Genomic DNA, 102,611 nt, shown 5'->3' with positions numbered 1-102,611 from the left:
AAGGGTAATAATCATCTACTTACTTGTCCATCCTCCACCTTATGACTTAGTTTTTGGTAAAGGTTAAAATCAGTGGACACACTCTTTGGTTTTCATGCTTGTTTTTTTATCTTCATGTAGATATTCCTTAACTTATAGCCTAATCTATAAATTATTGTGCATATTATATTAGCATTGTATACCAATTATTGACGATTATATTAACTCTCTTTGTGATCCTTATTATAAAGTGTTACCAAATAGATTTTGTCCACAACCTTTTCCTATCACATGCTGAAACATATTCCCGCCGGCTCAATGGGGATCTTGTCATATCTTGCCGTTCTATGACATATATTTGGTCGTTTTACTGTGAAGGCACAGTCATCTGTGTCTGTAACTGTTGGTGCTCAGTGCTCTGGAAAAACTATGAGGCAAGGTCACAGCTGACTGGTGCAAAATTATGATACAGAAAAATCACTTTTCTTTGAAGTCACACTAACCTTTTCTCCAAAGTTACAATGTACTGTGACATCACAGATTAATGTTTAACCCGTTGAGTGGTAGGTATTGTTGTTAATGTGGTGAAACCCGGCCTGATACATCTCCGCTGCATTAACTAATCATTTTGCTGACAAAGCTCAACAGTTTCAGTATTTTAGAGTAATATTGATTGAAGACATGAAAACTATCATTCCAGAAAAAGAATCAACTGTTTGGAGAAACGAAAGGTAACATAAAATTAAACATGGCGCTTATAAATGACAGTATGATGCTTTAAGTCACATTCATTCATTCATTCAACAAATTATTGCTTTTTATTACTTTATAAATTATTGCTTCATATTACTGGAAGCATATAAGCACTCTTCTGAGAAATAGTATACTCAGGTTCAGCCATGTTTCTAGACAGAGCAGCAAGTGTTTTACTGCAGCAGCCCTGAAGGTGTAGTGTCTTCAGATATTCCTGGAAAAAGCCCAGTGCCCTGCCTTAAAAACTCCTTGGATATTTGATGACCTGAATCAAGTGTAAGGTACTGACAGGAATCATAAATGCTTACACTACATAGTGAATTTGTAAAGTCTGACATTTATTGTGCAACCAAAAAGATTGAAATGATATGTTGTAGTATGTGCAGCACAGCAGCATATTGCTGCCACAACACTTGCTTTTATAAAACAGATAAACTTGCACCATTTATTAGTTAACAGTAATAAGTATAATAATTGCAATAGTATCAAAAGATTATGATTTATTTTGTTTCTTCTGCCAATACAGATAGTTTTGCAGAATGTATTTAGCTCGCACTTTTCAACAGACTGAATATTGATGTTTATATTTTTGAGACGTGGACCAAACACACAGACTGAGACTGCTTTTGAAGGCTGGACTTGATCTGCTTCCAAGCGGACTCTGACGCATTTTGTTTGTGGTCTGAAAGCAAATGTACCAACCAAAGTATTTTATAATAGCAGATATGTGACTATACCATGATTTTAAAAGCTGAACTACTAATAAATCCATCCACTGACTGTGAAATCTGTTCGGGAAGCCATGTGTATATTCCTGCAAATCATTTTGTAACAATGGTAACATGTATGCACATGGGTGTGTATAATTTCCCTGATTAAAGATCAAAAGCTGTTTAATTTGCTGTGGGTTTTTTTGTCAGACAAAATAGTGTGTGACAACAATTCCAAGGTAAGAAGCCCTGAGTCATTACTGTATTAGACGCCTCCTGTCTCCTCCTGTCTCTCTGGTCTCCATTAATCACTTTAACGTCAGTGTACGCTAATGGTTACTAGATGACTGAAGTGGAGTGATACATGTAGTGAAAAGTCCCAGAGCTGTTTTACTCCACATCAACACTCTTGAAATGTCTCTCTTCTAATAAAATTACTTGGTTTGAACTAACTGTTGCATGAAACAATATCAGTTATCACATTTTGACATGAAACATTTCACATTATAACAAGATGAATATCATATTATGATAAGAAAAGTTTCATATTGTAACATGATGATAAGTTTGTATGTCTTACTACAACAAAAATGGAATGTTCTAACATGAAAAACTTAACAACAAACTTTTGACATTATAACGTTACTCTGATCTTTATTTTTTATTTTTCTGGCATGGCAGCATATGCTACCATAGTATAGACTTTTTTCATAATGTAATTACATCAATTTGTTTACTTGCTCTCAACAGTGTAAGGGTTGATGTGGAGCCAATTAACAACTTTTAGGATTAGGATTTTAATCTGTGCTTTGTTATTGTTCCCATGAGTCACTTGCTTAACTTGTAAATATTTAATTCTTAGTATTTATAGTGTTTTAAACTATTGTTGTTGTTTATTGTTGTTTGTTTTTGATGAGGTTTCATTATATGTTGTATTTCAGCTACAGTGTTGTTTCTATGTGGGCTATGCTTTTTCAATCCCCTGTTCTTTTTAAACAATATAAATACCTTTTATTTAATAGAAAGATATTGTTTTTATATACTCAAATTAACAGTATGGTTTGTGAACTCTCAACATCTTCAGTTTCCTCTGTGTAAGAGCACAAGACGAGCATTTTGACAGTGAAAGGTGTTTGGAGTCGTGTTCACCACCAGATGGTGACACAGACGGTTAAAACCACTAAACAAAACACAGTTTTTTTACTCTTCATACTTTGCTTCAGTGAAACATTGTGAGCTATCAAATAACTAATGTTTTGAATGTTGCTGTTCAAATTAAAAGTAGGTTAGGGCTGTTATAGTGTGAAGATGTCTCAGTATGTAGAATTATAGTGTGTGATGAGGCAATGCATTGTCACAGCACAGTATGAAGTCAGGGGGACTAGTTCACACAAGTCCGGCCCTGGCTTCGTACTCAGTCATGTATGACAGACTGAGACATATCACACGTATCATATTTCATTGTTTTTTCTGTTCCTTGATGTTTTTTTTTTTTTCTTTTTCTAATATGCAGTTTTCCTCAGCCCCCTGTCTTCTCATGGACGTGTAAATTGAAATTACAGGCAAATTTGCATCCATGTTCACACGCTCATCAGGAATCCTATCAGCATAAAGGGCGGAGCATGGGGAGGTGTGTGTGAGCGAAGCTTTAGAAAGTGACAGAACAGGGGAGATGAGTGTCTGTGACAGGAACACAAAGAGGAAGACAGAACAAGAATTTTGATTGAAGATTGTGACTTTCTTTCTCTGCCAACAGTACCTTAACGTCTAGGTGAGTGTTACAAATATTTTTAAATGAGTTCACAGATCACAGAACTATGATGATAAAATGTAGCTGCTGTCACGTTGGCAGAAAGTCCACAGCATCTGAAGAATCATGGCTATAGGCTATAATCATCAGTGCTTGTTATGATGACTTTTATGTTTTTGATATACTTCTTAACTTTTTAAAGCAGTTATTAATATTTATTCTGTACATTTTATTACACTATACATTATACCATTGTTCTTTAGAATTATTTTACAATTCCATTTGTTGTTAATAGGTTTTGTTGTTGTAGATCTACTTTTTCCATACTGGCCTAATACACCCCCAGTAGATATGTTTTTTTTTATTATTATTATATTTAATTCAAAGCTCAGTGTCATTATCATCCATGGCAGGGTTATTGATTTATTTATCATGCAGCTCTACAGATAAACAGCTCTCTGATTTTCTTTTAATGTAGGATGATATTGATCATGGAAGATACGGTTTCTTATCACCACATGTCACACTCCTGGTAGTGTGGCAGCAGTGATAAGTATACCTGATATTTAATCTGCAGGAATTCACAATACAAGCTGTGAAATTTACAGACCGGTGCAAGATAACACATTTTTGGGGCATGTATTAGAGGCGCACAGAGACGGCATTCTTTGTATCTGTTTCTAAACAACCAACAAAATTACCTGTTTCAGCATGTTTATTCAGCTGGAGCACCAGAAGCGAGCGTGGTTAAACCAGAAATCATGTTAAATCAAACACATTTTATTGTCTAACCTAATATTCACAATGCAATTATTGTGCCTTCAAAGTATTAAACTGATTAAATATAGACATATAGTTAATTGTGAAATATATTTCCACATCATAATACTGTACTTTTCATCTCTCTCTCTCTTTAACTAAAATAAGTTTCATGAACTGTCTGAAGCCCACCATCACCTCCACTTTAACTGGGGGATACTGAAAATCAGAAACTGGAAAAAAAAAAAAAAAAAGTTTTGTAAATCAAAAGATTCTGTTTTGCTTTGAAAATAGAAAAAAGATATGGATATGCAAGTAAGGAATAATCTCGGTGCATTAAATTAGTGACTGATCAAGGTAGATGTGACAGTTTTTTTTAACAGTCACATTTACCTGGATCTGACTTTTTCTGAATAATAATGAGCAACTTAGGATAGAAGAAGTATTTGCTTACATTACATTAACTTGCTTGGATTCATTTACCAGTTTATTATCAGGCACACCTGCCCGAAAGAGCATGCAGTCTAATAAATGAGTGCTGTAATAAATCCTACCTTCATGAAGGTTATATTGTTTTCTGTTGAAACTTTTTTAAAGAGGTGTTGATTCAGCATTATGGTCACAGTGGTGCTGCCGAGTTGTATTGCTTGACACCATGCCAACTCTTAAATTAAAGTGCCCTTCTACAAATGTTTACATTTAAGTCTGCACACTGAGCCATAATACGCAACTGATGTGTTCAAGGATATTTAATTATGAAAATCAAGTATTAATAAGAACCTTGCAGGTTCAACAGTTTGGTTTTAAGTGGCTCACTTTGACCATCATTCATCTGTTCTGTGTGTTCAGCATTTCCAAGAATCTGTTAATCATATTGTGATTATTCAAGTTCTCAGTTTTACAGTTTTAAAAGCAGCTGTCACACCAAGACATTCACAGCTAAAAACTATTCACACAAAAACACCCTCTGATTTTAGACCATATATGCCATTTACACTTGAGGGGGAAAGGAGTGACGTTGGTGTTGTGTTATGTCACGGATACATTTGCTCATATGTCTGTGTTCATGTGCAGACATGGTGCTGGATTCACCTCATCTAGGCAGTCAGGATGTGGTCATGTGACTCAGCGTGTTACGGCTGTATTAGATTACTGTGGTACCACTTCATTTGAATAGCCAAATTTCTGTTCTATATTCCGTGTCTGCCAATTCTTTATCACCATATCTTATATAACTAAACTTAACTGAACCAGTGAACTATACTGTTTTAACACTATTGTGTTGCCTAAAATATGACCTGTATTTGGAGAAAAAACAGAATTTGCAATTGAGGAGAGCACTGGGAGAGAGCAGTGGCAATCTAAATCGCTGAAGTTAATAAAATAGGATATAACAATGGGATGTCACAGTGAGGCTTAATTCAATTTCTTCACAGTATGTCTAATTCTTAGGCCTCCATCACACAAAGCTCATCTGGGAGGTTATAAAAAGTGGGGTACTCTGTGCGACCTTTTTCTTGAAGCTGTTTTTTTTTTTTTTTTTAAAGAGTATTATGGTTAGCTAGAAGTAGTTCACTTCCTAGTTAGTAGATAGATAGCTACATGAACATCTGCAGAAAGAGTAGATAGGAAGAGGGTTTTAGCTCTGATTGAGGGTGAGAGGCTGTTTTCAAATACTACACTGGACACGGGAAAGTTTATGTCAAACCCTCAAGAAGAGGAGAATTCACAGACCTGCTTGGCCAGAGAGATGCTGAAAACGAGCTAACGTTAGCTTAACACAAACTGTGAACTGTATGCTACACTTTAAATGAATGAAAACAACTTATCCCAAATCTCAAGTCCTGCCCTCATTTGCTTCAAGGCTGCCGTTTTCTCTTCAAATCCTGGTAACTATGGTTGGTAAAATCACATGGTCCCACGTATCCAACAACAGCCACCACAAGTTTGTCCTCCATAATTGTTATTTCCAAGTATCTGTCAACTTTGTCCACACAGAAGGCTAGTCTCTGAATTGATAATCTGATTAGACAGTTGGAGAAAAATATGGATGACATAAGGCACACAAATTGCTTGGGGCACATGAGCAACGCACAAAACTCATTCTGCCCATCGGAAGCAACTGGAAAAAGACTGCAAAAACAGTGCTCTGTATGACTGGGATCTTATGGGTCATCTTGATTTAGTTGTAGAGTTTGTTTTGTTTATATAACAGAGTATCTACCTGCACCCAGGTGAAAATAGTCACACTCCAGCTAGTGGGCTATTTTCACTTGATCCCCTAGTTTACTTATAAAGTGTAACAAAGTCAACATAGGGAACATTTTTCAGTTTTCAGTCACAGGGTCGGTTCAGGTAACAAAACTACTTTGTTAAGTTTAGGGAAAAGATCATGTTTGTGCCATGTGGGTGAAAATAGCCACATTGGTTCATCCTGGGTGCAAATAGCATTTTAGTAACTGATATCTGGGTGCTAATAGCATCTGCCTTAATATATTTTTTAAACATCTGATAATTAAACGATCGATCTAAATTTCCATATCAGTTCAGATAATGTTAGCTCATGTTAGTGCTGTTAAGAAGCTACTGTAGCTCTCTTACTCTTAGTCCTTCTCTGCCATATGTTACACTTCCTAACACTGTTATCAGAGTCCATCAAAAAGTAACTGTTTTTCTGCTTCCTCTCAGTGGGTAAGCTGAGATGAGCAAAGTATTTTTATTACATTAGCTGAACACTGAATATGTTTTGCTCTTTAAAGCTGTGCCTCTCGGTGTTAGAGCTCCAAACTTTTTCCTCACTTAACAGGTCTTGCAGCAAAATTGTGTCACATACAGCCACTGCCAACCATGCAGCCAAGCAAGTCATTCTTCTCATTGTTCTGGTGACTTACCAGCTAGCCAGTGCAGCCGTTTCCATGACTCAAGGTTACAGGGTCTAGCCCAGGGGCTACCAACCATCTGCTCCCCTCTTTTGCCTCTCCAATGGGTCCCTGTGGCTTTGATGAAGAATTATATTGAAAATAATAAGAGTTATTTTCAAAATAGGTGCAAAACAAAACAATTTTTTAAAACGTTTTGTCAACTGAAATGTGTATGATAGCCTACGTCTGCAACTGCCATACCTGGTGAAATGTTTCAGAGAAAATAGAGAATATAATAGAGACTGTTTTGACTATTTGTGGCTCTTTTGATGGCACAGGACACTGACCTTTGGTTTAGCTCCTAGTGGCACATGAGAAAGCGACTGCAGTTACATGACTACATCGTCACCTCATGCCAGAATGTTTCCATGGAAGAGTGTTGTATGAGACTGCCATTCTTTAAAAGGTGTGGAAAGTCAGCCTCTTAAAATGAGGTTTGAGTACCTTCATTACTTTCATTTTCTGTTAAACTGGTATTTTCACCCAAGAGAAATAATGTGAAGTGGTTATCTTGATGAGAAAGACATTGATAAACACAGAGATAAACACTCATCCTGACAATGGCATGCTGGTATCTCCTTCTCAAGCATTCCACGCCTGGATTGCTTAACTAAGCACGCGTTGCTGCTGGTATGTGGTTAGACCACAGGAACAGGCTTTGACATGTCGTTTGTATCAAAGGGATACTGTCGATTTTTTTTCTCATTTGATTTTGTAGAGAATGATGAAAATAGGAAAAACTGTATACCCATATATAGTAGTGTTTTTAGTGTCAATGTTTAATTATGCATCTTGAAAGGCTTTAGGAAGGACATGAATATGTGATGCAGGAAATGTCCTATCACTGTCTTTGTTGCTCTTGTAATTGTTGTTGTTGTTACTGTATAGTTGAATATCCCCAGAAGAGCGCACCTCGTGAGGTTTTCTTTACAGTTTCCTCTGCAGCAAAGTAGATTTGCAATTGAGCAATAGAGATTTAACAGCTGTCTACAGGCAAGAGCAAGTCTACTGGACACATCATCATCATCTCTGACATCAGCACTAGGGAGTAACATCTTTTCCCACAAATGAGACTTTTTCTATCCCATGGGAAAAAACAAACAAAGCCAGTTTTCCCAGGAATCCCAGGCAATAAACTTTTGTGTGTGTGTGTGTGTGTGTGTGTGTGTGTGTGTGTGTGTGTGTATGTGTGTGTGTGTGTGTGCGTGCATGTGCGTGTGTATTATTTTGATCATTATGAATGAATTTAATCATTACTAATTTGATCATTAAGTAAAAGAACATTAATATTAGAATTAATATAACTTTCACATCCAGCTTGAACTTCATTGTATCTGCTGCTCGACTATGACTGCCAGAATTATGAAATGCCAAGTTTATCGTCTGTGATTTGTTTTCTGAGAATAACAACCTCATGAAAGTGATATTTTACAAATCTTCATTATTTAAATTTAAATAATGTAAATTTCTTATATAAATGAAATTCATTAAAGCAAGCATTTGGTCTTTTCTAAGTAATTCTATTAAAGTATTAAACAAAGTATTCTATGGCTGCTCCGCTGGTGCAAGCCAAGGCTGCAAGTGCACGCTACCTACACCAGATTAATTCAGTGAGCCAACCGTATTAACTACAGTACTGGTGCAATAACAAGAGGTCAGCCTGCAACAGAATTAATTTGATGGGCAAAAAGGTGTTACCACACTACTGACAATAAAGGCGCAATTCCATAAGGTGCTGCATGTTTTATGACAATCAACTGTTGGCCTACATTTTTTCTGAATATATTTTAATATGTTCTGTGTTAAAAACGTTTCCCGTCATTGTATTTCCTGGGAAACAGCAAATGGTCTTGATTAGATTTCCCAGGATTAAACCCTAATCAGCACCATCACGCTAACAAATCATTGCCCAAAATCTTTCCTACTGTAGACAAGAAATGTCTACAGTTACTCCAGAAGGTGCTTTCAAACTAGAACAAGCATGTGTGCCCCCCCCCAACCCTAACCCCATCTCTTTTCTTTCAGAGCACCGATGTCAAATCTAACCTCAGATGAACAGCTCTGTCCCGTGCTAAAGCGCATGAGGAATGACAGCTTCAACAGCAACACACAGGTCAATATGGCGGTAGTTTGCTTCCACGGTCTGGTCTCCTGCCTGGGGATTTTGGAGAACGCCCTGATCCTCTGGGTGGTGGGCTTCCGCCTGCGTCGCCGAACTGTGGCCTCTGTCTGGGTGCTCAACCTGGCCATGTCCGACTTCCTGACAACTCTGACATTGCCCCTCTTCACCTTCTACCTTGGCTCCTTACATAGCTGGGAGCTCGGCAACCCGCTTTGCAAAATACAGGCTTCCATCTTCTTCTTGAACATGTTTGTATCCGCCTTCCTGTTGGCAGCCATTTCACTGGATCGCTGCCTTATGGCAGCCAAGCCAGTGTGGAGCCAGAATCATCGGACAGTGGCTGGAGCATGGAAGGTGTGTGCACTGGGTTGGCTGTGGGCAGCAGTTAATACATTACCTTACTTCCTTTTCCGCACAGTGACTGAAAAAGTGGATAAGAAGAAATTGTGCTATCATAATTTTGCCATGTATTCGTCTAATGCCACTCTACTGACAGACTGCGAAGTGAGGCAGGCAGGAACAGCTATCTCCAAGTTGCTGCTGGCATTCCTGATCCCCCTTTTGGTGATTGCAGGAAGCTATATCCAAATTGGTGTCAGCCTGAGGAAGAGGAGCAGGAGGAGAGCGCAGAGTTCCAACAGGCTCAATGATGCACTTATTGTGGCAAACAAAAATGAGGCATCAGGAACTACAAATACCCATACAACCACAAAAACAAACAATATATTCCTCAAGCCTCTGGCCTCCGGTCCATCTATATCCCATACACCAACTACCTTGTCCCCTGCTACTTCTAATCAGGCCAGTCTGCTGTCCCAGAGCTTCACCAAGATGGTGACATTTGTGATCGCAGCATTCGCACTGTGCTGGGCTCCCTATCACATCTTCTGCATAATTGAAGTGACAGCCCATTACTGGCCCGATAATCTCAAACTGGTGGAGGTGGGGCTGCCCCTGGCCTCCAGCGTTGCATTCTTGAATCCAGTGTTGAACCCCATTCTGTATGCCTTCAGCTGCCCAAACTTCTGTCAGAGAATACGTCAGAGTGTAGGAGCAGTGTTTGTCGGCCTGGTAGAGGAACGAGGTGGGTTACTGATGGTGCCGGGAAGAAGTCTAAAAGCACATATGAGGCGGAAGAGCAGTCACGATATAAGCCTTGGAATGCCAGGGTCACCAAAGAATTCATGTCCAGCCCCCTTCCCAAGAAAAGAATCAAAAACTGAGACAGAACATGGCTGCTAGATGTCCTTGGATTTTTTGTTTGATTTAGTGGTAATTGTGAAAGTGATTTATCTTTGATCCTATCAGCTATGTCTTAATGTAAGTGTAGGCCTTATTCAGTAGACGCATTGTGACCTATTACATAAAAACTGTAGCTACCAGAAATAGCATGTGGACCAGGAATTAGTAGTACAGTTTGATAGAGCTGTTCATCCACGCTAGTGGCATGGATTTAACACTTTTCAACAATTTTTGACTGGATTGCCATGACATTTGTGAAAACCAGAAGATGCATCATACTGACTTCAGTGATGCCCAGTGATGACTTACTGACATTTTCATTGAAATACCATGAAAACCGATGGATGGAAATCCGTAGAGGCATTTATGTTCCTGAGGAGAGGATGAATTGTAGTAACACTGATGTTCCCCGAGGATGAGGTTCTGATGTCAGCTTCAGACAGGACAGTTACACAAATACACTCTAAGGAATGCTGCATTGCGTTGCCAGCTTCTCTCATTGACTCAGATTCAAACACCTGCAAACTCTGGTTGATGTCACTGTCTCTGGCCTGCTGATAGATGTCACATATCTGCTGCCTAACATAAAAAGTGACCAGTAATGCAATGTAGCAAGAAAAATGATGATTATAAATGATGAGCAACTATAGCACTAAGTATTAGAAGTAAAGAAATGTCTGACATAGGCCAATCATTTGTTTGAACTACTTGCTGAGGCAAAGGGCAAAAGGGTTTTGCAATCTTTTGAAACTGCTAAACATGCTATTAAGTGTCTATGACCAGCAATGTTTTCAATGTATAGTTTAAGTATATTATATATTATTATTATTATTTTTATATTATTAAAACTGCTAGTTGTATTTACAGTGATATATTGGCTGGGGTCAAATCATAATTTTTCCAAGACCCAATGTCTTGGAATGTCCCACTAGGGATTTCCTATACGTGTTCCCCTTACTCTTTATCTTGTAATATCATCAAGTCAAGATTCCATTTTGCCCCATGTTTGCAAAGGTCATGACATTGTTATCAGCCTCAGTTACATGTTGTGCTTAGTGCTAGCAAATGTTAGCATGCTAACAGACTATACTATGCTAAACACTATACACTATACACAGTAAGCATTATACCTGCTAAACATGAGCATGTTAGTATGTTGACATTGTCATTTAGCTTAACTCACTGCTGTTCATGGTTCTCGGAGAGTGAACCTTACTGACCTTGGTGGATGCCTTGACTTCTCCTTCTCCTCTCCCAGTCATGAGGTTGATATTAATGGTTTTAAGTGAGATGTCTCAACAGTTATTCAGTTGGAGGGTTAAGGATTATCCATTAAATTTGGTACAGACAAAGGATGATTTATACTGAATTGATAGCTTTTCCTTCAACTTTCCATTGTGCACGATTTCTATTTTATTTTATTTTATGGACAAAATAGCAACAAAACCAATGCTAACATGTAAACGCAGATGGTGAACATGGAAAACAAAATGCACCTGCCTACCTGCTAAACATCATCATGTTAGCATTGTCATTATTGTTGTATTACATCTAGGAACCTAGCCCAATATTTGTCTTTTGTCCACATTTGATTTTTTAAAGAAATATTTTATATTTTTCACAGCATTGAATGGATTCTCTCACTGCTATAAATTACATTTCTTTTTGTTTGTCTTTGGTATTAAATTTTGTAATACATTTTTTACAGAGAGAAATTATTGGCCTGGTTTGTTTGTTTTAATCAGTTCAGTAATAAAAGAGTGTACTGTAAATATAAATAGGAGAAGAAGTGATAAAAATGTACTCTTACCGGAGCTCCTTTTAAGGCCCTTTTCAGACCTGGTATAAACAAGGATCCTGGGCTCTGATCACAAGCAGACAGCTGAGTACAGGTGTGAACACATCAAGGACACGTTTTAGATCTAATCGCTCAGACCACATTCGGAAGTGGTCTGGGCTGGATGAGACCACATTCTTCTTCTAGCAGTGTGTACGCAATTTGTCCTGGGCCACACTGATGGACGTCCTGTACGTTATTTGGTTGATTGTAATGCAAATCACACATGGGCGCTCTCACCAGCAGTGGATGTTTGTGAACACAGTAGAAACAAATACTCAACATGAAGTTCCTTCTTTCTTTCCATAAAAAACATTATACCTGTTTGTCTCAGCATATTGGCTATTGTTTCGCCACCAGTTCAAACACAATTGCATTTTATATGCACACAGAGCGGGGAACTGAAACATACACAGCAAATTCTTAATCTTTCATGCCTTCTTGTAAATTTGGCATTGAATGTAACACATTAAGTTGATGCTTTATGAAAAATATTGTGTTGCTGTGCAGAGCAGGTAGGCGAGACGCTCTGCGGTGAACTAAGATGTATACTTTCTTTGACTCTGTTATTAATGCCTCTCTCCTTCATCTGTGATGTGAAATCCTCAGATATCCACACGGTCAGAGAAAGCGCAGGGCTGCACAAAAAGTCATATTGTGATGTTTTGACTGAAATTGTGATTGCAATATGCGATACAATTAGAAGGAGTGATCATTTTTGCCTTACGTGACATTTGCTGCCATCTGTACCAAAAACATTTCCTTTAATCTGAAAAACAAGGTTTCTAAGACCAGAGCATCTAAGCAGCACTTCAGGTCTTCATTATAATTCTGTTTGCTCGAATATTTTTCCTTTTTCGAAAAACTACAACTTGGTTTTCATTTTGTGATTTGGATATTGCACTAGACCATATTGTGATTTTGATAATATTGCAATTAATTATACTCCACCACAGAGGTGTGAACTGAGTTATCCACTTATGATCTGATCACCCAGAACACATTAATACCAGGTTTGAGCCTTCTCTATGTGGCAACATCCCAAAGGGTCACAAGATGTAAATGTGAGTGGTGAATAAATGGATAGGAAAGAAAGCAAACACATTTCTGCTGTGCCAAATTAAGTATTATTTCAAGCACGAGTAAAAAGAATTGTAAGGACTCACAAACCTAAAACGTGGGTTGCTCTTGATTGTGGATTGATGCTATGCATATTTTGTCCACCAGAGAGCAGTATCACACTGATTACATAAACAGACGTGAAATGATAAAGTAGGATTATGCTTTTCAGGTCCTGTAATCCAAGAGCACTTTAAACCTCAACTGCTGAACGTCTGACCACCTTTCTGAGTGATTGGATTTCATCATATCTGATAACCGTTTTGATTGACTGTCTCACCTCAGCCGTCACAATTGTCTGGTTCCACCGCACTCGATTTGACAGACGTACACACACACACACAGGCTGAGGTGTAATGTAGGCCACAGCAGCGTGGGTGGGATTACTGTGGAGGTAGTTGTAATTTGGAGAGAATATCAGAGAGTGAAGATTCAGTATACAAAGACAGAGCAGGATTAAACCTAACGGGCCAGACTGACATACAAAGCTCCACTTTCCTCTCAGCCATTCACTTCCAGCAGATTATCTCGCTCCCTCTCTCCCTCGCTTTGGGACTGTCTCTCATTTCTCTCTCTCTGTATTCATCTATTTTTCTCTTTATGTCTTTTTGACTGTGCAGCAATGCCGTTTCTCCTTTAAGTGATGGTGCAAACTAAAAGACACATTCAGTTAACTCAAAGTGATAAAGAAACAGGTCTGAAAAAAGAGACAGAAGGGAAGAATTAAAGAAAGAAATGCGAAATTGCTTTACAATCAAAATAAAACATACACAAAACATACACACACAAAAGGTTTATTTATCTCAGATTTTGTTCATAAATTTGCTCAGATCTGTGTTAGTGATAGAGCCTGACCAATATATTGTCCAAACAATATTATCAGCCCAATATTGACCCAGTTTATGTATCTGGTCTGTATCTGTATTCACAAAATATGTAGAATATATTTTTTTTACAGAACACAATGCAGATTGTTTGTATTTATTTTTGTTATATGGACAGCAGTTTACACATATTTGATTTTTTTTCTTAAATCAAGTTGTTTTATTTGTGTTTTTTTATATTTAGTTTTTTTTTTTATTATTATTGTTATTATTAAAAGTACCAGTGAATGTTTACTGTTTCAGTGCCGTAATGTCATTTTTGGTGTCATACCTTTTTTTTTTTTTTTTAACTCATAACATCAGTATCGGACCCAAAATTCCAGTATCAGTCGGGTCCTAGTTATAATCATCATCCACCTATAGTTATCAATTTGACGCAGACAGGCGTGATCACTATAAGAAGTTTCCACTGTACTAATGATCATCATGAGCAACTTTTAGTAGTTTATACTGCCAATATGTCAGTTCTGAGAAACACAGAATACATTGTATCGTGTTTGATATAAGTGATTGCACATTACCTCTAAAAACAGTAATCCAAACCTTTACAATAAAGGACAAAAAGTTAAATGTGTCCTATAAAGTTAGCTCGTATACAGTGTAACTAAAGTTAGGCATGACACACTTGTTTTTGTTTTTGTTTTGTTTGTTTGATTGTTTGGTTTTTACCATTTTTTTTAGAATTTTGTTATATCTGCTATTTATTTCACAATTGAAAATTCCATGTCTGATGCATGGTTTGGTGGCAAAATAAAAATGACTGTTCCATTAAGAAAAGTCAAACCTAAGCTTCACCTTCATTTCCACTTCAGTAATTTTTTGATAGTCCCTAAATGATGGAGTAATGCGTGGATGGCGAAGGTTTGAAAAATCCAGGCAGCAAGGATAAAGCCAACAAAAAATATATAAATCAGCTGAATAGTTCTAATATTTCTTGATGTAATTCATAAAATCCCTTTAAAGAGATATGAATGGAAAAGATTAGAGGTTTACTGGCGCTCAGCTACAGAAAAGATGGAAACACACATAATGATAAAGATAATGAAACAGCAGGAGAACGGTGAGAACACTGAGAATGTAAGACGTTGAAAACGATAGTGCCAGAGAGATTATATAATGTGCTGTGAAAAACAGTTGGTACGGATGAGAGATAAGGAAAGAGCGAAAGAGAGAGAGCATGTGGAGTGACGGCTGGTGAGCATTGCTTTAAAAGGGTTTAATGCACTGCTGAAGTACTTATAGGTGACAGATGCTGACTAGAAAATTAGAGCACATTGCATGTCAGCGATTTTCTTTCAAACATCATAGACTGAAGTGTACAGTCACGCACACACACACACACACACACAAGATAAGAAGATGAATTGGCACTTGGCAAAAGTCGTGTGCACAAAAAAAATGTATGTATACCATAATGCAAGTTCAATTGAAGAGACTATATATATTATAATATTATATTATTATAATTTATATTTTTAATTATCTATATTTTTAGCTATGTTTCTCTGTTATGACTGCAATATTTACCTGGTTTATATATCTTACCTATAGTTTAATAGATCTCAGAAAACAGCTTCATAGGTTCAAAGTTATCTGGAATGTGGTTTTATGAATGATGAGTTTCATGTATAATTTATGACCCTGTTAAATCCAGCTGAACACATGTTGGTAGAAAATAACCCTCTATTATATACAGACTGATACGTGATCACTTAAATCTTGAGAAAGTCATAAATCAACTCTGTGTTGTAAATGGTTGTAATGGTTTTGGTTTGGCCTCAAGTTTGTGAGAAATTCTGATACAAAAATTGTCCCTTGCCATGAGTTTACAAAGGTGAGCGAGGACAGTTCCAGGTGCCAAGTGACACTCCCTCTTCTGTTTTGTTTTTTCCTGTTTATATGATATACCTGAGGGCAAGATTCTCCTTGTGAGCAGCTGCATGTTTGTCTATCGTGGCAAGAATATCATAGCCTACTGCTTTCTTACACCACATGCAGCAGCATGTGTATTTATTTGCTGCTATGACTTGTAAACATCACTCTAAATTAACTGGTTATGTTATTAGTACATTTCCTATTTCTTACACTGAACGCTGGGTCAAAGTTCTAACAGTACTTCACGATTTCAGAAACTAGTACTTCCCTTGTGGTTTGGCATAGCCTAACTGGTTTACTGTAACTTTTCACTCCGACTTCATCACTACCCACAGGTTAAGTTACATAGAGATATAAGGGAAGTGATGAGCAACTTGTTGAACCCCCCCCCCCATCAGACCCTGCACATGGATGCTGGGGTGGTGGCAGAGTTAAAAGAGCAGGCAGCGGCACTAGTGCAACAATGCATTGGCAGGCAGAGGGAGTACGGTGGCCAACAAGGGCAAACGTGCTGCATATACAAGAACAAGTTACATATACAGAAACGAGCTGCAAATACAGAAAAGCGCTGCAAATAAGAAAACAAATGCAAAAAGAAAACACTGCAAATCCAGTCATACAACAGACGTGCTCCAGGCCTCTAGGGGCAGTGCTGAGCTTCCACCCGACAGACAGACAACGGACGTGTCAACGTATAGTATGGAGCAGATGAGGGAGTGAGCGAGAAGAAGAAAGTTATTGATAAATTACCTGTTTTATTATCAGAATTTCATAAACAAATATTGTTATACTGGAAAATGTTATATGTACACAACTTTTCACCCCATAATATTACACTGTGGAATAGCAGATATATTTTGTACAGGAAAAAAAAATCCCTATTTTATACAAGAGAAATACATGGTTTATAACTGACTTAAAGGACACTGATGGTAAGCTTCTGTATTATGAACAATTCTGCACTAAGCATTAAATTATCTAACTTTTGTGTATCTTCTATTTTTACAGCCTTGTTTAAAACTGAATCTATTTCTTGTATTGGATTTATATACGCTGTTCCCTCTGGCAATCTCCTTATATTGTGTGACATATGTAAAGAATAACTGTTGCCATGTTTGTTTTGTATATTTGTAATTAAGAAAAAAGAAGAAGAAGAAGGAGAAGAGAGTTGTGGCTGGAGGGAAGTTGGAGTCAGGAGAGGCCATACACTCTGCTCCATATTGTACGTTGGTACATCCGCTGTCTGTCTGTCGGGTGGAAGCTCAGCACTGCCCCTAGAGGACTGGAGCACGTCTGTTGTATGACTGGATTTGTAGCATTTTCCTTTGGCATTTGTTTTCTTATTTGTGGCGCGTTTCTGTATATGCAACTCGTTTCTGTATATGTAACTTGTTTTTGTATATGCAGTACATTTGCCCTTGTCGGCCACCATAAGAGAGAAATGGGAGGTTTAACGGTTTAATTAGACCACCAGATTCGAAGGGTGAATTTGGTATGTACTATGAAGAGGCCTGAGGCATGTCACATGTGATTGGCGGTGCAGCCCGAGTTGACTGCCTGAACTAACTGTCAGGTGTCACCACATTAATTTAGCAGGCAGGCATGTTGAAGAATGAGGTTATAATGGACATCAAATGGAGTCTGGACACTCAACTTTTAGTTTCATGTGACCACCATTGAAATGCCCAGACATGCTTGACGCGTAGTCAAAACAACACCCTCGTTTGAGACGTTAAGTTTAAACATGATGAGTCATACGCATTGTAAAATCCAAGAAACATGTTCTGTGCTGTCAAATTTGAATCCACAAGCTGGAAACAGCGTGAGAGATGTTCATATGCACTAAAATCTGTCATTCCATCTGCTGTGTGTCCAAAGAAAAAACAGTGTTGAGTTTCAGGGGGGATTTCTCACTGTATGGCATCAGCCAGCATTTCAAGTACTTGTTCTGGATTGTATCCGACATCCAATTGTCACTGTGACAGCCGTTCTCTAGCTTTTGGTAGTGAGTGTGCTCTCCAAAATGAGCTGTTAATGCGTGTTTGAGTAGCATCTCTTTTGTGCCCAGAAATTTAATAAATAAAAGTCAACACTGTCCTGTCAGAACAGAAATTTTCAAAACACCCATATTTGAACAAAATTATCAGTGCTGAACTGCCACTGACCCTGTTATAGTCCCGATACATGCAGAGTCAGTGACTATTTGATTCCCATAGCTGGAGTTCCTGGCCCAGCCTAATGGCATGTTCATACTGGCAAAATCATCAGATTACAAGTCATTTTCAATGGAAGCCAGAGACATGAAGCTAGTTGGGCGTGAGGCTCCACAAATCAAAGTTGAGCTGGCCTCAACTTTTTTCAGCACTCCAATTACATGGTGACACATCAACTAATCATATCAGGTTTTTTGCCACTTCTGCCTCCCATCCCACCACGGTTCCTGTGGCATGTAGACAATGGACATGCTGTTAGACAGTTTCCAGTTTTATTTAACCCTACTCTTTTTTCTTGCCATATCAACAAAAAATGCAGCTCAATGATCCATGTTCACTGATTTTACATACAAGTCCTCAATGACAACAAGAGTTTAAGCGAACACTCCACAGGTGACTCACTGCCAGTGTAGCTGGCCACATTTCACGCTCTATTAAAAATTACTCAGTAAACTAAGTGATAAGCTCTGAATTGTTACCCACCCAAAACGCTCTCAGTCTTTTCTTTTTCCCAGGGTCCAGCTCACCTTATGTAACTAATACGCAGTACTGTGATTAAAATAAATCTAGATTATACATTGATTATGTAAATAACACAGTTTCCTTCAAGAGTGTTTATTTGCCCATAACAATTTCTGATAATTTGTGTCTAATATACAGTATGCAGTGCTGTCTATTCCTGCTGTGGCAATCAACACACGTTACACAGTCTGTTCTTGCTCTGTTCAGCCACTCCCTCCTCTTTTGTCTTCTCTTTTCTTTTTCCCAGGATCCTCTGAATGGATTTTTGTTCTGTCTTTAACACCATAGTACAGCTCCTCTACAGGACATCCTTTCCCAGCTGAGTGTGCCTGACTCCGCCTGCAGGTTGATCACTTGCCATCTGACAAGAGAGCACTGTTTCCCCTCAAAGCTACATCCTTTCGTCTTTATACTGCTTTTTAACTGGTAGAGATGCAAATGAGCAAACATCAGATTGTTTTACATTTTTTCTAATGAAGATGTCCTAAACTGCACCGTGCATAAGCGAACAGGATAACCAACAATTGAAAATAGTTCTGGTTCTGTTTTCAAAGTTTCACACACTTATTTAACATCCATTGGTCAAAGTTGACGCTGCTGCTTGACATTTCTGTTTTTCCCCCATTCAGTGGTCAACATGGACAACGAGGCACTAATTAACAAGATTGAGAAGCAGCAGGTTTTGTGATCCGCAGCATCCTTTTTATGACAATACCATCAAGAAGAGATCAGGAAGCTGTTGAGAGTAACAAATAACAAGACAAACGACCGCCAATAAAATGACCTTAGTTATGAAGGAGGGAGAAAAGACAAGAGGTGCTCCTGTGTCATTGCTCGTGGTATACCTGGACAATTTTGTCATGTTCCATTCATCAGTGTTTGCTCGCTCACTGTATGTTAGAAAGAGGTGTTACTCTTCTCCCTGTACATCAACAGTATCTCCTCCAGTCATCAGTCCGTCAAGCTCATGAAGTTTGTAGATGACACTGCCCTCATCTCTGCTAGATATGGACACCTGGTGTGGACAGAACAACTTAAAGATCCACTATCATTGAGTCCATCCCCACCGTCTGGTACGCTGCCCTGTGCTAGACAGATTATGGCTGACCCCTCTCACCCTGGACACAAACTCTTTGAAACCTTCCCTGGTAGAATGACTCCTGTCTCATCCCGGTCTTGTCAATGCAGCATTCACACACTTCATGAATAAAAAAGACAACAGAACACCAAGATTATGTTCAAAATAAAGTGCATATTTATATACTTTATATAAAAACTGAACTATTGTTGTTATAAATTACAGTCCCATTGACCTTCTTTCCTGTCCCATCCCAGTCCCGTGAAGACAGCTGAAACTGACCCCAATCCAGTGGGAATCCCCACAGGAATTCCTGTGAAAAATGTCAGCCTGTAATACCAAGGTAAATTCCTGGTATCATTAAAACTTACTCAACAAATTATAAACCTGATTCTGATTTATGGGTCCTCGGTCATTTGCCAGACATTTCCAAAAATCTACATAGTCCTATTTAAATGAACTTTCCTTCATCTACATGTGTGGTCCTCCTGAAACACTGTAACTGTTTCTGCCCCACCTATTTTGTAAAGAGTACTACAAATCAGACTGAGTGAAAATGATGTCCTTGGTATGAAAACATGCTGGCCATCATACTGTACATGTAGGAAGTGTGGTGTGTCTGTGTGCTTGTACGTGCACTGCACAGGCCCATATGGCAAATGTAATAAACAATGAGAAGCACTATAAAGTGCAGAGGATTGAGGACAGGCCTACATCAGCATCGGAACAGACGAGATCAGAGAGACATAGAGAGGAAATAAATAAGGGATTATTGGAGATACATGGACAGAAAATAGTGTTGAGCTCAAAAAAGACAAGATGTGTGTGCAGCTGTCATAATTCTGCAAAATGTCAGAATTTTATACATTAATGTTTATTTTCAATCTGTAAAAGAGCTGTTTTTTTATGAGACAGGCCAGTCCAAGAGTGTTAGAAAATACACATTCGTCATTGATTTAGCATCTGTGTATGTGAGGGCAATATTTACAAGAAGAGGAACCAAGAGAGAAGCTGGCAGATGAAAAAGTGAGTGATGAATGTAGATACAGGCAGATGGATGAATGAAAGTAGGAGAGAGAGGGATGGGAAAAGGAGGAGCAACAACAGTAGGAGATGTGCCTCAGATTATCAACCAGTGTCAGATGCTCTAGCGACAGATAAAGAGGAGGAGTGGACAAGAGCGTGACAGGAGGAGAGACAGAGAGAAAGAGGACGTCTCTGTGCATGCGAGCCGGGCCGCAAAGATGACCGACACGAAAAGCGTATCGTCCATGGAAGTGCCAGAGGGGAAGTTAATGAAGAAGGTCAGTGGATGTACATGCCAAATAAGAGTTTGCGTTGTCCTAAATCCTGCAAGTGGTGCTCTCGCAAGCCAAACATGATCTACTGTAACTGCCGTGACCCAGAGGCCCGGCTGGCATGGACCTTATTTACTGTATTTGTTTACAACTTTCAAACTGAATAATTGTTTAAAATTTTATCAGTATGTTAAAAGGATAGTTTGGGTTTTTTTTCAAAGTGGGGTTATGTGAGGTATTTGTCCATAATCAGTGTATCACCTGCACTGGATGTCGGTTGTCACTCCACCAGTTTGGAGAAGCAAAAAGGAGTACCAGCAAGAAAACTACAAGCAATGAACTACTGGGGATGGGGTGAGCAATAAAACAAATATTAGCCACTTAAAAACAGTCCTAAAAGATCAATATCAGTTTATGTGTACGCAATATTTAGAAGAGTTTTGCCACTTTGCTGTCAGACAACCTTTTCTGACAGAAAACCACTGTAATACAGTATATTGTGTTCTGTGAGATAAAAGTAGTGATTTAATTTATGGAGTTTGGTTGGTTTGGAGAGACACAGATTTGACTGTCCGACAGCAAAGTGAAGTGGTTAAAATATTCGGAATATAGTAAATATAGCGTACACTTACACTGATATTGTTTTTGTTTGTTTGTTGTTTGTTTGTTTTTTTAGGTGGGCATTTTTTGAGTGGCTAAAATCTGTTTTGTTGGTGACTCTGTCCACAGCAGTTCATTGTTTAGCTTCCATGCTGTTACTCCTCTCTGCTTCTCCTAACTGTGGTGTGTCTACTGGGATCTAATGTGTGTTTGTGTATCATCCTTTCCCTGATTCTTTTCTTTCTAGGAATTTGTGTCCATTTAATCTTGGAGTGTGCAATAAGTTAAATGATGTTCATTCATTTATTCATCCATTCATGGTCTCTGTAGTGTGAATAATCATCTCTCTTTCAGTGCTCTTTCTCTTGTTATTCATTAAATTTTTCGTCCAACAACTTTCCCATTTCAACCTCATTGTTCACGCTTCAGGGTTCCATCAAGAAGAAGATTGAGTCATTCCGGCGATGGAGTTCAGCAAGTATGAAGAGGCCGCCAAAGCCTAAGGCCAAGACCTTGAGTCTGTCTTCCCCTGTGGGAGACCCCGATGACCTCTGGCTGCAAGAGGGAGACAGGAGAAAGCTGCGACCCATCGTCGACTCAGTCTTCGGACAGGTAGGGTACCAAACTGGGCTTTATATTACCTCACATATCTTTGTGTGAGTGCTCTTGTCTGTCAAAATGGCATGTCTGTGTGGCAAAAAATGATACCATCCTTTTGGATGCTTTCCGACAAACATATTTCTGACAAACTTGCCAAGACTAACTGCTTGTCAGCTGATGAATGAATGAGTGAAACAATGAATAAGCGTCTTGATTCTCCGAAGAGAAGCGAGTGCAGCTCACTGCCACTGTGAGTTTAAATAGTAATGAGTACAGAGAGAGTGAGAGCCATTGTTTGGCCTGTGCGTGAAACTTGCAAGCTATCAATCTATTAATTGATTTAAAAGTTCTTTGAGGAGTTGTTGGCCACTAGTAGTGATGTGAAGTAATGTTTTGGTAAGTTTTATTTGTATCTTGGGGGCACATGTGCAGATATGCAAGAATGTATGTGACATGATTAGGGCTGGGCACCATTCACATTTGAATGGGCTACCAGTACCTGGGATTTGGTATCGGTACTTTAATCGCTCTGTAATAAAACATAAGGTAACTTCTTGTAAAAATTGAGTCCAGTCTTGTGAATTTATGCCTGCAGATTGTCAGTCTGTTTGGCTGCCAGTTTGACTGTCAAACTGACTATCAAACATGGTACACTCTTCAGCTTTAAGATAAATTTGTGTTTGGCCAGGTGTTTCCTCAAGTTAGACGTGTTGCCTTGGCGTGTTTTTGCAAACACACACGAGATGTCACCACATTCTCTGTCACTTGAGCAAGTTGCAGGGATAGTATAACATCATTATTATCCATCTTGCTCATACGTCTGCGAGTATTTTTTTTGAGAAGTTGGAAGTTATTTTTTCCCCTGTTTTGTATAATGAGATTATAGTGGGTTGAAATTAATGAACAAAATTTTCAGTTTGACCTAAGTATTACTGGTTGACTATATAGGAAGTTTCTAAGTCATGGCAGCCCTGATAGGTACTCAGTAGTACCTACATAAGAACCACAGCGCAGTATCAGTGAGGAGTGCATTGAACAAAATATATCCTGACAAATATTCATGTAACCCTGGTGTGATCACATAGAAGGAAAAAAAACTGATCGTGGGATGGATTATTTTTTTTCATTTCAAGTCAAGATCATGACCAGATCGAGGAAATGTTATTAGATTTCCTCGTAGAGTCACTGCGCCCTGCTCTTCTCACATATAATCACTTGATGGAGACAGACGACAGACTAGAGGAACGAATGTAAGAAGACATGAAAGACAGTTTTTCAGATCAGAAAAGAGGGTTTTTAAAGTTTAGATGCAAAGTCAATAATTATCATTGGAAGATCACTAGATTGGGCACTGATGACTTATGTGCATCTTATGTGATTCTGTTGACCACCTGGTTCTTGTGTGTACAGGTGCACAAGCATGCAGGTGTGTAAAATGTCTGAATTTGTGTATTCAAATGAACTCTATCAAACCTGGATCTGTACGCTACTTAGTTTGCACCTTTGCTTGCACAGCAGCTTGAGGGGAACTGCTGTTTGAATCTTTTTAATCGTGGTTCATTTTAAATTTCTGTGTGCTCAAACTACACTTTCTGTTGTCTCTGGATTGGTCTGGATGTTACCATGACAGCAACAGTTTGCGTCCACATCGCCACCTGTGGCTATGCAGTTACCAAACCAGTTTGTGTTTTCAATGGAGCAAAGACAAAAGACTTTCTTTGTTTTGTCTTATTTTGTTTGGCACATGGTGCCTTTTTTGCAGCTCTTCTAAAACTTAAAAATCACAAGAGCAAAAATGGAAGAAATGAATTTAATAGTGTGGTTCTAATGAAAGCTGCAATCACTGGCATTTTCAGCTAACTTGCTCACAGTAATTAGTGTTACTTAGGACGACAAGCAGCATATGATTAGGCCGTGGTATTATGTAGAGTTACATGTACATAAAAAAAAAAAATCCTGCTCATTACTTGCCCATTGACTGTGTAGTATTTCCCCACTCTGTGGTAAAAGGTCCCGGATGCTAAAATCCTATTCTCTAGGTTAATCTTCATTTTTGAAAATGCAAATAAAGTTTAGCAGCAAAAATGCAGTAGCATTCTGACCTTACTCTTTTCTTACCATTTGCCTGGTAGGATGCTTTAATTTCAGTCTTCAATCATGATATTATGTGTGCTGCTGTTAAGTGTATTACTAAGAACCCTTTAGAAAAGTCTAATTTTAAAACAAGTCAGCTGAAAGCATAAAAAAGTCAGCCTGATGTTAGTTTCATTAGCTATCAAGTTACAGCTAGTAAATATCACTTGGCAGTTGTCATTTCCGCCAGCGAAATCATCAATTGTCAGCTTGAAGCCTGCTCAAGAATCCACTGAAATATTTAACTGGACATTGTTATGTGCTGTGTAACAACAGTTCGAGTCACATGGCTTTCAAAATGTCACTTTTGGTCATTTGTTTACAGTCACAAGATGTTCATGAAGTCTCCACTGAAGAGAAAAGGAGGTCCTGCTGTTTTTTTCCTCTGTTCTTCTTCTTCTTTTTTTTTTTTACTCTCTGGTTCCCATTGTCCAGATGAGTAGTCCTTACACTCAGTAACAGATGGAGTGAATGATGAGAAAAGTGCTGGGCTGAAGGCTGGGGAGTGATGGATGTCAAAGAAAGAGAGAAGAGATTGATTGCAACGTAAAGGCAGATTAGAGCTTAAAACAAGCGAGAGGACAAGACGGTCAGTTAGACGCATTAACTATATGGCATCACTCAAACTCAGTGCACTCGAGGCACAGAGTGCATTTATCAACTCCCTACTCTGATGATTTTTTTTTTTTTTTGACAGATGCAGCACATCAGCTTGTAAATTAATGGTTTGGTCAGAATCAGGGAGAGATTTAATGAGTTTTAAAGTTAGGACTCACAGTGACCTGCATGCTAATCCATGTTTTACACAAGTTTAATTACTCTACTAACAAATGCGAAATATGGTGTATAAATCTGCTTATACACAAAAACAAGTTATTTACCACTGAGTGGGCAAATTCAACATAAATTTGTACTGATAGTATAACATGGAGAGATTATAGGAGAAATCTGTAATTTATTCGCTGTAATAAATCATAAAATGACCATGATATGTCAAGAGAGATGACATAGGATACATGCTAAATTAAAATACTGTCTTTATTGACAACATTGCAACAGCTGCAGAGTCCTCCTGAAATTTGTATTCAAGTCCATAACTCACCTTATTTAAAGCTCAAATTAATGCCATGTGTTCGCCGAATGAGTGAGGGTCAGTATATGAGTTGACTGAAATCATTAATAATCTTTTAGGAGTAGATGTTTATAACAGTTAAATTGAGCAATATGTTAATAAAGTCTCGTAGGCAATCAGACATGTTGATTGCGTTGATTGATCGTTGGTTGTATTTTCACAGCAGTGGGTTTTTGTTTCAGGATAACAAACTTAACAGCTGATCAACTGACTCATCATCAACTTGTTGTTGTCAAATGTTGTGCTTGTCTTGTGCTCCTGCAGCCCACCTGAGCTTCCTTGAGTCTGGGGAAGAGGGGGTTGGGGGGAAACAACTCACTTCAACCGTAGATTGTATATTAAATAGGATTCCAATCTATTCAACATAGTTGGAGTTTGGATTGCAGTTCTCTTTTTTGGATGTACAGTTGCTGCATAAGTCTCCTTAAAGTTACTGCAGTCAGTCACTTTAGATTGTACAGGATTAGTGTGGCTGTTGAATGAATGTTGATATATGTATGCAATTAACATACTGTTACTGTGAACTTAGTATCTTAACATATGGTACGCATACTCACCAACCCTGAGTTTTTTTTAAACCTAAGTGGTCTGAGGAATCTCCCCCCGACAAATTTGATTTTCATAGAATTTATTTCCTGCATTTTGGTGACTTTGAAAGAACTGAGATGAATGAAAACAAAATAATATACAAAATACAATTTCTTGCAAACAGATGCCTGCAGATGCTAACAACAATAATACAATACAATAATAGCTGACAATTATTTTTGTTTTGTTTTTGTCTGTTAGTGTGCTGTGCTCTAATCCTGTGTTCTGACATGTGTTCTAATTGATTGATGTTTTTTTATACTCTTTATTTTTCTCTGTTTTCTGTGTGAAGCACATTGTAACAGTGTGTTTTAAAATCTGATATATAAACACAGCTTTACTTATTTACTCATATACTTACTAGCTAGAAAACACAGGACCACAGCATTTAGCCTTATCTAGTTATCTAATTTCAAATTTGATTACAATAACACAGAAAATTAACATATTACAAACTGCTCTCTAAGGGTATATTTTAGGCTGCTCTGTGAAAAATTGTGTATCTTTCCTTTAAAACTCCATATAAAAAGAAAAATGTATGAAAATTTGTCACAAACTGGGAGAAATATGGGAGAACAGGACAACATGTTAGCACATTTTCTTATCAGACTTGTTGGCAGGACGATATCATTAGTTTTCTGATGGTATAGAGACAATAAAGTACAATCCAAGACGCTGAATTTGAGTGACAAACCTTTGAGTTTGCAGCTTATCTGTGCCAAAACTGCACATCAGTACTATGAAACTCTGGAAAGATATCACTGTGGCAATTTTCTTACATCATTCTTACATTCTTACATCATTTCTAAGATAAATAGCAATGCAGCGTCTTCCCAAAAGTGTTTCAGGACATTAAAATCCAAAAACTCCATCTGTGGTGTTTTTTTTTTTCTGTGGCTTTTTAGTTGATTCATTTTGCATTTGTTCTCCAGTTCATTTTTCAGACTCTAATGCTTTTGCCAATCAGTATTTGTCAATTTGCCAGTCACACACAGGGATGTGGTAGGATTTTTTTTTTTACATTTTCAAAACCACAGAATTGATATTGTGGCCCAAATTGCATTTGTCCACTGCAACTGAAACGGATTTTGTTTTGTCATCAACAAAATTTAAAATTAAGATACTATATACATCAAATTGAATTTTATTTATGTATTTTATTTTTTAATGCATATTAGTACATGAAAATAGATTTTATTATTGTTTGTGATGTAAAATCTGAGCATATTATGCTCTGAAACTAACTAAAAAAAGAATAATAATCCTCATTTTTAAAAAATCTTTTAAAAAAGAGATTTATTTCAGTTTTCGGCTTTATCACAAACTTTTAATCAAGTTACACACTGTTTACTTTTAAATGTCTGTATTTATCAACAAAATAATGAGAACAAAAAACAGGAGCAGCTTTAGTCGACAGATTTAAAAGCGGGTTAGTTGATGGACCATTACCACTAGCAGCAACAGTTGTGTCCTACACTTGTGGATGGAGGAAAAGAACACAGTTCCAACCTTCCCGTGCCTTCATCCTGCTTTTCGCAAAGAAATATTTAATCCACAGGACCTCCAAGACCTCAGTGAAAACTCCGACCTAACTTTCAGGTCACATGAAAATGCACAAACAAAATCTGGACAGGTGCAAAAGGCATTATCCTCCTTTTGGAAATGGGTAAGTGGGCGAGAATGAGAGCAGGGAATGTGGGACAATCCAGACAGCCATATGTGTTCGCAGTCTGTACAGTGATGTCAGGTTAAATTTAAATCCTCCACTGACTGTACCAGAACTTTTTCCTAATATGAACCCAGCACAGTCCAGAGTTCAGGTCTGATAAAGGTTTCATGAGGAAACTCTTAATATAAGGTATATATATATATAATATATGGTTTAATATTTTTTATGGCTTCCATCTTTTCTCTGTTGACGCTGATCTCACTGTCAGAATGTTTCTGGGTCTTAAACACACAAACACAGAAAGACTATCTGCTGAAATAACTACAGAGGAAACCTCTTAATGATCGCAACGCTCAGGGTCAAACTGATCACTAAAGGCAGATCATTACAACAGTATCTTTCTCTCTCTCTCTCTCTCTTTATTCCTCATGCAGATTACCATACAAATGACACTGACATATTTATTACATGACTATGAAGTAAGGAAACAGACACTGTTGTTTTATTGTTTGTTTGTTTGTTTACAGCACAGCAGTTTCAAATGGTATGTCAGCCTCACCAGCTTCCCCACACAGTTTCTTAAACACAATTGTTCTCTCACTTTTTAAATTGTTCAAACCAGCCGACACTTTCAAAAAAAGAAGTTGAAAAAACTCTTAATTTCAAGGCAACTGCTTTCACTACATTTTTGAATTTTGACTCAAACTCAAAGTTTTGAGATAAACTAAAAAATGTTTTTTGAAATAATTAAATTTTCTTCTTAAACTTAAAAAACTTAAAGCTATAGTTCACCCAAAAATGAAATTTCACTCAATATCTACTCACCCCTGTGCTGATGTGAGGGTGGGTGAAGATCTCCAGTTCACAAAACACTTCCAGAGCTTCAGTGGAAAACAGCGTTGCAGCCAAATCCAATACAATTGAAGTGAATGGTGACCAGTTTCAAAATGTGAAAAAAGAATACAAAAAAACCCACAAAATGTCTCCATACTGCTCGTGCCCTCATCCACGGCACGACACAAGATATACAAATTTAATAACATATAAATTTGAGTTTAACGCCCCCCCATAAAATTGTATTTCAAAAATCATTCACAGCTTTGAACCTGATTTTCATTATTCATTCTTTAAGTGTTTTTTAAGTGTGTTTTAAGTGTTTAAATATTAAATAATTAAATTAATTATTCACTTTCATATCAATTAATTTACTCACCAATTTTGGAATTACAACTTTCCAGAACTGCAAAAGGTTTCTCAAACTCAAAGATTCAAGTTTATCCAAACTGCTGAGCCTGGTTTCACTGCCGGCTCGCCTGACTCCGTTTCTGTTTGTCCATTGCAGCGCTGTTCCCTGCCACCATTTGAATGAGGCGCCATTCTATATATTACACATCAATCACTCAAGATGACTTTGAAACTGTTATTTTGGGTAAAAATGTAAAAATGCATAATTTTGCTTTAAGAAAGGGTTTTGCATACAGAACTAAGACCTGGATTCATCAATTATGTTTTGAAATTTGGTATTTTAATTAGATTCAGTACTGATAGATGTTTGAATGGAGAATGGAATGGAAGATGTATTTTTCTTTTTCAGTCTTTATGTGAACTATCGACAGCGCTGTCATGTTGTTTCTCAGAAATTTGTAGATCTGGCAGGTGATTTCTAGTCTTGGTCTGTGTGCGGTGGTCTTCATAAATGAACAGTTAAACCCCTATATAAAAAAACAAAACATTTTTCTTCTGAATTCCACTGCTATTTATTTATGTTGATTGTTTTGGTGTGAGTTGATGCTTTTTGGCGATATTGGCTGTAGAGATGTCTGCCTTCTCTTGAATATAATGGAACTAGATTGCAGAGCGTCATCTAGTTCCACTGTACTGGAGAGAAGACAGACATCTCAGCAACCAATATCTCCAAAACTCAGTAATTCACAACAAAACTAGCTAGACAGGTAAATAGCACTACAGGCCAGAGTAAAAATGCATATTATTTATTTGGGGCTGAAGTGTTCCATTAACTCAGCTGCATTTAGCTCCATTCACCTCCACTTTATCCTCCACTACAGATGTCTTAGCAGATATATTCATTTGCCAGAGAAACCAGCAGACGTTAGAGGTCAGAAGGGGTTCTTCGATGTGTATGGATGGTACAGCCTATACGGACTAAGACTGAATGAAGGGATGAGCACTTTATATTTCTGTTAAAGCTCTGACGTCAAACAGCTTAGTATAGTACTGACAAGAGTGTCATTACCCGTCTTTAATGCACAGGGATTATGATTCCAACCTTGTGTCTGATGCAAGATGTAATAGTTAGATGACACTGATACCATTATGCAGGCTGTAAGTGGTGTATCGTCCTAATGATGACGGCTGCAAAACTGTCCTCATTCTTTTGACAGGTTGCAGTGAGTATCTGCACAGTTTAATTTGTAGGTCACCCTGTTTGCCTCATATCAACCGATTTGCCACATTTGTATGTCAACGTGCAAGCATGTGTAAGCATGCACATGGACACACCCGATGTCAGCCAAAATGTTTGACCTGATCTATGCCAAAGCTGTTGGCATAGCATGGCATGCAAAATCCTGACTTCTGGAACACGTCCATCATGTTGTTTACTGCCCCGGCACTGGATTTTCCGTTGGCCTATCTTCTATCCTTGTCTTTCAGGCATCTGGTGCGCTTGCTGTTGTCGAGGGATAGAGCATGAATTCTCACCCAACTGCTCTGTTTTGGGTTTTAGGACTGTAGAGCTTTGTGTTCACACCAGGCTGTTGATTCAGGCTGGGTGTCACTGCTTTTTTTTTTTCCAAATGAGCAAGACGAAAACTATGCAGCCTTTTCTTTCTGCTTCTCTGCATGTACACACTGTAAAAACAACAACAACAACAAAATGTCGATTTCAAATCCAACTTACTCCAACAGATTTTTGCAGTTTGAGCCCAAAGCTTTACCAACTATTAATAATTTCTTTAAATAGTTTACTTTTCCTCTTAAAGAACTTTTTGGGAATGTTTCTAAAACACAAACATTTGAGTTTTACTAAAGAAGAAAAGTAAATTATCTAAAAAAAAAAATACAGATTGACAAAACTTTCGGCCTCATGCAAGAAACCATTTACAAACATTTTTTTCCCCTAATATTTGTATCCACAATTTATTTTGTAGGTATCCATTGATTTCTGGGATTCACCATTGTTTCCTTCTGTTTATTTTTTATTGGTAAGAGAAATTTTTACAAGTGCTCAAAAGCACCAAGATAAGAAAGAAACATCACACAGTCTACTGTCCACATTCAAATGCAAGGAAACTCAAGTGTTAACAGTTAAAGCCATCATATTTGACAAATTTGCCCACATCTATTTCCTGCTTCACAAATTTATCCATTTTATATCATCTTATGTTCAATAGTTTAGGGGATGAGGATAAAACAACCCATAAACTGATCTAATGTAATAGTAAGTTATCAGAAAGTCAAAAATGTAACTAAATTTCTAATTTAATAAACAGTACTGTAATATTTTTAAATAAAAGTTTAGAAAGAAATGTAACATTTTTCTTTTAAGCTGTGATCAGTTGCTTAAAACAACCAACCATGTGATAAAAAGAGAACTAAAAAACTAAATTTGTTAAACTAAATCTTATTTTTTATTCCGTCATTCTCTTCTCACTTCACTTACTCTGCTGACATAGAATCAGCATCAGCAAGTTTTCACGACTCCTTTACTTTTTCCTCTGAATACCTTTTATTATGGTGTCCGTCCAATTCTTGGTTATGTGTCAGAGTGTTGTACCGTGTACAAATAGTACATGGTACAACACATGTCGTTGTATAGGGGCCTATCTTACACCCGGCACAAAGCTGTCATGCTGGTGGCACAGGAGGCTTTGCTATCTTACACCAATGCAGTTGCCATTTTTGCCATGTCTGCACTTGTGCCTGGTCTGTGCAACCATGAGGGGAGGTTAAAAATTCAAGGCAAAACAAAGGTGTGGCTGGGTGCATTTACTATCTTGTGCTCGGCACATTGGAGTAAAAACTACTTGACTACTTGACCGGTGCTTCTGGCACACCTGTCTCTTGCAGGTGATGAGAGCCAACTTTCTTTTATTGCATGTTCAGCCTGAACTTTGGCTCAGCTGATAGATGTATTCCACTGTTTCCTGCTGGCACAAAGAGCGGAACAGAGCAGGATACCCCTGCACTTCTGGCGCAAGACAGCAAAGGTGGATTTAGACACCCCCTGAACAAATTAAATCCACTGCACCTTGCACTTTCCACTTGCACTTTGGATCAATGTAAGATAGGGCCCATCAGGGGGAGTTATCGATGTAACAAGCAACTTCTCTCACCCTCCAGTTTTTGACCAAGTGGAATTCATCATTAGTGAATGAGAACAAATTTAGGATGTACAAGAACATTTGGTGCATCTGGAGTTGACTTCTCTTATTTTTTCCTCTCAACTAAGAGAATATATGAGATACAATTTAGGAGAGTGCTGCTGCATGAAGCCCATTGTTTGGTTTATTGAAGGCAGTTTCCTTGACGTTATGAATTTTCTCACTTTTTTTTTTTACAGTGCATGTCTTCACTATTTTCATGTGTAACCTTTTGCATTTGTGCAAGACATCTCCACTTAATAGCACCCAAGCCATTGTTGCAGTTAAATGAGACATGATGAAATGCAGCTGAAGCTGATCTGTGCATGTTTGTGAATATATGATGAGGAACAATGCAGGAAAAAGCCCATTACAGGACTAAGGCTTCCATTTGCTAATCTGGTCGGTGTCCAGCTGGATCAGTGGGCTAAGGCACATACTATTATATAACCGAGACACTGTGGATTCAAATCCTTCGTCAGAAGTCATCTCATCACTCTCTGTCCTCTCTACTTAATAGACTTGCCATGGTTTTTTTTTTTTTTTTCAATTCCCCCAAGTCCATAGAAAGGTCAGACTGCAGGGTCAGGCGGAAGATCTTGCCTGTGGAGCTGGTAGAGATTCAGTGATCGTATCATCAGTGCTTGAAATCTGGTTCTCCTCAGTCACTACCATCTCTCTCCTCTCGCTTTATGCCAAGTGTGCTGTCCATAAACACACAGATGTTTCTTAAACTAAAATGATGGACCCTTCAACAGCAAGGCATGAGGCTGGCATCTGGTGGTGGTGGATAAGTATTACACCTGAGAGCGAGTTAAGCTTTTCATTAGCAACAAGCTGAGCTTTGCTGCACTCTTCTGGTGGAACACTGACAGTGTAAAGTATCATAAAGAGCAGCAATGTGGAGAGATCTGCACTGAAAAAGAGGCTGCACTGTTTAAAGGGACAGTTCACCCCAAATTAAAAAAAAAAAAAAAAAAAGGATTGTAACCAGCCTTTTCGATAATAAGTATAGCTTTTTTTTTTTTTTAGTGCATCCTATACCTCCAAAACTCAGCATCTCACATCAAAACAGTTTACTTGGATAAATAACAATAAAGGCCAGAAAACAAGCTGGAAAATCCATATTTTTGATTTGGGGTGAACTATCCCTTTCAAAAGATGGACAAATAATATTAAGCAGAGAAAAAAAATTAGCAAAACCTAAATTAACACTGTCAACTTAAAATTTAATATAAAGGATTTCACTCTATCCAGAGTAATTAATGCTACATTTGCTCAAATTTCACTTACACCAAAAATTTAACTCTTCTTAATTTGCTATGAGGGAAAAGAGGTCTCAGATAGATATGAGGAAATGTAGAGAGATGCCAAAAATGTATTAGCTCTCCTACATTGAAAAAAAAAGCAGAGAATTAGGGCTGCAGGCACTCAGCATTGGCCTTTCACACACTGCACTAGTCTACAGTATGTATGTCATGTGTTTAGGTTGGCATAGCCAAAATAAACTCAACAACAGACCTTACATACATATTAATATTAACATCCACACTTGCTGAACTAAATTTAGCATCAGGATGTGTATGAGAGAAAAGTATGATGGTCCCATCTGCAATATTAATGTATTTGAAAATGCATACATGATCATATAATCCTTTCTCATAACAGTAATTGCAGTGCTGCTGAACAATAATAAACAGAAACAAAACTGCATTACAGGAAGAAATCACCCAAATATCAGCAAAACAACACTCAGCTGTCAGAAAGTATAATGACTGTGAGTTTTGCAATGCCATGCTTTCACAACAATTTGGGGATGTAAAGAGAAAACTTGAAAAAGAATGACATAGAAAGGAGAAAGAAAAGCAGGTATGAAATTTCAGAGGTCTTGAACAGAAAAAATGTCCTGAAATGTTTTTAGGAGTTCCTGAAAAGTCTATTTTTTTTAACCAAAGAAACACATTTATTTCATGTTCAAACCACTCTGATTTTAAATTTGATTTGTGGTGCCATCTGGTGGTTTTATTAATAACAACACTGTGGTGGGCAGTAATCCACACCTCTGCCCTCCCACTGCCCTACCCTCCTCATGAATGCACTGAAAGCAAGACTGCACCAGTTTTCACCAGAATTATCTAACTCTCCAACGAACAAAATCTTATTCCATTTTTGAAATTTAATTTCATAAATCTACATAACTTTAAATGTTAAGTAACAAGTAACTACATCTGTCTAAATGTGTGTATGTGAAGTAAAAAGTAATTAATAGTAAATATCTCCCTCAGAACTGTTGAGCAGGAGGTCACCCCTCATTGGTAGAGCATGCCAATGAGGCATGCAAACTGTCGAGGAGGAAAAGTCAAAAAATTATTTCTACTTATTTCCAAAAGTTAAAGGAATTTATTACCCAGAAAATGTTACAGAGTTTGGTTGGAATCTAATTTAAAAAAAAAAAAAAGTAAAGTAAAGTAAAATAAAGTAAAATGAATGAATCAAATGCAAAGTATACGGTCTCTGCTGTGTGCTGTATAAAAGGAGGAATATATAAGTCAGTAACATTCAAATGAATGCTGCAGTACAAACAGAGAATTGGAGGAAGCACGATCTATTGTTGAAATGACTTCTGTTTGCAGATTTCCTTCCTCACTCTCTGATGGACACCCTGTTATACCTGGAAGTTATAGCAGCTGAGGGGTTAAAGGGGAGTTGACACTATTGACAAGCAACCAATTGAAACATACAACTATCTGGAATTAAGTTACACATTTGAGAAAAAACATTTGTTTTTAGATATTTTAATGTGGACTGTTTAATGTGGCTATTATACCATTACGTAAATTGAAAAGAATTTAACATTTTCCACCAGAGCTTCAAACCGGGTACCAGACCATACACTGTACAAAACAAACAAACACACAAACAAACAAACAAACAAACAAACAAACAAAAGTTGGGAAAATTCATTATTTTATGGCAAATGCCTTCAATGTATTTTTGAGTTCTGAATCAAACTTTAACTCTTAATTTGAAATAAACTAAACAAAGTTTTGCTGACCTACAATATTTTGTTGAGTTAATTTACTTTTCTTCTTTAGATGAACTTCAATCATTGAGTTTTAGAAAACAACAAAACTTTGCATTTCAAAAAATTGCTGACAAGAATCTGTGAACCTGATTCATCATTATTTAGGTGCGTGAAAATAAATGCTTGCAACTGAAAATATTTAAAAAATATAAAATAAAATATATACTTATTAAAACATTATTCACTTTCACTTTAATGAATTCAGCAATTTTTTTTTAAATTGGGGTTTCTAAAACTCAGTGATTCAAGTTTATCTAAAGGAGAAAAGTTATCTCAACAAAACATTATTATCGATGAAACTCTTTAAAAACCTGAGACTTTGAGTCGGGCTCAAAACTCAGTTGAAGTAAGTTGCCTGTAAAGTTTGAGTTTTCTCAACATGTTTGTTTTTTGAGTGTAATATAAACATGTAATATAATGAAACAGATTAACATTTAATATTCACAGAAATTATAACTGTTGAATGTTTAAATGAAATGTGACTTTTTCTTTTTTTGAATACTAAATACTGAAATACTCACAATTCGCAATTTGGAAAGCCCCTGTGGACAACAGCAATAGTGTTAAGCCTGTAATAACCACACAGTATAACTAAAGAAAAATCTCTAAATTGAAATAACCCATGGATGGTCTCATTTGCTTATGTATGTCAGACATCATTGTTACATTGAGACATTTCATGACCAGTTATAAACTCTGTGTAGTAGCTTTTAAATGGGGTTTTGAACTTCTGACCTCAGTATTATTTAAAATCCTGTCTGCTGGTCACTGGTATCCAACTGTGTAATTTCTTGAGGTTATATATCCATATCTTTCCTCTCCTATCTTTTTCTCCCTTTGTATAAAAGAGGCTGGGTAATATAAATACTCTTCTTCTATATCTCCCACTTCAAGCCTGTACACCCATGGCTTGTCAACATAACTCTTTCCCTCTAATCTGAAATGCCAGGGATTAAACAGGCAGCCAATTCTCCATCCATAATTCTACCATCCCCTCCCCCTTCTCTCTCTCTCTCTCTGTCTGTCTGAGTCTCTCTCTGTCTCTCTCTCTCTCACACACACACAAATGCGCACACACACACACACACACACACACACACACAGAGAAATAAAACACACAGAGTTCTGCCAGACTAGTCATTTTGAGACCATAAGCATGATGTTTGAGAGGCGGAGAGAGAGGAAGGTGGGTGGGATGGATTAGATTAAGTTGGTCCAAATTCAAGGGATCACTCGTGGCGAGAGGGGGTGACAGATAAATAGGGGGAAAAAAAGAGTGTGTTTGTGCGAGAGAGAGGCTGAGAGAGGGATAGAAAGGGCGGGAGAAAATGGTCGAGTCGTGCAATCAGAGCCAGAGTCTGGCAGCAGCAGGTTGTTTCAGCCCCAGATATGACCCAACTCTCCCACCCTACCCCGTCAATCTCCAGCACCCTGCTGCTATTCCATAATATCACACTACATGTCTCAAAGCTCATCATGACAAGCCTCCAGCAACCTATAGGAGTGTAGGATTTAAGGCGACATCATATGCCTACCTTGCCTCTCACTGGACCAGTAGGATCTTGGATTGTAGCACGTGTACTAAGAGGAGTCCTCATCCGCTTTCAGTAGTAGAGGTGCAAGTGGGAACATTTGCCTTCACCCTCGCCGGGTGTTGAGAGGTGTTGCCCCCCGTGGACTGCACTGGATTTAGTATGGACTTTGGACTTTTATGTGACTATTGAGCAGAGAGGGAGAAAAAGAGGAAAAAAGAGGAACAGGGGAGAAGTGTGGGGACAAACAAGGAGGACAGGGAGGGGGGAAGACAGGAAGAAGAGGGCAGGGTGATGGGAAACATCAACAAAGCTTCTAAAAAGAACAGTAAAAGGAAGAAGGTAAGAACTTATTTCAGCTTAGATAATGTATCAGAGTGAGTTTGCACTAATTAAGAAATGAAAGATAATGATTTGTGAATATCTAAGTCTGATCATTTGTGAAAGTTCAACATACTTCTGACAATTTTCATGCTACATGAGAGCTGTAAATAGCTTCCTATCAGACGCAGCCATCATTCAAATGGATTTTGTTTCCAATAAATAATATAAATACATCGGTCCGACTTAATTTTACAGTACGCTAATAAGACATAACAAGACACATTTTGTAGTAAATTAGACAAAAACTAGAAGTAATGTCTTCTTTATTGGGCAGTCTTTGACCCTTTATTGTACTTTATCAGAGGATAGGAGGGGACATATTATAACAGACCTGTACTGTAAACTAAAGTGAAATCACATATCTGCTACTCCCCTTTTTTAAAATGATCAGATCTACTAAGTAAATGCCAAAAGAGGAATATTTTATCTATGGGTAAAGGCACAGATATATTGTAAGATGAAAGGCAGATAACATGATTCAATCAAGGAAGTATTGGACTTTGCTGCTGAAAATTGTACGGGACCAGCCAAAGAAGATGTGTCTCAGGTAGCGGGTATGTGATTTCACTTTAGTTTACAGTACAGTTCTTCTATAATGTGTCCCAAATTGTCTTCTAATAAAGCATAATCAGGATATAACAGTGGGAAATAATACACTTTAGTTTACAGTACAGTTCTGTTTCAATGTGTCCCTAATAATCCTCTAAGAAAGCCTGATAAGGGTCTAACTATAGATAATAATATACTTTAGTTTACAGTGCAGCTGTCATGTGCCCCAAATTTATCATCTAATAAAGTAATAGTCTAGTTTTCATCTAATTTGATACAAACTAAGGCTTGTTATGTTTTATTAGTGTACTGTCAAATAAAGTGTGACTAATATATCTATATTTTAAAATATGACTTATTGCTGCCATAACACAATGAAAATGTACTTGTGAGTTAGCCTGTTTATTTGCAGTCAGTGGAACTTAAGTCATAACTTTATCCTAATTTGGTTGGTTCCCCTCCTCTAAGGGGGAGTCACCTGTAGAACGAAGCGGTGCCCCATTATCTGCCGCCATGCTGGGCGGCCTGGGCGGTGCAGGTGAGGTGGACACGGAGGACGAGGAGGAAGGAGGGAGCGAGCGGGACTTCGACGAGCCCCTGTGCGCTCTGGTTAAGAACTGCAACATGCTGCACAACATAGTGGGGCCTGCTTGTATCTTCCTCAGACAGGGCTTCGCACAGAGCCAGCTTGTATGTATGACATACACACACACACACACACACACACACACACACACACACACACACACAGCTACACAGTACAGAATCATAGCCAAAATCACCCATAAATCTCTTCATTAATCCATTTCCATAGTGGCCTCACTGTCCAAAAGAGGGTGAAGCAAAGGCCATCCATCATCTCAGCCTTCCCATCCCATCTTCCACTAATGAGAACTTCATCCTGTGAGTGTCAACCCCACCATCAATCCTATAGACCATCACACGTCATAAGAAAATATGTGATTGTACCAGAACACCTTTGCTACAGAATATTATTTGGTGGGGAAAAAAAAAACATGAAAAATCTGATTTCAGTGAAGAAAGAAAGAAAGAAAGAAAGAAAGAAAGAAAGAAAGAAAGAAAGAAAGAAAGAAAGAAAGAAGTTGCGAGCTGTAAAAGGAGACTAATTAGTAATATAACAGACAGTAACTGGCCTGCGAATTTGTAGAGATTATTATTTAGATCATAAATTCACTGTCTAACAGCACAGGTGATATAACCATATTTCAGATTAATGTCTGGACGGGGGGATCAATAACAGAGTAATTTCCTGACTGTGCAACTAGCAGCGCTAATTGAGAAGGGCCATTAGGACAGTAGTGTCCTCATTGATCACAGATGTTTTATTGAGCTATAGGCTCCTGAGGTACTGGACGACCTTGGCTTGAGTTTAGAGGAGAAATATAATGAAGTCTTTTCCATAGACTCTGTATTCTTTTACTGTATTTTGTAGCTGGCCTTGGTGTTTTTTAGTACATGAATAAGTGTAATTCCAGTGGAGAATGTTAAAGGCAGACTTATGAACTAGTTTACAGCTGAGCAGATTTAATTTGTCACTGACTCACTGTCTGGCACACACTGTTAAAATGCATGTATGATAGTTTCACACTTGGAACAGTGTTACCAACCTTATATCAAACTTAAATCTTAAAGTTGCTATGATTATTGTCATATTGTATTAACAACAGAACAACAGTATGGGTACTGTAACTTTTAGAAGTGTTACATTACAAGATTACTACCATTGAAAAGTAACTTGTTAGAGTGCTTTTACCTTACCAAAAATGAAAACCCTCTGGAAATTTCTTGCACATGTTGGTTAGATTAACTAGCAGGGGACTGGGCAGAGGCAAAGACAGCTGAAAACGTTTCATAATGCAACTACTGAATCAATTAGCTTTTCAAAACATAAGCCAACACAAACTGTAAAAGTGCAGTGGCATTTCTAATCGCATACAAAGACAAGATTTTTATTGTTAACGTTCTTGTGTTTTGTAAATATAGATTCATTCTGAATTTGATGCAAGGTTGGGACGGGGATGGTTACCACTGTGATATATCACCTTTTCTTTTAACAGTTAGTGTTTTAGAAATGAGGACACTAATTGTTGAAGTTTTGAAAATGAAATTCTTTCTTGTTCTTGCTTGATATATGACTTAAGGTGCTCAACAGTTCGGGGTCTCTGTTGTTGTATTTTTTACATAATGAGCTACACATTTTCAATGGGAGACAAGTCTGGACTATAGGCAGGACAGACCTGAACCTGAACCCTCTCCTACAAAGTCACACTGTTGTAACAATTGTAGAATGTGTCTTGGTGTTGTCTTGCTGAAATAAGCAGACACATTTCTGAAAAAGACGTCATCTGGATGGCAACATATGCTGCTTCAAAACCTGTTTGTACCTATCAGTATTAATGGGGCCTTCACAGATGTGGCAGTTACCATCACCACAATGTTAGCACTGGTAGCAATCTGGATAGCCCTTCTGCTCTTTAGTCCAGAGGTCTAAACAGCCATGATTTCTGAAAACAATCTGGAATGTTGACTTGTCAGACCACAGGCCTTTTTTCCACTCTGTTTCAGTCCCTCTCAGATCAGCTCAGGTCTTAGAAATGTGTGCAGTGTTTCGGGATATTGTTGATATATGGCTTTTGCTTCGCACGGATAGAGTCTCAACATGCATTTGTAGATACAGCGACAAACTGTTTTTTTCATTTTTCCAAAGTGTTCTTGTCCCTGTACAGTAATATCCTTCACATGGTCATGTTGGTCACCTGAGGGGTCAAAGGTCACAGGAATTCAATGTTGGTTTTAAGCCTTTCCCCCAAGGTGCAGAGATTTCTCTGGATTCTCTGAATCTTTTAATACTATTATGTATTGTAGATTTTGGTTTACTCACACTGCACTGATCAACCTAGTTTTCACTGTTTTCAACAAAGAAGTTTTAAAATCCCACCATACCTCTACACCCATACACCTTGCGTTAAGTGCTAAGTAGTAAATATTAGCATGCTAAAGTAAGATGATGACCATGGTAAACATTCAGGATATGGTACCTGCTAACTAGCAGTTAGAGTGTAGCATCCTAATCAAATCAGCATGATTACATTGCCATTGGAGCAATATTAACATGCTGATATTAGCATTTGTCACAGTATATTACAGCTATGCATACTGTATAATACAGCCTCATAAAGCTGTTATATGTATAGGTTCATAAAAAATAATCCCTGTCAATCATCACTTATGACCCACTAGAAATGTGTGGCATGTCTGTATCTGTATGTCTGTGACTCTGCCCTCTGCCTGTGTTTTGTGTTCAGGATGATGTTTGTGGGAGTTAACCTTTGGATATTGGTGTGCAGCCCCCAGCCAATAACAGGGCACAGGGTGTGAGGTGCAGAACTCTATAAAGTTTAAGCATGTACCCATAATGCCAGCATGCTGACCCTTATTTCAGTTATTGTTGATATTGCTGTTATTATTAATGACTGATAATAATTATGGACTGGGGGTGTGAACCTTTTTCAGCTTGTGAGGGGTGCCATGCCAGGAAAAGATTGGGAACCACTGGATTAGTCTATGAGCTGGATAGAGTGAGACTGATAGCTTTTACTGGTTATTAATCCCCCATAATCCCTTTTGTTCTCGAAAATGGCTAACTAAGGATGAGCCATAAATTGAGTGCTCCTTAATGAGTTTAGTATTTGTGAGTTCTAGTTTGCATTTACACACTTCTCCCCTTTTGCCACATTATAGAACTACTGGAACCATCATCCCTGAAGCAAATTGTCACACAAACATATTTTACTTTCAAAAACTTTTGATGATGCTTTTGTTTTAGAAGTTTTATAAAGCAATTGCTGGAAGTCTAATAGTAGTTCAGTCAGAAAACTGAAATGTTTAGTATAGCAGCAGAACATTAGGTCCAATCCCAATGTCCACCCTCACACACTCACAGAGGGTGTACAGAAGTGCATTGCTGGTAAAGTCCACAACCTTTTGAGCCATTAATGCACATTTTTCATAAGTCTGCATTTATGCAGACTTTGCCTGAGGGAATTACCCACAGTTCATAGCAGGGACATGTGAAAAAAATGGCACATAAATGATGACGATCTTGAATATCTGATTAATTTCTTATTTTATATGCAAAGTTTTTTATTCACAAACCTTTATTTTCTTAATCTCCACCTAAGATCTCACCATTTCTCCTTGAACTGAATTCTTTTCATCAATATAACTTTATTAAAAGTAAAGAAAGCTTTTGAAACCTTACGAGGCATTTTGTTTTTTATTTTGCCTGATAATACTTTCACATTATGTTCCTCATAATGAATTTGTGTCACTTTGTTATGTCACAAAGTGCTGTCTCATTCCTCTTTATACTATTTCAGGCTCTTGCAGCCTCGCACACTGAGGCACTACCAGGTGACGTAAGCAAAGTCCATAATGGTTCAGGGCTTAAGGTTTTAGGGGGACATTGGGATTGGGCCCTAGAGTCTGGCGTGGAGGCTCCGACCTCATCACTCCCTGGAGATGGAAACTTTTTCAGCTTAAACTTACTGCCAAATTGAGAGGGTGTGTTTGGTAGATGATTGTAAAGAATGAGGCGTGTCACGTGTGTAGCAGTACAGCTGGAGTTGACTGCATGAAGCGTTACCCCATTCGTGGCACTAGTAATTTAAGAATGAGAGCAGAAAACCAACAAAATGGGAACAAACACCTGCTTCCTCACCTCTGTGTCTAAATTTGGCTCAACCAGTCATTCACAAATTCTTCCAAACTGACAGCCAGGAGAAATGGTGTGTGTGTTTTTGCTGCATGCTCAGCCTGTGCAGGTGTGTTAATGTTTGTTAATCAAGTGCTGGCTGAACCTGAGTCCAGATGCAGATGCAGATGAAAAAAAATCAGCAGCAGATAGGGAAATGAAAAACCGATAAGCCTTCGTGATTTGTAATACAATTTACAGCTGTAATCTCCCTGCCACTGTTCTCTCTCCTGCATCCTCTAATCCAGGCTTGTATTATTCCTGCTGCTGATGTCAGAGCCTCACAGAACACGTCGAGAACAAACTTATCCTGGCTTCACCTTTTGTCCAGGCCATGTGCTGGAGTCAATTCAGCACAAAGTGTAACTGTGAATTTGAGTGTATGCTTGCAGCCAAAATCATTTAAACTAATTTCTGAGACATTTAAGTCTCTAAATCCATTTTGTTGTAATAATAATAAGAATCTGTCAAAGTGCCATTTAATTGTATTTCTCATGAATTTCAGTACATGTTAGGCTCAGGTGGTTTTCTCTGGGTTTCTCAGAATTTTATCAACATACAAACCATTTTAGCAGCTTTTTGCATGGTGTGTATACAGATGTGTGTTTGGAAAAGGAAAGAGACATCAAAGGGAGTGTGCTTGATTTGTCACTCTGCAAGGTTTTTTTAAAAAAAAACACACATTTTAAAGGGACGCTTAACCCCAACATCATTTTTCCTCTTCCCTGTTGTGCTATTTATCCATCTCAGTTATTTAAGTGTGAGTTGCCAAGGTTTGCAGATATCAGTCATAAAAATGTCTCTCCAATGTAATGAGACTAAAAGGTACTTGGTTTGTGGTGCTCAAAATGCCAAAAAATACGCAACAGTAATGTCTCTTTCTAGAACACATGACCTGGTTTGTCAATATAAGCTACAGACCTTGAGCAGTTTGGAGCAAATTATGGAAATTAAGTCATTAGTTACAGTTACCACTTCTTACAAAAAAACTTACTTCACCAATCATGGCATATAAAAGTAATAAGTTACTTGTGAAAGTAACTTTTGCATTACTTTTAAATGTTGACTTTAATTCTTTTGTCAGAGGTAAAGCCAGTGGGATTTGTCCAAGCTGTTCATGAAAGCATCAGGAAGGTAAATACCAACATTTTGGGTTGGTGAAATGTCCCGCACACAGCCAGACAATGAGGAAAAGATAGGACAAAACAGGCAGAAGGCAGGATCTCTGCAGATACAAACACCACCACACACTTCTAGTTGGTCATAACTGATGCTTGAAAGGGATTATGTCATGTGAGTCTATACATTGTTTTTTAGGAAAATGTTGCAGATTATACCTTTAATGTACACTTTATTATTTAGTGCAGCTATATTATCATTTTAGTGTAGTTATATCCTTTCAGAGTAGCTTTATTATTTTGGTGACAACTGTCAAGATTTTTATCTTTCATTGTACTCATTATCACCAATAGATGTTATTGATACTCCCAACCACCAGAGGGCAAAAATGAGTCCTGTTACTGCCAGGGGTTAGGACAGCAGGATTTAGTAGAAGACACACAAGACGCTGGATATGTTAACCACGTGTTGCTGCAGTAGTTATAAATAATTATTATGAACTGTTTATGTTATGCTGTTATAAAAAGTAAGCTCACATTGCCTGAACTGACTTGCACCCCCGTAAGGTCAGATGATGTTAGATCATAGATCAGGGATCAGGGATTGGTGATCGCTGTCCTCTGCAGTTCCAGGTAAGACAAAAGTAAAGAGTAACAAGCCCATTTAAATTTTAGTACTTTCAACTGTAACTGCGTTATTGATTTGACAAAAGTAATTAGTTATATGTCTAGTTACTGCCAAAAGTAATAAAATTACTAATTAATTGCCAAAAGTAATAGAATTACAGTAATGCAGTTTCTAAGGACACAGGTTGTGAGCAGTTTCATTAAGAAAATAAGAGGAAAAACATAGTTCCTACACAAACCTGTTCACAACAAGTTGTGTGGATTGTTTTTAGTAACCAGGTCATGAGCTCTGGAAAGACAAATTGCTGTTGAGTTTTTTTCAGAGCTTTGAGCACCATCAGCCATGTTCCATTTAATTCTATTATATTCAAGAGAAGGAAGACATCTCTACAGCTGATATCTCCAAAACTCTGCAACACACACCAAAATAATCTAGAAGGATAAATAGCACTAAAGGCCAGAGGAAAAATATGAATTTTTGTTATTGGGGTGAACTGTCCCTTTAAATGCTTGTTTGGGAGCATATGCCCAGCAGACTTCTAAAGCTTCTCCACCAGCGGGAGCAGAATGAGATTGGACACGAAATTGTGTAGCAGATCAACTAAAAAGGTTATTAAGGTCAGTCGGATCAAAACCCAAATAATCCTGTAACAGAATCTCTACTGGGGCAGCTGAACATGAACGAAACTGCTGAGGCAGTCAAATGTTTCCTGCATGCTTTGCCATTGTGAGGATGTGTGTGTGAAAGAAAACAAGATACATAGAATGATATTGTTAGTGTGTGTGTGTGTGTGTGTGTGTGTGTATATGGGTCGGTGGGTGTGTGTGTAATCTGACCGGCTGTCCATCTCTCTGTCATGTCTTCTATCTGCACCACCGCAGGACAGAGATCTCCGACCAGAGGAAATGGAAGGTACAGAGATATCAAAAGCTTAATCCAAATCCTCCCTGCACATCTCTCTCCCTCTGTCTTCTTCCTGACCTGCCTTCCGTTCAAACCCCAAACCTTCTGTTTGGCTGTGAAAAATCGTGCTTCACTGTATAGAGCCGAATTTCAAAAGGCTTCCCCAACTTTGCCTTCTCATTGAGTGTCAGCTATGTGAACCAGCAGGGATTTTTATTTTTCTCACTTGAACTGTGGAAGATCAAAGTGAAGGATTATTATTCAAAGGAGGAGATTATTCCTCACAATTTAAGCACAGTTCATCTATATTCCTCAGGTCTGGCTCACACTTTCACACTCTATGGAGTAAACAGTCCCTGAAATGTGTGACTTTTATTATGTAGATACCAAATATATTTAGAAAAGTAAAGAAATATAGACTTGGATATTTCATGTAATAAAAAAGAACTGAAATAAAGACAAAAATAAATCAAGGTTTCACTTTCAAATAAGGCACAAGGTATAAAGGGCTTATGATTTATAATGTCTGTATAAAATTATTAATGGTAACCATTCATAAGAACAAATTTGTGAAAAAATCCTTTTGGCATGCATTTAACCATTTTTTTTAATGCTGCGTGTAATGTGATTAATAGAATATGCCACCAATTTAGATTTCTTTTTAAATTGCTACAGTAGAACTGGACATATCATCTGCTTTTATTATTCTTTGTTGTCAAAGTCTGACAGATTACTGATAATCTCATTGCTTTCTAACTCTGGACAGACATTTTCAAACCCAGCCAATACTGACTCAAAATATCCCACTTGAGGCAATTTATATAACTGTAACCTTTTTCACATATGCAGTAGTACTCTCCAAGATGTGTAAACAGACTTTGATATCTAAAATTGTTGGTGTTCTACTTGCAAGTCATTTATGAACCAAGTCTGATTTAATTGAAAGTCCGTAATTGCAAATGCTGTTAGTAAATTTTTTTGGTGCTTCGTCAGCTTGTCCTTGAAATCATATTAAACGTGCCTGTGTTTACATTCTCCCAGCCAAACTATGAAAACCATGCAGTAGCTTTATAAAAAAGACATTATGGCAGACCCACACCTCTACACACACCTACATCCACTCTTTTCGTCATGCATCTTGTCTGCAGAGCTGCGTGAGGCCTTCAAGGAGTTTGACAAAGACAAGGACGGTTTCATCAGCTGTAAGGACCTTGGGGAGTGCATGAGGACAATGGGATACATGCCAACAGAGATGGAACTCATAGAACTCAGCCAGCAGATCTGTGAGTCCTACATGCACACGTCAGTACACATACACAGAGAAAGAAACACACAAAACACACATTTATGATTTTATAACGTCTTTAGTTTCTAGTTTCTAGTTGCAAGAACCTCCACTGAATAAAACTTTAACATTACATCAACCATGAACATGATTTCTGCCTGAATTATGTCAGATAGTTTTTCATAAGCGATGGTGGTTGTTTAAAATAAGATAGCAGCTCTTTTGATCCCACGCCAATTCACAACGTCATCAAACTTCATCATTTCTTATAATATAAGAGAGACCCCCCCAGCAGCAGAATTTATATATTGTGCGTTTCAAGATACAAAATAGATTAGTTAACAATGTTGTCTATTTTATTCCCCTCTAGGTGGCGGCAGAGTGGACTTTGAGGACTTTGTGGAACTGATGGGTCCCAAGATGCTCGCTGAGACTGCAGACATGATTGGTGTCAAGGAGCTGAGGGACGCCTTCAAAGAGGTCTGCAATAGAGTTTATTAACTTTCAGCCCCGCAGTTTGTCTCAGGGGTCCCCTGAGTAGATTTTCTCTCTCCCCAACATTCATCTCTAATATTCCTTTTTATATGCTTTTTAATTGTTTTGTTTTGCAGTTTGACTCTGATGGCGATGGTCAGATCAGCCTTGGGGAGCTGAGGGAAGCCATGAAAAAGTTAATGGGGGAGGCACTCAACCACCGTGAGATCGATGAGATCCTGCGAGACGTAGACCTCAACGGGGATGGACAGGTGGATTTTGAAGGTGAGTGGTGACTGTAATACCAAAGATAAATAATCTCTGGGAAAAAAAAGATAAGAAATACGAGAATGTGTCTGCAGTGATTAGCACCAGAATGATTGTCTTTGAAAAACAATGAAAACCAGTATAATGATTTCTGCCATCAAGGTATCCAGGGCATTTAATATCATTACAACACAGGGCTGCACAAGGAAAATACAGTTGTATTTCCTTCACACAACGCACATATAGAACATATATAAAGCAAATTATTTACATTCAAAATAGACTATGATAAAAATATTAAACAAAATAAAGTAAAACAATATATACAGCTGTAGATGGGCACCTGGCCAATGGAGTGACAATGGACTAATATTTTCTCCTGGGAGCCCAAGTTAAGACCTTAACTCAAACTGGTGATATGTATATATTGATCTAGTAGGTGGATGTTCAGGCTAAGAAAAAAAAGAAAAAAGACATTGTGGAAAGGTGATACTACCCATTTTCTTAACCAACAATGACAACACATCTTCTCTTTCCACAGAGTTTGTGCGAATGATGTCTCGCTGACTCCAAACCTCACTCCACTGCACTAAACAGAACATGGACCAGACTGCACACTGTTAATCTCCGTGTAATTCTACTTCTTGTACAAAGATTTCTTGTTGTTTCAGTTACTTCCATCATCTCTCAAATGTAAGAGAATCCCTTCAATGTGTTACTGTGGTATGAATGTAATATTTATTTAACATGTAATGAGAGATAAGAGGGGGTCAGTAGAGATGGTTTAACCAAAGCTGTGGTGTCCTTTGAAGTCAGTTTAAATTTGAATATATGTGAACTGAGAATCAAATACCAGCAGTATGTACATATGTATACGTACACACACACACACACACACACACACACACACACACACACACAACATTAACACAATTTAGCTTAATCCATTGCGCCCGTGTATATTAGTAACTTAATGGGTCAGTTCACACAAATTAGAGAAGAAAACAAACACTTTCTCACAAACCTCAAATAGTATGTAGACTCCTAGGAGGACTTAGAGTATACACTCAGTTAAGTGTTCAGTTGCCCTGTCTCTGAGATTTTTATTTCTTTTTCATAATTTGGGTGAACTGACCCCTTAAATATGCAGTTTACTACATTACCTGAACCTGATCTGATGTTAGGTGTCTGAATACGAACATGAGGATTTAATGTCATAATTTCAATAATGCCACGTTTAAAATCTTCAAAACAAACTGTTACGACTGTGACTGTGTGGTATTACTGTAGAGTAGATAGCACAAGTGAGTGCTTTGTTAATGATAGAGCAAGTAAATGAGATTATGTACACATAATTTTTGTACAAGCTATCACATAAATTCATATACATATCAGTTACTTTTGGCAGTATCAATATGTCAAATATCTTTTTAATAAAGATTTGATAACACTAACAGAATGATTTTGGTGTCTGCTAAACATCTCTACACACTGAGTTTGTATCCATACCTCTGTTTCCCCATTCAGATGGAAATAAACCGACAGGTTGTCTGAAAATACATGTTTATTTTATGCATTTATTATAGTTGCAATCAACTATATATGTTTAATGTTTTATTTGTACAGTGTTTAACAGGTCAGATCTTTACAAAAAATGCATTGTAAATATAAAACAGAGTGACAATAAACAATAAACATGTTTTTACTGACCAGATACCTTTTCTTTTTTTCACAAGTTCAAATGGATTTCATTTTGTTTATGAAATTGAAATATGCTACAAAATTATTCAAAAATAATTATTTCCTGCATTTTGCTCAGATGAAGCTTCATTTCTCATGGAGTTCCTGTTCCCAAACCGGGCTACATGTACTCCCACAGGTACGTAAAGTGATGTAGGGACGGGCTGTGTGTGGATAATGATGTATGACTCAGACTCTCTCATTTACGTGCGTCCTCTCAAGCACATCCTTCTCATGGCATGTGTTGAGTATTTCACAGTTTCAAGTGGATTTCATAGGTTGTTTATGTACATGGATAAAAAAGAATGAGTGAGTGAGTTGGGGCGTACGCAGCTGGATGTTCAACATCGGACGGGATATGGGACTGAAAAAAGTTGGGGAAGGACTGTCATAGAGCCTCCCAGAAGTTTTTTACCCACCCGATAAAATTTGTCAGATCACCCCTGTCCCGGCACTTTTTGAGGTCCCCTATTAGTCTCTTTTTCAAAGCATGCGCAGTCTCACTGTAGTCAACGCTGATAGGAGCCATCGGCGGAGTCCCGTGCCAAATGGAAGGAATGTGCCAGCTGCAAGTGTCTGGATCAAACTCCATCACGTCTGAGATCTTAGTGATCTTGGCCTTCTTCATCCCACTGTCCTTTCGGATAATATCATTGAGCATTACCACCCACTCTTTACCATTCTTCCTCTTTACAGCAGGCACATCAGACTTGTTACTATGCACAAAATGGCACAGTGGCTTTGTTCCCACATCCTTTAACCGTGTGAAGGCATGAAGCACCATCTCTAAAACGTCTTTCTCGCTGGAGATGTCGCTGGAAATGCTGACAACTGTGACATCACTCAGTGCTACAGCGAGGCTTGCTACTTCCTTATCACGTTCATGGCTATGATCATCTTGAACCATCTGATACGGTTTCAGTCCCTCAGTGTCGATAATCATGATGCAGTCGCACCCCAGTTCCTCTCTAACGTCTTTGTTGACATTGATCAGCTGGATGAACGCCCCTCTGGTGCATGTTCCTTTGCCGATGGTAAATCTGGACCCAAACATGGTGTTGAGCAGAGACGATTTTCCAGAGTTTTCAGCTCCAATGATGGTGATGACCTTGAGCTTGCTGTTGGACTGCATAATGTCGTGAAGCTCAGTAAGCACCTTTGTGATCCATTTCACTGGGATGTTTGCTGCATCTCCATCAACAAGCTCGAGAGGGAAACCGTCCAGCAGCATCTGAGCACACAGTGCAGGGAGTTGTTCCACGGTTTGTCTCTGACGGCTGTAATCTGGCAGGGAACTTGCACATTCATACAGCTGCCCACACTCTCGAAAAAAATGTTCCAGGCGTAAAGAACAAGCAGATATTTGCTTGTCAATCTCTGCAATTTTCTCAGTGTCTTGGGGAAATTTCTGGCTTTGCTCTCTGTATTGATCCTGCAGAGCTGACAGCTTGTTCCGGGACAGATTGTCCAGATCTGTTTCCAGCCATTTGAGGAAATAGTTGCGTTGCACTTCTGAGGTGACCAACCCATGAAGGAAATTTGACATTGCAGCTGTCTTCTCAAATCTTAGCTGTTTCCTTTTCAGCTCCTTTTCTTTTGTTTTCAAAGACTTGCGGTAATCTTCAGTGTTCCGGTTGGCAGCTTTTCTCAGTCTCCAGTACTCAGTTTCCAGCCATGAAATCGCTTTCCAGATGTTCCCCTGGGAAGTCAGTTGTTTTTCCTTGAATTCGGAAATGTTAGTGACTTGTGCAGTGATTTTACCTGCATTCTTCCACGCACTCTGGCATTCATCACTATCTTCATCTACTAGGATCTCACAGCAGCGAGCTCTGCCAGCCAGATCTTCCACAGACACTTTGTTTGTGCAGTTTTCTAGCATTTTAGAGATTGATTCTTGGAGGGCTTTTATCAGCTCTGTATCAGACTTTTTTGTCTTGCTTGCATTAGTTATCTTCAAACTTGGTTTTAGCGTCATCGTTTTGAGTGTGAAGGTTTTCCCTTGTACACTGCTGATCAAAATGATATTTGCTTTCACATTTTTTCGTTCCAGATTCATGAAGTAATCAACTTCTGATTCATCACAGAAGATGTAAACGACTGCAGACGTCTGGCAGAGGAATAAGAATTGCTTGTCAAAGGCCCTGATGTCTCCTCTGAGGTTGGCAACAGCCAGTGGCTCTGTGAATTTGTCTATACCCTTGTTCCCACATGGGAGATACCAGCTGATTTCGACTAGCCCATCTGATATCCTCCTGGGGACATCACCACTCACCATGTCACGGTGGCAAAATGTGTCATGGCAGGGCTGAGTGTTGCTGAGCAGTTTGTTCAGAATCTGAGACTTGGAGATTGTCTTCCTCAGTCTGACAAATGACACCAGAGGGATATCAGAGAGGACAAGTCTTTCTTCACAGCTTAACTTACTGAATGCCTGGTTGGAGGGTTTGAAGGTCCTGACAATTTCGCGCATGGACCACAACATCAACGTGATTTCTCTTGTTTCATGGTCGGGCAGCAACAGCGGGATAGCAAACTGGCAGAGTGCCATTTTCAGAACTATGTTCTGCTGAAGAAAGCTGTCTGAACAGAAAAACAACACAATTATCAGATCCAGGGGATTGATGGCATATCTGTTGTCTGTGTCCTCATCGCTGGACAAACATGGGACACATCTAGCATTTGCATTCAGCAGCATGAGTTTCTTCAAAAAGGCCTCAGGAAGTGACTTTGCAGTTTCAAGTTCGTTGTCTGATGTGTCCTTTTGATTAATTTCCAGGACAGTGCTCAGTGTTAGCTCGTTGTCAAACTGGTCTTCAAGTCCAATCTTTGACAACACCTCCCTCAGACATGGACCTGTGAATCAATACAAAGAGACCAATGAATGTACAGGATGTTACATTTGATCTTTACCTATTACCCAAAATTCCCATGAGGATCAGTTTGCTCATCACTGGTGTGACTACACAGCCTGTTAAAACTTGTACATAATATAGAGTGTTCTGTGACTCTGAGAAGCTTTGTCAAACCTGAGAGAAGCGAAAACTGGGGGCATGGAGTTTGAAAGACATGGACAATTGCCAATTTACCAGGAACAGAGGAGCTAACAAAGAGAGGATTACTGAATGGGCCTACGGGGTAAAGTCCCAAACGACCAAGGGTTCAGGGGAGCCTATACCAGTGACAGTGACCACTAACATTTCTTGTTGGAAAACCACAGGATAAAAGCAAAGTGAGGATGTGCAAATAAAGCTTTTTATCCTGATCCTTAAATACTGAGGATCTGCTGATCTGATATTTCCTTTTTTATTGTGGTTTTGTTCATTTTTTTTGCATGGTTCTGATGGCAGTGACATCCTGTTGGTTGATCTGATTGATGTTGTTACAGCAGCCATGTTTCCACTGCAAAAAACTTTCCTCAGGGACTAGGTACCTTTGGAGGAACTCATTTCATTTCCAAAGTGAGAATCAGAGTCTAAATTAAGTTTTGGGGATCTTAATTTACCCCCTGAAAGTCCCTGGCTGGGGGGCAGTGCTTTCCAAAAGTACAGGAAGGTTTGGGGCAGCACTGGACACTTCTGATTGTTTAAGTACTCACTGCATTTTATTTCTCTACTTATCACACACTTTTAAAATAATATGATAGTTAGTAATAATATTGTAGTAATGTAATAACATTAACTTCTCACCTGTATGTACACTTATAGAGACCTCCTCACTGCACCGATTGTTGAACACTGTTGAGACAGAGACAGTGTACTTTGTGTCTGGCTCTAAATCAGTGAATATCTTGTAGCAGTCTTCCATGATCACTGCTAGCGGCTCTTTCCCCAGACTTGTGACCTTTACGAGGAACTGATGTGGGATTTCCTCCATGTTGTCTCCTTTGGTCCACCTCACAGAAAGAGCCCTGGCCTCTGAATGGCCTTGGGTTAAGTCTCGAGGGGCTGGCACCGCTGCAAGAGAGCAGTTATTTGACATTAAAATGTTTTTATTTAATAATGAACATACTGCAGTGAAATTAATATGAAATGTCTTGGCAGTTCTAATACTACCTGTGAAAACAGATCCGTGGATCCATTCACTTAAATTTCCCTCCTTGTCTTCAGTGGCCACACTGAAAATGTATTTTTGCCCAAGTTTAAGTTTGGTTATTTCAATTTTAGTCAAATCTTTGATGACTGAGCAGTCTTCCACTTTTGCTGTGGGGGAGCTCCATTTAACTCTGAAGGTGTTAGGCCCCTCCAGTCCCTCTGGACAGCCCCAGCGTAGGACCACAGAGTTTGGCTTCACTGACAGGAACTCGATCTCACCAGGAGGGGGCACCACTGTCAAACATAAGACAGCACAAGAAATTATATGTGCCACTTATACAGTCATTTCAGACCTGATATTAAAACATGATCATGTTGTCACTTCTGAAAAAGAAATCAGTTCAATTACAGTATGACATTTATGTGTCAGATTTTAACTGTCAATGAATCATCACTATAAATAGGTTTGACAGTTATTTTAGTCAGCAGCTGTAGAAATATTTTGTCAATACAGTTTTTATCATTCACTTTTGCTCAATTCTTGAATAAAAATTACTTTTTCCAAACAATAAGCTGAAATCTCTGATTAATTGGTAAGTCAACACATCTGAATTCCTCATTCACTTGAGCAAATCACAACTTTTGGCACATGTGTGCTAAAGAGTAAGTACAATTGTCCACAGTTTGCATGGTAAACACTTGCACATGGCTCGCTGATCATAATGACAAGTTGATTCTCAGTGTCATACTTGTCACAGTTTCTAAAGTCTTTTACTGTGGGAGCCATCACATTCAAAATGATCCATTCAGTTATCAAAATCTGTCAGACATGTATAGTCCATGAATATATGTTATATCTACATGATTGTTTCACATGTCTCGCAAATGGGCAGATGAGCTGTCAGGTGACAGTAATGAACTGGGATTCCCATTAGTGTCATTCAAATTTTCTGCTCACTGCATCTGACTTTATATGAAAGATCAAGGGTGACTTTTCTGTTGACAGAAACATATTGTTGCACAAATAAATTTACTGTATATAAATATCCTTTACATTATTGTACAGTACTTACATTTCCAAGAAAACTTTTTTGAAAAAAAAAGAAAAAGGTCAGAAACAAGGTAGAAAGGTAGGGAGGTAGATAGGTAGGTAGAGGTGTACCACTTAACATATTTTATGGTTTTTACCTTTGCCCCGGCACGTCAAATAAAATGCTATCAAACTTTAGAACAGTTTTTCTACACCCTGCCATTAATCCTTTGGAGACAGATTTTATTGTGTCTATACTTGTCTCCCTCCTTCTGGCACATTTCAAAGATCACTTGGTAATGTCTCTTGCAATTCATTGGTTCCAACAGTGGACTAACTTAACAATTTAGCACTCTTCTCATTTTTGAGTTGATTTGATTTACTTTAATTAAGTGACAAGAAACTCTCCACAACCCTCTACACAAAAACTCGACAGTTTTTTGCAGATGCAGTGCATGCATTGTCTTTTTTTGTAATCGTTTTTATGACATTTTATTAGATAGGTCACAGGAAAGGGGGTGAGAGATGGACTGTATAGGCTTCAGTCAGGTCCCATCCCTTTTCACTCTGTGCTGCAATGACAGCTGAGCAAGTTGGACAGCTTTCTCTTTTCCTGTTTCCCGTGTTTAGATGCTATGTGCTAGGCTCGTCTATGTTGAAAGACAAACCAAATTTTGAACGTGGTTAAAATACATTGATGGGGCACCTGTAAAAGCAATAAATATTCACATCTTAAGTTAGGTAATATTAGCAAATACTGGCTAAGTAGCAACATACTCTACATAAATCATTAGCTAGCCAGTTAGCCAGTATTTTGCTAACATTTGCTAGCTAGTTGGCTAGCTTATGGAGTTCTTATTTCTACATCTAGATATGCCCAGTCATTGAAGTTTTATAAAAACAAAAAAATTATGTATCAGAGTGCCTGTTATACTTATTAAGTATTTACCAACCTGTCTCAAGTAGTCCAGGCTTCTGGTATTCATCACCATCAGACATCTGTAATAGAATAATATTCAATAGCAAAATGCAGCATGTCACTAATACAAGATATTTCCCCATTATTTATACATTTTCAGATTTTTACCGGACTCTTGGCACCAGGCCTCTGTGAGACGATGTCATGACCTCTGTGATTTCTCTGTGCACAAATGCTGCAGATCTGCATCCGATCTGTTCTGCAGAAGAAATCTAGAGCCTTTTTGTAGTGCAGACAGCGTTTCTCCTCAACTTCGTAACACACATCTATGAGTTTGTGTCTCTCCAGAGATTTCACTACGTAGTGCTGCCGGACATCATAGTCGCAGAGGGAGACGTTACAGGTCAGACAGGTCTTCACAGCTGTAGCCTCATTGCAAATTTCACACAGCACCTCCTTTGCTCTGTATTCAAATACAGAAATAAAGTAAAGTAGTGACATTTATGCTACATGAGCTAGGTGTCAGCCTGACCCTAAACATTAAAGCATGAAAGAACAGCCAAGAGTTTCTCCTAGCTAAAGAAGGCCTACTGAAACATTTTTATTGAGACTTCTTGATGTAAATAAGGTTTGCCATCACAAAATGAAGCAAAGTTGTACTTTGGAAGTGTGGTATCCAGTGTTTTTTTAAACTTGACCCACAACATCTCTACACATGCTGCAGATTCTATGCTATGTTTTTCAGTCATCCATCTCACACCAGTTTAACAGATTTTTATCCTTTTTACGACCGTGAACTGAACTACAGTAACTGTGTATTGGGCTCAAATTCCTGCCAAAATTCGGGTGACCGACACTCGATACTGTGCATGAATGCAACTGATGAGCTGCAGGTTTTGCTACCCAGTCATGTCTAGTTGGTAACCCTAGATTTGCAAAACTCTAACACATGCAAACTTGATTCAGCGTAGGCTTTAGGAACTCACCTGTTGCATTATTAAGAGCCACAAAGTCTGTGTAGGAAGGAGTTTGTGGTGGTTGAGTAGATCAAATACAGGATTTTTACCCAGTGGACTGGGGTTTGTCCTGTTTGAAAACCAAAAGTAATTGATGATACAGTTTGAGTAGGTTTAGGCACCCAAACTACTTGGATAAGTCTTAAAAAAGATCATTGTCGATACTGACCAGATTGACCCTTTAATAACCTCAATCCAGTCCTTTGGTTTTTTATAAATATGGAAAAACTATGTCATTATGATTTTATTCAAGGAGCTTGTAAAGCAACAATAAATGTGTGCTCTGAGTTTACCATGCCACAGAAACATATGCTATTAACCATCTAGCCAAATTTCAATTACTTAAAAAATCATATAGTATATAAAATTAGATTCAAGATCTAATTTTATATACTATATGATTTTTTAATTCTTTTTTTTTTCATTCTTTTAAAAAAAGAGCCATTTCTGTTGCTCTGAAACACTGTAAGTGTACCTGCTTCACTGTCTCAGTGTCAAACACTGCAACCTAAAAATTACTGTACGGCATATTTCTTCTCCAATTGTGAAAACTAATAAAGTGGACCAAAAACCTTTCAAAAAATCCAAACTTCACAGGTCAGACATTGTGAATGTAAGGGTGCGGTGGCCCATCTGTGCTGTTCTTTTTTCTAATCTGGCTCTTCTGAAAAGTAATTAGGAAAGGGTTTCACATGAATCACTTACAGTGGCTTTCTTGCAGAAAGCACCAAAGGCAAACGTCTCTCATAGCCTCTTCAAAATATGAAGAATCAATGTGTACAACTCTCACAAGACTTTTGCAGATCTAAGGTTACCATCTAGACAGGACCTTGCTACACCAGCTGTGTGACAACATGCTAACACAAGTCATGTTTGCACACATACAGCGCTAGTGAATTGTGAGACATCACACGGCCTGTGCACAGTTGTATCTGTTCTGTTCTGTTCAATGTGAGACAGACAACTGAAAAATGCAGCTGTGTAAATGTACTGTGAATCAGGATATCTTCTCTATCTCGTGTACCCTTTCAGATATTAGTGCGGTGAATTTAAAGTGTCTCACATTTCATCAGAGAAAAGTGTCCTTCCATCATAGTGGAAATCCCTCGATCCAGAAGCTGATGAACAATCAAATGTGTCAGACGAGAATCTGGAGTCCGCTCTCTCTCGATAGTGGTGACTGAGACCAAAAGGCAAAATTAGAAAAAAGACATCACAAGAAGCTACAAGAAAAAAAACCTGTAATGTCACCTTAAAGGTCCAGTGTATAAGATTTTCAGGGGTCTGTTGGCAGAATATTGCAGAAGTGGATTGTAATATGGGGGGGCTCACTATTTGATAAGCAACAGGTCACCGATGCCATTTTTATCTAATGTGTCGTAACAGCTTACTGATGATTTATTAAGTATTTCTAACCCAATTACAAATGACTTATACATCATTAAGGGTAGTGTTATTGTAAAGTGGTACCAGAAAGGGTTAACCTAAAGTTCAACATGTTTTGTCTCACTTAGGATATGAAGGAAAGTCCATCTCCTGTGACTCAGAACTGTGCACCATTTTTACCCTGAAGGTCATGACAACATGTTTTTATGTTATTCATATTCAGAATGTAGCAGTAAAAAAACATACAAGGCAGAGATTATAATGGTTGTTGCATCATCTTGGTGGAAAACAATAAGTTCAGGATAAATATTCCTTTGGATCTCTACAGAGACAATATCTAAGTAATGAATCATTTCTGATACATTCATCCAATATTGTTGCAGAACAATGAATCAGCCTCCTATAACAGTATTACATATAATCTTGCTCTATACTGTTTGTCTCTTTTGAAATTGCGTGACGTATCAGTTGAACTGTCAGGCACATCTGTTGCGTGTCAGAGGATGTAGTTTGAGTGTCAAATGTATTTTATTGTACAAATATTTTGCTAAACCAATAATCTTTGTGTTTGATTAGGTAATTCTTCTCATAGCTGCATAATGTGCATAAAAAAGAATTATTAAGAAAACTATATTACTGAATACTTTTCTAACAAAAAATATGTTGATAGAGTTCGTCTCTATATATTTTCTGTCAACTCGCAGCTGTTACCAGCACACCAGACAGTGTGTGACAGAGTTTGTCAAAGTGTGAGAACAAATTGTTTATATGAAAGCACCACTGATAATGACTGCCATCTGATCGTCTGTCAGCACTTTAAAATGTCACCAAAGTTTCTTAAATGTATCAAAGAAAACGTGTTGAATATTCATCATATTAACTGCTTTTTCAATAACAGCACATCATGAGGTAGACAATAATGGGATCAGTGATTTTTACCTGGTGTGGACAAAGTCATGAGGGGCTGTGTGAGCAGTTAACTCTGGGTACACAGCAGAAGGAGGGCAGTGTACCTTAAAACTGGAAAACATACATACACACATAACACAGTATATATGTATCTGGGTTTTGAGATGGTCTCTATCAGATTGTTAATTAGACAGATGTAGGGCAACACATTAAGATGCAGGAAACTTACGTTTGTGGGCCCATGCCAATCACAGGTCTACTCCAATATTTGGGCATGCCTACTTTTCTGAAATGAAGTGACAAGAAAAAATAATCACCAAAATGTAATATGTTAAAGATAAAGATGTTGGAATTATAAAAGACTATTCCATCAGTTCACAATTTCTGAGTTATCCTATAGTCTGGTGAGTTGACAAGTGTACAGAACAGAGCCTGACCAACACTGTATTTGGGGTCTGTAATGATACCAAAGTGAAGAAATTCCAATAACGAGAAACACAATGAACAATGATTTTTTGCAATGCTCCCTCAGAAGTGGTGTCACAGAGATATGTAATGGAGACAGGATATTTTAGTTTAAGAAAAAACTCTCAGGGCGTTGAAACAGTAAACTTTCACTCATATTTTTAATAATAATAATAATTATATATATATATATATATATATATATTAAATCTAAATTCAGAAAAACAATCAAATATATGTAAAGTGCAGCCTGTATAGCTATAGCAAAGTAAAGCAAAGGCCACATATTGGGCAACATTCTGTATATGCTGATCAATATATTTGTGATAGGCCAATATCGGTATCAGTTGACCAATATACAGGTCAGACTTTAGTACAGAATATAATGGATGATGTATTCCTGTATCTCCTAACCACACACTGTCACTGATGTTCTCTCCTAGTTTACTTTTTATTTTCAATTCTTGGAAGCAAAAGCACAGTAAATTTTCCATGTAGTTACTTTCCAACATGTCAGTGGTAAACACTGTACAACTGAGAATAGTGTCAGTGGAGTAAAATTAAAACTGCTTACATAAAAACAATGGGTAAGTAACAAGTCTGTCTTACATGTCAGAATGAGGAGTAATGTCCTTTGAAGACAAGTCGTCAATGTCTGTCCTACAGGTAGAGTAGTTATCGAGTCCATCCATTCTGGAAAAATAACAACATTAATTAATTATTCACTATGGGCCTGTCAAGCTTTAGATTAGACACCTTGAAGACAAGAGCATTTAACCATTTGCTTGTGTGCTCTAACATAAGTTGCTTTTACACTTTTTGTGTTTTTTAATGTGGAACGCTTAACTGGACCACCAAAGCAGAAGTGAAAAAGAAAAACAGTGAGAATCAGTCTTACCGTTCTCCCTTAAAATAGGGTGGTATATTTTTGGTGGAATTCTCTGATGCACATAAAGACTCTGGTTTCTCTCCACTGGAAAAACAAAATAAAATATTTCATTTTACAGACAGAAAAGCATTATTTATTTATTTATTACTGTTGGTGTCATATAATGTGTGTTGATGGCTGAACTGAACCACCAAAGCATGAGAATAAGAGAAACAAAAAAAAAAATCAGTCTTACTGTTTTCCACTAAAATAGGGTGGTATATTTTTGGTGGAATTCTCTGATGCACATATAGACTCTGGTTTCTTTCCACTGGAAAAACAAAATAAAATATTGAATTTAACAGACTTAACTTTCTGAAGACCCCAGAGCGTTATTTTTGCAACATGAAGATTGCCAACACTTTCACTTTATTGTCCCTAAGGGAATATTCATGTCCACAGCCCTGTATACATCAGTCAACAAGCACTGACCCCGATGTCTCGCCAACAATATTTAAATGTTCAATTGTTTTGGGTTTTTTTAACTGTTTGTGTCTCATAATATATGTTGATGGCCGAACTGAGCCACCAAAGCACAAGAATGAGAAAAAAAAAAGTCTTACTGTTTTCCACTAAAATAGGGTGGTATATTTTTGGTGGAATTCTCTGATGCACATATAGACTCTGGTTTCTTTCCACTGGAAAAAACAAAAGAAAAGATTTCATTTACCAGACAGAAAATCATTTTTTACATGGAGAAGTCACCAAACACAGAGAATATATATATATATATATATATATATATATATATATATATATATATATATATATATATATATATATATATATATATATATATATATGATTTTGAGTGCTGAACACTGCCAGTAGAGAAGCACAGTGCTAACACACACACACACACTGCAATTAAATGTAGATATGCTGCTATAGGTGTATATTTTGTGATAACAAAATCTACATCTGTATAAATATTAATATAACAAATATAGACCTTTTGTTTGTATGAGAACAAAATCATTCACCCATTTAGCTTTATCATTTATCTCGGTCTGTCTTATATGTCACGATTCATACTCCGTTTTATATTCTGTAGGCTGTGGGCTACATATTTATATGAAGTATCACAAGGTCTTGTCTGAAATCTTTAATAGATTAGCTGATGATCTTTAGTAGGCATTTTCTTTGTTGTCATATTAGATTAAGGTAAAATGATTATGGCAACACTTATTATGTCAAAACATCATTTATAAGACGTTATAAAGACAGCTTACAGCCTACAGTGTACTTGAACTGCTCTTCCTTAAGGGCACTCATTAAGGGATAGTCTGGGAAACATTAGTAGGAAAGAAGTTCCTTTGCTAAGGTATACTGTAGAAATTTTTGTAGAACACTAAGATACATCAAAACTGGGAAATGTGGTCCAGAATCTATAAATTAATGAGTCATACATCTCACTTTTTTTTTCTAAAATGCGGTTTGTAAACTGATCTATATAACAAGAAGAAAGTAAAAGTGTAGCTTATTAAACTTTATCTGCCACAGAAAGGAAGACTTTAGATTCTGTGAAATATGATAATCCACTTTCTCTGAGGGGTAGGTGTTATTCTTTTTCCCCTATGTCTGTTCCATCTCCTCCCAGCCTCCTGAGTGACTGCAGTACTTCTCTGTACTGCCAAAAGAGACGTGTCCAGTCCCTATCATAGAAGCCCATGGGACCATAGTGACATGACACGAGACATAAGAATGGACCCTTACCCTTCTCATCAAACTCTCAGCAAAAAAGCAAACAACCATATATTCCAGAATGTAAAACTATTTCTTTAAACCAATGGCAAGTAAAAATCATCCCTTTATGAGTGCGTAAGTGAGGCTGTGAATACGCTATCTTACTGTTTTCCTTTGAAAAGTAAAGGGGGTTCCATGGAGTTTTCAGACTTCACGCTCAAACATTCGCTGGACCTTGATGTCTCCAATCTGAAAATAATTTTGCAGTTTTAGAGAGTTACTTAAAAGTACCACCTTCTATTTGAGATGTATGTTCAGTCACACAATTTTTGAACCCTCCTTAAATTTTGATCCTTATCCACAAGCAGATTACTGCTGCTGATATCAATCAGTCTTGTGTCCATGCAAATAAAAAAAATACTGCTGAAACAATAGTGACAATGTCAGAGGAGAATATTGTGTTGGCAGCTTAAGTCTTACGACCTTTTATAACAGCAACAATGTCAATGAAGACAAAAAGACACTGTCACCTGCCTGTCTATCAGCAGGATTACAGAAGATTAACTGGCCCAATTTTCATGAAACGTAGTGGAAGGCTGTAGCATGGACCAAGGAAGAACCCATTAAATTTTGTAGCAGATCCAAATCTTGGGATGGGCACACAAAATATTTTTCACTTTCATTCACATTGTGAATAAATACCATGCATCTTAAAATCTAGTAGATGGTACCAATGTCCAGTAGTGACATAAACATAAACAGTTGTAAAAATATGATGACCTCATATCACAATCCACATTTACAAAAGAAACAAGTGAACCACAAAAGAAAGAGAGTGAAAGTGAGGCTGTGGATTTGTAATCTTACTGTTTTCCTTTGAAAAGTAAAGGTGATTCAATGGAGTGATCGGATTTCACACTCAAACAGTCAGTGGACCTTGATGTCTTCGATCTGAAATTCATTTTGCAATTTCAGAGACTTAATTAATAGTACATATGACATCCATATTTAGTCAAACAATTTTAACTTTTAAACCATTCTTTTGGTACCTAAAGGTATAATCTGCAACATTTCAACCTCAATGTATAGATGATACTATTATAGCATATAGTATAGTATATTATATATTTTTTTCTCATTGGCTTGCTGTGCTTAGGATGAAAGTAATCAGCTTTCTCATTTTGGTTAACAATGGGGCGCAGCAAAAAAATCTTTTAGTTAAAACTTTTTTTAATTTTAATTTTATTTCAAAAGAAAAAAAATGACTCGCCACAACTTATGTCTTTCCACTTTTTTCCATTCATTATCAACTTTCATATTCCTTAACAATTAGTTAATAGTAAGTGAAATAACTTTAGACATCATTTGAAATATACTTGAAGGTCTTCTTACCTTTGTCCCCTGTCCTTTGAGCCAGCAGACGTTCCTGACGATTCTATGTCAATGAATTTAGAAATGAGAACCTTCACATTCCCCCTGAAAAGAATTAAAGTAGTGAACTTATTCTGCTGATTGGACAATGCACTTATACTGTGTGTGATGCCTTATTTTCTGTCTTACTGTATAGTGACAGTAAGAGTACAGAGTGTAAATGTGAAGTGCACTCTGCTGATCAAGATTTAGTGCAGCTGACTTCAGGATGATGAAAGTAAGGTCTATACAACCTGTTGAAAAGAGGAATGAAAGTATATATGTTATGACTATTAAAGGAGGTTATGGACTCTTACTTTGTATCGTCTTCCTTCGATGGATCCATCCCTTTTTTTGACTGAGGAGTCAGTTAAAGCTTACACACCCTTCTTCACCTTTGGACCATCAGAGATAAGTACAAACCTGTAGATGTTCACAAACCAGTTATCAGGTGCCAAAACCTAAAATAAGTTTCAGCACCTATCAACATTTAACACTGAACATTTATGACCAGACATCCACCCAATTCAATAATTCAGTATTGTGTAGTGTTCATCATGACTGAATCATGACTTTGCTCAGAAAATGTTCCGCTTCCTCAAGATTTATAACACCAAACACGTGTTAAACATGTGATTAGATGGTGCCTAGTTGAACATACGCGTTCAAAAGTCTTCTGTGTGGTGCTTTGCTGAGATAAACACACACTAAAACACAAGCGCAGCTCAGAAAAAAACTGTCCTGTAAGGGCATTTTCACACCAGGTATGATTGATTCATACTGTGCCAGAGTGACTGCCAAAGTGCCCTTATGCAGCCCATCATGCAAGACACCCCTGTCCGAGCTCTCAGGGTGTTGGCAGATCAACTGGCGGATAACTTCACAGACATTTTCAAACTTTGGACCACCTACGCTGTTTATCAACTGCATAAATAAATTTAACTGATATTTTTTTATAGCCGTCACTGCTATCAGTCAGTTAGTGAGAGGTACTTCCTTGTTGTTCAAGGTAGAGCAAATTTCAACTCATCCTTGGGGACCGATGCATCCGTCAAAGTACGTCCTCTACAAGTTCTGCTACTGACAGGCTGTTTTAACATGTTGGATCAGAATGAATGTGTTAAAACACAAAAGTCACACAATGCCACAAAGCAACTAATCAGCTAAGGCAGTGATGGAAAAGCAGCCGTCTTTTGAGAGGTAAAATGACTGTTTTTGCTAAAGCACTTAAATCTCTTTAAGTTTCAAACTTTCAAAGTTTGTCCTTTAAGCATGATATTTCAAGATGCCAACGGCTTCACTTAGGAGCGCTGCATAAAGCCTCTTAGCATGATTTCTTGTCCTAGGGTTTAGACTGAAGCATTCAAGGCAGTTTCAGTCATAATACAGCACATATCCAATGCAGTTACCATGGTTACGCTTCACTCACATCATTCTTTGATGTCACCAGACAACATTATTGTCAGCATTATCTAACTTAGTTAACAGACAGTAAGCCAGTGTTAGCTAGCTTCTCCAAAATGGACAACAAAAAGAAATCCAAAACAAAAACAAACTCAATAGAAGATGATACTTTTGTTCTCCTCAAAGAATACGGAAAACACAAGCACATATTCAACGTAAATTTAACTGCAGTCATGACAAATACATACAGAAGCTGCAGCAAGAAGTAACTGACAAACTCAATGAGAGAAATCTGCTGTGAAACAAACTGTAGATGGAGTCATATGGAAATGTGAAAATATTACTCTGACAGCAAGAAAAAAGACAGGACAGGAGTCAACAAAGTGTTTAAATAAAACAATATAACAAACATCAATATATGAGACAGAGTAACACATTTTTACACTGTCATGGATCCCTTAAAATTTTAAAATTGCCTAAGGAAAATGGTCACGTAGGACCTTCACTTAGGGAACAGTCAAGTAGCTATGGGCAAACACTTAGAGATGAAAGGATTTTAAATGAAAATTTTAGGGAAACCTTAGCCTAAGTTCCCTGATACAGAGGGCTGTCTGAAAAGTCTGTCAGTGGCAAAAACAAGCACCTTTAGCGGACATATATACTTTGATGAGAACATTTGACCCCAAGGATTATGTTGTAGCTATCGCAGGCCATTTCAACTGAGTTAATCTACTGGACCAATTTCAAAACTATTTAGATCTATTCATCTCGACCCCAAACCACTGAACAAAAAAAAAACATGGTTAAAAATGTGGGAATTACCCTTTGGGATAATGCTACTTAGTTACGCAAGACTCATATCAGCAGCCTTGCATTACAGCAACTATGTTTAGAGCTGCAATTACAAAACAATTATAGCTAATCGACCATAATCTATGACCCCCACATAAATCAATTCTTCAGTCAGTGCCACTTATGAAGGTGCTGGCTTAGAACTGGAGTTGGTCCACAGGCGCTGCACAGTCTGACATAATGAAATTATCTCTGCCACTGAGATTTTGTTTTCAGTGCCATTTATCTTTCTGTTTGCCTGTTTTGTCACCAGGATTACAGAAAAAAACAGAAAAATTAAGGGAAAATGTTAGAACTAAGAATAAGCGATAATATTTGACATGAAATTGAAACATGACATTTGCACTTGCAGATTTGCATATTGTAGAAGAGTGAACTATTGGCTTTAGCAAAGTTCATCGCATTCTGACTGCACTTCTACTTCAAAGTGTGCCTCGGAGCGAAACAGATCAAATGTACATATACTGTATGTGGAATGATAAAATACACAAACATCCTACCTGAATCTCCAGGTGAATCAGTGATCTTGCAAACAACTCAAATAGAGCTGAACATTTTGGAGGGCAGAGAGTTGTCATTGTCTAACCTCTCCCTCATTTGTATAATGAGTAACCAGGTCAGATGCCAGCAGATGGCTGTATACGTCAAACAAGGTGACTCTCTTTTTCAAATATCTGTTTCAGTGATATGTTTTACAAAATGTATTAATGTGATTTTTTTTCATAATTATTCATTTACACATTCACACATAACATTCTGATCATTGTCAGTGTTGTGTTTGAAATTCAATGTGTGTGTGTATGTGTGTGTGTGTGTGTGTGTGTGTGTGTGAGAGAGAGAGAGAGAGAGAGAGAGAGAGGGAGGGAGGGAGTTCAAGTTCCACAGATGATATAATGACATACAGTGTGGGAACTGTGAAGAGTGATTTATGATCATCAGGAACTTGTCTTGTTGCATAACTTACAGTAACGTATCATGTGGCACCGTGTGGGGGACCTGGAGGGTGGGAGTGGGAATTCAAGTTCAGCACCAGGACTTTGTTATATAATGTGGACTGGTAGCTGGAGACGTTTAAGTTCACCCCATGGCCACTGCCAAAGTGCCCTTCAGCAAGCCATAAAACCCCTAACTGCTTGGAGCTCAGAGGTAACCCAGTCATGCTAACATCTCTTCACTTCGAGCCTGTGCATGTGTATAATGTGCGTGTAATAAAAAATACTAACAACAGAGCATACAAATTTAATTTTCCCAAGCGGGATTAATTAGGTGGTAAATGACAACCTGCTGCAGAAATATTGGACTGTTATTCTTAAATAATAACATTTTATTCCACTGAAAAATAACTGGTTGTGTCTAGAAGAGAACACTAGTTTTCCAAAACTCTCGTGCATTTACGCTTGATTCAGTAAAGCTGCGTTTGACTCAGCAATTGTGGATATACCAGGAGACAGTCCCAGAGCTGCTTCTATGTATTCTTGTCTTGCTGGGTTTGAACCATATCTGCAGCCGTAACAGCGAAATTAATTCAATCAGGAGAGATTTAGCTCTGAGAGTACAAAATATATTTAATTGACATGTACACAATGAGAAATGTGAAAGTCTTTGACGGTTAGACTCCATCATGACATCATCGTGTATGAAGAGGGTAGTGAAGCTGAGATTAGTAAAGGTAACCCGCGATGGTGTCTAGACAGTGGTGGTGGGATGGCTGAAGATCTGGATGTGATGAGGACTGGACTCCTGATGAGCTCGACCTGGGCTCTGGATATGAAGACCTGGAGGAGAATGGGGTTTTGAAATGACAACCTGATTGGCTGATGGCTGATGGCTAAATCTGGTTGATTGACTTGAATGAGACATAAAGATAGTCTTCCTGATTGAACTTAAGCTGAGCTTCATTTTTATTATCTCTGTCTGCATTACCTCAAAGTGCTTTATGTATTCTAAACACTTAGGTAACAAGGTAAGGTAACATTTATAGTAATAGATGTATTGCACCACATTATTGTAGACATTTGTACGTAAGTCTAAAAGTGACGAATCATGCCATCTTAGTCTGCTTGGCTATTTTATAAGGTGGCTACAGGGTTCATTTCTTTATCATTTATCAGCACAGGGTTGTATCATGAAATGCTAGCCATGGTCCCTCAAAGCTACTTAAAAAAACAAAACTTATATCATAAATCAATTAATAAATAAGTCATAGAAACAAACTTTTTTGTTATGGTGGAGTTTTATAAGAGATGTTGGATTCACCTACAGCCTGAGGAAAGGCACGTACAAATCTCACAAGAATTTCACAAATCTAAGGTTCCCTTCTAGTCACAAGCAAAATTACTCAACAGTTTTACATTTTTAAACAACCTGAAGGATAAACCTATAAACCAGATCAAGCTGATTAAATTGTAAATGCTGTGTTCAATTAATAAATACATACATAACACATACAATAGATTAGTATTAATACTTTTGTGCATATTTTTATGATTTCTTTTTAAATTTTATTGTAAGTGTTCTATTTGTGCTTCTTGACTTCCAGTGCTTACTTTTTAACCTTCTATTTTCTAAAACTTACCAGCCATTTGTGATCATAAGTATTACCTGAAATGGAAATATCTTTTCTATTAAACCCCTCCATTGCACACCTTGACAACAGCCTCACTGACAGTGGTGGACAGTAACGAAGTACATTCACTCTAGTACTGTCCCGAAGTATATTTTTTGAGTATCTGTACTTTACTTGACTATTTGTTTTTTTAGAAACATGACTTTCACTCCACCACATTTCTACGAAGGCTGTCATTACTTGTTACTTTTAGGCTAAGCATAGCTTTGAAAATGCAGTTGGCTACACGCTGTGTTTCTCACGGGAGGAAACCAATCACAGTACCCACTTTCAACTGGGACTGATGTAAAAGCAGACATACGTCATCCAGGGGTGCTCTGTAACAAGCACAAGCTTTTCCCTCTTTCATTCAAACAAAACTCGGTAATGGTGAAAGACAAAGTTAAATCTGTAGATGTTATTATGATGTGAAAAAGAGAAATAATTCCAGGTAGGCTTTTAATGTTGGATTGTTTTTATTGGGATGAAAAATATCACATATATATACTTCCCTGAAGCCAGAAGGAAATCTCAGTTATTTAAGAGACTTGGAAAACTCCTTACAGTCAGCTTCAATCTAATTTTATGCAGTGACTGTAATACAGTTACGTCGGAAAATGACAATAGCTGTCCCTTTTATTTTTGATTGCATTTCTATGCTGAAGTTTTTATAGGTGCTTCTACAGGCTTTGTGTAGCAGAGTGGATCTACAAGCAGATCAGTGCATCATTAGATGGTTTCAGAGTTACAAGCTTCTGTAAATGTATCGTGAAAACAATACAGAATGTATTGATATCAGAAAATGTACTTTGGAGTTTGCACTTTTGAATACTTAAGTATTTTTAAAAGCAAGTATTCTAGTAGTTTAACTTGAGTACAATTTTGACTGAACAACTTCTACTTGTAGCTGAGTAATATTTGACTAGGAGTATCTGTACTTTGACTCAAGTAATGGGGTTGAGTACTTTGTCCACCACTGCTCACTGGTGTCTTCTCTTCTCGCTCAGTGATACCCTAAAAATGCACAGAGGCATGCAAATATAGTTAGATTAACGCATTATTGTTATTATAGATACAGAATAAATGGGATCATATGGGATCTCAATTATCCAAACAATATTTTGTTTCTGATTCTCGACTACACACATACATATGTTTAATTGGGAAAACATCAGCTGACCAATCAAAGGTTGTGTTTTGAAGTATATTAGGAGTGTGTGAGGCAGAGACTTTTTGATTTGACCTCTCTGAGGAGAGGAGTCAGTGTACATGGAACTGCTCCCACACAGCAGTACGGCCAAACTGAGAACTCACCACCACCTACCTGTTTGAGTGGGTGGGGTAGGACAAATACAGATAGACAGACACACAGACAGATGAATATACGCATAGATATAAGTGGGGGTGTGTGTGCATGTGGGCTGAAGATTACATCTTCCACACCCACCTGTGGTTGACATCAGTGTCTGTTTCTGTCCAAATATCCATACGTCCAACTTTTTGAGAAAAAAAAAAGAAGTTTTTGTTTAGTTATGTACATAAACTGAAACAAGCGGCCAACTCTTTGGGTTGGGGTTTACTATACAAGACACTCAGACCTGTAGTCTGATGCCTGTGATTAATGAAGACCTGAGGTCACTTGTTTCACTGAAAGTTGATGACCAACCTTAACAGACTGCAGGACCCCCTTGTAGCAATTGTAACCAAGTTCTGTAATTTTGGTCATAATATGTGTCTGCTGTTGGGTCATAAAGACAGGACACATGGATATAGAAACAAAACAAAAACAATGTAAAAGATATAGTAAGATAAAAAAAAATGTAACAAGACAAAAACAGCATAAAAGATGTTGTGAAAACAATGTAAAAGACTGAACAAAATGAAAACAAAGTAAAGCCATAGCAATATGCAACAAGACAAAAATGATTTCAAAAGATGAAAATAACATATGTAACAAGACGAAAACAATGTAAAATACTAAACAAAATGAAAAAGTCAAAGACAGAACAAGACGATGTAATAAGACAAAAATTAAGTAATAAGATGAAAACAATGTTAAAAAGAACAAAATGAAAACAAAGTAAAAGACATAACAAGATGCAACAAGACAAAAATTATGTAAATAATGTAAAAAGACGAAAATGAGACAAAACAAGATGAAAGCAACCCAAAAGATTTAACAAGACACAAACACATAACAAGACAAAACAGACGGAGAAGGAGACTCAAGCGTGGAGAAACGGTGAGCTTTGCACAGAAACAGCTGGTGGAAACACCCTTTAGAGAGCAATTTTTTACTATATACTTTTAGTATATTTCAGAGTCTGAAATGTTTCTCTCTTAGTCTAGTAAACAAGTTTAATCAGTACCTCTACTTTTATCAGTCTTTTGTTGCACATATAAAACTACGCATTAGCATTTAGTATTTAGCATTAGTAGCACATGTAAGGAGTAGACCAGTTCTTAAGTAAGTTGGTTCATTTCATTTACTCGTCACAAGTGAACTGACTCATGAGTGACAGTTATAAATATACATACAGCAACACTTTCAGTCCAGATCAGTCCAGCAGTTACTGCTCACTTGAGTTCAAACAACCGAACACAGAAGGAAGAAATTACCATCCTGTTGCAGAAAAAGAGGAACGAACTGATTCTTGGGTATATCACCGTTCTCTGGCTCTTATGACTCAAATATGTCTGCACAAGTCCAGTAAAGCTGCTAGATGGAGCGTCATCTTCCAGGTTGTAGTGGTGTTTAACACTTGAGATACCAGATACCGTTTCAGAGAAGAGATGATGGTTCATTATTTGACGATTTTGAAGCCTAATTTTATATTCATAGCATTTTTTTATCATTCAGATTTGGCTGGGTGGTTACTGACACATGTTTCTGTGGTGTGACAAATTCAGAACTCATATTTAATTTGGCCCTACATGTTTTTTAAGTGTATGTGTGCACATATGTTTAAAATGTGACTATATAATTTTAAGCCTGTTAATGCCTGTTTAAGTTACTCAGATACTCAGAACAAGTCAAGTCTATTTCCATTTCCAATAACAAATCTACACTGTAAAAATTGTAACTGACAAATCGTGCAATGGATTGTAAAATATGTAAGAAGCATCAGGTTCGCCTGCCTCTTTATAAAGAGCAATATTTCTCTGAACCCATGATTAGCCATAGTTATGCTTTTTTGAAGGCTTTTTTTTTTGGAGGCTATTTCTAGATTTTCCCTTGTTGAGCTGTACCTTCTGGTTTGTGTCATTAAATTGACATGCAGGTTAAAAAAAAGAATAATTCGCTGTCTAACAGTAGTACCTGCGGTTTGCCCCCGAGCCCCAGAATAATTGGCAGAAAAAGAATCATGAGCAGACAAGGATCAGCAGACAGTGAGCCAAAGACACATGTAGGATGTAAGAAAGAGGGAAGGAATTATAGCTAACAAGGAATTTGACTGACAAATACATTCATTTCAGATTATAAGATAAAATCATTCATTTTAAGTGACTATAAAATTTAATTGACCTGAGGTAACAAAATAATTTGCATAAAGGTTGTTATTATTGCTACTGCGCTGTTCAATGCATCTGAGTATAATTATATCTCAATAAATTTATAAGATGTAGAAAGAATGCATCTATGGACACAAACCAATGAATTAAACAGTGTTTTCAGAGAAACATTGCTCAAGGAGGGTGACATATCCTGACTGTTAGTCTCTAATATTGGTCAAGGTAAAAAAAAAAAAAATTGGACCCTACATTTCCCATAACTTCCCATAATTAGCCCTTCTCTTCCTCCAAAACACATTGGATCTCTCTTGAAAATGTTTTGTCCCAAGCCAATGCCAAAATAAAACTGAACTGTGTGTAAACTCACTGTGGCTCATTTGTTCCTCAAACAGTCCTGTTTTTTTGGTTAACAATTAACAGCAGGTGGTGCCCTTCACAACAATCTGCAGGCATTCTACTCAGTTTGGTAAACTGTGGTTGACTGTATCAGAAGTAAATATGTGTGTTCTGTCAAATACTGAAATATGTTATTGTATAAAGTTTCTTTGTTGTGCATATAATTTTGAAAAGGGCTGCATCAGTTGAATGTCTTGATAATCTCATTTATTATATTGCAGCTCATAGATAATGATTTTTTTTTTTTTTTAAGAAAAACATTTGGTTTGTGTGGGCGAATGTTGATTTTAAATTAAGTCGGGGTTTTCTACTGTGCACATTTGATTAAGTCTTTCTAAAATGAGTTGGGGAGGAAGATAATGGAAGGAACACCTACAGTACTGCAAGAAAAATGAGAACGCACTCTTGTGCAAATGCAAAGGCGTCGAGGAGAGGAATGAGTAGGATTTCTGGCTATGTGACTGCCAGGCCGAATGGTGGAGGAGATTCAGACAACATTATACATACTGTTTTATTGTGTAAGGTTGGAGTTGTTAAGTTGAGTGACTGCACTGTCAAGCTGCATCGTTGGTGCAATATGCATCATTGTCATGGATAGTGATGTGGAAGTAGACAGGAAGGCACTGATGCCAACGCCATGCCGATCGTGTTGAGAGTAACAGTTAGGAGAATAAGGGCTGTAATGCAGTGGAAATGTTAAGTTAACAAAAGTGTAATTGATTGAGGTCAGTCAAACTGCACACGCATGGGTCAAGTGCAGGTTAACCTGTAACCATCTTTGCTACTCTGCACCCAATGGGGAAAATTGTGAGTCATCACAAAGTCACAAGCTATGCAAATTTAGGCAGAATAAACTGTTACTGAACCAACCAGAGCTGAGGGGCAGAGTAGAAATGTTTATTTTCTAATATTAGATTTTTAAAAAAGATATAAAATTTGAATATACTCTTTGACTTTGTTGGAAATTGGTCAACCTAGAATGAATTCTTGTGAAAAGGCGTATTACCATAAACCCGCTACACTGCATGAACTAAAGGATAGACATACATACAAATTAATTATAATTAATAATTAATAATTAATTATCCAGCAGTTTACAATAACAGATTGGCCTCACATTGGAACCAGATAAAAAATGATTAGATATCATCATGTAAATGCAGCCACCAGGTTTATTGCCAAAAATAGATGGTATTAAGTTGCTTCTTTAGATATTAGAAGTAAAGTATATCCACTTCTGAACAGAATTATGAAGACAAGAATCATTAGGTATTTTGTCAAATTACCAGAGTAAAGGCAGACTGAGGTCTGTGTGAAGAAGGGGTAAACAAAGTTAACGTAAGCTATTAGGCATCTAATAGAAAAGAACTTCAGCTGAAGTACTGTGAGGCACATCCCAGTCATACAAGGTCAGGTGCATCAGTCAAAAACAACAGAACAAGCACAACACATGTACCAAACAAAAGCAAACTGCACACTCTCTAAGTCCTTTTATTAGTTTAGTGTTAACATGATACTGAGTCTTTTCGTGGGACAAATTGGTTAAAGCTTGCATATCTAAAATATTCTTGTCTGTGTATATCTATTCTATTAGTCATTACTGATGAATGTAGTGAAATGTTCCTACAATATCGTACACGAACAGTGTTTGGCAGATGATGTTAACATGGAACCAAAACAGGGCACTACTGACAGAAAAAGGGCAACAACCATCCTAGTATCTACATCAGAGGTTTTCAAAGTGGGAGGCAGGTCTTCCCAGAGGGACTCCGAACTGTTTCAGGGGTGGCTCAGTGAATGGAAGCGAAAAAATATTCAGTTATAACATTAGCAATCAAAAGGAGATCACATAGAATTAACAATGTGTGTGATTTAAAATTGGCCAGTACAGTCATTCAGAGGAATTTTACTGTTTCTCCCATTTTCCCGAAGACAGAAATGAATAATTTCTTCTCAACAGACCCTTTTTATTTATTTGCTGTAGTTTGAAATTATGTGAAACAACAATGTTAGGCTAGACTCTAAATTATTGAGTGTATATGGACCATAGGCTGACTGCTGAAGACGATCACAACTTTGAAGATAGTCAGTGCAGGAGCATTGACCTCTCATGTGATATTCCTTTGACACAACAGATCTAAAAGAGCAATTTATCAGTCAGCAGTAATAACTGACAACTGATTATGATTTATTTGGCTCCGCCAGCACATATAGTTCTGCCACTCGACTGGACTGTTGCCAAGCAACACAAACATTTTCCTGCACACTAACATTAGATTGCTAGCTACTTTGTGTAATTAGGTCAGCATGTTACCACAGTAGATCTCTCCAGCTTAGTTGTCCCAATGGATCACTGATACTGCCTCAAGGCTGTATTCAGCTCGGACCTCTTCAGAAACGTAGTGCCCTATCTTACACCCAGCGTAAACCCATTGTGCTTGTAGCGGAGGTGGATTTGCTATCTTACACTGGTGCAGTTGCCATTTTTGGCGTGTCTGCAAAATAGCAAATGAGCTTGCACCTGGTCTGTGCGGCCATGGGCAGGAGGTCTAAAACTGAACTAAAATGAAGCCATGGCCAGGTGTGTTTGCTATTTTGTGCTCATTTGTGTGCATTGGAGTAAAAACCACTTGCACCTTAGACCGGCTAAAACCTGGTCGAAGCACAAAGTCTGTGGTGTAATTGGTCTGTCTGCACGCAGCACGTTTGGCCGAGGCACAGACACACATCTCCACATATCAGAAGTCTGATCGTCTTTAACAGATCAGTCACATGACATCTGGAGGAGCTGTAGTGTTTCTGCCTGTGTGTTTATTGGAATCCAGAAAAACAGTTCATGGTCATGATCTTAGAGTTTATATATTTATATGTTTACAGCCCCGATCATGTATAAGATGCCTCATGTCTTTATGGTCTCCATCTGTTCGTCATAGTAACATAAATGTAGCCCAACAGTCATTAGAACACTGTGAAGCAGAGTGATGCATGTAGTGAATGTATGTATGTATGTATGTAGGTGTGAGTGTGATTCATTCCACAAGAAGCACAAGGTGAATTCTTTTATTAAAAATCACTTATTTTATGTGTTGACATTAATTGGTACAGAAATTGTGAGAAGAAGAATATAAAAAAAATCAAAAATGTTATTAGAGTAAGAAGCTTTTTTTCCTCCTTTATTATTATTATTATTATTATTATTATTATTATTATTATTATTATTATTTAAATTGTAGAAGCACATAATGAATGGTTGTTCATACAAATTGAACAGATATTTTTCAAGGCAGCCATATTAATATAAAATGGTAGGGTAAACACAAGTGTTACTAATGATACGAAGTAACTATGCTTGCTTTTCTTTTAGCTGTTGGTAGCCGTTGGTTTTCAAAGCAATTGTGAGCAGGCAGACGAGGGACAAGGACACATTTTAGTTCAACAGGAACTGATTGTGATTGAAGTACATCTCATGGGAAAGGATCAGTTCATTAATCACAGAAGCAAATTAGTTTGACATGGTCTGGAAGTGTTTTTAACGGGTAAACTGAAAATCAGTAATCACTCTTTATAAATGAGTCATAACACTGAAATAATTGCTTTTTTCAATATGTACAGACATCTATGGAAAGCTCAGCGCCCTTTGAACCAAACTGGTTCCTTATTACTAAAACACTGGCCATAGAGGCTAGCCGAAGCTCCTTGTCTCTCTGTACAGCAACTACATCTCACAGATCCAGTATTGTTCTACATTACAGTTCTCATCATTCCAGTCACCAGACCCTGTAGCATGGTGCCAGAACTCCACACAGTCCTGGTTCCTCCCCTCAAAGCTGTTGGGCTGGTCTTTACCCCAGAACCTGCAGGACAAGGAGAGACGTCCATAATTATAATTAACAAAGCTCTATCCTTGGGTGAACATGTCTCTGGATGAACAACAAGTCAAAATATGAGTATAGTTTAGTTTTCTTACGCTGTGGTCATTGGTGTCCCATCTACCCACATCCATTCCCCTTCCGCTCTGTCATCAGACAGACCGATCCAGACTTCTTTGTCAGCTCCATACAAACTGTTGACAAAGGTCTATGAGACACAAGACATACAAAAAGTTATTGCAGAGGTTTTTAACACATAAACTTACATTAAGTTGTGTTTTATGTTATGAGTATGTAGTGCATTCAGTTATTGTTGGAGAACAGTGGATCAAAAAGCTACACAAGAATGCCAACAGTAGCCCCGCCCCCACCCATTTTTGATTTGTGATTGATTTTTAAACCCAAAAATGGAATTTTGAGTTTGAATTCTGACCATTTGAGTTTGCTGTTGCTCTTCAGCGTGGAGTGTTAAAACCAGAGTAGCAGATTGTGTTAGAGAGATTAGCAATGTAAAGTCATTATTGTGTTTCTACACAGGACAAATATGCCTGGCAGTATGAGCATGCTTGTATAATTTTATGTTAAGAATGTGAAATACAGGGAATCCTTTTATTTATATAGTAGGGGACTACAACTTGGATTTTTTTGTGCAACCCTGTCTTGTAATGAGAAATAAATGAACCTTGAAAACAATCAAGGTTCCAAAGTTATATTTTGGTTAGCTGTATGAGACACCCAGGGCTGTCAACGTTCTAACAAACATAGGACCAGAGTTTACATCCCATGTGAGAACCAAAACATTATTAAAAGTTTGTAACGTGCAGAGTGTTACTTGTGTCACCTGACTTGTGTTGGTGTGTTGGTGGTGTCACATGACATATACTACTCAAGCAGTTATTGTGCCTAAACCTATTGAAGCTGCGAGTATTTTACAACATTAACCATGTGTTAAAAAACGGCTTTGTGGCCACATCAGATACAGAAGTTTAAGAGTGCCTTGTGCTTCATTCGGAATGAGACTGGGTTAAATTTTCCTATACTTTGTTAACCACATCTTCAATGTAGCTTCAGAAACAGTGTCCTACCAAAACGTACTTTTGGTTAAGGAAAATTGAATCAAAACAGTAAAGATAGCTGTTTTAAAACAAAAACAATCAGCAGAATGATGCTAAAAGGCTTTGTGAACTAAGGGTAACTGCAGAGTTGGGTGATAATTGTATGAAAATATTGATTAGTGTAGCATTAACAAACTAGAATGGTGATTCGTTGCACTTTTATGAAAATGAATAGGGTGACACCTGCACGTACAGCCATGAAGATATAGACAACACATAAACAAACCATTTCCTCTTGGGTTTTTATGACTGCCAAGTCTGCCCTCTTGCTTTGACAGTATTCTCTGCTCTGCCTCCAGGTTTTCTTGCCAGAGGAGGTGTAATAGCAGCTGTTCTGAAATTTCCTCCAGCCAGTGGGGCATTTCTTATCTGAAAATCCAATATATTTATTGATCAGTAACCGAAGATCCAGACAAAAATGTTAACAAGGATTTGGTTGGAAAACATTTTAAAGGGACATTTGGTGATCTTCTGCAGAAAAAAAAATCATCAGAGGGCAACACTTTCAGCTTTTTCCAGCATAATTTTGACAACAAGGCCACATGCCATTTGTCATTTTTTGACACAAAACATGTTTCATGTGTGCGTTTTGTCGGTCTCATAATGCTTACCGTTAATCGTTGCATTCAGCCTCTCTACTTCCTGCTGCAGCTGGTCCCTCTCAGCAGTCAGATTGACATTTTCCAGCTTCAACAGGTCTCTCTCCATGGTTACATTTTTGAATCTGGTTTCAAGGTCATTTTTTTCCTGTGTCAAGGATGCACAAGACGTCCGCAACTCATCTGTTGCTTTTGCAAGTATGTTATAATTCTCCTGCAGAACATCTTTTGCTATCGTCAGGTTTTGGTGACTGCTTGCTAGCTTGTCTTTCTCACTGGTGGAGAAGTTGTATCTGTCCTGCAGATGCTCTACTTGCTTAATCAGGTTGTTGTATTTCGTCTGCATCTGCTCTTTTGTTCTGGTTACATTATTGTATTTGTTCTGTAAGTTGTCCCTGTCTTTGGTCACTGAGTCATAACTGCCCTGTAACTCATTTTTGCGTTTGAGCACTGAATCATATTGTTTTTGTAAAAGGTCTTTGGCCGTTGACAAGGCATAGATATTAGTCTGCATTTGGGCTTGACTGGCTCTCAGCTGTTCTGTTGTTTTGGTTAAAGCAACGTTATTGGCCTGTAACTCATCTTGGCTAACTTTAAGTTTGTTTCTTTCCTCAGCCAGTGCTTTGTTATTGGTCTGTATCTGATCCCTCCTCTTAGATAACGAGTCATAATCTCTCTGTAAGCGACTACGTGTCAACTCAAGATCCCTCTTGTCTTTCTGCACTGTCTTCAGGTCGTCCTGTAGATTTTCTTTCTCTTTACGCATGGCCTTTAGGCTGTTCTGATGGTCTTGCTCTACATTTTGGTCTGCCAGAGATGAGACATAACAGCAAATTAGTGATTTTTACCAAGATGACTTTCTCAAACGTGCATATTTTACAAAGAAAACAAACAGGTGGACTCACAGTGGACACTCTGACCTATGACCCCAGCCAAGAGGAGAACACACAGCAGGCCGAGGCAAACTGTAGCAACCCGGAAAGGGCTGTTTCTCAATGCAAAAACTGAATGACAACAAGAAACAGAAACTTAAAATTGTTGAAGTGTTTTAAGGAACTTGTGGTTATGTGCTTCATCTGCGTTATAATATTTCAAGCAAAAGTGCTGACTAATTAACGGTTATTTGAGAAATACACATGATTCATTTTTTGAAGGTCTTTAACCAACAACACAAACATAAATCACATATATGTATAATTTCTTGAATTTATAACAAACCAAGTCCTGCTCAGTGATTTGCTACATTGCCCATTAATACAGTACAACCAAAAACATATATTGGCATATTAGGATATAAACCTCAATATAAACAATATGGCAAAATCATAGACATTTGATTTCTTTTGTCTCAGGGCATTTTGTGATATACAAGTGGCTTAGCTTCTTTTGTCTGAATGATTTTCCACTGGTTTTATTACTTCCTGCCAACATTTTTTTTTACAAAGACAAAATAGAACAAACTACGGGCGGAAACACAACATCATCATGTTCACATCATAAAGTTGCTTTAGCAAACACATTATTAAAGAGTTGCCTGTCTATGCATCAAACAGACACAAAGGAACTTAAAGGAATGGTTCACCCAAAAATTTAAATTCAATCATTATCTACTCATCCTCATGCCAATTGAAGGCCAGGTTTTGTTTTTTAGTCCACAAAACACTGCTGGAGATTCTCAGTAAAATGGCACTGTAGAGCCTCCCAAACAATGGAAGTGTATGGTGACCAGTTTTCAAACGTAAAAACTACAGAATAAAAACATAAAATGCCTGCATACAGCTCATCTGGCATAATTTTACTTAATAGTTTTAGCCTAAATCTTCACTGTAGATCCTTAGCATGGAACCACATTAATGTGCACATGCACACAGTCTGTTCTGTGTGTGTGGTGTGATGGTGTGCAAACAAGCAGTCTGGAGGCATTTTATGTTTTTATGTTGTTTTTCCAGTTGTTTTTTACATTTGAAAACTGGTCACCATTCATGTCTGTTGTTTGGATGATTCTGCAGCGCTATTTTCCTGTGAAACTCCAGCAGTGTTTTGCGGACTAATAAAAACTTAAATTTAAATTTAGGCATTAGGTGAGCAGAGCAGACAGGTCAGAGGCAGAGTCATGTTTTTGCTGTGCTGGGAAAAAATATTGCATACAGTTGGTTTGTCAGAGCTGTTTTGCTTTAAGCTACCTGCCTGCTGCTGATTGTTGCCAGAAACATGACTCAAAATGGATGCAACAGTTTACCATGTAAAATTTAGTTCACTGTTAAATGTTTAAATGTGTGTACACAGCTTGTTCTGCTGCCCCCAGGCGGGCAAAAAATAAAGAAAATGTTGCAGTCTTAATGACAACAAATTCACCTTTTAGGTAATTAAGTGATTTTTCTACCGGTGACAGTGAACTGCAACAGTACAGCTGTGGGCTGTGAAACCTAATCAGTGAAAAAAAATCTCTGTGGAGTTAAGGGGAACTGGCAGTAGACAAAACTTTACTGTCTCATGATATAAGAATTATATTGTCACATACTGGAAAGAAGGTCTTATTTCATTACCTGAATACTGGATCGTGCTGCCATCCGAGAAAAATTGCTTATAGCCAATTTTACTGTTGTCCGTGTCCATGTTTGTCACTGTAGAGGCACTGTACTTGACAGACATCTTTGCATTGGCTTCATGAGCTGTAGCTTTACCAGAAAAAAAAAAAAAGCAAAAATACAGCATTACAAAAATGTACTATTACAAAAAAAATACGTCCCTTTTTAATTGTTTCCCTTTCGTTTTGGCATCCTCCATTAAATTCCTATCTTGACACAAAGAATAATAGTGTTGTGTTTGCTGAAACATCTGTGAAGGTGCTGGAACTTCTACTTGTGTATTGCCGAAAAAAGTCGGCTTTCTAGGTTTGTGTTTTCATTGTGTAACACTGGATAATGATGACAAACTGTGACCTGAAACACCAAGAATATAGGAGGTTAAAAAAAAAGTAAATCTTACCTCTGCTTGTGGAGATGATAACACAGTCCAAGATTTGGAATAATGAAGGAGTTTTGTTTTGAGCTGTCTCAGAGAGAAAAACCTAGGCCATTGAACTCCTGGAACTTAACCCTGCAAAAGCAGTGCACTTATGCTTCAATTCATGTCCCACCCACTTTAAATCCTTGCATGGTGTTGTGGCCAGTTCAGCAGAAATTGAGGGTTGGTCAGCAGGCAGAGCAAGAGCCTCCCTTTTTCCTATCTGCTTGTGAGTTAGTCAGAGAAATCAGAGTTAGGAGAGTTAGGTTGAAATTAAACTCAGGATGCTTTTCCCCATTTAAGGCTCAATCTTAACACTGGTGGCATTGTTTTTTTTTGTTATGAACAGACAAAATGAGCTCATTAGTGAAACCAGTTTGTGTTTCTGGTTGGAATAAACCTGCCCCCTCCAAGGTCGTGAGGGCATGAAGATCACAGCTTGAGATCATGAGAAATAATGACATTTGACCCGTTGTAATCAGAGCTGTATAGCAGGAGAGGATGGTTCATGAGGAGGTTGCTCCTCCTCTATATTTGAGAAAAATTAGATCAAATTATTAAAAAAAAAAAAAAAACACTTCTTGGTTGAAATACACAATTAACAAATCCCTGTGTCATTCAGTGTCATTATTTTATTTTAAAAAATCCATGATTAAAATTCTAATTTAAATTCTTCAACAGCGACACCTGGAGGGCAGGCAGGGGGGAAAGGACAGTTGGTGTGAAGCGGTAGCGGAGGAAGATGAGTTCCTGCTGTCCTCCTCTCTTGTAACACTTTATTTGAAGGGGTGTGCATAAGACTGTCACAACCATGTCATGACACCTGTCATTAACATGGAGTCTTTACTGCTGTAGTCATTAAGTGCCATTCAGACAGTTATGTCACTTTAATGCAAAACTGACATTGTCTGAGATGTCTTTGTTATAACAACTTGATATTAATCAAGCCAATAATGTCTTTGTAATGATAACTTCACATGATCAAATTTAACGCTTTATGTTTTAATATTACATTATGAACTGAATGAACTGGAGTACAGGAGTGTCATCACTGACTTTGTCAAATGGTGTGGGGTCAACCACCTCCACATCAACACCAGCAAGACAAAGGAGTTAGTGGTGGATTTTCGCAGGAACGCGCCCCAGACTACCTCAGTGAACATGCAGGGTTTGGACATTGAGGTTGTGGGAGAGTACAAATACCTGGGTGTTCACCTCAACAATAAACTGGACTGGTCCACTAATACCAAGGCCCTGTACAAGAAAGGCCAAAGTCGTCTTCACCTGCTGAGGAGACTGAGGTCCGTTGGAGTGTGCAGGACACTGCTGAGAACTTTCTATGACACTGTGGTAGCATCTGCCATCCTGTATGCAGTGGTCTGCTGGGACTGTGGAAGTACAGAGAGGTCCTGGACTGTCCCCTGGAGACCATCGAAGAGGTGGGTGAAAGGAGGATGTTAACAAAACTGACATCTATCATGGGCAACACCTCTCACCCCCTGCATGAGACTGTAAGAGCTCTGAGCAGCTCGTTCAGCAGCAGACTGCTGCACCCACAGTGCAAGAGGGAGCGCTGCCGCAGGTCCTTCATCCCATCAGCTGTCAGACTTTTCAACACTAACACCAACGTGACTTAATGTAGCACTGTTAGGTCTGCTGCATATTCCTTGTGCAATATTGTATGTTCACTTTGTTAAATCTCACTTTGTTAAATCTCTTGCTGCTAACATTAATATTTAGTGCAATCTATCATTCCTTTTGTGCAATCTGCCTCTTCAAGGCAACAAAGTTTACAGTGGAAGGTGTATATATTGTAAATAGTCTTGTGTGTACAGCCCTGTACTTAATACTTTACATTTTATATTTCTTAGAATTTCTATTTTTAAACTGATATGTACATACATATCTTCTTCTTTTTATCTTAATATTTATAAGTACTTACTATTACTTTCTATCTGTACTGCTGAGCTGCTGTGACAAGTGAATTTCCCTGGTGTGGGATCAATAAAGTTCATCTTATCTTATCTTATTTTATCTTATCTTATCTTATCTTATCTTATCTTATCTTATCTTATCTTATCTTATCCTATGATAAGTGTTTGGTTGTGACAATGGTCATCATAATACTTTTATAAGTGTGTCATGAATATTTTTCTCGTTTTAAGTAAAATGGTACAGTTTGAACTTGTCATAGAAATGACCTTAAATTTTATTACACTGTCAAACCCTATGTACAGTGAGAAGGAAGCAAAACCATTCAATCCTTAGTTCCTGCCATCATCAGCTCCATAAAAACTGTGTTTATTTCAGAATGATATGGGGTGCAAGGGCTCTTTCATTGCCACTTGCAGCTTTAATTTCTATTTTGACTACATTATGTTAGTTGTGATGGGTTGCATTAGACTGTATTAGCTTATAAACTGGCAACTAAATGTGTGATTGCTGTAATTTGTCTTGTAGTTTATTGTAATCGACATAATAGGCCTGTATATCCACACCCCTGATAAATCCTCTGCATTGTTCCTGTATGATTAATCTGGAAACAACAGGGTCGAATAAAATGATGCTGTTTTTAAGAGATCTTGAAAGCCATTGTTTTAATCCATAATTTTTCATCGAAATTAGAGATAAGTATCCAACTAGTCTAAAATAACATGTCAGCTTGGGTTTGTTTTTCTCCCCATTTTTTGAGCCACCAGCTGCCACTAAATAGAGCAGAGGCAACCTTTTTGCCAATTTCACAACAGGAACCACATGTTCCTATGGACGGATATGAGGAAGATTTCACAAAACACCAAAATGCTGAACAGTGAGTTTTCATATGAACATGTGGACAAAACCTCTGAGTCTGTTTGATTACTCAAGTTTTTATTCCAACATATTGTCTGAGTGAGCGAAATATTGTGCACATTGTAGCTAGCATCCATTTTATGTAGACTCTGTTTAATCTTATTGTGGTCATAAGGAAAACATCATGTGCACTTGAGGGGCAAGAAATTTGTTTTATTTTTTCATATTCATCTGAACTTGATGATAATTTTCATATAATTGAATAATGCAGTAAATCCACTCAGAAAATGTGTTACACTACCACATCAGTCTTATTCTTACACACTGCATATATCCACAGTCACTCAGGTCACTATGTATATTTACTGTAATGTAATTACTGTACTAAATCATAAAATGACCACGATATATCATCAGAGATTAAGGAAACATGCTAAGTGCAAATACCAACTTCTCTAACAACAACCCTACAGCCAGCATTTTCTCCTCTTAACATCCCTTAAGCTCACTTTTCTGAGTCACAAAGACAATAAGAGGCCCAAATGGAACAATGCAAGCTGGAGCTAACATTTCAAAAGCTTGAACAGGTCAATAGCCTGTCGCCAACTCATGCTTGGTCATTTTCCTGTGATATTATATGCTGTAGATCATCATTCTTTCTATGACACAACACAACCTGAACATACTGACACACAATGCCAGGAAATTCACAGCTGGAATGTGGGTGTGTAAGTACTGGCCTCTCATCAGTCATGACCTGATGGAAAAAAAAAATTATTTTGATAGACATTGTGATTCCAAATTATTAGGGAATGATCATTTTTGCATCACAATTTTCATTTTCACTGAAAAAAAATCTCTACAGCACTACATTTCTTCATTATAATACTATTTTGTCACATATTTTGCCTATCTATCTTTCTGTTGCAGCTTCTGCTTTGGCTATTGCACTTGGCCATAATGCAATTTTGCTAGTATTTCAGTTAATTATGTAGCCCTAATTATAAGTCGTAAGTAAGCATTGCCTTGTGTTCTGAATGTATGTATGTGTCTCTGCAGGTATAAGTTCTTCTCAAGGGGACAAAACATTTAAACTGAAATTCAGCTCAATAGAATGGTAAAATGCTAGTTCACTAACCCATAGCTGTTTGGATACAACTAGATAACAACTTTAATAAAATGCTAACACTTTCCCACAGCTGCTGAGGTGTTTTGTCTTACCACTGAGTAAATCAACTGCAGAGAAACTAAGAGGAGCTGACTCCCGACAAAGCTGGGATCAGCTGCCACACCCATCTGTTATCTCACCCATGCAGTTGTTGTGTTTTCAAGATTAGCCGATCACTCAAGGAGTATACAGAAACCATTGTTGTGCACCCAGAGATTAAAGAAACATTGTTTCATTTAAATGTTACAGTGACTTTAAGAATGACAATGGGAAAGGCCAACAGGACTTCATGAATATGAGCAAATGTGAAGATCAGTTAACTCATCAGAAAGAGGACAGGCTGGAGGGAGCTTTCCAAAGTTTGTGAAATAAATTAAAAATAACCCTGATGATGTCATCACTTATTTAATTAAGTAACCTCATTGATATTAATTTCTCTTTTGCAAGAGATACCTGAGAACAGCAGATAAGAAAGAAAACAAAAGCACACAGAGCATTAAAGACAATCATAGAATCACAGACATCATTTAAGAAATTTCTGATTAACATCTGCCTATACAGCCAGACATATCCTGTATATTTATATATTTACTCTTTCATGTAGGTATTTTTAGCTTTATGTTTATATAAATACAATATGTTTCATACTGGCCATCATGAGACATTTTCAAGTGTGCCATGAATATTTTCCTTGAAGTCATGTAAAATGGTACCATTTGAACTTTGTCATAAAGATGCCATTAAATGTCAAGAGGCCAGAGTACATTACCAAGGTATGCAAATAGCAGTCAGCTAGTTTACTCATTGCTAAAGTAGGCTAACCCTCTGTCTGCTGTTAACTGTAGCTTACATTTCATCTGGGTTTGACTTCTGGGCCCCCAGGGCTGATTCAGCTAAATAGGTGTCTAGATCCTCAACTAATCAAGCTAACTGGCTAATGTCAGATATCAAACAGCGTTTAGTCAACTTTAGAGCCCACTAAACTAGTTAACTGTTGTCTGTCTATCAGGTAATCCTGTGAGCTACATCACCCTGGGACTGTCATCAAAACTGGCCTTGCAACATTTAAGGACATGTCCAAACAGTACCACTTTACTTGAAGTCAGTATTGCCAAAATCAGCCATGCTGAACTGATCCCAAACCAGTTCAGTGGTTCAATAACAACACTTCACTCAACTTTTGAGAAAAGTCAGTCATCATTCACTTACATGGGTTGTCAGGAAAACACAGGCATTTGAACAGAAAACAGAGGGCGTCAGTTTGGTGTAGACAGTCTTGAAAATTCATATCAGTGTAGTCCTCTGCATTCCCACTGAAATCAGTTTTGTCCATCTGAAAAAATCTTGCTATTTTTTTACATAGAGGCAGTAGTGATGATGGCGGACCCTGTAGAAGAGCCGGTCCAGTAAGGACCGTCTCGCACCAGGTGTGACGTGTCCGTTGGTGACCCCGACACAGCCGAAGCCCAGGCGCTGGTAGAGCCGGTGGGCAGCATGGGTGTATGCTGTGGTTCCCAGGACAACAGAGGAGTATCTGTGAGTGACAGCGAACTCCAGAACCTTTCGTCCCAGTGCCATGCCAACTCCACGCTGCCGATAGCTCCGATCGACAACCATCCGCTGCAACTCGACAGCACCTCCTGACTTCTGCTGTCCGACGGCTGCTACGACACCCACCACTTTTCCTTCGAGCACTGCTACCCACAGACAGGAGTCTGAGGTGGAGGACAAGAATGCAACATGAACATGAGAAATACAAGATGTGAAAACGCAGTGAAAAGAGAAAATCATCCTGTTTAAAACATAATTCATGTCTCATGAGTTCATTCAAGTCTCTTTTTTCACAGCAAGACAATAGTTTTCCTCCCCAACCAACCTGATCTTATCATAACAACAATCAGCCAAATATGACACACAATATCCTTTTTAGTCATGACTTTACTGTAGGTCTCTTAGTGTCAAGGAAAGCCTGTAATTCACAGGCACAGCCAGGTTACACATTAGCACTGAGGAAGTAGCAATAGTGAAGAAGGTGTTAAAGTCTGTTTAGAATTACACAACGATCTATACAGCCTCCATTATCAGACAGTGTTTTGTAACCTCTGGACAGAACAGTCTTCTCAGTAAGCTTGTTAAATTTACCAGCAATATGACTGCTAACTCTCTGTGGTGTAATGTTTTTATTATAAAATGATGAGAGTCATGGGAATTACATAATCCAGGTTTTCTAGTTTCTTAGTTACTATTTCTTTTTAAAGTAGCCATATTGTGTTTTTTGAGTTCTGCCCTTTCCTTTACTGTGCTGTATAGCGTTTTGAATGTAACAGATGTGCAAAGTCACCAAGACCTAAGTCCATAGCAAAGGGAGCTGCTCAAGTCTACAGAAAACACTAATCCTGAACTGGCTGATGTGCCTCATTTGTAACCCTACTTTTGTTTCTTGTTGTGAGTGTCTAAATGGAAGGTGAATAAAGGTACTGCAGCTATAGAGACAGAGTGCAATGCGTCGTACTCTAAAAAACATTTCCAAGGGGAAAATGATCATTACCACAATGTGCAGCCACGGGTTCAAATGCTAACAAAGTGACTGTAGATAACAATATATATATTTCATGTCAAAGGCTTATTTTAGCATTCCACATCTACCAGAAAAGAAAGGTTTGATTGACAAACTCATTATTGCCATTATATCCCACTGTCCCTTGTCCTTACTTGCTTTTCTGTGAGAAATGATCCAACTATACCGAATCACCAGCTAAGATCGTCATTTAACCTGACAAAAATCAAACCAGGCCTCTCATAGCTTAGCCTCAACCTTTACAGTTTGTCTGAATAAATGAACAATTGTAATTTAGGCGTAATGTTAATGACTGTCAGGATACCACAGTTTTCCCATTCATCCTGCTGATACTTCACATCTGTATCCTCATATGTTGGCAGCTTATATAAACTGACTTCTGGCTTCTTTGTGCTTGTTAGTAGTTCATCCCACAATTCAGCAGCCGTAACACATTTTTCAGTAGTTTGCTACACAGAACTGTTTCCTACAGCTCTTTTATAGATTCCTTTTGACTAGCAAGGCCTCAAACTTTTAATAATCTATAAAAAGACAGTTACTTCAGACAGACAGCTACAGATATTGTATTATTTCCCCCTTAATGTATTTTTAGCTACTACAAGGAGTTTTAAATGAAATGGTCTCAGTTTAATACTGATACTTCTGTCTGAAGATCAGCTTATTTCTATATAGATATTCTTAATGTCTGCTGCCAGTTCAGATTCTTCAGATGAAGTGACCCTGTGTTTACATCTTCCCAAGCAAAGTTACAGCAAGTAGTATGTTAGTCACTAATCAGTATGTTAGTACATTTTTATGTAGGCTAAAGACTGTAATTAGCAACCATGTAAAATATAAACAGATTGCTCTTAGGGTTCAGTCTGTCCTGGATGTATGGCTGTGCAGGATTCAAAATCAGTATACTCCTGTTATATTAGGAAGACCCTTTTTATATATTGGTATAATTAATCAAGCAATAATTTCATATGTGCCTAAATTCTACCCTATGCACCAAGTTAGAAATAGTATACAATTTTTCAAAACACACAGCACTTGAAATTTAAATATATATATATATATATATATATTATACCCGATGATTTCGTATAAAAGCCTTCAATGTCTCCCATGTCTCTGCTGATGGCATGTTGCAGATAACCATGGATCACACGTCTGCTGTAGAAGTAGCGTCCACACAGCACAATGGCAGGGAGGAGTACTATCACCCACCAACACATGGTGATGATAAAACATGTAACTGCGGGAGGGAAGATATGAGCAGATGTGTTAATGTGTGAAATCAAAAATCTAAACTTTCTTCATTGCTGCAGAATGAAGTTGATCTCACAGTGAAAACACAAGAGAATAATACAACACAATGTGAAAATAATCGCTTGAATACAACATTATTTATTACAACATAAAAAAAGACACACAAGAATAATAACCACAAAAGAAAAAAGTCCTGTTGGTAACAATAACCATCATTAATCATGACTATTAATTATGTTTACTAATTATTTTATAATTTCTATTATTTTATCATTAGTTTGTGTTATGAGTCATATTTTGTTTCAGTTTATAAGAGATAGTCACAGTTACACTCTGATTAAATTAGAAAGAGTCTATTGCTGCACACATTATAACATTTACATACTACATTATTTATTAATGATTACCACATGATTTGAAGAAATCCTTACATAGAGAGATGGACCAAATACTTTGGTAACACTCAATTACTGGCCGATAATTAGTTTGTAAATGGTTTTTAAACTTTATTTAGATGTCTCTTATGAAGTTGCAACTAAAGATTATAATATCTTATGTACATTACTTTACGACGCAAACTTACATAAGTAATGTCCTTATTTTAACCCAAAGTGTGATCTTTTCTAAACTGAGTCAAGTAGTTTTTGTGCCTTTATTTTAAAAGGCTATCAAGATGTTGCATATTTACCCACAGCATCGTAGTTTAAAGTGTAGGACCACTGACCAACCTGCCGTATTTGATGAGTTGGAAGTAAGAACATGTTTTTCTATAAACATTACCTGGATCATTATTGTACAGTTGCCACTTTCAAAATTTTACAGTTGCTTAATAATTGGGTTATAAAGCATATATAAAAATTATTTGAATGTTTGCTGATAAAGCAACTATTATCTAGTGTCTCTGCTTGGTCTCAACACTCCTAATCAACGTGCTTTGTTGCTCTCCTTTAAAAACGACCTCCTACCAATCTCCAAATTTGGTCATTTTGAAATTTTCGATAAACCTGAAGGAGGGAGTGCTCGTTTATTAGGTGAGACATCAAACTATCAAAATCTTCTGTGGGCCACCCAAACCTTCAATTGCAACTCTGAGCAACACATGAGACTAAATGTGCACATGAGGAGATAATATGACTGGTCTCCAAATAAGATGTAACATCTGTCTACAGTAGGTCAGATAAATGAAGAATAACCACATGGCTAAATCACATGCCTTTATTTTTATGTTTCTAATTACATTTTTTTTTTTAGAATAATCATACATGTTTTGTAGTAATTTCAAACTTAAATGTTTCATTTATTTATTTTTCATGACCTCTCAAGGCCCACCTGCAGGGCCTTCACAGCCCACCACTGGGCTGCGGCCCACACTTTGGAAATCACTGATCTAAAAATTGCATTGTATTGCACCAAGCTGACAATCATTTATGTAGTATCTTACCTGTCATAGCAGCATAAAGCAGGAGACTCTCAGGATGATGTCTCAAACCTCTGAAGGCGGTGTCTGGTATCATCTCCATCAGCCCCTCATAAAAGAGCCGCTGGACCTCTGGTTTGTCGGCGGGCTCAAACTCACGCACGACTATAGTTTGGAGTCCGTCGTCCTGTTTTTGTACATCCTTTATTGGTGCGTTTTCATCCATATCAAACTACTACTACTTCAAATCAAAGTATAAGTCAGGCTTAGGTTCTGATACAAAGGCTGCAGGTATAGAACTAGAGGCAGAAGCCCAACTGCTGTGCGAGTTTCTCTATGCTGTCTCTTGTCTGAGATAGTATGGTGCCCCAGAGGCTTTGCAGCTGCTGTTGGAGCATTCGTCAGATAAGATTCTCAACTGATGTTTGGAGGCCATTCACACACTCGTATCAGGTCCCACATGTTAAAAGATGTGTTGCTCTCAGTGAAAGGGAGACAAAGCAAGTACCAGTTTGTCAGGTAAGGTTAGGGAGGATCTCTCCGATGTGACACCTATTTTCAGGAATGTGTGGGGAACATTAAGAGCCAGGAGACTGCCACACATTTAACTGCAGAATTAAGGCAATAGATATAGTTTATCAGCTAAAATTACAACAATTGTTAAAGTTAGCTAGCTAAAATTAAGTAAGAAACTGCTATAGCTAGTAAGATAGTTAATGAATACGACAGGGAAAAAACAGTTTACAGTGAAATTAATTTAAATCAGCCTGCTATGAACTCCTGCCCACTGTGAGCTCTGTGAAGCTCTGACTGAAAGAGAACTTTATTGATGATGAGCAGCAAATGATCAAACCAGTAGCTGTGTTAAAGTAGCCCACCCAGCTCTTCAGCTGTGAGTTAATCCCTCACAACCCTTTTGATCCAATAAGAGCAACACAGCAATGTGTTTACACAGACAACCCAGCACTTTTTTGATTGTGCGAGATACATCATGCCTTCTTGCTTCAAACAGAAATGATTATTTATTTATTTTCGTGATCATTAATTTACATAGATCCACTTCAATTTTTACTTCTTGTACTGCTGGCAAGGCTACAACCATGGCAAAACTTCCCTGCCGATTTTTACATGACTTTTACCTGACTGTTGATAAATTCTTAAATTGACACAATATTGACATTTAGATGGATGCATTCACGCCACATTGAAGCATCAGTCTATATAGGCTCTGTATTGTCTGCTCATTTCAAAGTGTCCTGCAACAAATGAGCAGCCAAATTTTCTGTGCTGTGTGCACCTGTTCTTCCAGACAACTTCCAGAAACAGGATGTGCATCCCGTTTAGTAAGAATCTCATCATTTCACCTGAAGCTGAACATATGGTTCAGGAACATTCTTAATCCACCACTAAACTGCAAATTGTTGATTACACAGGCAAATGATCTTTGAATGATTAAAGGATTTAGATAAACACCTAGGGCCCTATCTTGCATCCGGCGCAGAAAAAGGTGGATTGAACACACCTTGAATAAATTAATCCACTGCGTCTTGAGCTTTCCACTTTAGATCGATAGGGCCCCAACTGTTTCACAGTTGGTTTGAAGCTTAAGATTGAGCCACAAAAGATACAGTTTATCAATGAGTGCTCCAAAGGGATGAACTTTGTGTAATGCAGTCATTTTATAATAATTTCCACAGAATGAAAATAGACTGTGATGGTGACGGCAGAAGGCGAGGGGCTGGGAGGAGGCGGGGAAACTGGTGGGGAATGACTCACTTCTAGTACAAGAACTCTCAAAAGGTCTGTTGAGATCAGAAAGAATCATTGTACATCAGACAAGCCCAAGCATGCCAAATGTGACATGAGGGTGGGATCAGTTGGATTCTATATTTAACTGCAATGACGCCTTTTGGTTGTGATGCATGTGAAATGATACTCCAACAAATGCTGGAGTAGAGGAAGGCGGGAATGAAAGGCTAAAACGAGAGCAGGAGATAAATAAAGGGGAAAGACTGTGAAATCTTCGATAACAGTGCACTTTTCAAGAATCAACTGTCTCAGTGTGAAGTTACAGATAAAGTCTCACTCTGGCAGGCACCTCACAAAAAAGTTAAAAGTTAAATGCTTTTCTGTCTCCTTGACGTGCAAATGAGTAAAAGCACTGTCTGCTTGGAAAGTCTTTATCACTCTATCTTACCGAACCTCTTCCTATGCAGGTAACATAATAACAAAGCAAAAATAATAAATGTGAAGCTATATCTCTCAAACCAGAACTCACTAATGAGTGAAAACCTTGAGTAGTTTTTTATATTTTTCCTCAATAATAGAGAACCACAAAAGCAGATACACCCCCTCACATTTTCATCTCTCACTCCCTTTTGCAATATACATACTATGCTGCCTCCCACTCACTAACTCCCGCTTTTTCTATGATATGATTAGTATAATCTCTATCACAGTTATTCTAATTTATTTAACCCTCTTGTTCTATACCACGTGTCAACATGTGGCCTGCAAGAATTTGCAGGAATACAATTTGCACTGAATAATTCTATGGCATACCAAAGACAGTATCCATAGACTGTACTTAATTAGCATATACAGCACTTATCAAAACCAGCATTACAAAGTGCTTTACACAGAAAACACAACAACTAAATACACAGGAATGAATGAGTGAATAGGCAGAGAGAAATGAAACTTAAATAAAGTAAATAATGGATGATTAAAAAACATAAATGAAATAGGATAAAATAAAAAATAATTTGTGCAATGAAACTTGATGACTGAAAGAGTGCAAGACCTAAATGCAAGGTCACAAATAAGGTGTAACTCCATATACAGGCCTAAGCTGTAGCATCTCAAAATCCAAGGCGCTTGGATATTGATATTATAATAGTCGCAGCCAAGCAAAATGCGGTCATTTCATTTTTAAGCAAATATAAATTTTGATTTAAACCTTGCTTGTAGGCTACCCAAACTGAACCAACCCCTATTGTTACTTTTATATTTGTACTTATGCTACTCTGGAAAAACTCAACAGTAATGTCTCTTTCCAGAAGGCATGACCCAATTACTCAAGACACTCCCCAGAGTTTGCTGTGAGGCGTTTCATGATGGACCTATTTTCTTTCTACCGAACTACACCCCAAAATCATATCACCGTGCAGACGGAACAGTGCATCTATTCATAAACAAAAGGATTGCACTCGTAACAACACAGGATGCCAAGAGTGATTTATTTTGACAGCCTTCTGCATCTGAGTATCACTAACATGATGTGAGGGTGTTTGCATCTTAAAGTCAGATAACTGACGTGGGTATTGGATGATAGAGGGTCTAGCTGGAATGGGATAAAGGTATTTTTTTATTTAATTTGTTTTATGACTATTTTCAGTCACATTTGACTTTGATTTTAACACTGTGGAAGATGAACAAATTTGATGAATAATCAATGTACTAATTTTGTGAGTCTCTGTATGTAAGTTGTGAAATAGGAAGGTGACTGTAAGCCTGAGTGAAAAATCAATCAATCAAATCAGTGGAACAGTATACTCAGGAAGACTAGTGTGTCTACACATTGTTAAAGGAATGATTGAATCGACACTGTTACAGAATCAGCAACTGTTGTTTTTGTATATAAGGCAAGACGCTTTGTAAGACCTTCAGAGAACACTGTGCTAGAGTCTTCTCTCCATGCTGCATGAAGTAAAGAGATCTGATTCATCACACCATCTTGGTAATTCTTCAGAGAACTAGCAACTCTCACTATTTAGACGAAGAATTTTTTCCACACCACAAACAGGTGTTTGGATGTATTGTTATTGTAGCAGCCATGCTAATGTTAGCACAGCAATGTTTACTTGAAAATGCTAACTTTCTAGCTTTTCACGTGCTCTAGATAAAGGTTATACTATGGTATTCAGGTAATATTTGTGTTTGTAAGAGCTCATTGATGCCATTTATCCTTCCTGTAGCTCTAATGGTCTTTTCTGTAAAAAGGTGTGAAGGAGATGCGAGTAAATCTGTGTTCAAAATAAAGCTGATGCCCAAATTTAAATAAATACTTCTGGAAACATCAGTACTCGTCGCCATTGTCTGGCTGGGGTTTGCCACAACACGTGTTGATTATTGAGCATTAAGAGATTTAAACACATTTGAAGTTGAAGTTTGAAAAAAGCTAGGCTAGGTGTTTTCTAAATGCCTAATGGCTGCCGCTTCATATTGAAGGAACGGGCATTATACAGTGGCATCAAGCTGCTCATGTAACTCTAAGCAAGATAGGGAATAAACATACTTATTTAAAATATTTTCTGACTCCTTTAAAATCACACTGAAATGTTTTACAGCTTGGCAAACAGCAGAATGCCCTTTCAATAGCCTCTCCTCTGATTCATGATGCAGCCTCAGTATCTTTTAAATCTCAAATTGACATTAGACATTAGATCCAGACAGAGTTTCCTGTCAGTTAGTTGTTGCATCATCTTGTAGGCATTGCCAGGGAAAATTTTTTGCTTTTCATCTTCTGTGGCATTGATTCCAAGGTCAGACTGACTGACGATTTCTCCCCTTCAGGAGAGTTTCCTGTAAGTCTGTGATGTCATCTAAGCCTCTGACTGATTTTCCACACTTTGATCATCCATATCTGGTGATCCCCCAAACACATTTAGACCTTTTTCATATTTGTTTATCCTAGTGTTGCAGTGGCATGAGTGATAGCTGGTTTTTAACCTAATTTAGCTGATGACTCAGTAAACTCAAAAGGCACCCACAGCTAAAGCCATTATACGAGACACATTTTCTTCATGCATTAAAATTTGAACCATGCAAACTGTGCACTGCTATCCATAAAACCTTCCCACAGAGGATGTAAATACACCATAATTTATATGGACAAAATCTGACTAAGCAACCCACACCTTTGAAAGAGAACATTAAACACTTTCAGAGCAGTTTGTTAAAACTCAAAAATAGGAGACGGTCCAGACTATTCAAAGGGTCTGACGTGTTTGAGGGGTGTAGAGTTTTTCTCGGTGTTGACTACACTGCTGTAGCAATGCAGAAACACCTTTAAAAAAAAAAGCTATTGTTCAAGTGTCTGTCAGATCAAACTCCAAAACAAAATTCTAAACAAAGCCGTATTCCAAAGCGTTTCAGGAGGCACTGAACTCTGCAGTCATTTAAGATTTCAGTCATTTATGCTAATTTCTCTGCTCTGACTGTAAAGGAGAAGAGAGAACTGGGAGAGAGCCAGGAACACAGCTTCTTCAGAGTAGCAGCAGTTCTCTCACTTACTCTGCAAGGAAACAACTGTCCTTGTTTGTTAGCGAGTGCTGCACTGAGTCAAATCCCCGGGTGGCTCAGGCTGTTCAGTTTGTGCTGAGTGGGCTACAGTGTGGAGGCCTCTGTCCTGCTCCAACATTTCCCTGTTCCCCCGCCATGCCTTTGGTCAAGTTGTGTTTTTCTGCTGATTCCTGGTGAGCGTTAGTCACCGTCACACAGTCTACAGTACAATCAGAAAGTCATACACACCAGTTCTTTTTATGTTTTACCTCTGTGCAGTGGGTTAGTAGTGAAATAATATTAATGCATTAAAGTGATCAATTTAACTTGGAAGGATGTTTGTACATATGTACATATCCATGAACAGTGTACTGGCTCCTGCACAGTGTCACAGTCGAGACTTGACACTCACTCAACACTGTTTGTTTGTTGGTTCACTGTTTTTGAGTTGTAAAGTTGCTTTTAACCTCAACTGAACAGGCTTTAGTGATGTCAATACTGAAAAATAACATTTAAGTCGGTCATATAAGTCATTCTTTCATTGTTATTTTAATCAGTGTTTTGGTAAAATACACCAAACAAACTGCCAACTTCAACCCCGATGACTGGAAGATGACTCTCAGACTCTTTGTTGCAAGTGGGCTATTACCAGTACACTCAGTGTTCCAAAGATGATATACCAAGAACAAGAAAGCGTGGATGCAGAAATGTACAAAATATATGAAATAAGACAAGTTACAGGTCTGCATCAATTACCTGTTGGAGTATCAAAAGGCCTCCCTGTTCTGTGCTATGGCATATTGAGCACAACCCTTCTGCCACCATGAACTTTGACGGATTCACTTTCATGACAATTGACAAAAACACTAGCTCCAGTAAGAGCAAAGGTGGGTTAGTTTGCGTGTTTATTATAATGAGAAGTACTGTAATCAAACCCACATTAAAACAAAGCACAGGATTTGATTTCTGACTGGCAGTCTCACTTCCTCCACTGTAGTGCTCAACAACAGACCCTCCAGGGCTGTGTGCTCAGCCCCCTCCTGTTCATGCTGTACCTTCATGACTGCATTCTCTGACGTGGAGAAATCTCGACTGTGAAGTTTGTATATGACACCACCATCATCATCCAGGTTTAAAAACAATAATTAGACTTAAAATTGGGAGGAAAGCAACATTTCTGCAGAGTGGTGCACAGGAAACAACCTACTGCCCAACATCAGCAAAACCAAGAAGCTGAGTATTTATTTTTGGTGAAAAAAGGCAATGACGGACACCCCTGTCTACATCAGTGGAACTGAAGAGGAGAAGGGGAACAAGTTTAGGTTTCTGCAGTCGACGTCACAGAGAAGCTGTTGTAGACATCACACATCAGTGATCAAGTGGAATACCAGAGGTTTTTTTTTGCACACAACAAGCAGAGTTCAATTTTCCCACATACACGCTCAGAACGATGAACATGGACTCTCCACAAGACTGTACAATATCACCAATCATCGTGTACCATCGTAACACATAGCGTATTTCCTTCACTTCAGTCAGGCTTCTCTTGGTAATTTAGAGGAAGAGACCACAAAGTTGTGTGTGGACAATTTCCCAGAATTAAAGTTAGACAAAAGTGATGAATATTGGATTTTAGCAGGAACAAACCTGCACTATCTGATTCAAAACGGTCACAATATACAAATATCACAGAACGGATATAGACAGTTAACTTGAGGTTGTAAAAGCGCTTTGAGTAGTAAATAGACTATAAAAAGTGCTATACAATATAAATGAAAGTTTACATTTTACAAATACATGGATGATATTGGCGTCATAGCTGTTTTTCTCCTTTTCCCCTTACTGGTAATTTACACCAGGCGTGGCCGCACCACATCACGGCAGCTCCGCGGCACTCGGACCAGCCATTCTAGTCAATACTTGTGTTTACACCAGAAGCGCTGCGTCAGCTGTGTCCCGGAAGTGGCTCGTCTCCGCTCTGCAGGGAATACGCAGCAAGTCTATTTTTGACAGATGGCATGTTAATTGGCATAGAGCAGGTCTAACGGACAGGAAGTAAGGCACGGAAAAGGCAGGGAGAATCCGGTTAATTTTCAAAATAAAAGACCCTGTACAGACTCACAATCATAAAGACAGACAGAAAATAAACAATTTAACTACATAGCCTGCTTATCCATGGTAGAAGCAGAAAGAGCAAGGAAAGAGGACTTAATCAACAAAATCAGAGCAAGTAAACATAATCAGACGGGCAAAACGCTGCGCTGCTGAAACACTTCTGAAACGCTAGCATTGAGTGCCATTTGAGTCCCCATGCCATAATGTGGTATATTTGGTGTAAAAGTGGGCTAATATTTATTTCTAATATCTCATCTTACATGGTTAACTCCCCTCTACCATAAAACACAACCATATGTACACAGGATAAATTGATTTAAAATAATTAATCTGATTTTAATTGCAATTAGGGTGTACTGCCATGTCCCCACTCACGTTTGCTCAAATTAAGTTACAATTATAAGTAATAAAAATCAAATAAAGTCTATTTTTTTCATTATTTCTGTATAGCCTCATTTATAACGGTTCCCAACCAATGTTTTTTTTTGTTATCAAAACATTTTAAATGTTTAAATTCTTAAAAATAAGTTGTGTCCCTGAGTCGACTGTCCACCCTGTTACTCTGACAAAAAATCCCTCCCCCTCCCTCCTGACCATTCATATAGTCACATAACTCACAGAAAGTAGTAGATATTCTTGAAGGGAAAACATCTACATGAAGCAGGGTCAGTATCACTCTTTAATTAATCCTTTTTTCCAGTGTTTTAGAATGGTTCACTGATGTGGTAAAGCATAACATGTCCACTCTGTTACCCTTGTTTATATTGAAAACTGATATTTTTTGTAATTTTAAAAAATGTTGTTAGTAAATACATTAAAAATCCTTTGCTGTGGTCACCATGTGCTAGCTTGTTGTTCATCACAGGACTAGTAATATCTGATGTTAGCTTAAAATGTCCACCCTGTTACTGTTTTGCATGGTAACAGGGTGGACGTAAGATAAGAGGGCTAGATGAATTAGTGTTTCCACCATTAATTCTTATTTACTATTGATTTATTATGAATTTGCTTGTCATTTATGCTTTTAAAAAAGATTGATCAAAACAATATGAATCTATTTGTCAGGGAATGGTGTCGTCTACTGCAGAAAAAAGGCCTTAAGTTATTACAAAAGAAAACATTGGGCAGTGGTGCGTTGTCAGTTATGATGGTGAGCCACACCCAGGAATCATCCTGGAGGTTGAAGAGGATGTTAAGGTGAAATGCACATATAGGAATGGGACCAACAAGTTTTTCTGGCCAAGTCGACAAGACGACATTAGCTGGTACAGGAATGACCAGATTGTGTGCCTAATGAGAGAGCCACAACCCCTAAACAAGAGGTCTGTCCAGCTGGACAAAAATGTGTGGAATTTCTTAGCAATTGAAAAATGTTTGTGATGTTTATTTTGGAGGTGCAGGACATTTGATTTTAGTTTGATGTGGACATGTTTCTGTTGTTGTTGTGATGGTTGTTGGGAGGTTGTAAGGTAAATGAACTGCCTTACTTTAATGAAATGCATTGCTGTTCACTGGTATGATGTCCACCCTGTTACGTCCTGTCCCCCCTGTTTCTCCTTTGTCCACCCTGTTACCTGTGTATTTTTTAAATTAATTGAATAAAAACAACAAGCATTATGCTTGTCTTTGTGAATACTGACAGTGAATGTATTAAATATATCAGTCAATTAAAAATGGGGTGAAGTTTCATTGAAATTGCTTTTTATTCTTAAAGAAATGTGTTGAAATCACATTGTGCCTTAATATAGAACGTCTCTTTTCAAGATAATGCTTGTTTATTAATACATACATAAAAAAATACATTTAAAGGGCAAAGTAAGGGACATTTAAACTCTTAGGAAATGTAAATAGTAAATAATTGTCCTTTCAAAAACACTTACTAATAAAGATAAGAATGTCCTGTAACAGGGTGGACATTTGCCCCATGTCTTGTACCGGGAATTTGGTCAAAATCATTATAATATGATATCCTGAGCATTCATACATTTTTTAATCTAAGGTTACCATGGTCAAATGGCACCGAATAGTAGGAATGACCCGGCTGCGAGACAGGTTAGTCTCAGTTTTTTCCATCAACTGTCTCTCAGTGGAATCTCCACCACCATGAGTGTGATTCCATTTGTCTGAAAAACTGAAGCAAACTGAAATTAACTGTCAAAGAGCTGAGAAAGCAAGTCAGCAATGATGGCTACTCCAGAGATGTCTGTCACCCACAATGCATAGCTGTCATGCATTTCGCATAAGAATATACATTCATGATTAGGTGTCAGTATGTAAACTCTGGTTATTTATTTATTTAAAATGCACATTAATCAACATCTCAGTTTAATCATCAATGTAATGGCCTCAGTTAGGTACTCATTTTGTCCATGTAAAAATTATTGATGAAACTGCTTTTGTTTTTTGGCTATTCTAATATATCTTAAAAGTCTGTACAGGTAGGCTTCCATGTTTATGTTTCCATGTTCTTTCACCTAGTTATCACATATTTCCTTAAGAAAGAAAGTAGGAGCTTCTAGTTTTAGTGATTTATTATTCCTCATGTGTTTTGTCCTAGTTAATGGTGTTTTTTTCCCTTGTGCTCCAGGGTCATATTCATCTGCCTGTCCCCACACCTGCATTCAACTTGCTATTCCTCAGCCACCTCCAACAAGCTACACTACCTCCGCTCACTCTTCCACTCTGTTCTGGTTAATCCAGCCATACCTCATCTCTCTCTGCCTCAGCCAACTGCCTTCCTGCTCTCTTCACCCCCATTACCCTTTACCCTCTGAAATAAATACGCTTTAACAGTCACTACTCCTGAGTCTGTCTTGCATTCGAATCTGTCTAGTAACACTGTAACAGAGAGTGTTTCCTTCACTCCAGTCAGGCTGCTCTTGGTGCTTTAGAAGAACAGTCCGTAGCATCTGCAGTGTTTCGTGGACAATTTCCCAAAATTGAAAGATTTTAGAAGGAAGAAAAGAACGCTGTCTTTTACAGTAAAGTAAACAGCAGAAATGGTCACAGATACCTTGGAACTGATATAGACAATTAAATTTCTAATGTGAACCGTCTGATTTTACAAATCAGTACTTCAAAGTGTTATGTATTGTTCTTACCTGTATGACTGGTTACATGCAAACAGGACCAAGACAGGCTGCAACAACAGATCAGAACAGAGGGGAAAATCAAAGACATTGACCAAGAAACGGCCACCAGCCTGTCTAACAAACTCATCCTCTAACTTGTCAAAGGAAAACCAAAAAAGGTAACATTAAAGGATAGTACCCATCTCAGCAGCAAGAATTTCAGATTTATGGTCTTAGCTGGTCTCTTGCACTTTTATATTTGTTTTATTCTAGTGAAAAAAAGTAGATAAATTCTGTCTCAGTGTGAGCTAATGTGTTTTATTATGATTATGTTGTGGTCCTTTTGTGTACTCCATTGTTTTTACCTATGATTTTGATTGATATCTGCAGCACTGGACCAAACAAATTTCCCCATGTGGGATAATAAGAATGATTGGAATCTGATGGAGTCATAGCTCTCTTTATAGTCTTCCATAGGTCAGTATTTTTATTCAGAGCTGCCTGTTGAATAGTTTTAAGACACCCTCTTCCCTCTGCTGTTTCTGTGATGAGAGTTAGAACAGCAGGGGGAGACCACCTGCTAGCTCCACCTGTGCATCTCTCTCCTGCCACTGCTGTTAGCCATGTTTGTTGGCTGGCAGCCAGAGTCATAGTCCCTATTCATATTGTTTTCCTGTCCAGATGTGAGCTCTGTCGTTACTCTGTTAAAATGGTCTTTGTATATGTGTTATTGTTTGTTATGTGTTTTGGAAAAATATTACTCCTAACACATTTTGACTGTGCTGTACATGTGTGAGCGGATGAGCTAACAAGTTCCTTCTGATCCATAAATTTACAGTATGGTAAAAGTAACAGATTTAGGGAGAAACATGATCAGTTGAGGAACCTTTTAACAAGAAGCCATTCAAAGTGACAACACCAGGCTGTAAAGCGGTTTCACTACCTCTGGGGGTAAAGTGGTAAATGTTAGTGTCTTTATAATTTTTAGGGCTGTAGTCAACCAAAGAAAGTCTTGGTCTACTGAAATCCTGACATTCTTTAACCAATCGATTGGTTGATGGGAAAAAAGGGTAATCGCTAAACTAAATCAGCGACAGTGCACCGAGTGCACCTAACCTACTAGCCTAAATGGATGCTACTCAAAGTTACATAACTTGACCATGTATTTTTCACACGTAGCATGTCCATCAGGTAAATTTAGTGTTACATAGTACATCAGCAACACAAACACAGACATACACACATACTTACATACAAACAAGGCTAATGCTAACGCAGCTCAAGCTGCAGTAAAAACTGCAACATGAAAAAACAATGACCAGCATCTGACTCATACTGACATTATTTATTTGGTTTCAAATGAGGTTTAGCATTCACACAGTTTGTTCTGACTGACCCACAATATGACAACCTCAGTCCAACATTACTCCAGCCTTTGGATAAAGCCACATTAGCCATTTGAACATGCTAATGGATAACCTATGAAATAAATGCTAATACAACTCTGAACATGGCAAAACTTTCAGCTGTTGAGTTGGAAGTCGGGTCATGAACAGCTGGTATTTATCCCTAATTAAACTTAAACCAGTAGGCACTAGTTGAGAAAGCAGTGCAAGGTAGTAAAATACACACATACACGTTATGAACAAAAATAAACGTTTTATCCACTCAGCTCTTCTGTCCCCTGAGGCTGGGAGCCAATGGAACAGTTTCCACTGCTTCTCTGACATGGGGTCAATTAGTTTAGAGCCAGGTAATGTTCAGTACATAGCCTGACATGCAAAAATAAAATACATTAGGTCTGCATATGTCCTGCCCCCTTACAACAATGAATTAAAAAGCTTCTCTCCTTGTTAAAGTAATACCAGCAACAGTCCAGCGAATGAGAATTTAGGCGGATAAGAGCATATCAACCAACCAATCGACCAGAAGGTGTCAGCCCTACTTATTTTAAGTTTATCAGGAATGTATCTGATTATTTGCAGATAAAAGACTTGGAAATGACACAACTGCGCTTATAAAATTAAATATGTAACTAAATAATTTGCAGCACCTCCAGCCATTTAATAGTGTCCTATTTATAAATAAAATCATTCAGTAGAATGAAGACAAAATTGAAGAAACAACAGTACAATTGAAAGATGAATATAAATGACTAAGGTGACACCTCAGTGACATAGCCAGTCATCAGTGGCAGAACAGAACGTACCCGAGGATGACAGAGGAGGCAGCGAAGGAGAAGAAAGAGGAGGGAGAACAGGGTGCGAGAGACAGAGACAAAGAGGTGGGAAGATGTTGGGAAGAACACAAAGTTTCATTCTGTGGTGCAGGATTCAAGAGAAAGGAGGGGTGAGAAAACAGGTGGAGAGGCTCCATGTGAGTCCAAAAAACGTGGATTTACAGTCAGAAAGAAAGAAGGGGGCAGTGATCTGCAGAGGGCTAGCTTCAACGAGACATTTTGGTTAAAGCTTGTGATGTAGTTTTTCTCTGACAGTTTTAATCATAGAGGCAAAGAGGGAAATTAGGACACAGAGGAGTGGGAACTGCGGGTAGGAGGACTAATTTATTGGTGCTGTATCATGATTATTTGAGATAGAGAGATCAGACATGCACACCCCCTTATTTTCCAGAAATATTTTCCCTGAGCTTTTTAGCCTCTGGCAGTTATTAACATTAGCCAAAAGAATTTATCATGGGACAAAACCACTGCTTCCTCAACATCATTAAATAATCATATATGCAGAGTTCAGTTCCAAATTATGAATCCTTCAAAATGTTTTAAGTGCAGTTGTCTCTCCACGCCGTGTCACATATGACAAGAATGCTTCTTGTCCTTCAACCTGCAGTTTGTCCTGGTCATTACTGAGGTGTGTCCAGGCTGTCCAGTTGTGAGA

The 102,611-nt window shown here is 37.9% G+C and overlaps 4 protein-coding genes, 1 long non-coding RNA gene and 1 pseudogene across 8 annotated transcripts; 2 read left to right on the top strand and 4 right to left on the bottom strand.

Annotated features, from left to right (window-relative positions):
• Positions 1–3,093: 3,093 nt before the first annotated feature.
• On the top strand, positions 3,094–11,132 carry LOC146330322 (prostaglandin D2 receptor 2). Its single transcript, XM_084713691.1, has 2 exons — positions 3,094–3,213; positions 8,898–11,132. The coding sequence occupies exon 2, from the start codon at positions 8,905–8,907 to the stop codon at positions 10,234–10,236; it is 1,332 nt and encodes a 443-aa protein (XP_084569817.1). The 5' UTR covers positions 3,094–3,213; positions 8,898–8,904; the 3' UTR covers positions 10,237–11,132.
• Positions 11,133–20,715: 9,583 nt separating this feature from the next.
• On the top strand, positions 20,716–48,879 carry cabp2a (calcium binding protein 2a). Of its 3 annotated transcripts, XM_084715842.1 has the most exons (8): positions 20,716–21,068; positions 22,092–22,274; positions 38,185–38,406; positions 45,118–45,148; positions 46,288–46,422; positions 46,795–46,904; positions 47,036–47,183; positions 47,707–48,879. In XM_084715842.1, the coding sequence occupies exons 1-8, from the start codon at positions 21,009–21,011 to the stop codon at positions 47,730–47,732; spliced, it is 915 nt and encodes a 304-aa protein (XP_084571968.1). In that variant the 5' UTR covers positions 20,716–21,008; the 3' UTR covers positions 47,733–48,879. The 3 variants fall into 3 exon arrangements, with proteins under 3 accessions (XP_084571968.1, XP_084571970.1, XP_084571969.1); XM_084715844.1 differs by lacking the exon at positions 38,185–38,406 and having other exon boundaries at positions 20,896–21,068; XM_084715843.1 differs by lacking the exons at positions 20,716–21,068; positions 22,092–22,274 and adding an exon at positions 37,061–37,125.
• Positions 48,712–59,628, bottom strand: LOC146330320 (up-regulator of cell proliferation-like). The gene is made up of 10 exons (XM_084715841.1): positions 59,560–59,628; positions 59,271–59,354; positions 58,426–58,482; positions 58,227–58,307; positions 56,965–57,081; positions 55,054–55,348; positions 54,920–54,965; positions 52,958–53,230; positions 52,592–52,858; positions 48,712–51,758 (listed from the first exon to the last, which is right to left on the bottom strand). Exons 2-10 carry the CDS (start codon positions 59,351–59,353, stop codon positions 49,294–49,296), a joined length of 3,684 nt encoding a protein of 1,227 aa, XP_084571967.1. The 5' UTR covers position 59,354; positions 59,560–59,628; the 3' UTR covers positions 48,712–49,293.
• Positions 59,629–59,785: 157 nt separating this feature from the next.
• LOC146330319 (uncharacterized) lies at positions 59,786–65,521 on the bottom strand. The gene is made up of 7 exons (XR_014769284.1): positions 65,442–65,521; positions 63,003–63,108; positions 62,668–62,751; positions 62,143–62,226; positions 61,441–61,524; positions 60,153–60,227; positions 59,786–59,860 (listed from the first exon to the last, which is right to left on the bottom strand). It is a non-coding gene; the product is annotated as an uncharacterized LOC146330319 (long non-coding RNA).
• An 8,980-nt stretch (positions 65,522–74,501) lies between these two features.
• Positions 74,502–80,186, bottom strand: LOC146330318 (uncharacterized). Its single transcript, XM_084715839.1, has 7 exons — positions 80,027–80,186; positions 79,585–79,716; positions 77,944–78,042; positions 77,051–77,845; positions 76,666–76,808; positions 75,423–75,532; positions 74,502–75,309 (listed from the first exon to the last, which is right to left on the bottom strand). Exons 2-7 carry the CDS (start codon positions 79,688–79,690, stop codon positions 75,171–75,173), a joined length of 1,392 nt encoding a protein of 463 aa, XP_084571965.1. The 5' UTR covers positions 79,691–79,716; positions 80,027–80,186; the 3' UTR covers positions 74,502–75,170.
• Positions 80,187–84,950: 4,764 nt separating this feature from the next.
• On the bottom strand, positions 84,951–89,423 carry LOC146330317 (N-acetylaspartate synthetase-like; annotated as a pseudogene). The gene is made up of 3 exons (XR_014769282.1): positions 89,273–89,423; positions 87,653–87,817; positions 84,951–85,717 (listed from the first exon to the last, which is right to left on the bottom strand). The product of XR_014769282.1 is annotated as an N-acetylaspartate synthetase-like (transcript).
• Between the last annotated feature and the right edge of the window lie 13,188 nt (positions 89,424–102,611).

The sequence above is a fragment of the Lutjanus erythropterus genome, chromosome 3 (genome assembly GCF_056507025.1).
Source record: "Lutjanus erythropterus isolate fLutEry1 chromosome 3, fLutEry1.hap2, whole genome shotgun sequence".
Taxonomy (NCBI): domain Eukaryota; kingdom Metazoa; phylum Chordata; class Actinopteri; order Lutjaniformes; family Lutjanidae; genus Lutjanus; species Lutjanus erythropterus.
This window is presented reverse-complemented; position numbering and strand designations above follow the sequence as displayed.

Bases quoted from the DNA above. Each gene is read 5' to 3' on its own strand.
- LOC146330322 (XM_084713691.1), top strand. From the start codon at position 8,905: ATGTCAAATCTAACCTCAGATGAACAGCTCTGTCCCGTGCTAAAGCGC.
- cabp2a (XM_084715842.1), top strand. From the start codon at position 21,009: ATGACCGACACGAAAAGCGTATCGTCCATGGAAGTGCCAGAGGGGAAG. The intron at 21,069-22,091 runs GTCAGTGGATGT...TTCACGCTTCAG, and splicing joins AGGGGAAGTTAATGAAGAAG to GGTTCCATCAAGAAGAAGAT. The intron at 45,149-46,287 runs GTACAGAGATAT...TCTTGTCTGCAG, and splicing joins CCGACCAGAGGAAATGGAAG to AGCTGCGTGAGGCCTTCAAG.
- LOC146330320 (XM_084715841.1), bottom strand. From the start codon at position 59,353: ATGGATGGACTCGATAACTACTCTACCTGTAGGACAGACATTGACGAC. The intron at 55,349-56,964 runs GTGAGACACTTT...ATTTGAATACAG, and splicing joins ACACTTTTCTCTGATGAAAT to AGCAAAGGAGGTGCTGTGTG. The intron at 54,966-55,053 runs GTAAAAATCTGA...ATTCTATTACAG, and splicing joins GGCCTGGTGCCAAGAGTCCG to ATGTCTGATGGTGATGAATA.
- LOC146330318 (XM_084715839.1), bottom strand. From the start codon at position 79,690: ATGTCTGTCAAGTACAGTGCCTCTACAGTGACAAACATGGACACGGAC. The intron at 78,043-79,584 runs GTAATGAAATAA...GTTGTCATTCAG, and splicing joins CAGCACGATCCAGTATTCAG to TTTTTGCATTGAGAAACAGC. The intron at 75,310-75,422 runs GTAAGAAAACTA...CTTGTCCTGCAG, and splicing joins GGGACACCAATGACCACAGC to GTTCTGGGGTAAAGACCAGC.